The sequence below is a fragment of the Lycium barbarum genome, chromosome 8 (assembly GCF_019175385.1).
Source record: "Lycium barbarum isolate Lr01 chromosome 8, ASM1917538v2, whole genome shotgun sequence".
NCBI classification, from domain to species: Eukaryota; Viridiplantae; Streptophyta; class Magnoliopsida; order Solanales; family Solanaceae; genus Lycium; species Lycium barbarum.
Window position 1 is genome coordinate 124,690,781 of NC_083344.1, and position 144,179 is coordinate 124,834,959.

Below are 144,179 nucleotides of genomic sequence, written 5' to 3' on the forward strand. Positions count from 1 at the left end.
CCAAAATTATTGGATTTAACATGCATTGTGCCTCCGCGCCCCCGAATGAACCTCATATGAGACAATCAGAGAAAATCTTTGAGAATTTTCTTTTATTTCTTTGTGTTCTTTTGGTTAAAAGGGCAACAGAAGTGTCAGATGATGTACGTGCCGCCGAGTTGAAATTTCAGTGACCACGTCAATGGAATATTTGTAGGAAAAATAGACGAGAGAGTGTTAATAAGCTATGTTGCTCGGAATCTTTAAAAATTGTCAAAGGGTGCTTGTTGGATTCTCCAAAAGTAGTATATTTTTGGAGTATCCAACATGGGTGCAGTATCTAAAGTGAAGAGTCCATGCAACCTAGTTAATAAGTTCGAGTTTAGTACCGAGACCCCTAAACTAAGACTAATACTAAGTCCTATCTGCTGATGGTATAAAAAGATATTTACACAGTAAAGTGTGAGATGTTAACGCACTACATTGTAAGTGTGTGATGCAACTTGTTGAAATGGTCAAGAAGCCTCAACGTTTAGTAGAGATGTTAACATCATCCGACATTGCAAGTATGATGCAACTTGTTGAAATTGTATCATAGGAAGCAATCTTTACAAGTAAAAGAGCTCCGTACAGTCACTTTCAATGTGATTACGAAAGCTCCAAGTAATGAAAGACAGGCGAATAATTAGACTGCTCTGGATAAGTTCATCGCCGGAGACGAGCAGCGAGTGAGCCACAATTACTGTCATCGTCTTGAGCCAAGGATCTATCGGAAACAGGCTCCCTACCTTCAAAAGGTAGGGGTAAAATCTACCTACACTTTACCCTTTCCAAACCCCACCTAGTGGGATTATAGTGGGTATGTTGTTGTTGACTAACTCCGCATAATGTTGAACGGCATAGGCACTAAAACGGCATTACTATTCTGCACTTATTGACTTAAATCGTGTCCGTATACAAAATCTTACTTCAAAGCCAGAATCAAGATCGTTCACTATGTACTTCTCATTCTTATACATATTTCACAGATAAAGGACGGACGGAATCTCCAAGGATGGTCCTGGCTTATCCACCATTTACAACCCCAATCCGGGACTTCCCAGCATGAACCCGAATCTAATTAGGCCCCAATGCAGGTACCGAACCGGGAACCAAAAAAAAAATGAACGGCTGATGTTCAGATTAGCATTTTCAGTTTTGGATACTCAAAACCTTGTTGGTTGTGAATAGAAAAATAAACTCGAAAAAAGTAGTTTTACCGGAAAAAAATTATTGAAAGCTCCGTTCTTGATATTAAGGCTCGTTGTCATGCTTGTTACTGATATGCTTTTACATCATCTCTGATATGACATTTCGGAGAATGTTAGACAAAGAAACTCGAGATACGCTCGAGCTGTAGAACCTTTTTACCCCTCTGATCCTCTACAACTCATTTATAATTGTTACTACTTTCCCTCTTCTGATAAATAAGATATCCTATACATGTAATATAAAAAATGGATCTACAAATGGGATTGAACTTCTATTATCTGCGTCAAGCTACTCATCTGGAACATCAGTTTCAGCAGCTTCCCCCTGCTGAATGATTCTACATTTAGGAACCATTTTTTCCAGCATAGATGTGCCTTTAAAACTAATCATTTGCCAACAGGTTTTTCTGTAGTTGATAAGCTGCAAAGAATACAAGCAGCTTAGCATTCAAAGAGACAAATACGATGCAGCAGCAAAATGCATGGGCACATGCATACCTGATCTGGTGTTAACTCCTTGAATCCAAATTTCTCAGTCCATATTGACATAGCTTCAACAGCAGCTGGGAGTACAAAGCGTCTCACACCCAAAAATGCAAGCAATTTTTCTATGCAGGAGAACAGCAACTTAAAGTATCCCTGTAAACATTCAAATATCTTTCATAAGATACAATCCTAATTAAAAACTGCCCTAACATGAGACTAAGCAGATGCCATAATAGTTATACAGAATCATTAGAGTTCACAAATATGCCAACTAATATTCACCTTTGCTGCATATGGATAAAGTGGGGTGTTAACCAGGTTTAGTCTCAATGAATCTTTAGCAGAGCATTACTATATTAGCTTCTACAAAACCATTGATACCTTTGCCAAATCCTCGTTTCTTATTCTATAGATCAGTTTAAAGTTTAAGAAATAAAACGGAATATCTGATCCACATAAAAAAAAAAAAAAAAGGGAAAAAGCTAAAAGAACAGGCCAATGATCAAATGTGACATTCTAGCAGTGGCCAGACAATGCTTGCCTTGGGCATGCAACCCAAAAATATAGAAAGACCATCTAACACTTATTCAAGTTATTCAAAAAGTTGGTTATAAACGGCCACCCAATAAAAAATGTCTGCTTCCTGTCTGGCAGCTGATATTCTTTTCATTGAGTTATGCAAATCTTCTAACAAAAAGCCTAAATGCATATAAACATAAGGCAAACCTTCTGAATTTGACCCGTGATTAACTGGCTTTGCAAGACATAATTCTAGCTAACCCAATGAAGTATTGCAAGAAATTTGCTAAGCAACAAAACATAAAATAACATAAAAACATAAAACGTTGCTATACCTTGCCTTTGCTGCCAACACGGGTTGCCACAAGAGGGAGTTCTGCCATATCCTGGCCAAAAATCCGGAGGATCCCTGCTGATACTACTGTTGAGCTGCATTTATCAGCCAAAGAATTTCGTAAGTTATTTAATCATAATAGGCTTCAACTATCAAAATCTTTAAATGAACATACTGCACTACTTACTTTACAGTTAATATAGCGCAATACATGCCTCCAAAGTCTTGGCCCCTAATATTCCTTCTGCAGGAGGTAAGAGAAGGTGAGGAAGAGTGGCTCTATGATTAGATCAATCATGAAACTAAATGGAAAAAATAACTCTGCATAAGAAGGAGAATAGAGCCTACCCATAGACCATAGACGGAATGAAGTCACGTCCAGTCACTGAATCAACAATAGGATCGAAACCATCCTGAAAGTCAACAATGAAAGAATTGATGCTAACATTTTTCCTTAAAGCTGACACATGCAATGAAAGATATAATCTAGAAATTCTTGAAAGACACTTCCAAAGGAGATTGAGAAAATATATGTAATGAATGCCATCTCATTGATAAGGGTAAAACGAAAGAAATAGCCAATTACATCAATTAAATATTAAATCATCTATAAAAAGCTGGTTCAATGAAATAGGAAGTACCAGAACGGCAAATTTAAATGATATACAGATACAACATCATGACATGTTTCCCGCATTAGCAATTCCGGATGCGCAACAGAAACAACTCTGAATATGTTCATACCATTCACAGAATGACAAAAAGGCAGTGACACCAAAAAAAAAAAAAAGCATGAGATACATATTTGCCCGCCAACCCCACCACCATAATATAAAGTGGAGAGCAAGCTTTTGTTGTTCTAAAGTACCTATATATCATAGCTAATGTCAATTGATCAAGCATTGAAATAAATGATACCAGGGCTAATGCTTACATGGAAGATAGAAACAGCTTCTGCCAGTAGCCTTCTGGTTTCACGAGAGGAAATTCTGCCACTCAGAAGTCTCCATCTAACATCAAGTTCATCAACAGCAACCAAACCGTTTTCCTTCACCCTTATTGCATCCAAACAAGAATCAGGCAACCTCTCTTCTCCTGAGTTTAGCAAATTTTGCAGTGCAGAATAGATACTCTTGCAATTCATACTACAGAACCATTTTCCTTTAGGCAATTCCTGTGATGCAAGAAGCATTAACATTTAATGCCATGTATATCGGACTACGAAAAGAACCTATTCATGAAATAATCTTAAAATGCAAACCTTTAAATCTGCTATCTTGCTTTTCTTCAAGCAGCCAACATGATACTCTTTCTCACACTGAAAAACAAATAACGGATAAAGTATTTCAAGTTCATATAGATAGCAGAATAAGACACAGATATAAAGAATGCAGAGGAAAGACCTGGTCGCAAAGGATGACAGTCCGTGGACCAAAACCGGACTTGCTAAAGTCATAAGCTCTGTAGACAGAAAAGAAACGACATGCTGGATCAAACTAACAAAGCTAAGATGCTCAACCACGATGTGCTTTTAGCCAGACAAAAAAACTACCTGCATAAAACACATGCAATAAATTCTGCCTCTTCTGCGCTCTTCACAATACGAATGCAACGTTTTGTTATTTGCTCTATGGGATCAATACCGGAGACCCTGCCGGCTGCTAAGGCATTCGCATTGTGCTCCGCAAACTTCTCCTTCTGTAACAGGCTTTCACAATACTTGCAGTACCATTTACCACGAGGGATAGTTGATAATGATGCACACTCTGCATAGACCATTGGAATCACACATCAAATGCTTATAGATGAAACATGATATCATGACCAGCACCAGCAAGCAACATGCCAACATCGATTAAATGGTCTAAAACGTGATAGCAAGTAGAACAAAAGCCAAAATTTCAAATTACCCTTGCAAAGTGTAGTGTAGCTCAAAACACATTGATGGCTATACATCATTCATACCAAAGTTGGTTAATTATATAAAATCAGTCTAGAAGAAACTTGAAAGAAGCTAATGATCTTTCAGACCCATTTCATAGTGGTGCATAGCTTTAATAGAAGGTTCAACTCTTATTGCATAAACAGCAAAGCCAAGTCCACTATATGCTCTAAAAGAACTAATTTTAAAGACATGGATAAATGAAGGGAGGGGGGAAGAAAAAGAGTTGCACACAGCTACAGTTTCTTGTGTTGCCTGGACACCAAGCCCAAGGAGGCATGGTCATCCTCTGGCTTATTTGTCGTATTCCTTCTGTTGCACCTGTCCCGTTTTATGTGACACTTCCCTTTTTAGTATGTCCCAAAAAAGAATTGAGACCTTTCTCTTTCTAGAAACTACTTAATCTTTGCATCCTTCATTTACCCCTAATGAAAAGACTTCCACCACTCACTTAAAAATGACAGACATGTGGAATTCTTACCACCACTCATTCTATATACTTTTGGTACTTTGCATATATTTTTTGACATGAATTACGGGGAAAAAGAATAAGGAAGGTTATAAACTTTGCATATATTTGGTTAAGCCTTCTTTAGTATCTTAAACTTTGTGCTTAGTCAAACACCCCACAAAAATTAAGACAGAGGGAGCAATATTTAATAACTTACAGAGCTGAACACAGCTAATGAAAGCTGGACTAACCATAGAAGATGAAGGTACAAGATTTTATTAAGTGCAAGTTAACCAACTAGGTGCTGGTTCAGCATGTTTCGACATCTTCCCATTTGACAGGTTCGGAAACTATACTAATTCTCATTTAAAAGGTCCAGTTAGAATAATAAAATGTTATGTACAGGCTCATTGCCAGTCAATAAACTCAGTCCACCAAGCAAATCCTTGATTGTTTTATGTTTTTTTATCACAGTAGTGTCCAGGTCAACTTGTACGCACCTTAACTAATCCAGGTACCTACTACCTCCCATGAATACAGATACCAAGTCACCTAGCGATTTTAGTATCCAATGGTATTTGAACCCAAGTCTCCAAGGTTTGCTCCCCCGCTAATCAAAAAAGGGCCTAAAAAAAAAGAACTAATTTCGTATATAAAGATATGGGTCCCCTTGGATGTCACCTAACTAATCCTTATTCCAGCTATGATTCTTTTTTTCCTTTGCTTTTTTTTTTTGGTTTGTGGGGTTTTTTTTTTTTTGGGGGGGGGGGGGGGGGGGGGGGCGCTCCGAAGTGCAGGTGATTGGTCATCTGAGGATTTCCGAGTTTTGACTAATTAATGAACTAACTCTGCGTTAATTTCCGAGCTTTTATGCATTTGTATTCTCTAGGACTTCTCTAAGAAAGCTAGAAATAGTTTCCAGAACACTATATGGCTGCAACCTCAATCATAAACAAGTACAATATCGAAATTCAGTCTAGATTCCTCATTAAAAATTAATGGCCAGCTGATGAAGAGCTATACCGAGTAGAAATTTCGAAGTGAAGAAGCTATTTCTTAAGTCAAGTCTGCTGCTGCTAGGGTAACTACATACGAATAAATGAGCATCAGAATAAAAAATAGCCACAAGCAGATAACTGCCTTGTGTTCTTATCAACGGAAGCATCGACATAGATTTTTTTTTACATAGATAGAACCCCAACTTTTTAACAGTCTCACATAAATGTACATAACAGATTGAAAATAGAATTCGACTTAAAGTATTAATATTCAACAAATACTGGAGTTAATTAATTCACAATTACGATCTATTTCCTGAACTCACCCATGTGCCCCAAAATCAGTTACAGAAAATTAGGTTCTTATTCACTTAGTCCTATCTTACCTCTTTTCAACACGACCACTCTCACCTCAGAAAACCCAAGAAAGGGAAGAAAGGAAAGCAACACGATGCATCGATGATCAAATAGAACATAGTGAACTCAATCATCATTCACCAGGGAAAAAGAAGAGAAGAAGAAAGTATCTTGTAAAATATTGAAACTGTTAATCAAGAAAAGTCCAACTTTACCTTTATGGAAAGCCCTAGGACATCCATCACAAAGCACTAGTCTACCACCATCTGCGCATATGATGCACAAGTTATCACTGTCTTTAACCGATGAGTTACGGCCTTTTAACAGAGATATAGCAAATTCATGTAGCGAAACTCCATTAGACGTGTAAATGTACCCATAACTGCAACAGACATTGACAAAGTCAAGCACCCACATTAGAACCGCGTTAGCAGAATTAGGCTCACATACAGTCACTAATGATACATATTCTTTGAAACAGAGATGATAAGAACAATGAAGACTAACGGTTTTTTTCGCGATGCCCAACCTGCATGAGCTTCAAACTGAGATGGACTAACCTAACCATAAAATGAAATGCCATCAGAATATCTCGCAGGACAATTGGGGAGACCCTAAGCAAGGGGTTGTACCTCAGTATGGCAGCAAGAACAGAATATACCAGATCCCTTCTTATAACCAACAAGCAATTTCTGCCAATTACAAATAAGCAAATAACCATATCAACAAAATAAAGCGGAGCAAAAATCCACTGGATACGATGGATCAACTACTATATTAAACAGTCATAAAGGAGATTCTCAGCAACCTTTCCACGAGAATAATAAGCTACTTCAGTTCCTTCAGGCAGTCCACCTTCCTCAAAGACCAATTTATGCATCTTGTGATCCCTGAACAAAGTGATATTACAGAACCAAGCAATATAAGCAACATTGCTATCAGAAGAATCCACAATTAGCATAAGCAATACAGAAGACAAGTACTAACCTTTTTGTCATTTTCCATTGGGTCCTAGAGTGCACTGAGACACCAGGCGAAGCAACTTTAGAATACTTCAAAACTGCAACTGATTTTGACAATCTGACTTAAACATAAAAGCCACCATATGAGTTGAGAGGTAATTTAATAGAAAAGGCTCTAATGAAAAATTCAGTAATATTCACCAACTTTTCTGAGATATTTCCCTCCATGCTGTTTCTGAATGAACTGCACATTGTAGCAGTTCCATCCGACTTTGGAGAAAAAACTGGCTTCGTTAACCTTGAAGGACCAAATAAAAGTAGGTCAGAAACGAGAGATGACAAATAAAAAACTACATTTTCACTAACTTCGTAAAGAAGAAAATCAAACAGAAAACAATAAGGGAAATAACACACTTATTTGGTGTCTTCCAATTCTTTCTGGAGAGGGTATGCACTGAAGGAGACTGTCCACTTGAATGCAATATAACGGCCCTTAATATGCAAATAAAATAGCATCAGTCCATGTTATTGAACCCACTTTACTTCCATTGAGCAAAAATATCAAGCAGAATCAATTAACTATATTGATACCAACTTTTTCTTTTTCCTTCCTCTAATGCTTTTTAGAGGAACAGATGACAAATTTGAAGTTCCGGAGGAATTTAAGTTCAGAACTGGCTCAAACACCCTAAATTTGGAAAAAATGAAAAAAAAAAAAAAAACAACAACAACAACAAGATTAAGAATGATTATTATAACAAAAAAGAAAGACTGATAAGATTTTCAAGTATGCAAACTGAAAAACGACGAATTTGTCAGACAACCATCTGTTCGAAAGGAATTAGGAATAATCTATTTGACGAAAGTATAAATGAAGACTTGGTTTATTAACACAATTTTTGGATATTTATTAGTTACAAACAATATAATGATTGTTAATACTTGTCTTATATAACTGTTTGCTGACATTTCTGATTACTTTGACCCAACCAATATTATTTCTCTCAAAGTCTTGCATAAAAAAAACTCTACCATGTTTAAGTTGTTGATCCACTTTGTTCTTCGGAAAAACTTCCTAAACCAATTCTGTTGTGCTCTGTTGATTCATTTCACATAACATTTTATGTGGTTTTACTGACAAAGAAACATGGGAAGGAGGAAGTACTGAAGAAGCCAACCATGCTAGTCTATAGCACAATAGTGATGCATAGTAGATCTTAAATACCATGTCTTCCCATCCCGTTACAGAGGTGTATCCAATATTTTGAGTTTATGGGTTCCGGATTCGAGAAAAGGCAACTTATTGGGTTCTGAATAAATTATCAATACGAATTAAGTGGATTTCTTAACATAAAACACAAATACAAGATTTGGCCAAAGCTACTGGCGCTGCCGAACCCGTAATTAGAACTCTTGCTCCGCCCCTGGATCCCAACTTTTAAGCCTTTGCCTAAATCCTAAAAACCTAAATTGGTGCTCAACTAATCTTAAGAAGCAGGCTCCACTAAAGCACAAAAGAAAAAGGAGCAAACAGCAGCAATAAGATCAAGAGGTGACTTAAAAAAAAAAAAAAAAAAAGCATACCCATTTTCAGTGTTTATCGACTGTGTTGGAGTGGCTTCTGATCTTAAAGAAAGTATGCATGAATCACAAGGCTGTTCATCTTTTCCAGCTAGTGTTGCAACAAAAGACCCTAGCCATAACAGTAAAGCATATCTTTTAATTACCCTTGTAAGAAAACATGTCTCTATATTCAAGTTTGCATGAGCAAGCTCACCCTTGCAATCCCGACAAATGAGACTTCTCTTCACAGGAAATGGACCGATGACACTCTGAATTGTTTCTTCTAACGTTTTCAAGGAGCCTTTTCTACACTCTTTGACCACGTCGAGGAGGCTCTTTCCATTTTCCAGGCAGATATACTCTGATGCACGTCTGTATGAATTACACGCGTGGATCTCAAATTTGCTAGGAGGAACAACCTAACATTATGAAAGTGATACAGAATGTGATAAGTACAGACAGTAAGATACTGTTTATTAAGATGACCAAAGTAGTAAAGTGTGATAAAAGGGAAGCGAGAGAAATAGAAAAAACTAAATACTCACTCTAGTTCCCTTGCACAGATCACAAGAACAAAGAATTCCGGTATCTTTAATTGTTCCTCGGAGTGGAATTCCCTAAAATTAAGACAATATTAACCTTAAGATGGAAGGCATAACTACTGAATCCATCAAAGCATTTTAAAAGTGTCATACCAAGAAGTGGAGATAAGTAATGAGCACATTTAAGGAAAAGAAACTGGAAGTGAATCAACAGCAAGTTACATTAGACACCATGTAGTTACAAAATTAAAGATTTTATATATTAAGCATGTGTGCTGCCAACCAAAAAAAAGACTAGCATGAATGATGTCTTTAGAAATTTATGCATACACATTTAAGAAAAAGAAACTGGAAGAGCATCAACAGCAAGTTACATGATATAGCTTTAGCCTTTATGTAGTTACAAATTAATGTTTTGTTTAAACTTAGAGCCGATTAAAAGCACACACCCACTATCCCCCTTTGTGGCGCTGTGGGACAGTTGAAGCCATATCCAACCAAAAGAAAAATGTTATCCAAACGCATTTTTAGTAATTTTAGCATCTCTAGTAATTCTAGTAAAACTTACCTATTGACCCCTCAGCTTTTGTGGTGTTACAACATTTAAGTAATTGCCGTTCCATCAGAACATAAAGATAAAATAATATTTCATTTTGTTCTTCCAGACAACTACTTATTGAGATTAGTAAGCCCTTTTATGACGCTTCAACATTTTGAACTGACTGGATTATTTTCAATAACTGAGGTTACTCTTTTTTTAACTAGTATACTTGGAGCACCTGGTGGAGATCTTTTGTAACAACTGGCAGACCTTGCTTCGTTTTAGCTACTAAGCTAAGACTTCTCAAAGGAAAACTGAAAGAGTGGAGTAAGGTGAATGCAGGAAACTGGAAACTTAGAAAGGGGGGTATTCTTAATCAGCTGAGCAACTTTGATTCTATCCAAGAGCAGAGACCCTTGACAGATGATGAACACATTCAAAAAACTCACTTGGCAATGGAATTTGAAGAAGTTGCAAAGAGAGAAGAGATAGCATGGAGGCAGAAATCTAGAGTCCAGTGGCTGAAGAATGGAGATAAAAACACAAAATTTGTCCATAGAACTGCTAATGCACATAAGAGGCACAACACAATAGATTTTCTGGAAGTTAATGGTAACAACATAACTGATGCAGCAGAGATTAAGGAAGCAATCCTTAATTTTTATCAGCAACTATATAAGGAGAGTGAGGAATGGAGGCCTGATTTTCAAATACAAGGTGCTCCAAGTATCACTAATGAGGATCAGGAATGGTTGGAGAGACAATTTGAAGAAGAAGAGATACTAGAGTGTGTCAGGCTTTGTGCTTCTGACAAGGCACCTGGCCCGGATGGCTTTCCTATGAGTTTCTTCCAAGTGTTCTGGGAGGTGATGAAGGAAGACATTGTAAATACCTTACAATATTTTCATTCTCAACAGGTTTTTGAAAGGAGTTTCAATGCCACCTTTGTGGCACTCATTCCAAAGAAGGTGGGGGCATCTGAGCTGAGGGATTTCAGACCTATAAGCTTGATAACAGGAGCGTACAAGATCATAGCAAAGATTTTGGCAGAAAGATTGACAAGAGTGGTGAGCAGCTTGGTCAATAAGCATCAAATGGCTTTCATCAAAGGAAGACAGATTATGGATGCTGCCCTTATTGCTAGTGAATGTGTCGATTCTAGATTGAGGGGAGGAGCACCTGGCAACATATGTAAACTGGATGTGGAAAAGGCATATGATCATGTGACCTGGAATTTTCTACTGAACATACTCAGACAAATGGGTTTTGGGGAAAAGTGGGTGAAATGGATGAGCTTTTGTGTCAAGACTGTTAGATTTTCAGTTCTTGAAAATGGAGAACCTTTGGGTTTTTTCCATTCCGAAAGGGGGCTTAGACAGGGGGACCCGTTATCCCCATTCCTGTTCATTCTAGTCATGGAGGGATTCAACAGTATGATGACAGTTGCACTTGAGAACAGATGGGTGACAGGTTTCAAATTGAGGAACAGGGAGGAGGAGAATCTAGAAATTTGTCACTTACTCTATGCTGATGACACGATCATCTTTTGTGAGCCTGAGGTTGACCAGATCAAGTATATCAGATTGATGCTAATAGTCTTTGAAGCTTCCTCTGGTTTAAGTGTGAACTGGAGAAAGAGCAGTTTATTCTCTATAAATGAAGTGCCTCATATACAAACTTTGGCGGACATTCTGGGATGTAAGGTGGAGACCCTTCCAACTGTGTATCTTGGAATGCCTTTGGGCTACAAGCATAAAGCAATGGGGATATGGGATGGCATCATAGAGAAGACAGAGAAGAAATTAGCCAAATGGAAAGCTCAGTATCTTTCTTTAGGGGGCAGGCTCAGTCTAATAAATTCAGTCCTAGATTTTTTGCCCACTTATGTGATGTCTTTGTTTCCTATCCCTACCAAGGTGATCAAGAGGCTAAACAAACTGAGAAGAGAGTTTTTGTGGCACGGTAACAAAGAAGGAAAAGGCTATAATCTGGTTAAATGGAAGGTAGTCCAAAAAAGCAAGAAACAGGGGGGAATGGGCATTAGGAACTTAAGGCTACACAACAATTGTCTTATGATGAAGTGGTTATGGTGGTTTAATGAGGAAGAACATTCACTATGGAGAGAGGTTGTTCAAAGTAAATATGAACAACACAATCATTGGTGTACAAATGAAGTCAACAACACTTATGGTGTGCGAGTTTGGAAAACTATCAAAGCTTTCTGGCACATGCTGAAAGAAGATACTTGTCTTAGAGTGGGCAATGGCTCTAAGATACTGTTCTGGAATGATGTTTGGATAAATGGATCTTCACTTAAGGATGCTTTCCCTGATATGTTCTCCATTTGTTCAAATCCGAATGCTACAATTGGTGATTGCTGGACACCTCAAGGTTGGAACTTGCTTTTCAGGAGACATCTGAATGATTGAGAGGTGGAAAGAGTGGCAGAACTTTTGAAGGATATTGGTTTGTGCACTGGTACAACCAATATACCTGATGCTATTAGATGGAGACACAACTCTGATGGAGCCTTTATGATAAGAGGTTGTACACAAAAAGAAACATGGTTGCTAGTGAAGGGAGACCAGGTTTGTGGAAGAATGTGTGGGAAAGTATAGCACCTACAAAGGTGAGATGCTTCACTTGGTTAGTTGTAAGAAGAGCATGCCTAACTCAAGAGGTGCTTCAGAGAAAAGGCCGAACTGTTGTGCCCAGATGTTTTCTATGTATGCAGACAAGAGAAACAAACAGCCATCTCTTTCTTCATTGTAGATTTACAGCACAATTATGGTCAATGTTCTTAGGTCTCGCAGAAGTCAAATGGACAATGCCTGAACATACTGCTGATTTATTGACCTGTTGGATCAGAAGAGGGGGAAGCAAGAGCCAGAAAAAATGGTGGAGGGTAATCCCCGCATGCATTTGGTGGACAGTATGGAAAGAAAGAAATGGGAGATGTTTTGAAGATACATCAAATTCTATTCAGAAAGTGAAGGAGAATTGTATTTTATCTTTTTATTTTTGGTGTAAAGAACAATGTATAGAGAATGTAGATGACCTTGTAGATTTTCTAGGAGCACTGTAAGTTTATCTTTATCTTTAAAATCTTTTTCTTTACTGTCTGTTTTTTGGAGGTCGCCAGCATACCCTTAATGCTGAGGAATACAACAGTACCAGTTTCTCAAAAAAAAAAAAATTGAGGGGCAACTCTATATATAAAAACAGAGAATCTAGAACTGCCTCTAATGCTATTCTCCAATATCTTGTCGCGGGTAAAGTGAAAATAAAAAATCAGCCAAAGTTTTGCTTGCAAATACAGTCAAACCTCTCTATAACAGCATCCTTATATAACAGCCAAGTTTGTCTCGAAACTGATTTTTACGTTATATTTTACCTCTCTATAACAGGTTTTTACCTATAACAGCAACAACCATATATTATACCACTATGCTCTTTGTAAAATTACCCCTCTATGACAGCTATCTTCTTTTTCGATAATAAAATAATTGACCATTTTTATAGAGATAGAATCTTTAAGACTACTAATAATAGTTCTAGAGATTTTCACCAAATATTTTAATACATTAAATACACTATTGATGACAAAGAATATTATATGAATATATATTTCCATCATTAAGAAAAAAAATTCCTTCTTCATACAAAGTGCAATTAAGCTTAGGATTTGGCATCTTATTTTCTTGTAACAGCCGAATATTATTCATATTTCTTAAAGTTGGCCCCCTCTTTACTTCAATAAAATTCTTTCAGTTACCTATCAAATCTATATATATATATATATATATTATTCATATATCAAATGTTATTATGGGTGTATCTCAGTCATGCGCTATAGCAGCCAAAATATCTTGGAACCACCAATGCTATTATAAGCCCCGGCCAATTCAAATCAAAATAAAAGGAGCACCTAATACAAAGGAAAACAGAATATAGACCACACTGTAAGAGAAGGATACCTTCTTCCCACTGTAGAAAACAGGATAGCCTTCCAGTAAACCAGTCCCGAACAGCTCCTTAACCGTTGTAGGTATTCCCGTTATCGAAATCTTCTTCGACATTTTCATTTCTAGTTTCTTCTTAGGTGTACCCGACATGGTTACACCACTTCTCTCATCTACACAGGAATATGTACTAATTATCTAAAGGGCAACGATATTTAAAGGAAAACACACGCGCAATCGTGCATAAAGATAAAAACTTATACTCCCTCTGTCCAATTTATGTGGCACTTTTCGCTTCCCGAGATTCAAACTGCAGGAACTTTGACCAACATTTTAAAATGTATTTTTTCACCAAATTAATATGAGAAAAGTTGCAACTTATAGTACTTTTCATGTAATTTTCAAATATATAAACTTTAATGTTAAAATATTGAGTCAATCTAATCCAATTTAGCTTCAAAGTTTAGTCAAATTGACTCTCGAAAAGCGAAAAGTGTCACATAAATCGGGACGGAGGGAGTAGTAGTTATCATCTCCTAGGACTAAACTTAAAGTTAATATTATCTTCTAGAACTAAAAACTTGTGGAAAATTACTCTCTATGTCTATTTTAAAAAATATTCACGCCACGTAGCCCATACTTAGTGTATAAACACCCGATTTTCAACATTTTTGAGTATCAACACCTTTTATACACTTTATACAATGTTGATACATTATGTATAATACTTCCCCCCAGGTATAACGCCGTATAATATTGTATACTGGTCTAGGTGGTGTAAATATTTTCAAAAGTTGTAAGTTTTGAAAATTTCCCAAACTTATGGAAAATTACACTGTCTATCTTTGAAAAATATACGCCATGTACCCCATACTTCGTGTACAAACACCCGATTTTCATCATATTTGTGTATATAAACACCTATTATACACTATTATACATTTTATACAAGGTTGATACATTATGTCTAATGCTTTCCCCAGGTATAATGCTGTATAATATGGCAAACTGGGCTACGGGGCATAAATATTTTCAAAAGTTGTATATTTTTTAAAATGTGCCATACTATTATTATCTAATAGAACTAAAATTATAGTTATTAGTATTATCTAGTAGAACTAAAAACTTATGGAAAATTACGCTCTATGTATACCTTTGAAAATATCTACGTAGCCTATACTTTGTGTATAAACACTGGATTTTCAACAAATAATATAAACACCTTTTATACACTTTATACGAGGTTGATACATATATGTATAATGCCCCACCCCCAAACCAGTATAATAGTATTGTATATTGAGCCACGTGGCGTAAATATTTTCAAAAGCTGTATATTTTTAAAAATTTCCAGTAATAAGTGAGTTTTTAGACTCATGCACACCCCTAAAATTGATCGGGTATTTTTACTAACTTACCCCTAATCAAGCTTTACTACTTTCTAGAAAAAGAAAAAGTAGTTAATGAATCGTGACTATTTAAATAAGGATAATATTGAAAGAATCAGCCTAAAGTGTTTTTGAAATCCTGGAGCACCACTTATTTTTAAAAAAACTGAAAAGCCTAAAAAAACCACTTATTATGAAACGGGAGTATTATCTACTAGAACTAAACTTGTACTATTATGTTCACCTTGAGAGTTGCTATTAGGAATTTCCAACTCCTTCCCCAAAGCTGTCCGTGTGAACCTTCTAATCCTCGACTCCTCTTCCTTGACTTCAACCTCTGCTGGAATTACTGAATTACCCATTGTTACATCCATATTTACGACTTTACCACTTGAATTGCCGTTTGTCTTCAGTCTCTTGTTCCTCTTGTACACAACAACACCATTGCCGCTACCACTACTAACCTTAACCTCAGCTGAAACCGAACCGGTCAATTCCGGTACCGGGTTATGCCGGTTCGGGTCACCGGGTTCCGGTTCCGATCCATGAAATTCACGGTTTGATTGTGCCGTCATTGGATCGGAGTTTTTATGGTGAGGAACAGTGCGTTTAACCCTTCGATTTTGGAGTTAGAAGTGACAAGTTGTGAGTTATTTTTGTATCCTTTTTTACTTTTTACTTTTTTCTTTTATGGAAAATACCGAAACGACTTCTCTAATCAAATATGATTCTTTGTTTTGGTTAAATACTTGATAGACCCTCAAACTTGGTAAAATTTTCATTTTGACACCTTATTTCCGCCATTTTGTGCCACTTGTGTCGCCTTGTGCCATTTTAAACACATATATATAACTAGTTACGGGAGGTCCGTGCTGAGCCCAGATCCAAACTCAAAATATATATTTGCATTTTTGACCCAAATTTGTGTTGGTCTTTGATTTTTCCCTCATAACAAATTTGGAGCATAAATTTATATTTTCGCGGAGCATAAATTTATATTTTCGCATCATAATATTCTACAAATTAAGCCTTTTGCCATTAGTGAACTTACGTCGATAGGCATAAATTTGATTGCTATGGAGCAAAATTTAAAGATCATTCCATTTGAAGGGCAAAACTTAATGAAAGACCTGCACATTTGAAGGACAAAACGTGCAATTTCTTCAAAAACAGTACGTAATTTTTATTAAATAAGTATAATTTTTGTTACATTTTCTACTACATAATTAATTTAATATAACTGCAGGTTAATAATATCTTGTTGATAAGTTTTCATAATTATTAAAGCTTCTTCGACATATAATTGAATAGTCTTAAAAAAAATATCTATGGAAAGCAAGCTTAGTGTAGTAGAAAAATTAGCAAATATCAAACAGACGCAAGTGATTTCATATTCTATCAACTAACACGATAAAGTATGAAAATTACAACTCGGCGAAGATCATAAATTGAAAAATACTTTTGTATTTTTATGAATTTATGAGAATGTGATTTTTCTTTTATTAATAGGATAGACTTCTTTGATATTTATTAATTTTTCACTCATTATTTCATGTGTCAAGGATTTATGCTAGTTAAATGTGGTTTTTAGCCTTAGTTTTAGATGAAATTCAAGATATAACCTAAATTCATTAAATGAACCTCAAGAATCAATTTAATTAATTATATATATATATATATATATATATATATATATATATATATATATATATATATATATATTATGCGTAAAAGGATTAACTCTTAATTAACAAAACAAGAGATTTTAAAGATAATTTAATCTTAATTGATAACACTACTTTTATTTTAACGTTTTACGGTACCATTTAATAAACTTTACTTTGTATATTTGTAAGCATATATGAGCTTATTAAAGAAGCAAAAATTTGGAGATTTAAGTAAATTTTTTTATTTTTTATTTTTAAGGTCTACTTTTCAAAAGCTGTCGAACCTGGGGACTTTTGTAGTCCTCACAATAATTTCTAATTCTTTTAAAAAAACAATTAATTACTTTTAGGTCCTAATCTTATTTATTTAAGTCAATTTTTATTTATTTATTTTTAAGGTCTACTTTTCAAAAGCTATCGAACCTTCTACCTCATTTTTCATGTTCTTTGATTTTCTGGTTCGTGCTCGATATCCGCATTTAAGCCCAATTAATCTAGATAATTAGCACTGTATCGCGCCTATTCGGAGGGAACGCTTCCTCCAAAGATTTTTTCCATATCCATGTTCGAACCCCTAATCCCTAATTAAGAGAGGAGCAGCTCCATCCGCTGCACAAGTTAAATTATGTATTTGTCTTAAAAGTTCATTAACTATGTATAGATTATTTATTTAGAACTAAATAACTTCAGAAAATTAGGATACATAAGTTATAAATGTCAAATTCTGGCTCCGCATTTGATTTGAAGTAAATAATTTTATCAAAATGGAAGTTAAAATATTAAAGCAGTGGAATGAAAATTTTGCTTTTATATAATTACCCACTTGTGGGACTACAATGGGTATATGGTTGTTGTTGTTGTTGTTATTGTACACTTGTACTAACACAGATTATATTTTTTTAGTTAAAATATCTACTTTTATATCTTGAGTTTGGGCCCGGGCTTAGCACGAGCCTCACATAACTAGTATGTGTTATAATTGGCCTTTATTCCACAAAATAAATTGATATACGGTATATCACCGAAAATACAGAATGGTACTAATATATTGTATCGAAACAAAAATAGAATACCGCGATTCTGAAATTTACCTCCCGAATATCAAATTAACGAAATTCCCAGTTTAGATCGTAATTCGATTTTCGGTGTTTTATACCCGGCCCTAGGCATAATGCATATTCCACACATCTTCTTTGTGTGTGAAGAAGTGTTAGGGTTATATCTAAAATTGAACTTCTTTTCATAAATGTAGACACGGTACATGGAGTAGCAGGGACGTCGGCAACAGGTCCGGCGGACAAGTAAAAGGAGATCTGAAAATAGTAGTATTTTTTTTAGCACAAAAACTTTTTTTTAATTAGCTAAAATCAAAAGCTATGTAATTTTTGTATGTCATAACTCTGCGTATGTTTCATTCGTTCTACCTTTTTTTTTTTTTTTTTTTTTTACTAGCTCAAAAGGAACTTGGCTAAGATAAGATGCCACAATAAAATTTCATGCTAAGTTTGAGGATTTGTCGATTTATTTGACCTTTTATTTTTCTTATCTAATATTTACGAAATATCTACTCTTAAAGGACTAATCACACAAAGATTATTTATTAACCGGAATTATTATACAAAGCCTTTTCTTTTAATGTGTACGCTTCAAAATTAATATTTGGAGCTAAACATTTTTTTTTTTTAATATTTTAGATATCACAACAAATATGATCTGAGACTCTGGGTCTTACAAGAAGTATGTAACTCGAAGTATGTAACTCGTTCTCTTTTCAGTCAATTTTTTTTTGTCTGAGGATAGAATCACATATTAAACTACTCTTGAATTCATCGAGCAAGATCTAAAGAAGAGAAGTCTTAATAAAATTTACTATTTTAAAGATAATTATGTATTTAGATGTTCTTGCCTTTGTGTTGTACTAATACTTTTACTCAAAACTCTATCTCGCATAAAATAATATATAAACTATCTTAATTAAATTATATATAGTGATGCCAATAATATATAAATTGCTTACTTTAAGCATATTTTGTCTTTGGACATCAATTTTTGCTTAGCTTTCTCCTAAGTCCCAATAACAATTACGTTTTTACCTTACTCTTTGTTATTTAACAAAGTTCGATGAGGAAATCGCTTAATTTTTAAATTATCTACGTAATGTGTTCTTGCACTCTAATTATGAAAGCTGCCTATGAAATCATTTGCATATTATTTAATTAAGCTTAACATATGACCACTTAATTAACATATATAACAACAGATTATGTACGGCCATATGTTTATTCCATGAATTTCCAACAAGAAACATAAATGATCAACTTGGTTAAATTTACTCAATGAAGTATTATGCTAATTAGATGTTTGGTGTCTAATTGGTCTTTTACAAAAACAAAAAAGGATAGATTAGCAAACCAAAAAAATAACATATGATACTCATAACTCCGACGACTTGGACATTGGTGTTTTCTTAATTAGTATAGACTCCAACCAATTAATGTGCTTTATCCAAAATGAAAGATCATATTAGTGACACAGTGACACTCACACTATATATTGTTTACATAATAAACTTCCTATTACTTTATTTTATCTTTAAGGAAAATTAGTTTTGATGCTATTTAGTGACACTCACACTATATATTGTTTACATAATAAACTTCCTATTACTTCATTTTATCTTAAGGAAAACCTTAATTTTGATGCTATTCGGTGACACTCACACTATATTGTTTACGTAATAAGAGGATATATGTAAAACTAATCACTAGTAGTGGTGGCCAAATTTTCACTAAATGATTAAAATATAAAAAGGTAAACACTTGACGAAACTAAGAGGATATAGCATCTATTACATATACAAAAAATAATTTTGACATTTATATATAGTCATGTAATTTACCTGGGAAGGGGTTCGATTGATTGAATCCCCTTGCGCCCCTGACTCCGAACTTATTAACTACGTGATTATGATTTTTTTTCCATTGATTATGAATTTATGTTATTGATAATTTGATATACGGAAAAGGGCCAAATATACCCCTGGACTATTGGAAAAGGGCCAAATATACCCCTTGTTATACTTTGGGTCCAAATATACTCCTGCTGTTATACTATTGACTCAAATATACCCTTCTTCCGTTAAAGTTGTCCATCTTGGACATCTTTTCCTATGTGGTAGTGACATTTGATGAGGTGTATGTCACGTGGCATTGCCACCTCATCACCCCTAACCCATTTTACTCCTCCCCTATTTCGCCACTAAAAATCTTCACCCCTCCACCAACATTGTCACCATCCTACCAGATTCTCCGCTATTTACTCTCTAACCTCTTCCGGATATATTATCTTTCACTTTCTTTTTCATTTCCAGTCCTTTTATAAATTCATATCCAAAGAACACCCAATTAGTTCAGTAGCAATGGCAGCAAAAGTTGCGGAAACCTTTAAACCATCACACCATCTGCAACCCAAAACCAATAACAAGAGTTTGCTTTTCATGTGCAGCCAATGCCAAAAATGTCATAAAACACCTCAAATCCTCCAAAATAATTCGTTGTACTTTCGGACTAGATTTTGCATACCCAAAACTCCAAGAAATGGTAAGAGTAAGAAAAAATAATAACAAATGTACCCAGAAAAAAAAAAGATTAAAAAATTATATTTAAAGAACTTTTAGTTCCAAATTTATAGTAGGAGATATTGTGTACCCATTTTGGTGGCGCAGGGGCTGAAAATTTTTAGAGGTGGAAAAGGGGAGGAGTAAAATGAGTTAGGAGTGATGAAGTGACAATACCACGTGGCATCCACCTCATCAAATGTCAATGCCACGTAGGATAGGATGTCCAAGGTGGGCAACTTTAACGGAGAAAGGGTATATTTGAGCCAATAGTATAACGACAAAAGTATATTTAGATCCAAAGTATAACGAGGAGTATATTTAGCCCTTTTTCAAAAGTACAGGGGTATATTTGGCCCTTTTCCGTTTGATATATAATAAACTGCTAACGTCAAGCTTTGGTTCTGTGACATGACATGTATATACACTTTGTTATTAGGCAACTTTTATTACCTTTTCTGTCTCCGTTACTTCAGCACATTATGACAACATTATGACAATGTGAAATGCTTAAATCGTATGTGTACGTACACAAAAACCTTATCAGACAAAGAACTATAGAAATGTCTTGGTCGGAGTAACAAAATTCATCATGATACACACACAATAAGATGTACATTAACCAATGTCCAAATACGATTTTTTTTTCTCGATCGTCAGTCTTAATAAGTGATTTTCATAATTAATACCTGTGTCTAGTAGGGGAGAGTTTTTCTTTGTCGGTTGAGTCGAGGCTCGTCATGCCCAATTGTGATGGGCAAAACCTTTGATTTTCCTTATCCTAGCTCTATAATCAAACCATCTTCCTCAGTCCCTAAAAACCCTCCGAAGGCCTAGCCCACATTCTCCACTTGTCGCTTTGGTCACTTCTAACCGTGTTCGAGCAATGAACTATATACACTCATTCATAGTGATTCATTATGTTACGTTCTAGATCTTTTGCTTTTTTAACGTGATAAAAGGTGGATGCCAATATATTCTTCAAGTCTTAACGTAATAATTACATTTAAGAAAAAGCGAGAGTGTCTGAGTCAGAAAATGACATAAATGAAAAATCTACGATTATAATCACGAGATAAGAGAATAATTCCATTCAAGTTATACACAAGGTGTAATGCGCTTTACACATTAAAACAACGTATAATGCAAGTTTAAGTACTTTCAAACAAGTAGTGACTAACTAACTCGGCTTAAACAATTGTGAGACCCGAAAATATGTACGCACTTCTAATCACAAGACAAAGGAAATATAATTGAAGTTATCACCTTTTTTAAAAAAAAAAAAAAAAAACATTACATTTCCTCTTCAATTTTATGGAGTATATTACAACATCTGTACGCAGTATGTAAATATGACGTACCAAGTCGACCGCAATGTAAACACTGACCAAAAAAAAAAAAAAACTCTCAAACAATATTAGTAGAAGACAATACTTCCATCATTATTATAGCCAAAGGCCAAATACATAAAACATGTTCAACAAGTTCTTCCCAAATTACACAACATTTATTAATACATAAACACATGTTCAACAAAGTTACAAATAGGATTGGAATAAATCCTGCTTGCCCTTGAGATTAATTTTTCTAACTATAACTTCCTCGAGCTCATGAAGAGAGACTCGAAGGGAAGTGAAAATGCCAAAGGATACAAGTTGCCCTTCATAACTAGAAAATCACCATAAAAGAAAATGGCAATTTCCTTACCGTGGGACTACAGCAGCAGCTCCTCCAGAAGAACGTTCCTTTGAGCTCGATCGGCCACTCTTTTCATTTACTATCGAGAACTGAATTCGTGGAAATAGAGAGTCCGAAGCTGCCCGCCACCCTTTTTGCTACCATGAGTAGGTGGCAAAAGGGTGGCTGCTCATCAATAGCTCAAACACAAAGGAACAGTCTAAAGAGAGGGTGGAATGGAGGGTTTGGTTAGGAAGGGTTGGCTTGTTGTTTATAGAGGCATGTGGACATCACGGTGTTGTTACTAGCAAAAGAAAAGTTTCTTATCGGTGTTTATATCAAATCATAGTTACTTTATGGTAAAATGATAAATTTAGGCGAGATTATATATGTGCTTATTAATTAACTACAAATTTTTGATAATAAATATCGAGTGTGAGCAAAGGCAAATGTAGCGTTGCGCTACCGGGTTGATCTGAACTCAATATTGTTAGTGCAGAACATAAATTTATGTGTAAAGATTCACTAATATTACAACAAATAACAGATCTGAATATGTGAGTAAATCTTTTTCTTATTTTTGTTGGTCATGTGGGCAACAAAAGGGTGAATTGACTTGAGTGAATGTGTGTGGTCACTTTTGGGTAAAGTAAGAGCATAAGAAAGCAAGTTAAGCATCTTCCAAAGGATATGCCATTGGCACATCCACTGCTCCAAATCACAAGTCTGATTTCTTCTAATTATAGTTAATATATTGCCACCCTTTGCTTTTCCTAAATCCCAACTACTACGATATTAATTAATTGAATCTAATTTATATGTATTAACAGTATAAAGATTTTTTTTGCACAAGCAGTTTTAATTTGCTGTAATAGGTTATTTACCTTATTTTTCAAGTTATTAATTTCACTTATTATAATTTTCATTTATTACTTTTTTAGTGATATGATAATGTAAAGTTTCTTTAATACCGTCAAGGTGAAAATCATTTCCACCACCAATAATGCTTTAAAAATCAAACTCCCCCCTCAACTTTGAATAATAGACATTCTCTCCCCTTTATCATAATTGACTTTTTTAAATGTCTATTTACCCCTTACATTATCAACTTTTGTCTTCTTTTTTTACTTCTTAAAATCATGATATTTTTCTCTTTTTTTTTAGTCTATAAAACAAGCTTCCCATAAAAAATAAATGTATTATCTTCTGCGAGAAGAAAAAAGTGAGAAATGCTAATTGAGTATATAAATTAATGGTTTTTTATAATGAAATAAATTAGCAAAATAAAAAATAATAATTTTATTAATAATTATCAAAACTCTAATATCTATTTATACAAGTGAAAATAATAAGTAATAATAACTTTATAAATATATTTCAATGCAGGTAATACAAAAAATATTAATAAAATTGAGACAATTAATATTTTTAAAATTATTTATTTATATTGTAAATGAGTTTTAAATTATAATTTAAGAAATATTCCACTAATGACAACCAAAACTTGTTTATTTTTATAGACAATAGAGAATAAGAGAGAAGTGAAACTTAAATATACATACACATTCATATAAAAACATATATACATACTTAATACATATAATATTGAAATAACAATCTTAAATATACCATTAGATTTTGTGACAAATTCATAAAGGTATTATTCTACTTAAAATGTTAATGAACTTAAATAAGAATCTATAAATACCTTTGTAAAAAAATAAATAGAGTATATATAATATAAAAAATATATTACATAAATGGAGGATTGATAATAACAAGGGTGAAATAGACATTTTATAGGATAAAGGGGGGAGAATGTCTATTGTTCAAAGTTGAGGGGGAGTTTGATTTTTAAAGCAAAATTTGGGGGTGAATGATTTTGACCCATATGTGAATGATTTTGACCCATACTGTCAATGTGTATAGAAGTTATAAGACTGATCTAGTTAATTAAAACACAAGGAGTACCACAGTATAAATTATAGTAGCTGATGAAATCATCATGCACGTGGCAATCTTTAATTTGAGAAGTACTGTTATGTAACAACCAAAGAGTGTATATTTTTTCTTTTTCTGGCAAAGTTCAGTTCTTTTTCATTTTCCCCCAAATATGCTACATGTTTGATTAGTAGTATACTACTATATATTATACTATCAATTGAACTTCAAAGCCAAAATATTATATATTAACATTGTTTATGTTTATGCTTCATTTTTCAATTTTGCGACATATAGTCTTCCCAGATGAGCTACCCATAACTGAGATCTAATTATTAATTTTATTCTGTAATTTATTTTTTATCTGAATAAAATATTATTGCTCTCTCAGGTGACATAAGCAGTATAAATTACGTAAGTAAAGGTTGTTGGTGCATTGATTAATTTGATTGCGTAATGCTTTTATTGAGGAAGATCGTGATCTTGTATAGATCGATGACTCATGTTCTACCCAATGGTTAATTGGTGAGAAGTTCTTCTATATTATATCCTCTTTATAATGGATTTCATTTCAAAATCTCACAATTTTTTTGTTAGTCTGATGACATGTGCGGAAAATAAAGCAGGCCTAGTAAAGGAAGCAGCAAAGAACGAAAGTTTTTGGAAATTTCGTATATCTGACCTTTCCTCCTGTATTTGCTTATGATTCTGTTAGGGCAGATGCAGACAACTTGAAGGGCATACTGCCTATTTTTTTTTAATGATCATAGTGTCTGGATCTGCTTACGCACATCTCGATTAATTCTACGTGTACCTGCTACCTCTCACCTGCACAGGTAGCGGGTAACTCTATCAACCAACGCTTGGACAAATTGGAAGAAACCACCTAGTTTTTTTTTTTTTTTTTTTGTCTCCGCAGAGAATTGAATTTGAATGTCTTGTTTATCACCCACTTCATTGACCTTGGGTACAAGGAATATAATGTCCATGATTACCCTTTATTTTGAAACGACAAATGTTAATTTAATTATAATATTATCTTCTGGAAAAAGTATATACCGAGCCCCAGGCCACAAGTAGGGTATGAAGTCTATATTTTTACTTGGTATTCTTTAGTTCTTTGATCTTTAAGAATCAATTTATTTTTAGAAAAATTAAAACATACAAAAGGATCAGTTTTGGCAAACTGAACAGGGCTGTCGAGCTCAAGTTTCGTGAAGTTGATGACATATGAAAGTTAGCTTTTAGAGCACAATACTTGATGTGCCTTTTTTCATTTGTCATCTAACATCTACTATATTTTTTTTTTTGTTTTTACCCCTTTCGTTTCTTGGTGTTAGGTCATTTGAGATTTTAAATTAGATGACCATAAGTAGGGGTGTTCATGGGTCGGTTTTGGGTTACAACCAAAACCAAACCAATCTAGTCGATTTTTAAAATTATTAAAACCAAACCAAACTAAATATAATACATATCCATCGGTTTGGTTGTAGTTGGTTTGGGTTGGTTTTTCTGTTTTTAAGAAAATTAATGGTATTTCTCTCTTTCATGTTTTTTCCTTACAATTAAGATAGAATTTTCTATCATTTTCCAACTTATAATCCGTTATTACCCTTTTATTATGGTAGCTATAGTTTCTTGCATTATGGAGAAAATGTCTTAGGATTTATGATTTTAATTAAGTGAATAAAGTTTATAAGAAATACAAAAAATAAATCTAGGTAAATCTCATATAGTTGTTTCTTTGAATAAATGAGTTTGAATACATACGGGTTTCTTTTTTTAAAATCGGCTTAAGGTATAAAGTTCATTAGCCTATTAAAGATAAATAAAATTTTGCTTAAAAGGTATATAAATTATTTAAAAGTATTTATAAAAATTAATATATTGTACATATATAATTATAAACATTAGGCTTAAGTAACTAAAACGCCCCCGAACTTGGCACGAATTGCAACTTTCCGGGGGTGGTGAGGATTTCATGGTCCGATGACAATCCGGGAAGGAGATTTTAGGGTTGTCAAAATTACAAGGTATGTAATTTATGTTTTTAGTATCTCAATTTTAGTATGATTTTGCTGGGTTTGTTTAATTTAGTCACTGATTTACATCTAATTTTACCGGTTTGTCACTAATTTTCGTTCACTTTTTATAGGTGAAAGGTCGAAGTTCTTGCAAATTATTCGATTGGTATGAACCACCATTTCTGGAGCAAGCTAATGTTGTTATTTGGGGTTTGTTGAAGAAGAAAGACAAATATGAGCAAGAGTTGAAGTGGTCAAAAACATTGAAGATTTGTCTATGTATTAGTGTCCTATGTAATTTGATGTTTTATCTTGGTTCTGGTAGTAGTACTAATTAGGTTGAAGTGAAGTTGTACTTAGATGATTAACAATGGTTGTAGTACTAATTAGGTTGAAGTGAAGTTCTATTTAAATGATTAACAATGTAATCTAATTTTGGTTAGCATATTGAATATGATTATGATGACTTTGTGAAGCAATACGTTATACCATCTGGTTAGTAATGGTTAGCCTATTCAACATGCTAACCAACAACATTCATACCATATGGACACTATCAAAATCTGGGATGAAAAATCTGGACAATAAACATTGACCATTTCAATGCAACCCTGGACAAAACACTAACATTCAATGGAAAATCTAGACAGAAAATAGCAACTACCATTCAATGAAAATCTGGACAATAAGCATTGACCATTTCAATGCAAACCTGAACAAAACACCAACTAACATTCAATGCAAAATATGGACAATATAAACCAGTAACCAGTACCATTTCACATCAAAATCTGGTCAGAAATATCAACTACTATTCAATGTAAAACCTTGACATAAAATACCAAGTACCATTCAATGAAAATCTGGACAATAAACCAATACCATTTAATACCAAATCGAGGTCATTGTCATATGCAAAATAACTGGACAGTAGCACTAACTGTCACCAAAAACTACCAAGCTACATTGTTTGCTTACATATCCAAGTTTCACCAAAATAGCTAGCTTAAACATAGAAATATCATACTACTTCATTGGAGATTTTCCTTTTCTTGATCTTGTTTGAACTCCAAGAGCCTTTGATCTTGTTTGGATTCTATGATTAGCACTTTGCACTTGGAGTTGTCTTTGTGTAACTGCTTTTGTTCCTTTCCACTTCAATCCTTTGCTGGGTTTGTATCCAATATCACCTGTGACCAAGGCTGAATTCATTGCCTTAGGAGTGGACACCAACCTGCTGCTAGGCATTCCTTGCTGCAATTTAAATTGGTTAGTGCCATAAAATGGCTATAAATAATAACAATAACTTTGGTGATTGAGAAACACTTACATCAACACATTTGTATCCAGACTCAGACACAAATACACCCTGTCCAACAACCCTTGGCCTCTTGTACTTAGTCCTGCCCCCTCCCATGCTTGTAGATGCATCTTGAGTGTCATGAACACTACTTTTTCTTGTACTTCCAGTTGATGACTGCTGGGAAGCATTAACCTAAAATATAATAAGTTAATATTTGACTAATTAATGGTAAGCAAAGTAATGTGTATTACAGTTACCTTTGTAGTTGCTTTAGGCCTTGGAGGGACTGGTGGCTTTGTGTATTTCCTCTTGGTAGTTGCTGGAGTAGTTGGTGGAGCAGTTGCTGGTGTAGTTAGAGGAGCAGTTGCTCGTGTATTTGGTGCTCTTATTGATCCTGCTGCTTTTGGTAGCCTTGAGTATTTCCTCTTGGAAGTTGCATCAGCAGTTGGTGGCCTTGAGTATTTGCTCTTGGAAGTTGCTGATGCAGTTGGTGGCACTGAGTATTTCCTCCTAGAAGGGGCAGAAGTTGTCGCTGATGCAGTTGGAGGCCTTGAAGGACAACTTCTTATGTTATGTGTACTAGACTTGCAACAAGAGCATATCATGGCTATCCCTCTTTTTGTCAACTTTCCAGCCCTTCTCACTTCTCCTATCTCCTTTCTTCTGCACTTCCTTGGCCTGCCAGGCATTTTTTTGACTTCCGGAGGCTCTATCTTTGGGTTTGTACTGTCTAGCCACATAATCATGCTTGGAACAGGCTGTATGAAGTAAGAATAAGCCCTTAAATAGGTCTCTTGTCTGTACCAATGTACAATATTCTCACTTGGATCAATTCTCCTATAGTGCATAGCTGCTATGGCATGTGCACAAGGGATACCTTTTAGTTGCCATGACCTGCAACTGCAATACTCTCTTGCCAGTTGAACAATATGAGTACCTAACCCCTCTTTGATTTCAAAGCCACAGTCTCCATTCCAGTCATGAAGTGTACAGTTCATTGACCTCTCAACATTAGCATTGAACACTTTCAATTCCATTGGTGATATCCCATCAACCCAAGTTTCAGAAAATGCCCTCATCTTAGCTATCCTATTCATCACCTTGATTCTAATTTCTTCTAACATTGACACAATTGTCTTGTGTCTAGCTGACAGTATCCAAGCATTAAAAGATTCTGACATATTGTTGTCCACACTATCATATTTTGAAAATTCTTTGAAATACACTTTGCACCACCTTTCTTTGTTGTATGAAATAAGGTCTTCAATAATACCCCTACCCAACTGATCTAACTCATTCAGCCTGTTTTTCAGTTCTGCCTCAAATGTTGACCTAACACATTTCCAGAATTTTTTCCTCCTCTCAATACCTCTCCAATTTTGGGCCCAGTTAGACAGAATGTGTCTAGCACACATTATGTGCTCACAAGCAGGAAGTACTTCTTCAACAGCACTAACCAGACCCTGTAAAAACATAGAAAAATCAGAAAATAGAACATAATGCCTAAATAGAAAACAAATAATGAAAAAAAGGTACCTTTTGCATGTCACTAAGTATAGTGACCTCAGTTCCATCTCCAAGTTGCAAGTCATCCTGGAGGATTCTCATAAACCATCTTCATGTATCCTTTGTCTCAGTTCCAGTAACAGCCCATGCTATTGGAAACATTTGATTGTTTCCATCTTTAGCAACTGCTACAAGTAACTGGCCCTTGCAAATACCCTTCAGAAAACAACCATCTAGGCCTATACACCTTCTACAACCTCCCATGAATCCCAATTTCATTGGAACAAAACAAATATAGAAATTTTTGAATTCTTTCTTACCATCTTCCTTGTCTATTACATTCACAACACATGTGCTGCCAGGATTAGTTTGTAGCAGCACATCCCTGTAGTCAAAGAGTCTACCAAACTCAGCAATATGATCTCCCATGACTTCTCTCAAAACAATCTTCCTTGTTTTCAAACAGACAGATTTCCCAACATAAATACCAAAATCTTTCCTAACCAAGTCTTGTACTTCCCACCCTTTAATTGTAGGTTGGGAAGTGATTCTCTCCTTATAATGCTTGGACAGAAATTTAAAATTGCAAAGGAAGTTGATGTTGGTCCTATGGCATTTGCGTCTAGGATTGTAGGTCTTGACTGTGAAGTTTGTACTCCTACTTTCCTTGCTAGCATATATCATCCAAGGACAACCTTCTTTGCACTTCACCCTAACCCTTCTTGTGTCATTCTTCTTCTTGTCCAGCTGGACACCTTTCTTTAGAGCATATTTGGTCAAAGCTTCTCTGAATTCTTTGACATTTTGAAATACTTGACCAACCTGCCAAATGACTTTCTCACAATATGGATCATACACAACCCTATTTTTCTTTCTCTTTGCCCTCAATTCAGTCCCTCCTTCAACTTGTTCATCATCACTAACATCTTCACCCTCAGATTCAGAAGCAAAACTATCTACATCTGAATGAGTCATAATATGGCTCATCATCATCACCTCCCAAATAACCCCTTAGATTTGTTCTCACACTATCAATGTCTTCATAACCTTCATCCACTCCAGCCTCACCTAAAAACCCATCTGGTCTATCCTTAGCAGCCCTAGCAGTTTTTTTTTTTTTTTTTTTTTTGTATTCTCTTAAATCTTCTCTCACCACCCTAAGTTCTTCATGAACATCACTCCCATAATCATCAGACAGTTCAGAATCAGACCCATTTACTGCATCTTCTTCCTCAGAATTGTCTACATCACCAGTGGGATTCTCAGCAGCAAAATCACTACTAGCAAAGGCACCACTAGTATTTGCTTCAGCCCCTTCAACACAGTTTGGAGAAGAAGGATTTTCTAGATCTAGACTTGTAGTTGGTGTTGTATTAACTAGTGGTGGATAGGGAATAAATAAACTGGCAGATTCCCTATCCCCACTTGGCTTTGATAAATTATCACCAGCCCCACCAATCACATGCTGGCTGACAGGCCCCACATCCTCAAAAGAAGAGTCATTGCACACATAAATCTCAATTGTATCCCCATCATTCAACAGTACTCCTAGGTCTAATAAATCCCTGTCTGATGTTAATTTTACCAAAGCACCCCCCTTAGGTGCAATATAAGTGGTCCCTAAATTAATCACCCCAAATTCTTTAGCAAGATCTACTAGCTCAGGAATAGACAAATGATCAAAATAAATGTTAAAAGAATGTTCTGTCCTACCCCCAACAAAAGTAGGCCCCACTTCACTCACCAATATACCACCAATTTTCCATCTAAAATGAAAGTACTTAGTAGCCATTCCTCAACCTACAGAGGTTTTAATAATTCAAAAACTCAGCCAAACAATGAATTACATCTATAACTTATACTAATTACCATAAACATTAGGCTAGCCTAAACATTAACAATAAATCACAGAAAATGAAAAGTAACAGAAAACAGTAAATAACAAAAAACAAACATGCTGGCATAAAGAAAAAGACATCACCTTTACATAGAATAATCCTTCACCTAACTTCAATATAACCAAAACACCCTAAAATTTTCAATTATTACAGAAAGACCTAAACATACCAATCAGAAAAGCCCTAAAAGATTTCAGTTTTTACAAGAATACATAAGCACGTGCTATCATAGGACAAATAAAATAAAAAGAAAAGAGCCCCTAATTTTTCAGGTAATTAAAAAAATACGAAAAGACATGCATGCACAAAATCAAGTCTTTAACGATGAATTTCAGTAGCCATAAACTCATATTCTTTATAACTAGAAGCATTATCAAGCATTTCAGAAGACAAACATGTTTGAAGAAACCCTAATCGGAACCCTAATAGACTTTAAGAAACCTTAATCGGACAACTGAAACCACGATCGATCGGAGCAGATAAAATCACTAACCTTTGAAGAAGACAACTGAAACCACGATCGATCGGAGCAGATAAAGTGATTGACCAAAAGAAACCCACCAAAACAGCTGCAACGAACACTAATCGATGAACTTGAACACTTAATACACCCAAGAATCGACAAAATGTGACCCTAACAACTAGTGTTTAGCGAGATTTGTAGACTAGAACCCTAAAATTTCCATAGAAATCAAAGGGAGACGGAGAGTTTTTTAGGGTGTTGGTTCAAATGGAGGCTTCTAGAGACTGAAAGCCTCTTTAATTAAACGTGGGTCGGGTCGGGTAGGGTGGGTTCGGGTTATTTACCCGGTTCTAATTGCCATTTATTATGTGGCATAAATATATTACACGTGGATGGCCAGCTGGACCCGCGAGTGACTACACTCACTCCGGGTCATGAGCTCGGGGATTAATTAAAACCCATTTTGCCAAGTCTAGGGGTGTCTTGAAGTGCAGCAATAGTTTGGGGACGAAAGTTGCAATTTGTGCCAAGTTCGGGGGCGTTTTAGTTACTTAAGCCTAAAAATTATGTAGAAAATTTGTCGGTGCAGTTCGTTTTTTCTTCGGTTTGCTTTTAGTAAAACCAAAACTAATACAAATATTATCGGTTTTTAAAAATTCAAAACTAAACCAAACCAAACCCAAGTAAATATCGCTTTATTTAATCGGTTTGGTTTTGATTTTCGGTTTGGATCAGTTTTTAACCGTGAACACCCCTAACCGTAAGTGTAACTGCATTCACAATTTTTCTTTCATGAATACATAATTATTACACAAAACACACACATATAGAGTTCGAACAGAAAACAATAAATTCATCTGCAACAACTTTACAGGCATATTATGGCTAATCTGGCATTTTTGGCATGACAAAATATGTCTCATAGAAAAATAAGACGATAATGCCAGAGCAAAAATGGAATATTATGCAATACTGATAATTCTAATAATGATTTTTGTCTTGGCAATCATCAATACACATTCTCGTAGTCTTTTTCCAGTTATCGTCGAGTAAGAACATGATTCCTTTACTGTTGTGACCTTACATTTTGATATAAATATTTGAAAGATATATATAAATGTTATTCAATTTTGTCCAGTTTATCTAAAGAATCAAGATAATTTTTCTCTTGTGACAAAATTTACAGAGCTGCAGCCAAAACAGATTTTTTTTGCCTTTGCTTCACATTCATAGGTAAACCCTGCATTGGGAAAGACATAATAATTTACATCGTGAGAACTCGTTACACATCTAAAAACAATAAAAATAGCTAGTTCTTTAGGTGAGAATCTTACGTTTGTCGTATGAATGGTTGATTCAGTAGTCATGCTAATATTTTGATCTGGAATCAACTCGAACGAGAAGTTCTGCAAAAATATCGCAACAGCAACTGTAACTTCCAACAAGGCAAATTGATCACCAACGAATTTTCGTGGCCCTCCACTAAACGGGATGAATATATGAACGATAATCTTCTACTCAGACAAGCTGTGTATAAACTGAATAGGAAAAAGAAAAGGTAAGGCAGAAATGAATACCTAAAGTCAGTATTCGTTTCGTTTGGAACTGGACCTTCCAAGTCGAATCTTTCAGGATCAAATTCTTCTGCTCTTTCCCATACCTGGAGGGAAAAAAAAGACAGTAAAGACAAATTATTTTTTGTACTGGTGATATTTTCCGAGGCTGGAAGAAAACACTTCAATAGATTAAAATGAGACTTGAAATGTATTATGCAACGCAAAAAAAAAAAGGAGGAGATGGTGGGACAATATCTTTTACCAGAAAGTTCCCTCCAAATTGTATGCTTAATTTAAGCAAAGCCAAAGTGGAAAAGGTAGATAAAACTCTTCTTAGCAAGTTTATAGCGGTTTGACTTTTTCAAACTTAAATAAAACTAACCAATTATGATCGAGTTTTTTTTTCCAATAACAAACCAAGTCAAATTAAATCACTTGTCGGGTTTTTTTTCTCGATTTGATCTAGATTATCGATTTGGTGCATCGATTTTCTTTTTACCCCTACTCTTTGTTATTTAACAAATGATCTACTTTGTGTGTTGTTGCACTCCAAATCATGAAAGCTGCTATGAAATCATTTGCATATTATTTAATTGTCAATAAGCTTAATTAATATATGACCACTTAATTAACATATCTAACAACATATTATGTACCCATATGTTTTTCCATCTATGAATTTCCAACAAGAAACATAAATGATCAACTTGGTTAAATTTACTCAATGAAGTATCATGCTTACTTGGTGTCTAATTGGTCTTTTACAAAATCAAAAAAGGTAGATTAGCAAAACAAAAAAATAACATATGATACTCATAACTTTGAGAATATGACGACTCAGACATTGGTGTTTTCTTCCATAGTTGAAATGTAAAATTTGTATAGACTCCAAACGACTTATGCGATTTAACCTAAATGAAAAATTATGAACCATATTTAGTACTACTGAACACATCATCAATACGAGATGAAATATTTAATATGAATTATCTGTTTCATATCACTTCAACTTAAATCACTTACGATGAACAATGATCATACACTCAATTTTTAAGAGTAATGATTTATAGGAAATAAGTTTCTTGAAATTATTCGAATGCATGAAAATGATCCCAACATGATGGATTAGCAAACGGTAAAATGACATATGATATATCTCATAACTTTCAAAGTGTGACGAAGGGGACATTTGGCGTTTCATTACATAGTTGAAATTCAAAATTTGTAGACTCCAAACGATTTATGTGATTTATCCAGATTTAAAGATCATATTAGTCATGCTCACACTATATTGTTTACACATTAAATTTCCTATTACTTCATTTTATCTTAAGGAAAACCTTAATTTTGCTGCTATTCGGTGACACTCACACTCTATTGGTTCATTTTCTTATATTCTGAGGCTATTGCTCTTTTAACATGATAAAATGTGGATGTCAATATATTCTTCAAATCTTTATGTAATAATTACATTTAAGAAAAAAAGGGAAAGTGTCTGAGACAGAAAATGGCACAATTGAAAATCTACACTTGCAATCACTTGATAAGAGAATAATTCCATTCAAGTTATACCTAAGGTATTCTACGACAACATAAAATGCAATCCGCTAAGTATTAAACTAGTACTACTTATGATAGTGACTACCGGCTTAAAAAAACTCATCGTGAGACGACACACGAAAATACGTACACTTCAAATCACGTGATAAAAGGAATAATTGAAGTTATCAACCTTTTATTTTTCAAAAATACATTACATTTCCTCTTCATTTATAGATTATATTACAACATCTATACGTGAATATGACGTACCAAGTCAACCACAATGTTAACACTGACAAGAAAAAAAGTACTCTCAAACAAAATTAATAGAAAATAATACTTTCATCATTATTATAGCCAAAGGCCAAATACATAAAACATGTTCAACAAGTTCTTCCCAAATTACACAACATTACACATGCTCAACAAAGTACAAATAGGTTTAGAACAAATCCTACTTGCCCTTGAGATTATTTAACTATAACTTCCACTCGAGCTCATAGAGAGAGTACTCAAAGGGAAGTGAAAATGCCAAAGGATACAAGTTGCCCTTCATAACTAGAACATAATCACCAAAGAAAATGGCAATTTCCTTACCGTGGGATTAAGATAAAAGCAGCATCAGCTCTATGGCCTCTAACAATAATTTGTCAACAGTTCCTCCAGACAAATGGGCTAAATCCGTCTTGAGCTGCCACCCCTTTGCCACCAGAGATGGTGGCAAAAGGGTGGCATCTCATGATCAAGAGCCCTAACACAAAGGAACAGTCTAAGAGAGAGAGAGAGAAAGAGAGAGGTGGGATGGAGGGTTTGGTTAGGAAGGTTTGGTTAGTTGTTTATAGAGGCAGGTGGACATCACGGTGTTGTTAGTTGAAAAAGAAAAAAGTTTTAACTCGTATTTATATCAAATGGTAAAATGATAAAAATTAGGCGAGCATATATGTATTTATTAACTGCGATTATTGATATTACTAGTAATAAATATCGAGTGTCAACCGAGGCGGATGCAGCATTGCAGCATCAGGTTCGTCTGAACTCAATATTTCAACATATATAGGAGCATAAATTTATGTGTAAAATTTACTAAAATTTTGACAAATAATATGTCTGAACTCATAATTTAAAAAATAAATAAATAATGAGTTCATTACTAAAAATCTTAAAGACTAAATATGCACAAATTTAAATCGCGAGTAAATCTTATTCCTATTTTTGTTGGTCATGTGGGCAACAAAAGGGTGAATTGACTTGAGTGAATGCGTGGTCACTTTTGGGTAAAGTAAGAGCAAAAGAAAGCAAGGTAAGCATCTTCCTAAGGATATGCCATTGTTCCACTACTCCACATCAAACGTCTCATAATTTCTTTTAAATTATGTTGCCACCCTTTGCTTTTCCTAAATCCTCACTGCTGCTATATTAATTAATTCATGAATCTAATATATATGTACTAACAGTACAATGAATTTTTATACGGTCGGTTTTAACTTGTTGCAACAGATTTTTTATTTTATTCAAATTACTAATTTTGCTTATTATACCATTTGTTTATTACCTTTTGGTGATATGATAATGTAAAATTTCTTTAACACTGTTAATATGTATAGAAGTTATAAGAGCCTTATAACTTCTATAAGAAGTACTGTTATGTAACAACCAAAGTGTGTATTTTTTTTTCCTTTTAATTTTCTGGCAAAGTTCAACCTTTTCATTTTCCCCCAACCATGCTACATTTGATTAATAGTATACTACCTATTATACTATCAATTGAACTTCAAATTCTAAAATAATACTAACATGATTTATGCTTCATTTTTCAATTTTGCGACATATAGTCTTCCAAGGTAGGCTACCCATAACTAAGAATCTAAATATCAATTTTAGTTTGTACTTATTATTTATCTGAATAAAATATTAATTCTCTCTCAGGTGGCATAAGCAGTATAAACTACGTAATTATAGCTTGTTGTAGCATTAATTAATTTGATTGCGTAACGCTCTTATTGAGGAAGATCGTGATCTTGTATAGATCCATGACTCATGTTCTACCCAATGGTTAATTGGTCAAAAGTTCTTTCTATATCATATCATTCTTATAATGGATTTCATTTCAAAATCTCACCAATCTTTTGTTAGTCTGATGACATGTGCGAAAAATAAAGTAGGCCTAGCAAAGGAAGCAGCAAAGAAAGTTTTTGGAAATTTCGTATATCTGACCTTTCCTCCTTTATTTGCTTATTTTTTAGCAATTGAAAGTCATAAACATGCTAGTTTGGGAGGGACAATTAAAGATATGGAGTTTTTGCTCCTTGCTGATTTAAGTAATATAGCTTTTGCGCGGTTTTAATTGCTGTTTTTAGTATTTTTCAATGTACCCCAAAAAAAAAAAACAGGTAACCTAAAGGGCATTATGATCATGTTCTCCAAATCAGCTTACACTCACCTCGATTAATTTTACGGGTGCTATTTATCTCTCACCAGCACAGATAACAGGTAATACTATCTAGCTACCAAGACTTACAAATGAAAAGAAACGGCTTAAATATTTTTAGCTTCCGTTAAAAATTAAACCTGAGACCTTTTTTCAACCCACTTTATTTACATACTTTGACTGCAAGGGGCATAACGTCCATGATTACCCTTTATTTTGTTATGACATATAGTAGTACTTTAATTATAATATTATCGATCATCTGAAAAAACAAAGTACACCGAACCCCAGGCCACAAGTAGGTTATGACGTATACTTCACTTTTTATTCTTTAAGAATCAATTTATTTTCAGAAAAAAGTTGAAATATACAAAAGGCTCAAGTTTTGCAAATTGAACATGGCTGTAGAGCTCAAGTTTTGTGAAGTTTTGACCCCCAATATATATACATAATGCACGTACTTTTTTTCTTTCTGTCTTCTAACATCTACTATATTTTGTTTTTGTTTTTACCGCTTTCGTTTCTTGGTGTTAGGTCATGTACTAGTTGAGAAACTTGTGATTTTAAATTAGATGACAGTAAGTACAACTGCATTCACTATTATATTTTTTCATGTAACACATAATTATTACACAAGACACACACACATATCAAAAAATTCATCTTCAACAACTTTTCAGGCATATTCTGGCATTTTTGTCATGACATAATATGTTCTAACAGAAAAATAAGACTATAATGCCAGAGCAAAAATAGAATATTATGCAATACTGATAATTCTAATAGAACGATTTTTGTCTTGGCAATCATCAATACACATCCTCGTAGTCTTTTTCCAGTTATATATCGTCGAGTCAAGGATGATTCCTTTATTGTTGTGACCTTACATTTTGATATAAGTATGTGAAAGATATATATATAAATGTTATTCAATTTTGTCCAATCTATCTAAAGAATCAAGATAATTTTTCTCTTGTGACAAAATTTACAGAGCAGCAGCCAAAACAGATTCTTTTTGCCTTTGCTTCACTTTCATGTATAAATCCTTCATTGGAAAAGACAATAGTAATTTACATTGAGAGAACTCGTTAAATCTTAAAACAAGAAAAATAGCTAGATCTCTAGGTGAGAATCTTACATTTGTCATATGAATGGTTGCTTCAGTAGTCATGCTAATATTTTGATCTGGAATCAACTCGAACGAGAAGTTCTGCAAAAATATCGCAACAGCAACTGTAGCTTCCAACAAGACAAATTGATCACCAACACATTTTCGTGGCCCTCCACTAAACGGGATGAATCTGCAACAAGTAAATATATGAACGATAATCTTCTACTCAGACAAGCTGTGTATAAACTGAATAGGAAAAAGAAAAGGTGAGGCAGAAATGAATACCTAAAGTCAGTATGCGTTTCGTTTGGAACTGGACCTTCCAAGTCGATCTTTCAGGATCAAATTCTTCTGCTCTTTCCCATACCTGGAGGGAAAAAAAAGACGGTAAAGACAAATTATTTTTTGTACTGGTGATATTTTCCGAGGCAGGAAGAAAACACTTCAATAGATTAAAATGAGACTTGAAATGAATTATGCAACCCCAAAAAAAAAAGGAGGAGGAAATGGTGGGACAATATCTTTTACGAGAAAGCTCCCTCCAAATTGTATGCTTAATTTAAGCAAAGCCAGAGTGGAAAAGGTAGATAAAACTATTCTTAGCAAGTTTATAGCAGGTTCGGTTTGACTTTTTCTAATTAAAAAGTCAATATATTCTGGGACTATTGCCCTTTTAACATGATAAAACGTGGATGTCAATATATTCTTCAAGTCTTTACGTAATAATTACATTTAAGAAAAAAGCGGAAAGAGTCTGAGTCAGAAATTGGCACAAATGAAAATCTACACTTGCAATCACTTGATAAGAGAATAATTCCATTCAAGTTATAACCAAGGTATTCTACGACAACATAAATGCAATACGCTAAGTATTAAACTAGTACTAATTATGATAGTGACTAACGGCTTAACAAAACTCATCGTGAGACGACACACGAAAATACGTACACTTCAAATCACGTGATAAAAGGAATTGTAGGAAATATTTTCCTTGAATCCTTTCATTACTTAAATTGGTTTATATATAAAAATATTCTAACCTAAAATAGGAGATTACACAATATACAAAATATTCTAACCGAAAATAGTAGATTACAAAATATTCTAACTAATATTTACATAATCTATCACACCCCCGCAGTCGAAACGGGAGGTTTACGAACGCTGAGACTGTCCCGAAAATCTTTAAATAAGACTTGTGGTGGTCCCTTGGTGAAAATATTGGCAATCTGATAGCGGGATGGAACATGAAGGACACGAAACTGTCCGCGCGCAACCTTCTCACGAACAAAGTGAATGTCCATTTCAATGTGTTTGGTGCGCTGATGTTGCACCGGATTTCCCGAAAGATAAATGGCACTCACATTGTCACAATATACCATAAAAGCCTTATGAATAGGACAATGTAATTCCAACAGAAGATTGCGAAGCCAGCAGGACTTTGAGACAACATTAGCAACCCCCCTATACTCCGCCTCAGCACTCGAACGAGAGAGGGTAGGTTGGTGTTTTGAAGACCACGATATCAAGTTATCCCCAAGGAAGACACAATAACCAGACGTTGACCGACGTGTGTCAGGGCAGCCCCCCCCAATCCGCATCAGTGTAGGAAAGAAGGTCCGTAACTGACGACCGATAAAGATGCAAACCATAGTCAAGTGTACCCTGAATGTAACGAATGATACGCTTAAGTGCATACATATGAACCTGTCGCGGTGCATGCATGTGTAAGCATACCTGTTGAACAGCATAAGAGATATCCGGCCTCGTGAAAGTAAGATACTGAAGGGCACCTGCGAGACTGCGATAGTGAGTCGGGTCATCATATGGAGCACCCGATGTGCCGCTCACCTTCGGTTTAGTATCAACCGGAGTAAAAGTAGCCTTACAAGAAGACATCCCAGCTCGATCAATGATTTCTTCGGCATACTTGCGTAGCGAAAAAAACATGCCATCCTTATGGCGAGTGACATGAATGCCAAGGAAATAATTCAAAGGACCCAGATCCTTCATAGCAAATTCCGAGGCAAGGAGAGCCATAATGGAGCATCGGAGAGAATCTGAGGAAGCAGTAAGAATAATATCATCAACATAAAGTAACATGTATGCCATATCGGACCCCTTTTTGTAGATGAACAAAGAATTTTCAGATCTGCTGTTTGAAAAACCAAGAGAAGAGACATAATCTGCAAAACGCTTGTACCATGCTCTCGGGGCCTGCTTAAGCCCATATAAGGACTTACGGAGTAAACATACATAATCCGGATGAGTGGGATCTCTGAAACCTAGAGGTTGATGCATATACATTGTTTCCTTGAGCTCACCGTGTAAGAAAGCATTCTTGACGTCTAGCTGATGAATAAGACACTTCTTTGATAATGAAAGACTGAGAACGGCGGCTTGACCACTGGACTGAAGGTCTCACCACAATCAATGTCAACCTGTTGAGTCTTACAATCACCTACAAGACGGGCTTTATGCCTCTCAAAATCACCATTAAACTTTTCTTTATGAGTGAAAATCCACATAGAACGAATAACATTCACATTAGGTGGACGGGGCACCAACTCCCACGTCTTATTTTTAATAAGAGCATCAAATTCATCATCCATAGCCATTTTCCAATTCGGGTCACGAAGGGCAGCCACAGGGTTACGAGGGAGAGGGGATTTCGTAACCATGGTATTCAAGTTAAAGTGCGTTTTGGCTTAAAAATACCATGCTGACTCCGGGTCACCATTCGGGGCGGATTGGTAAAAGAAGGTGGTTGGGGTGACGGTGGGATAGAGGTAGCCGAGGGCTGTTGGCCCAAGGTAGCGGGGAGAGGGGTAGGTGCGGTAGGGGAGACGGCTGCCAGCGGAGGGGACTGGGCAGCAGGCTGGGTCACGGTGGGAGGGGGGTAGTCGGCTGTGGCACGGGGAGCAGTGGGGGGAGGGGGGGGGGGGCTGAGCCGACTATCCGGAGTAGAAGCCAAGGGATGCAACCAAAATGGGGAAATGCCATCGTCCAAAAACTCATAAGTAATTGAAGTGGGAGAATGTAAATTGGAAAAGGGGAAGACATTCTCATCAAAAATCACGTGATGAGAAATAATGATTTTATGGGACGATAAATCATAACACTTATACCCTCTATGATTCGTAGGATACCCCAAAAAAAACACACGGTGTAGACCGAGCTTGCAATTTGTGGATAGTCGGAGAAGGAAAAAGGGGATAGAATAAACACCCAAAAACCCGAAGATGAGAGTAAGATGACTTTCTTTGGTATAACACTTGAAGAGGAGAAACGTGATCTAATAATTTACTTGGTAAAATATTAAGAAGATATGTTGCCATTTGTAAGGCGTGATGCCAGAATGAAGGGGGGAGAGAAGCATGAGCAAGGAGAGTCCGAGTGATATTATTGATAGAACGGATTTTTCTTTCGGCTTTCCCATTTTGTGAAGACGTATGTGGATAAGAAAGACGGAATGACATCCCATTAGACTCACAAATTTCCCGAATTGACCATTATCATATTCCCTCCCATTATCACATTGGACATTTTTAATATGACGTTCAAATTGGGTATGAATGTGGGTTTTTAAAACTAAGAATTTCACATAGACATCGGATTTCTTAGCCAAAGGAAAAGTCCATAAAAACTTCGAAAAATCATCCATAAAAAGAACATAATATCGATGACCTAATGAACTTAACACGGGAGAGGTCCACAAATCACTATGAATAATATCAAATGGCATCAAAGTTTCGGAAATAGAAGAATCAAACGGCAACTTAATGTGTTTACCAAGAGCGCAAGAACGACAAATACTAGAATGACTAGATTTATTACATTCAATGCTTTTATTAAGCCTAAGACAATCTAAGATAGAATTTCCCGGATGACCCAAGCGAGCATGCCAAAAAGAAGAGGACAACACCGCAAAGGTTGATGGAGTGGTGGTTGGATATTTGATGGTGGTGACTGGATAAAGATCTCCCCGATTATCACACCGCATTAGTGGCATCCCCGTCTGGAAATCCTTCACAGAAACCCATATGGATCAAAATCAACAGACACAAAATTATCAGTAGTAAACTTCCGTACTGAGATTAAATTTTTAATGAGTTTAGGAGCATGTAAGACATTCCGTAAGGATAAAGGGGGTTTGGGGGAGGCAAACTAGTATGACCACAACCACGAATTGGAATCGAATGACCATTTCCCACAACAATACCATTATTTTGATTGCTCAAATTAAAATAAGACGAGAGATTACCGTCCGAGGATGTCATATGAGAAGTGGCCCCGGTGTCCATGTACCAATTTTGATCGGGTGGGTTCAAGGTCATGGTGTGCATTGCGGACTCAATGTCGGTTGGAACATACGACCCGGGAGAAGCCACTGCCGCCGTGTAGAGCTGTTGGGCTGGAGGAGGGCTCAATATACCCTGCTGCCGTGGCGGGACTGGCGGCGGACGAGCCCAAGAAGCCGTCGGGTACGGGCAAGGTGGAGGAGCAGCCCAGCGAGGCTGCGGGACCCACTGCCAGTGGCCAAACTGGCCGACAGTCTACTGCTGCGAAGTGGAGGCCGCTGGCTGCTGACCGCCACTGCTTCGAGCTGAATTACCACGGCCGCCGGTGACTTTGCTGCTGCTTGAGCCTCGGCCCAAGCCTCCCTTACGGCCAGTTCTAGAATTTTGGCCGCGGGAATTTTTGGGTTTCCCTCGGCGTGAGCTTGTGTTGTCCGAGGGTAGTGGCGCGTCGTCGACCGAGGCCACCATAGCCGAACCAGACCCGTGTGACACCATTTCCGCAAGTTCACGTTCTTCCAAAACAAAGGAAGACCGAGCCTCAGTGAATGGAGGGAGCGGCTTTGCATGGCGAATTTATGTCCCAACCCCTTTGTACGCTTCAGTGAGACCCGAGACCAGTTGAAGGACAAGGCAGCTATTCGTCACGGGAGCCCCGACGTTTTTCAGTTGATCTGCAAGGCTTTTGAGATGTTGACAATAGGCTGAGACATTGGGAAAATCCTCCATACGAGTCGTCGTGAATTCTTGTTCGAGAGTCACCGCACGAGAAGTTTGATGATCTTGAAAGATATCACGCAAGTGATCCCAAGCATCCATGGTAGTAGCATCTGGTTCGATGATAGTGTTTAACAGATCATTCGAAATTGTCGAATAAATCCATTGAAGCACGCACGGTGGCGTCAATGGTCGTTCATAATTCAACTTCCTCATTAGTTTTGGGAGCCGGCTTCTCCTTACCTTTGGGTGGAGGAATTGTCACGACCCAGCCCCGTGGGCCGCGACTGGCACCCTACCTGGGTACCCAGACCGAATCACACATTCGTTTTCGAATCCAAACTTATTTCATAATTTTTCGAAATCATACTGAACATAGTTCATATCAATTATGTCTCAAGCGGCCGTGTCAAATCAAAATATCATATCAAATACAAACTGAGCGGCGGAATAGACATCGCCGGTCAAAAGTACAAATATAAGCATAGGGGCCATTTGGGGCCATCATAACAAACGAACCGCTTTAAGACCAGAAAGCAAAATCAGACCAACATATACAGGACCCTCACCCCACATATATGACTACAGGCCTCTACGAGTTCGAAACAGAAACATATGGCGAGACAGGGCCCCGCCGTACCCAAATAGTCAAACATACCAAATATATACAAAGAAAAAGGAGTCTGTACCAAAAGTGGACTCCGGATCAAATAGGAGTACTCCGGAATAGCAAGAAGTGAAGCCTACTGTGGAGGATCACCGATATCTGCACCTGCGGGCATAAAACGCAGCCCCCGAAGAGAGGGGGTCAGTACGAAATATGTACTGAGTATGTAAAGCACGGAGTACAGAAATATGGATCAAAACCGAAAGCAAATCAAATGTCAAAGAGGAGTACAAATAGGTATGTCAAAATCTGTATCGAAATCATATACGTATACATAATGCAATTGAAATCATGCAAACGCTTAGGAACGTGGTCGCCACTCCGACGCTGGCGCCACACACAGCATAACACCAGAAGGTTTCAAATCTCCGTACATCCCCGAACACAAACATAATCATCGGTGAGCGTATCGCATCACGAGCCATATCACAGCATAACTCCAAACGGAACCCGGCCCTATGGCGAGGCCTCGGGAACCGTAACACAACATACGGCCGAATTGTCATAAGGCGCACGAATCAAAACCGGCCCGGGAACCGGTGAACGAAGTCATCATAAGGCACGAGCGGAGTCGTGAGCAAACAAATGCAATCCATATTTCAAAATAGCCTTTCAAAACTTAGTAGTCTCATAAGTCATTTCATAGTACAAAATAATCGGATACTTAGCCGATATAAAGTTTCATTTATCAAAACTTTTCCAAAATAATATGTGTAGCTCAGAACGTAGCTTAACATATCGAAATTGTCGAAACATATCCCGTAGACGGGAATTCCAACATCGAAGGTGCCGTTCCAAACGTTATTCAAAAGGACAGCCCAATAAGACAAATAGGGCGTCTCGGGGTTAGCGGGCCCACCTCGAATCAAAGTGAGGTGGCGAACATATTCTTACGAACATTTATATGCCAGGGGTCATACATAATCATTTCTAGGTTACCCGACCACATTTCGATAGGTTTCGGACGAATGGTGGCATTCTAGCCAAAATAGAGCCCTTAGGCTTCAATTGAATTGAATGAATAGTAACTTTTCTGTGGATCGGGTTTCGAGGAACAGAAATGCTCCGGAAGGTCTCATATTCGACTAACATACTAGGATATGCCAAATGAAGGAGTGGGAAGCTTTACATACCTCACAGACGTCGTATGCTCTTCCAAAAGTCCAGTCCCGTTTCGTCAAAAATCTGCAAATGGTCAAAGTTACCAATTGAGATTCTTAGGCTTAAAAATGCCTTTAACTTCAATTTTGCCTACCGAAATTTCGGCAGCATTTCCCCTATAAATCTAACATCCCCGAGGCTTAGCTCGGCTCAAAATGCATCAACCACAACAGCCCACACGTCAACAAACAACACAAACAACAATCAAACCATTCTAGCTTCAAGTTCTACTTTGTTATCTAAGTTGGCAACTTTCATTCAAACTTTCAAAGCTCCAATTCTACTCTACATAATCGAATTCATTTCTACATTCAAACTTATACAATCACATCCTAATTACAATCCAAGCCATACACGAAATTACACCAAAATCCATTATTGTCCAGAATTCTTTAAAACATCAAAATTCACGACGAACATTCTAACTCACGTCGTTTCATTCCGAATTCATTAACATCCTTATAGATTCATATCTAAAGTCTCTAGCACCTTAAATATACAATGATATACATAATGATACCGAAGGTATACGCTTTCCGATAATATCCAAAATCATTTTTCAACGCCAATTTCATTCATCAATTAATCATTTACGACATAAGGGTCACAACAACACATTATACCAACTTAACCAAAATCAATTCACATCAATTTTCCTCTCTATGGTTCACGGCCAATACACACTATACACACACACCCACGACTTTCTATTTACATCAAAATTACGGGATCTCCATCTATTTCCAATCCTTAACATATTCACATCAATTTTATAACATAAAAGGGGCAAAATTCTTACCTTTCCTTGAAACCCCGACTTGTCGCAAACGTCGTTCTTGCGCCAAACTAATTATACCCCGTTGAAGAGGGCCTTGAGTACTCCACAATATGTGAAAACTTTGAATTTTGGATCACTAACCAAGCTTGGGAATGTTTTTTTTCTAGGTTCGGCCGAACCTCTCTTATGGGGGTGTTCTTGATTTTTTTGTTGATTTAATGAAAAATACAAAGAGTTGTGGATATATATCCTACTATGAGTCATGTGCTATGCACATGACATTAATACTATGGGTTTGGGCCTACACAAGGCCGGCCACCCTTCCATGGTTTGGGCCTCAATTTGTGTTGCATTTTTCCTTGGCCCAATTAGCTAAAGTCCCGTTTTGTAATTCCCGAAACTAATTTCCGAAATTCCAAATTTACCCTCGGCCTTTCCCGATGTCTTGACATTAAGAATTCCATAACCAACATAGTCACATTTACTAAAATCAAATTATGTCCTTCTAACACCCAAGTCGTAATTATGTCTCGATTTCCAATTATACGAAAACACGGGACATAACAGGAATGATGTGATGAAGGACTTTGTGAGAACGAGCATGAATTTTGAAAAGCTCGGCCCATGTACCGTATTGTGAGTTTTCCATCTCAAGAGTAACAGAGATGTGATTCTTGATATTGGAGACCGCGAGGGCCGGGTGGAACGTGGGCTTAGCCGGGGTGTTTGGTGCGTCGGCCATGGGAAAAAAAAAGAAGAAGGGGCGACGGCTTAAGGAAGGAAAAAAATAGGGACTAGGGCGTAGCGGAAGGAGGAAGAGGAAAGAAACCCTAATCTGATACCATGTAGGAAATATTTTCCTTGAATCCTTTCATTACTTGAATTGGTTTATATACAAAAATATTCTAACCTAAAATAGGAGATTACACAATATACAAAATATTCTAACCTAAAATAGTAGACTACACAATATTCTAACTAATATTTACATAATCTATCAGGAATAATTGAAGTTATCAACCTTTTATTTTTCAAAAATACATTATGTTAGGTCCAAGGTTTCACCTACTAATTTTGATGATAACAAACCAACACAATTATTTAATAAAAGAACATTTACTTGTGGTAAATTTATTTTTGTACAGGTTTATTTGATGATTAAAGATTTGGTGAAGATCTAAATAAATATGAAGAAGAAGATATTACGAGATGGAATTACGGAAGAAGATATGGAAGAAAAAGATTTCCCAAATCAAGTTACAAGAATCATGGAAAGGATATTTACTACAGTGAAGATTTATTACAATATTAATTTTATGGAAGGAAAATATCTCTATGGCTACACTACAATCTAGAGGTTGGAAAGTCTATGAAATCAAGAAAAAAGGGGTTGAGACTATTTGCTGGAAATTATCCTACGAGGACATTTACAAAGAAAGACCATGTCCTAAGGGATTCAGAATATTAGAGGGTCTCAAATGCAATGCCAATAAAGAAGGGAATTAATTGGTTCTCGATGCTTTAGGAAAAGATCAAGACCAATTTGTTACTTAAAGAAGGCTCAAAATTTATGGAGCATCAAGATATGCAAGAAGTCTCAAGTTCATAAAAGAGTCTACATTCAAAGTGATCAAGATCCAAGTTCAAGAAGAATTGAGGAAGGAAATATTTACTACAAAATAAGATGATTTGCTTATTATGGAAGAAAGAATATTTCCCCTACAGCCTATTTTGGGAAGCATTTGATTTGAGGAACGTAGCAAAAGTTATGAAAATATGGGGTGCTGAGTAATATACTTTACGACTAAATGTGAAGGAAGGAAAGCACACAAAGATGCAGCAGTAATTAAATATATCAAGCCATATTCAAGGAAAGAGAATAAATCAAGATTTAGCATGAAGGAAGGGATCAGGGTAATTAAGGAATTAATTTTAATTACAATGCCCTACAAGGAAAAATTACTTCTGCTCAATTCATTAAAGAATTGGAAGGAAGGATCTTTAATATCTCAAGTACCAAAAATCTGCAACAACAAGGAAAGACTACCAATGAAATTATACAATGAATATTGGGAAGCTCTACTCGGTCAAAGGAATCAAGGAGAAGATATCACTCCAAGATTTAAGGAAGCAATCAACAAGTAATCATAAAAAAGATTGAGGAACAACCTATGAAATTCCCTTGGGTTATGCAATAGCCAGAGCAAGTTGAAAGGCTATAAATCTACGAGCTCTTAAAAGAAGAAAAACATGCAGCCACTTATACTTTCGTCTCAACCTTCTCAAGTTCTTTGCTCTACTTTTCATAAGCATTGTAATCCTGAGTGACTTACTGTGTAAACAAAAAAAAAAGAGGAGAGATATAGTATAGTTGGTGAGGCTTTGTATTGAGAGGTTGTGTCATTGTTCGTTTCTTTGGTGGGCGAGTGAAAACCAAAGAGTCGTTGTTGGTGAGCGAGTGAAAAACCAACTTTGTATGTTGTTGGTGAGCGTGTCAAAACCAAACCTTGTTCGTTGTTGGTGAGCAAGTGAAAACCAACCTTGTAAACGTTGGTGGTGAACGAGGAAAACCACAAAGGCTGTACTCAACTAAATTATAAAGGGCTTAAAGAGATAACCTCCTTGCAACCCAAGGGGACTGGATTAGGATACCACATTGGTTCCGAACCAGTATAAAAATTCCTGGTGTCATTTATTTTATTGCTCTCATATTATATTCTGCACCCTTACTATTTATTGTGGTTTATATTTGTGCAAATCGAAGGACTGATAATTTTGTGCAGGCTGTCTCGCTATCAATCGACTGACACCAAACAGTAGTCGACTAGATTTTTTTAACAGGCTTACAATTCACCCCTTCATTTATAGATTATATTACAACATCTATACGTGAAGATGCGGTACCAAGTTAACCACCATGTTAACACTGACAAAAAAAAAGTACTCTCAAACAATATTAATAGAAAACAATACTTTCATCATTATTATAGCCAAAGGCCAAATACATAAAACATGTTCAACAAGTTCTTCCCAAATTACACAACATTACACATGTTCAACAAAGTACATATAGGTTTAGAACAAATCCGACTTGCCCTTGAGATTATTTAACTATAACTTCCACTCGAGCTCACAGAGAGAGTACTCAAAGGGAAGTGAAAATGCCAAAGGATAGAAGTTGCCCTTCATAACTAGAACATAATCACCAAAGAAAATGGCAATTTCCTTACCGTGGGACTAAGATAAAAGCAGCATCAGCTCTATTACCTCTAACAAAAATTTGTCAACAATAGCCACCAGCTCCTACAGACAAACGGGCGAAATCCGTCTTTAGCTACCACCCCTTTGCCACCGGAGATGGTGGCAAAAGGGTGGCATCTCATGATCAAGAACTCTAACACAAAGCAACAGTCTAGAGAGAGAGAGAGAGGTGGGATGGAGGGTTTGGTTAGGAAGGTTTGACTAGTTGTTTATAGAGGCATGTGGACATCATGGTGTTGTTAGTTGAAAAAGAAAAAAGTTCTCACTCGGTGTTTATATCAAATGGTAAAATAATAAAATTTAGGCGAGAATATGTCTTTATTCAACAATTATTGATATTACTAGTAATAAATATTGAGCATGAACAGAGGCGGATGTAGCGTTGCAACGTCAGGTTCGTCTGAACTCAATATTTTCAACATAAGAGCATAAACTTATGTGTAAAATTTACTAAAATTATGACAAATAACATGGCTGAACCCATAATTTTAAAAAATAAATTAATATGTTCAATACAAAAAATCTTAAAGATTTAACCTAACAAAGTTTAAATGGCGAGTAAATGTTTTTCTTATTTTTGTTGGTCATGTTTTTTATTTTTATTTTTTAAAAAATAAAATTTTCCACCGTATGGTGGCAAAAGGGTGAATGTGGGCAACAAAAGTGTGAATTGACTTGAGTGAATGTGTGGGTCACTTTTGGATAAAGTAAGTGCAAAAGAAAGCAAAGTTAGCATCTTCCTAAGGATATGCCATTGGCACTTCCACTACACATCAAACGTCTCATAATTTCTTCTAAAATATATTGCCACCCTTTGCAATCCTAACTACTGCTATATTAATTAATTGAATCTAATTTATATGTACTAACAGTACAATGAATTTTTATACAATCGGTTTTAACTAAAAACAGATTATTATTTTATTCAAATTACTAATTTCGCTTATTATACCATTTATTTTATTACCTTTTGGTGATTTGATAATGTAAAATTTTTTAACACTTTCAATACGTATAGAAGTTATAACTTCTATAAGATGTACTGTTATGCAACAACCAAAGTGTGTATTTTTTTCCTTTTTCTGGAAAAGTTCAACTTTTTCATTTCCCCCCAACCATGCTACATTTGATTATACTACATATTATACTATCAATTGAACTTCAACGTCTAAAATAATACTAATATGGTTTATGCTTCATTTTTCAATATTGCGACATATTGTCTTCCAAGGTGGGCTTAAAATCTAATTATTAATTTTATTCTGTACTTATTATTTATCTGAATAGAATATTAATGCTCTCTCAGGTGACATAAGCAGACAAGTTCTACAAAGTGGTGGTTAGACCAACTATGTTGTATGGGGCGGAGTGTTGGCCAGTCAAGAAATCTCATGTTCAGAAGATGAAAGTGGTGGAAATGAGAATGCTGCGATGGATGTGTGGGCACACTAGGAGCGATAGGATTAGGAATGAAATCATGCAAGACAAGGTTAGAATAGCCTCAGTGGAAGACAAGATGCGGGAAGCGAGGCTAAGATGGTTTGGGCATGTGATGCGGAGAGATGCAAATGCCCCAATGCGGAGGTGCGAGAGGTTGGCCAGCGACGGTTTCAGAAGAGGTAGAGGTAGGCCGAAGAAGTATTGGGGGGGAGTGATTAGACAGGACATGGTGCATTTCCTGCTTACCGAGGACATGACCTTAGATAGGAGGGTATGGAGGACTCATATTAGGGTAGAAGGTTAGTAGGTAATCCCGTTTATCCTTTCTTACGAGTAGTTATGTTGCTCTATAGTTTCTTGTCTCTTGATTTCTGCGAGTATCTGTTGGTTTATAATGGCTTATTTACTTTTACTTTCATTATTTTCATTTTCATAATTTCTTTGATTTGTTTGCCCGTATCTGACATTTCTTATGCTTTTTCTTGAGCCGAGGGTATTCCGGAAACAGCCTCCCTACCTAAGGTGAGGATAAGGTCTGCGTACATTCTACCCTCCCCAGACCCCACGTTGTGGGATTCACTGGGTATGTTGTTGTTGTTGTCGTCGTCGTCTCAGGTGACATAAGCAGTATATATTAAGTAGTTAAAGGCTTAAAGCTTCTTGTAGCATTGATTAATTTGATTACGTAATGCTCTTATTGAAGAAGATCGATGACTCATGCTCTACCCAATGGTTAATTGGTCAAAAGTTCTTCTATATTATATCCTTATAATGGATTTCATTTCCAAATCTCACCAATTTTTTTTGTTAGTCTGATGACATGTGCGAAAAATAAAGTAGGCCTAGCAAAGGAAGCAGCAAAGAAAGTTTTTGGAAATTTCGTATATCTGACCTTTCATCCTTTATTTGTTTGTTTTTTAGCAAATGCAGGGCGTAGACACGAAGAGGAGTTGCTGGTTTGGGAGACACAATTAAAGATATGGAGTTTTTGCTCCACGCTGATTTAAGTAATGTTACTTATGAGCGTTTTAATGTTTGTTTTTAGTATTTTTCTATGTACCCCCCAAAAAAATAAGAAGCAGAGAACCTAAAGGGCATTATGATCATGGTGTCCAGATCAGTTTACGCGTACCTCGATTAATTTTAGGAGTACTACTTATCTCCCACCAACACAAGTAACATGTAATACTATCTATCAAGGCTTGGACGAATGGAAAGAAATCACCTAGTATTTTTTGTTGTCGCTGAAAATTAAATCTGAGATCTCGTGATTTTCAATCCACTTCATTGACTTTGGATTAGGGCTGCATATCGGGTGGTTCGGTTCGGGTTTGAAAGTTATCGGTTATCGGTTTGTAGACATGTTAAACCGTTAAGGTATTGGTTACTGGGTTATCGGTTTATCGGTACGGTTATTGATCGTTATCGGTTTAACCGTTAATATTTCACACGAAATTTTTTCAAGAAGGAAAATCCCATAAAAAAATGGCTTGATAGCTACATAACAAAAACAAGAACAATAGCACGAAACTTAGTTACAGACAATTAACCAACCAAACTAAACTTCCAATTCAGTCAAGTGCCTCTACTAATTCTTACTCTTACCATCTTTGATAGCATTATCTACAACAGCTACTTTGAACTTTTTGTACTCATCAAATTCCTTACTAATACTTTTCATTACTGCAGCACTTTGTACAACAACAACATAACAGGCTAACAACATTACTTGCATTAGCTACTGGCTTGACCATATAAAATGCACCTCATGAAATTGCAACAACTTTCTCACTAAAAGCTTCACACATGAATTGATATAAAGACCAGGCCACTTGAGAGTTAAGACTAGAGAGGAAAGGGTAAAACTGAAAGCGTCGTTTATGAAATGGAAGTCAAGTAACCCTAGTCCAACTCTCCAAGTGACTTTATATACGAAAGGGTAAAATTATAATTAAATAATTAGTTATCGGGTAACCCGATAACAAAAATGGTCAAACCGTGACCCGATCCAATAAGCCAATAACCACAGGGCACCACCCGTTACCCGAATGATTAATCCATTAACCCAATAAGCCATTAACTGATTCGGGTTATTAGTTTAACCGTTAATATGCACAACCCTACTTTGGATGCAAGGGCATAATGTTCATGATTACCCTTTATTTTGTTTTGACATATAGCATTAATTTGGTTATAATATTATCATCTGAAAAAGAAAAGTACACGGAGCCCCAGGCCATAAGTAGGGTTTGAGGTATACTCCATATTCTTTTTGTTCTTTAGTTCTTTAATCTTTAAGAATCAAATTATTTTCAGACAAAAGTTGAAATATGTAAAAGGCTCAAGTTTTGCAAATTGAACAAGGCTGTACAGCTCAAGTTTTGTGAAGTTAATGACACATGAAAGGAAGATTTTAGAGCACAATACTTGATGTGCCTTTTTTCAATTACTCCCCCACCCCAAATATACATAATGTATGTACCTTTTTTCATTTGTCTTCTAACATCTACAATATTTTGTTTTTGTTTTTACCCCTTTCGTTTCTGGGTGTTAGGTCATTTGAGATATTAAATTAGATGACCGTAAGTACAACTGCATTCACTATTTTTTTTTATCATGAATACATAATTATTACACAAAACACACGCACATATAGAGTTCAAACAGAAAACAATAAATTCATCTGCAACAACTTTACAGGCATATTATGGCTAATCTGGCATTTTTGGCATGAATATGTTCTCATAGAAAAATAGACGACAATGCCAGAGCAAAAATATAATATTATGCAATACTGATAAATCTAATAGAATGATTTTTGTCTTGGCAATCATCAATACACGTTCTCGTAGTCTTTCTCCAGTTATCGTCGAGTTAAGAACATGATTCATGTACTGTTGTGACCTTACATTTTGATGTAAATATTTGAAAGATATATATAAATGTTATTCAATTTTGTCCGGTCTATCTAAAGAATCAAGATAATTTTTCTCTTGTGACAAAATTTACAGAGCAGCAGCCAAAACAGATTCTTTTTGCCTTTGCTTCACTTTCATGTATAAACCCTGCATTGGGAAAGACATAATAATTTACATCGTGAGAACTCGTTACACATCTTATAACAATAAAAATAGCTCGCTTTTTAGGTGAGAATCTTGCGTTTGTCGTATGAATGGTTGCTCCAGTAGTCATGCTAATATTTTGATCTGGAATCAACTCGAACGAGAAGTTCTGCAACAATATCGCAAGAGCAACTGTAGCTTCCAACAAGGCAAATTGATCACCAACACATTTTCGTGGCCCTCCACTAAACGGGATGAATCTGCAACAAGTAAATATAAAAAAAAGGCAGCCGGTGCACTAAGCTCTCGCTATGCGCAGGGTCTGAGGAAGGGCCGGACCACAAGAATCTATTGTACGCAGCCTTATCTTGCATTTCTGCAAGAAGCTGTTTCCATGGCTCTTGCACTACTCAGACAAGCTGTGTATAAACTGAATAGGAAAAAGAAAAGGCGAGGCAGAAATGAATACCTAAAGTCAGTATTCGTTTCGTTTGGAACTGGACCTTCCAAGTCGAATCTTTCAGGATCAAATTCTTCGGCTCTTTCCCATGCCTGGAGAGAAAAAATAAAAAAGACAGCGAAGACAAATTATTTTCTGTACTAGTGATATTTTCCGAGGCAGGAAGAAAACACTTCAATAGATTAAAATGAGACTTGAAATGTTTATGCAACCCAAAAAAAAGGAGATGGTGGGACAATATATTTTACCAGAAAGCTCCCTCCAAATTGTATGCTTAATTTAAGCAAAGCCAAAGTGGAAAAGGTAGATCCATATATCCGCATAAACAGGAATAAAGAATAAACAAATCATTGAAAATGGTTGTTAGAGAACTTAGAGATCAAGTCGAACATGGGATGTCCTATAGTGGGGATGCAAAAAACTATATAAACAACTTAAAGGAATTAAATTTCCAAAAAAGGTCAATAACAGTAACAAAAAAGAGTGTAAAAGATCGGAAAAAGCTCTTAGATTTTACCTCTGAAGAACATATCCAAGAATGAAACAACTGGGTTTCCACCAATATAGAGGTAAAAGGGCAATAAAACTTGTTAAAAATTCCTAAAGAGCAGAATAATGGTTGAAAGTGCTGACAAGATGATTAACATGCATTACCATATGACATCATGCAATGCGTTTTAGCTAAGAACATACGGATAAAACTATTCTTAGCAAGTTTATAGCAGGTTCGGTTTGACTTTTTCTAATTTAAACCAAACTAAACGAATTATGATCGAGTTTTTTTGTTCCAATAACAAACCAAGTCAAATCAAACCACTTGTCGGGTTTTTTTCTCGGTTTGATTTAGATTATCGATTTGGTGAAATTTATCAATTTTCTTTTTACCCCCACTCTTTGTTATTTAACAAATGATCTACTTTGTGTGTTGTTGCACTCAAATCATGAAAGCTGCTATGAAATCATTTGCATATTATTTAATTGTCAATAAGCTTAATATATGACCACTTAATTAACATATCTAACAACATATTATGTACCCATATGTTTTTCCATCTATGAATTTCCAACAAGAAACATAAATGATCAACTTGGTTAAATTTACTCAATGAAGTATCATGCTTACTTGGTGTCTAATTAGTATTTTACAAAATCAAAAAAGGTACATTAGCAAAACAAAAAAATAACATATGAGACTCATAACTCTGAAAATATGACGACTCGGATATTGATGTTTTCTTCCATAGTTGAAATGTAAAATTTGTATAGACTCCAAACGACTTATGCGATTCACCTTAAATGAAAAATTATCAACCATATTTAGTACTACTGAACACATCAACAATACGAGATGAAATATTTAATATGAATTATCTGTTTCATATTGTCAATACACAACTCACACGATTGAATACAAAACAAGACAATTACTTCCTCTTCCTGATACGTACAGCAGTGGCATACATATATACAATTATACAACTTAGAGTCCTAGATTAACTAGTAGAGAATAAGGTCCTAGAAGATAAAGCCTTATAGAATTCTATTAGTACTAGACATAGTCGAGTCTGTTGTGGATAGCGATTGGGATACTCCGATACATATATATCACTTCGACTTAAATCACTTACCATGAACAATGATCATACACTCAATTTTTAAGAGTAATGATTTATCGAAGGAAATAAATTACTCGAATGCATGAAAATGATCCCAACATGATGGATTAGCAAACGGTAAAATGACATGATATATCTCATAACTTTCAAAGTGTGACGAAGGGGACATTTGGCGTTTCATTACCCAGTTGAAATGCAAAATTTGTAGACTCTAAACGATTAATGTGATTTATCCAGATTTAAAGATCATATTAGTGATGCTTACACTATATTGTTTACACAATAAATTTCCTATTACTTCATTTTATCTTAAGAAAAACCTTAATTTTGCTGCTATTCGGTTACACTCACACTCTATTGGTTACTTTTCTTATATTTTGGGACTATTGCTCTTTTAACATGATAAAACGTGGATGCCAATATATTCTTTAAGTCTTTACGTAATAATTACATTTAAGAAAAAAGCGGAAAGTGTCTGAGTCAGAAATTGGCACAAATGAAAATCTACACTTGCAATCACTTGATAAGAGAATAATTCCATTCAAGTTATTATACCCAAGGTATTCTACGACAACATAAAATGCAATACGCTAAGTATTAAACTAGTACCAATTATGATAGTGACTAACGGCTTAACAAAACTAATCGTGAGACGACACACGAAAATACGTACACTTCAAATCACGTGATAAAAGGGATAATTGAAGTTATCAACCTTTTATTTTTAAACAATACATTACATTTCCTCTTCATTTATAGATTATATTACAACATCTATACGTGAATATGACGTACGAAGTTAACCACCATGTAAACACTGACAAAAAAAAAAAGTACTCTCAAACAATATTAATAGAAAGCAATACTTTCATCATTATTATAGCCAAAGGCCAAATACATAAAACATGTTCAACAAGTTCTAACCAAATTACACAACATTACACATGTTCAACAAAGTACATATAGGTTTAGAACAAATCCTACTTGCCCTTGAGATTATTTAACTATAACTTCCACTCGAGCTCATAGAGAGAGTACTCAAAGGGAAGTGAAAATGCCAAAGGATAAAAGTTGCCCTTCATAACTAGAACATAATCACCAAAGAAAATGGCAATTTCCTTACCGTGGGAACTAAGATAAAAGCAGATCAGCTCGATGACCTCTAACAATAATTTGTCAACAATAGCCACCTGCTCCTACAGACAAACGGGCGAAATCCATCTTTAGCTACCACCCCTTTGCCACCGGAGATGGTGGCAAAAGGGTAGCATCTCATGATCAAGAACTCAAACACAAAGCAACAGTCTAAAGAGAGAGAGAGAGAGAGAGAGGTGGGATGGAGGGTTTGGTTAGGAAGGTTTGACTAGTTGTTTATAGAGGCATGTGGACATCATGGTATTATTAGTTGAAAAAAACCAAATGGTAAAATGATAAAATTTAGGCGAGTATATGTATTTATTAACTACAATTATTGATATTACTAGCAATAAATATTAAGTGTCAACAGAGGCGGATGTAGCGTTGCAGCATCAGATTCGTCTAACCTCAATATTTTCAACATAGGAGCATAATCTTATGTTTAAAATTTACTAAAATTGTGACAAATAGCATATCTGAACCCATAATTTTAAAAAATAAATTAATGAGTTCAATACAAAAAATCCTAAAGATTAAACGCAACAAAGTTTAAATCACGAGTAAATCTTTTTCTTATTTTTGTTGGTCATGTGGGTAACAAAAGGGTGAATTGACTTGAGTGAATGTGTGGTCACTTTTGGGTAAAGTAAGAGCAAAAGAAAGCAAGGTAAGCATCTTCCTAAGGATATGCCATTGGCGTCTCATAATTTCTTCAAAATTATATTGCCACCCTTTGCAATCCTAGCTACTACTATATTAATTAATTGAATCTAATTTATATGTACTAGCAGTACAATGAATTTTTATACAATCGGTTTTAACTGTAACAGATTATTATTTTATTCAAGTTACTAGTTTCGCTTATTATATCATATATTTTATTACCTTTTAGTGATTTGATAATGTAAAATTTCTTTAACACAGTCAAAATGTATAGAAGTTATAACTTCTATAAGAAGTACTGTTATGCAACAACCAAAGTGCGTATATTTTTCCTTTTTCTGGCAAAGTTCAACTTTTTCGTTTCCCCCAACCATGCTACATTTGATTATACTACATACTATACAATCAATTGAACTTCAACGTCTAAAATAATACTAATATGGTTTATGCTTCATTTTTCAATATTGCGACATATTGTCTTCCAAGGTGGGCTTAAAATCTAATTATTAGTTTTATTCTGTACTTATTATTTATCTGAATAGAATATTAACGCTCTCTCAGGTGACATGAGCAGTATATATTAAGTAGTTAAAGCTTGTTGTACCATTAATTAATTTGATTACGTAATGCTCTTTTGGAAGAAGATCGATGACTCATGTTCTACCCAATGGTTAATTGGTCAAAAGTTCTTCTATATTATATCCTCCTTATAATGGATTTCATTTCCAAATCTCACCAATTTTTTGTTAGTCTGATGACGTGCGAAAAATAAAGTAGGCCTAGCAAAGAAAGTTTATGAAAATTTCGTATATCCTTTTTTTTTTTAATTTCCCCCATCATAGTGGCAGGACATTTTATTAATCAAAGTAAAGTACACAAAAAGGGGTATTAACTACCCAGCTACCAACCGAATGGAACACACTCCATTCACAATATGGTAGGATTTCCATTTAGCTCTCAAAAAACAGTGTAAGAAGGTAATAATCTGCTTGCCTTAATCTTTGTCTAACATGTGCATATATAAAAAGATCCTAGGCTATAATGAAGATAACTAAATATATACCTAACCATAATAGTAACTAAGAGCCTGTTTGGATGGACTTATGCCTATAAGCTGCAAACAGCTTATAAGCTAAAAAAAATAAGTTGGGGTAGTCTAACTTTTTTTTTGACTTATAAGCTGCTTTAGATAAGCTAAGTCAAATGAACCCAATTATTTTTTTGAGCTTATTTTAAGCACAAAATGACTTTAAGTTGGTCAGTCAAACACTCAAAAAAGTTGAAAACAGCTTATAAGCCAATCCAAACGGGCTCTAAATATTCTTCTAATATATTTACATGGTGGCCTAGAATATTCTTCTAATATATTTACATCAATAAAGATGGTAACTAAATATTTACATAATATTCTAACACACCCCCGCATTCGAAGCGGGAGGTTTGCAGACGCTTAGGCTGTCGCGAAAATCTTCAAATAGAACCAAGGGAAGACCCTTAGTAAATATATCCGCGATCTGATAGCGTGATGGGACATGTAGGACACGTACATGACCACGATCAACTTGTTCTCGGACGAAGTGAATATCCATCTCGATATGCTTAGTGCGTTGATGTTGAACAGGATTGCTAGATAGATATATGGCACTAACATTATCACAGTACACCAACGTAGCCTTTCGTATTGGACAATGAAGTTCTAGAAGCAGATTGCATAGCCAACAAGACTCAGCAACAACATTGGCTACCCCTCGATATTCGGCGTCCGCACTAGATCGAGACATGGTGGCCTGCCGCTTGGCGGACCAAGAAATGAGATTATCACCAAGAAAGACACAATAACCAGAAGTCGAACGCCTGGTATCCGGACAACCACCCCAATCTGCATCCGTATACGAAATGAGAGTGGTGGGTTTAGATGGATAAAGATCCAAGCTATGATCAAGGGTGCCTTTAATATAGCGCATAATACGTTTGAGAGCATTCATGTGGACCTCCATCGGGTTATGCATGAATAGACAAATTTGTTGCACAACATACGAAATGTTTGGTCTCGTGAACGTGAGATATTGCAGTGCACCTGCCAGGCTGCGATAAAGTGAAGGATCCTTAAATGGTGAGGTAGAGGTGGCACTTAACTTCGGTTTGGTGTCAACTGGCGTGGCACTTGGCCTACAAGACGACATGCTAGCTCGTTCTATGATCTCTTCGGCGTACTTCTTTTGAGATAAAAATAAACCACCTGCATGACGAGTAACTACTATTCCCAAGAAATAACTGAGTGGTCCCAAATCCTTCATAGCAAATTCAGAGTTGAGAAGTGTCATGATAAACTTACGAAGATCATCACAGGAGGTAGTTAAGATGATATCATCCACATACAAAAGAAGATACGCCATATCAATACCTTTTCGGTAGATGAACAAAGAATGATCAGACTTGCTGTGGGTGAAACCAATACTAGAAACATAGTCAGCAAATCGTTAGTACCAGGCCCGGGGAGCTTGCTTGAGGCCATATAAGGACTTCTTTAGTAAGCAGACATAGTCAGGATGTGTATGTTACACCCCGCACTTTCAGAGCATGAGCATGACACGTACATCACCGTAGTAATGGAGTATCGGAGACGTCCCATGATGTTTTGGAAGGTACAAGCCATGGGAAGTACGTAACAATGGAGTAAAGGATGAATTACGATCTCGTAAGTCGTAATCGGGAAAGACTATTTTGAAACACAAGAACATGACCATTATCAAGTATAATAAATGATAAATATCATGTATGGAGAGTTTCGGAAGATTTCGAGATCAAGCAAATTGAAGAAAATAAGTTTGACGAAAATTTGAGAAATGTTGGGCAGATTTTTAGTCAACTTTGGAGGGGCATATCTCCTAGTATATTAGGAGTTTTAAGGTGTTTCAAAAGCCTAAAATGAAGTTTGCCGAGTCTAGTTTCTAATTCAACAAACCGCTCATCGATAGGACCTCAGAGTAGAGAATTATGGACGTTACAAACTGAGCTGGCAAAGCAGAAACAGAGCTGCTACAGTACCGCTACAGTACTGCTACAGTGCAGCCGACCTTAGCCACTAGAAAAGGGGTTAAAATCCCATTTTTCTTCATCCTAATTCTCAAAAAAAATCCAGAAACTTCAGCCAACAAAGAGGGCTTTTGTAGCACATAGAAGTGAGGATTTTGGGTAAAATTCAAGTTAAGGAGTATGAATCGAGGACCGGACAACGTGTAGACGCGATTATAATTTCATTTTGAGTTGGAGTTAGCTTGGGAACAAGTAAATATTGAAGATCTTGCCACTTTAGTAAATATAAGGTATGAATCCTTGAATCTTTTTCTTTATCAACATTGATTAAGGAGTATTTGCAAGAATAAAAGTTATGGTTTGTTGTGTTGATATTGTTGGCTTATGGATTGAGGTTTGAAGAGAATTTTGGATGAATATATATATATTCATCTTGTATAATATTGAGGATGTTGGTATTGTTGTTGTTGATTGGTTGTTGATATTATGATTTCGGGCTAGGCATATAAACAGGGGAGATGCTGCCCGAATTTCGATAGAATCTAAATGGGATTTTAATTAAGGGCTTAAGACGAGCGTATGATGATGATCCTAACAATAGTATGAATGGTTGTATATGTAGATTACGAGGCTACGAATAATCTTAAGTGAATTGCAAGACAGGAAGTAAGTTGGAAGTCGAGAAATTATCTTCTAGGTATGTTAAGGCTAGTTCCTTTCTTTCTAAAGGCATGATCCTTTGTTATAAACCTTTGTGTCATACCTATAATATCATTGGTTCCACAAATGCTAGAAGTCCACGAATTTCGTGATCCTTATGATGTTATTGAACTTCTAAAGGCATGATTCTTTTCCTATCAAACCATGCATGAATTCCATAAAAAATTTCATTTCCAAGAATGTTAGAGATTCATGACTCTTAAAGTTTTTATGATGGCAAAGATGAATAATTTTTTTTATGATAACCATGATGATGATTATGAGGGATTTATTTATCCAAGCTCCAAGGCATACGGATTTCATGTTACTATGAGATGATTTTTATTCATAGAGATTTCCATGTACATGAGCTTTATATTATTATGAGGTGATTGATCTTACTTTGAAATTTCTTAATTTTCTTCATTGTTGGTAATCTTACCTCATGACCCTTGTTCCTTCAAGGTGGGATAAACGAAGATAATTGATCCATAATATAATCGGAGGCTACCGACCTTACGTCACTCCGATATAGTTGTGGCTTTTGATTGGGCTCTTATGCATGCTTTATATATATATGTATGTATTTTCTCACACCGCGCCGCGCTATAGTCGGTCGGGCATAGCACGTAGATGTGCACACCACTGCAGTGGGCATGTTATGATATTACCCCGGATGCCGGAGGCCCGGACGCGGGCTAATGATGATAACACCGAGCCTTAATGGCCGGGCATGATACTATATATATGACACCGAGCCTTAATGGCCGGGCATGGTACTATGTATATGTATAGAAATGTTTTTTTTAAGGGCTAAGCATGCATGACATCCGCCTTATGAGGCATTCAGATGTACAGGTTATCTCTCTTATTCCATGTTACCTTTCATATCTATATTATGTTGTTAGTCATGCCTTACATACTCAGTACATTATTCGTACTGACGTCCCTTCTTGTGGACGCTGCGCTCATGCCCGCGGGTAGGCAGGGAGACGGATCAGACCCGTAGGTCTTCTATCAGCGGATTCTCAGGAGCACTCCACTTTCTTCGGAGCTGCAGTCTACTTGGTATTGTCCTTATGATCATTTGTATTCCATGTAGAGGCTCGTAGACGTGTATATACAGTTAGATGTTTTGTATCTCCACCGGTTCATGCTGTGGTATAATATATTGGTGGCCTTGTCGGCCTTATTTTGAGCTCTTGATACCTTACTGTTAGCCTTGTCGGCTTTATGATATGCGTTATGTTGTGGCGACCTTGTCGGTCCGCATATGTACAAACGTGTTGAATAATCGGATATTCCTATGTTGGGCCTTTTCTGCGTGCAAGTGTTCTTTGGGGTTATGGTTTATAACGTTCAAAGTAATGGATAAGTCCGGTGGTTCCCGGCCTACAGGTCGGAGCCCGTCATACTCCTGGTAGGGGTGTGACAGTGTAGGGTCTCGGAAACCCGCGGGTTGATGCATGTAGACAGTTTCCTCGAGTTCGCCATGTAAGAATGCATTTTTCACATCAAGTTGGTGAATATGCCAAGCATTAGAGAGAGCTAGACTGAGAACAGTGCGGATGGTCGCCGATTTCACCACTGGGCTAAAAGTATCACCACAATCCACGCCAACTTGTTGAGTTTTGCCATCACCTACAAGTCGGGCTTTATGCCTCTCAAAGGAACCGTCAGAGTGTTCTTTATGTCTAAAAATCCACATAGACCGAATAACATGCACATTAGGTGGGCGAGGCACTAACTCCCGCGTCTTATTTTTAATAAGAGCCTTATATTCATCTTCCATAGCCATTTTCCAATTCGGGTCACGTAAGGCAGACACGGGGTTACGAGGAAGGGGAGATTTAGACGCATGAGTGATGAAGTTGTATTTTGGGTTAGGCTTGACAGTACCATGTTAACTCCTAGTGATCGGTTTTTGGACTGGGAGAGGACAATGGACTGTGGCGGACGGGGGCTGGCAGTAGCAACTGAGGGTGAGACAGATGTGGCCGTGGGTGGTGGGCTGCTAGGACCAGTGGGAAGCGGAGTATGGTCGCTAGAAGGTGGGTTGTTTTGCGAGGCTAAATAGTGTACTACATAAGGAGAGGGTCCATCATCCAGAAAATCATAATGGTGATGGTCTAAGGCAGTATGTAGCTTAGCAAAAGGAAATTGGGTTTCATCGAACACGACATGACGACTTATGATGATTTTCTTGGATGATAAATGATAACATTTGTAACCACAATGATGGGATGGATAGGCTAAGAACACACATGGGGTGGAACGGGCTTGAAGCTTGTTAATGGTGTTAGATGGGAATCGGGGGTAACATAGGCAACCGAACACCCGAAGATGAGAATAGGATGGGTCTTTGTGATAGAGTACTTTGAGAGGATATTGATAGGCTAATCCTTTATGAGGAAGAATGTTGAGGAGGTAGGTGGCCATTTGTAATGCATGATGCCAAAAAGAAGGAGGTAAAAACGCATGAGTGAGTAAAGTACGAACCATGTTGTTTATTGTTCGAATTTTTCTTTCGGCCTTTCCATTTTATGATGAGGTATGAGGACAGGAGAGGCGAAAAGACAAGCCATTAGATTTACAAAACTCCCAGAATGGACCGTTATCAAATTCCCTACCATTATCACATTGAATGCTCTTTATTTTTCGTTCAAATTGAGTGCGAATGAAATTTCGAAAGACTAAGAAAGTGGGTAACGTTTGAGACTTAGTTGATAAGGGAAATGTCCACAAAAAATTAGAGTAATCATCCAAGAAAAAAACATAATATTTGTGGCCCGAAGAGCTCAAAACGGGAGATGTCCAAAGATCACTATGGATAATATCAAATGGCATACATGTTTGTGAATGAGATGCAACAAATGGCAATTTAATCTGTTTTCCAAGAGTGCAGGAATGACAAACATGAGACTTAATCGGTCCATTAAATTTAATAAATTTATTTTGCCTAAGGGAGTCTAAAACAGGTGCTCCCGGCTGACCTAAGCGATCATGCCACATAGATGAAGTTAAAGCTGTAAAAGACGATGGTGGTCTAGTGGTGATGGGATAAAGATCGCCCCGACTATCACATCACATTAGATGCATCCCCGTCCGGTAATCCTTCACAGAAAAACCAAAAGGTTCAAATTCAACAGAAACTGAGTTATCTATGGTGAATTTTTGAACTGAGACTAGGTTCTTGATAAGATTAGGAGCATGAAGAACATTTTTTAAGGCTAAAGGTGGGTTGGGGGGAGCTAAGTTGGTATGACCATAACCACGAATTGGAATTGAATGACCATTTCCGACAATTATACCACGATTATTGCTCAAATTAAAATAAGACGAGAGATTACCTTGCGCGGATGTCATATGAGAAGTGGCTACGGTATCCATGTACCAATTTGCATCCGGAGGAGTAAGCCCAAGTGTATGCATCGCTGCCTCGATATCGGTTGGAGTGGGCTGAAAGTTGGTAGAGTAAGCTTGTGGTGGATGTGGCCCAAGTATGCCAGCCTGCCTCTGTTGAGTGTTGGTCCATGGCCATGGAGTAGTTGGATACGGACAAGGAGGCACAGGCCACGGCATGTAGGGCCACTGCCATTGCTGTGCATTCCCCATCCAAGGCTGCTGCCACTGTTGCTGCTGGTCGTGGTGCTGCTGCCAGCTGCCGCGACCACCACCGAAACTACCACTGTTTCGGTTGTTGCTGCCCCTATTTCCACCTCATTTGCCACGGTTCTTTCCACCATTGTTGCTGCGGTTTTGATGCCTTTTACCACTGTTATTCTGACGGTTTGGGTGGTTATTTCTAGAAGAGTGATTATCGTCGTAATCCCGAGCAATCATGGCATTAGCGGATCCCGTGGCAAGCTGTTTGGTGAAACCTGTTTCTTCAAGAATGAGCATGGAACGGGCTTGATAGAAGAGAGGAAGAGGATTGCTTTGACGAATGAGTGTACCCACCCCCTTATAGGCGTCAGTGAGTCCGACTACCATTTGAAGGACGAAGCAATTGTTGGAGACTGGAGCACCGACGTTCTTGAGTTGATTGGATAGAATCTTGAGTCGTTGACAATACGCGGAAGCATTAGGAAAATCCTCCATATTAGTGTGAGAAAATTCATGCTCAAGAGTGACAGCTCGAGAATTTTTGTTGTCTTGGAATATGTCACGCAACCTATTCCAAGCTTTCATAGCCGTGGAGTCGGGTTCAAGGATAGTATGCAATAGGTCAGTAGAGATGGTTGCATAAATCCATTGAAGAACCGTGGCATCAAGAGTCGACCATAACTCTTTTTCAACATCGGTTTTGGGCACCTTTTCTTTCCCGGACTCCGGTGGAATGATATGGTGAAGGACTCTGTGGGACTTGGCGTGGATTTTAAAGAGTTCCGCCCATGTCCTATATTGGACGTTTTCCATCTCAAAAGTAATGGAGATGTGATTTTTGATGTTGGAGACAGCCAAAGCTGGGTGGAAGAAGGACTTGGTGGAGTCATATGAGGAGGAATCAGTCATGGTGGCTGATTGTAGGAGAAAGATGATGATGTTGACGCAGAGATGGAGGAAGAGAGAGGAGCAGAACCGTGCCCTAGTCTGATACCATGTAAGAAGGTAATAATATGCTTTCCTTAATCTTTGTCAACATGTGCATATATACAAAGATCCTAGGTTATAATGAAGGTAACTAAATGTACACTTAACCATAATGGTAACTAAATATTCTTCTAATATATTTACATGGTGGCCTAGAATATTCTTCTAATATATTTACATCAATAAAGATGGTAACTAAATATTTACATAATATTCTAACAAACGGATATATACTATGTGAGGTTATATCACCCCTCTATCTACAACAAGTTAAGATATATCAAAATTATATATTCTAGCCATGTTCCTATCTACTGAGAAGGAATTCTGAATGATTCTCCTTATAAATGATGGAAGTTGCATCCTGTCAACATTAAGCTCTCCAATTGCTTCTTTAGGCATTTGAGAAGGAGTATTGAACACACCAAAGTTAGCAAGTTTGTCTGCAACATTGTTGCCTTCTCTATAGCAGTGGTTGATTTGCAAATGATCAAAATTGTTGAGAAGATTCATAAAGGTTCCAAGATGGATTTGACTTTCCAAGAATCCAGTTAACTAGGAGTTGGGAGTCACTCTCAATCTCCAACTTCTGTATGCCATTACTGGAGCACCAAGTCACACCAATCAATAGGGTCATTGCTTCAGCAAAATTATTTGATCTCTAGCCAAAGGTAGTAGCAAAAGCTGAAATCATGTGCCCATCACTATCTCTAACAACGCCACCACTACCACTGGGGTCAGGATTGCCCCATGAACTGCCATCAGTGTTCAGTTTCATGTAGAGATTAGAAGGAGGGGTCCATTCAACAGGAATAATAGAGAAGGTAGGCATTGCATCTTGAATCAAGTTACTGAATTGTTTCCATTGCATATTGGGAGAAATGTGGTTGAACTGTTTATGGGCTATGATATTGTACTGGTGATAGGTGGATATAGGGGTGTCAAATGGGCGGGTTGAGCTGAAATTGGCCCAATTAAAATGGGTTGAGGTAATAACTGGGTTGGGCTAACATTGACCCAAAAGTTCTTTGGGCTGAAATGGGTTGGGCTGAATTGGGCTAAAAATGGGCTGGGTCATGACCCGCCCAACTTGACCTAGTTTTTTTGAAGGGTCTATTTTCTAGAAAAACATTTTTCGCGAAAAATATTTTCGCGAATTTTTCGTGAAAAATATTTTTGAGGAAAACATTTTTCGTGAAAAATATTTCCCTTCATATTAAACATATTTTCGTGAAAAATATTTCCCTTCATATTAGACATACCACAAATTCATAAGATACATAATACAAGAAAAGTGTATAAATAAATAAAATAAAGTAAATCTCAAGCAATAAACTCAAATTTAAGTAAATCTTAAAAATGGGCTAGTATTGGGCTAAAATGGAGATCACTTTAAAATGGGTTGTGTTGGCTTGAGCTAAAATCAACCCAATATGAAATTATCTTGAGCCCAACCCATAAAATTTTGGGCGGGTTGGGCGGGCCATCACCTTTTGGGCCAAATTTGACACCCGTAGGTGGATATGATAATGTTGTAAGCATTCATTCTCTTGTTCTCATATCTAGATTTGCATCTAGCCTTCCATAGTTGCCATATAAGAATAGCTGGCATACCTTGAAGGGTAATTTTCATAAGAGGATTCCTACCCTTGGTAATCCACCATGGAATTAGAACATGTCTAATATTAGTGGCATGAGCAGATATACCAACCACCTTGTTGAAATGAGACCAAACTTTCTTTGCAATGTCAGGATTCCTACCCTTGGTAATCCACCATTGAATTAGAACATGTCTAATATTAGTGGCATGTGCAGATATACCAACCACCTTGTTGAAATGAGACCAAACTTCCTTTGCAGTGTCACTTTGTATGAACAAATGTTCTTGATCCTCCAGATTTCCATAAGCACAACAAGAGCATTTTGAGGGTAAAGCCACACCTGATTTGATGATATTAGAGTCCACTGCAGATTTGTTTCTAAGCAGTCTCCAGATGAAGAAAGATATTTTGAAAGGTTCCTTTTTGTGCCAAGTCATGTTATCCACCAGTGATTTTGAGTGTCATGTCCTAGTTGCATGCCATGCAGAGTTACAAGTGAATCTCCCATCTACTGAAGCAGTCCAAATTGGTTGATCCTCCAAGGTAGAAGATCCAATTTTAACTCCCAAAATGTGTTCCACAATATCTGGGGTAAGCATTGGTGCAGTTTGATCATATTCCATGTACCATCTGTTAAGAAAGAAGAGACACATATATTAATAGAGGTAGTAGCTGAGCCATTTTGTGATAATTGGCCCTTACTAGACCAATTATCCCACCAAAAGTTGGCATCTCCAAAGTTTATTCTCCATTGTATAAGGTGATCTATACTTTCATCCTTTATTTGTTTATTTTTTAGCAAGTGAAGGTCATAGACACGAAGAGGAGTTGCTGGTTTGGGAGACACAATTAAAGATATGGAGTTTTTGCTCCTCGCTGATTTAAGTAATGTTGCTTATGAGCGATTTTAATGCTTGTTTTTAGTATTTTTCAATGTAGCCAAAAAAATAATAATAAGAAGCAGATAACCTAAAGGGCGTTATGATTATAGTGTCCAGATCCTGCGCGTACCTCGATTAATTTTAGGGGTACAACTTATCTCCCACCAGCACAGGTAACATGTAATACTATCTACCATGGCTTGAACGAATGGAAAGAAATCACATAAGTATTTTTTGCTGTCGCTGAAAATTAAACTTGAGACCTCGTGATTTTCAATCCACTTCATTGACTTTGGATGCAAGGGCATAATGTTCATGATTACCCTTTATTTTGTTTTGACATATAGCATTAATTTAGTTATAATATTATCATCCGAAAAAGAAAAGTACACCGAGCCCCAGGCCACAAGTAGGGTATGAAGTCTATATTTTTACTTTTTATTCTTTAGTTCTTTAATCTTTAAGAATCAAATTATTTTCAGACAAAAGTTGAAATATACAAAAGGCTCAAGTTTTGCAAATTGAACAAGGCTGTAGAGCTCAAGTTTTGTGAAGTTAATGCCACATGAAAGGAAGCTTTTAGAGCACAATACTTGATGTACCTTTTTTCAATTACTCCCCCGCCCCAAATTACTTTACTTTACTACTATTAAGAAGCATGGATTTGCACTTCGTCGTCCGTTTTCCATAAAAAAAAAAAGGTGTGGGCCCAACTAAACATTAGCCGATATTTAAAAAAAAAAGTAAAAAAAGTGAAACCCACCATCTCTAAACTCACGGAAAAAAAAAGTGGATCCCATATTAACAAAATCAAGCAATATATATAAAAAAAAGTAAATCCCATATTAAAAAAATAAACAATGTCAAAAAAAAAAATGCAGACTTTGTATTCGTAGTAAACACTAATATAATAAAGTTTTAGATACGGAGCACAAACTACAATGTTATATTAATCATGTTTTGAACATAGTATCTCATATTGACAAAATCAAGCAATATAAAAAAAAAAGTGAATCCCATATTAAAAAAACAAATAATGTCAAAAAAAAAAAAAAGTGGAGACTTTGTATTCGTAGCAAACACTAATATAATAAAGTTTTAGATACGGAGCACAAATTACAATGTTATATTAATCGTATTTTGAACATAATATATATATATATATATATATATATATATATATATATATTATGCATAAAAATAGTGCAAACTAATAATGTCCAAAAGAGTGAACCCATACTAAACAATACCAAGCACTATAAAAAAAAAAGTGTGATCCTCATATTAAACACCAACCAACCAATATTAAAAAAAAAGGTAAAAAAAGTGGAACCCACCATCGCCAAACTCACGGGGAAAAAAAAAGTGAACCCCATATTAACAAAATCACTATATAGAAGAGTGAGTTTTGGACAATGGATCGTCGTCCGTTAAGCATTAAAAAAAAGTGTGGTCCCCATATTAAACACCAACCAACCAATATTAAAAAAAAAAAAAAAGTAAAAAAAGTGGAACCCACTATCGCCAAACTCAAGGGGAAAAAAAAGTGAACCCCATATTAACAAAATCACTATATAGAAGAGTGAGTTTTGAACAATGGATCGTCGTCCGTTAAGCATTAAAAAAAAAGTGTGGTCCCCATATTAAACACCAACCAACCAATATTAAAAAAAAAAAAAGTAAAAAAAGTGGAACCCACCATCTTTAAACTGACGGGGAAAAAAAATGGACCTCATATTAACAAAATCAAACAATATAAAAAAAAAGTTAATCCCATATTAAAAAAACAAACAATGTCAAAAAAAAAACGTGCAGACTTTGTATTCGTAGCAAACACTAATATAATAAAGTTTTAGATACGGAACACAAACTACAATGTTATATTAATCGTGTTTTGAACATAGTATCCCATATTGACAAAATCAAGCAATATAAAAAAATAAAAAAATAAAAAAAAGTGGAGACTTTGTATTCGTAGCAAACACTAATATAATAAAGTTTTAGATACGGAGCACAAACTACAATGTTATATTAATCGTGTTTTGAACATAATATATATATATATATATATATATATATATATATATATATATATATATATATTTGCATAAAAATAGCACAAACTAATAATGTCCAAAGGGTGAGCCCCATACTAAACAACACTAAGCAATATAGAAAAAAAAGTGTGGTCCCCATATTAAACACCAACCAACCAATATTAAAAAAAAAGTAAAAAAAGTGGAACCCACCATCTCCAAACTCACGGGGGAAAAAAAAGTGAACCCTATATTAACAAAATCAAACAATATAAAAAAAAGTGAATCTCATATTAAAAAAAACAAACAATGTCAAAAAAAAAAACTTGCAATGAATTAACAAAATCAAGCAATATCAAAAAAAAAAAAAGTGAACCCCATATTAAAAAAAATATAATGTTAAAAAAAAAAGTGCAGACTTTGTATTCGTAGCAAACACTAATATAATAAAGTTTTAGATACGGAGCACAAACTACAATGTTATATTAATCGTGTTTTAAACATTGTATATGTATATATATTATATGCATAAAAATAGTGCAAACTAATAATGTCCAAAAAAAAAAAGTGCACCCCATAAAGGGTGGAACCCACCATCTCCAAACTCACGATAAAAAAAAAGTGGACCCCATATTAACAAAATCAAGCAATATCAAAAAAAAAAAAAAAAAAAAAGTGAACCCCATATTAAAAAAAAAATAATGTCAAAAAAATTGCAGACTTTGTATTCGTAGTAAACACTAATATAATAAAGTTTTAGATACGGAGTACAAACTACAATGTTATATTAATCGTGTTTTGAACATAGTGTGTATATATATATATATATATATATATATATATATATGCATAAAAATAGTGCAAATTATTAGTGTCCAAAAAAAAAAGTGCACCCCATATTAAAAAATCAAACAATATTTATGTAATTTTCAAAGTATCTCATTAAGTCAATAATGATGGATTTATTGCCACGTGCATATCAATCCATTAGTGGGAGCAAATGAAATTGCTTTTCTTCAAAAGGTTAAGTAGTCAAACCATACAATTTTCTTTATTTTTTTATATTAGTCTGAGATCTAATCTAGATATTAAACTGTTGTATTTGCTATTCCGCCATGTAATTTATTTGTTATGTTTACTAAAATAAATATACTTAAAATATTTATATTTTAAAATAAGATAGAATTTAATTACTTTTTTATTTTTATTCTTACTCTAATAAATGTGAAAAAAGATTAATGTCGTAAAAAAAATATCAAATGGAGATCAAATAATGAATAAGGTAAATTAATCAAATTATAATTCTAATCGATGTTTTCTTAAAAAACCATGCAAAAGACAACATGACAAGTAAAATGAGCTAAACCGAGAATATTTACTAAAAATTAAAAAATAGTATTTCTTCATTTAAATATAAAATCAATTTCTACTTTGTTTCGTTTTAAACATGTAAAATTAATTTAATAATTTGAATTAGAATTATCCAAATCAAAATTTGATAAAAAATAATAAGTATTTTACACCTTTAAATTAATCGAATTAAAATTGAAAGTATCAACTGATGCTTAAATATTGCTATTGTTTTATCTCAAAGAGAGGAAAATACAAGTCTTCTCTTTAAAAAATATTAATAAATTTGCTGATTTTATATTCGTAGCAAGCATTAATATAATGAAGTTTTAGATACGGAGCACAAACTACAATGTTATATTAATCGTATTTTGAACATAATATATATATATATATATATATATATATATATATATATAAAATCACTATTCAAAGACAACTATATACACATAAATGCACTATAATCTAAAGTGTTGGGCCCGTGCTGCTGGGCATAGGCAGTCTTAGTATACATAATAAATGTACCTTTTTTCATTTGTCTTCTAACATCTACTATATTTTGTTTTTGTTTTTACCTCTTTCGTTTCTTGGTGTTAGGTCATTTGAGATTTTAAATTCGATGACCTTAAGTACAACTGCATTCACTATTTTTTTTTCATGAATACATAGTTATTACACAAAACACACACATATAGAGTTCGAACCGAAAACAATAACTTCATCTGCAACCAACTCTACAGGCATAGAAAAATAAGACGATAATGCCAGAGCAAAAATAGAATATTATGCAATACTGACAATTCTAATAGAATGATTTTTGTCTTGGCAATCATCAATACACATTCTCGTAGTCTTTTTCCAGTTACCGTCGAGTGAAGAACGTGATTTCTTTACTGTTGTGACCTTACATTTTGATATAAGTACTTGAAAGATATATATATATAAATGTTATTCAGTTTTGTCCAGTCTATCTAAAGAATCAAGATAAGTTTTCTCTTGTGACAAAATTTACAGAGCAGCAGCCAAAACAGATTCTTTTTGCCTTTGCTTCACTTTCATGTATAAACCCTGCATTGGGAAAGACATAATAATTTACATCGTGAGAACTCGTTACACATCTTATAACAATAAAAATAGCTAGTTCTTTAGGTGAGAATCTTACGTTTGTCGTATGAATGGTTGCTCCAGTAGTCATGCTAATATTTTGATCTGGAATCAACTCGAACGAGAAGTTCTGCAAAAATATCGCAAGAGCAACTGTAGCTTCCAACAAGGCAAATTGATCACCAACACATTTTCGTGGCCCTCCACTAAACGGGATGAATCTGCAACAAGTAAATATATGAACGATAATCTTCTACTCAGACAAGCTGTGTAAAAACTGAATAGGAAAAAGAAAAGGTAAGGCAGAAATGAATACCTAAAGTCAGTATTCGTTTCGTTTGGAACCGGACCTTCCAAGTCGAATCTTTCAGGATCAAATTCTTCTGCTCTTTCCCATACCTGGAAAAAAAAAGACAGCGAAGACAAATTATTTTCTGTACTGGTGACATTTTCCGAGGCAGGAAGAAAACACTTCAATAGATTAAAATGAGACTTAAATGTATTATGCAACCCAAAAAGGAGGAGGAAATGGTGGGACAATATATTTTACCAGAAAGCTCTCTCCAAATTGTATGCTTAATTTAAGCGCAAAGCCAAAGTGGAAAAGGTAGATCCATATATCCACATAAACAGGCAATAAAGAATAAACAAATCACTGAAAATGGTTGTTAGAGAACTTAGAGACCAAGTCGAACATGGGCTGTCCTATAGTGGGGATGCAAAAAATTATATAAAACAGAAACAATTTCAATGAATTAATTTCCAAAAAAAGGTCAATAACAGTTACAAAAAAGAGTGTAAAAGATCAGAAAAAGCTCTTAGATTTTACCTCTGAAGAATGATGAACGTTATATACCGAGATCATTATATCTTGACCAGCATTGACCTTGTAATTTCCGGGGAGCACATCAGCTACTAGAGCTCTTCTTATTAGGACCTAATAAAAACAGTTCTCTATAAAATCAGGTTATCAGAAGATAATGCATAAGGATAAAGTAATCCAAAAGGAGAAATAACTTTGACGAACTTACAGGTGGATGTGGATAGAGTCGGAGTGACTCAGTTATGCACCGGGTCAAGTACTTGAGATTCTTCATGTCTTCATAAGTCGGAGAGCGTCCTCCCAAAACTCTGTCAACTTCTTCATGTGCTTTTTCCAAAGAGGAAGGGTCCTGCATAAGAACATAAAATATGAGGGAAGAACATGTTTTTCTATAATCTGCATAGTTTCCGTCATGCACCATCTTTTATTGTATACAAGATTATGAGTTATATAAGAAAAAAATATGCTCACAGGATCACCATTTCTTTATAAATAAAGACGAAAACATATCCAAGAATGAAACAACTGGGTTTCCACCAATATAGAGGTAAAAGGGCAATAAAACTTGTTAAAAATTCCTAAAGAGCAGAATATGGTTGAAAGTGCTGACAAGATAATTAACATGCATTACCATAAGTGACATCATGCAATGTGTTTTAGCTAAGACCATACGGATAAAACTATTCTTAGCAAGTTTATAGCAGTTTTGTCCTTGGGTAAGAAAAAGCTCTTCAAATGGCATTTATTTGTTGCTGGGAGCACCATATTTCACAGGCTTTTCTTTCTTTTTTCTAGATAAGTCACCATCTATCACAAACTAAGACATCTTTTCTTCGAATTCAACCTTTATAATCATGTACTGTCTTGTGGATGGGGAGGAAGTTAAGTTAACATAAATGACAGAGACAGAACTCACAACAATTAAGTTGACTTCACATAGCTCCCCTTCTAACAAGCCAAAAGAAGGAAGAAGGTTAAAAGAAACTTTTCCAACTTACATTTATGAACAACAATGTCTGAAGATGAAGTGCACGACCAAGCTAGAGGGAAAAACTTTATTATGTGCCTCACACAACAGACAAAAAGGTGTCTCGCACAACTAGTGTCAGTTGTGTGAGACACATAATAAAAAAATTCCAATTGGTTGGCTTGCATGAATAATTTTTCACCCATCGAAGAACCATACTTTCCGTTCAAATGGTAAAATCATGACTTTGACATAAACACACAGAACAGCAGGCTTATTTTCTAAGTGTGTACTTGTGGCAGTGAGTGTTTACCTCCAAAAAACCATGTGCAATATTTAAATGTAAAAGGGTCCAAAAGGCTGAATTTAAGATGGAAAATACATCATAAATATGCACAAAAATATTAAGAAAAAAACAACCTTGCACTTCTCTGCTGCACAACTTATTGCTGTCATTCAAGTTGGAAAAGTATTGACTTATGAATTAAGAGGGGACTAAGGATGCAAAGCAAGAGAAAGGTCAATTAAAGATACCTTACTCAGCAGGTATGACGTCCAAGTCAAAACTGAACCTGTGGTTTCATGCCCAGCAACTAGCATTGACAGAAGATCATCTCGAAGTTGTACACTTGAAACCTGAAATTTAGAAAGTTAGCATATACAGAGAATGCATATTAAGCTATACATGCAGTATTTTGTCTTTAAGAAGATATGTTATGATTAATCCTTTTTTCCAAAAGAAGTAAACATGTCAATTCAAAGATTGAAAATCACAAGGAGAGATTTGGATTTCGAAGAGTTTTGGAGTATTTAAACAATACTGTATATGGCAATGGTCTTTATAAACCAATGGCGTTGTCTGTAGTATTAGAGAGAGAGAGGGGAACTGTTTGAGGGAAATAGAATCAGATTGATTGGCCACGTTTGCGTATAACGATTATTTCAGAAGGAAACATCAAATCTAGCGGAAGTCTCTAAAACAAATGTTTAATGGATGTCAAACTAAGAACGAGGTACGGTCCTTTCCCCGACCCTGCGTAAACAATGCGTGCGCCGGGCTGCCCCCTTTATTCTGCTAGACTTTACAAGGAAACAAGAACAGAATCCTATAAGGATGTTGTAAGAATGTTTTTTTATATCGGTGGTGTCAGGGCCAACTTGCACATACCATCAGGTACCTGCTACCTCTCACTAGCATAGGTACCCAGCAACACTGCCCACCAAAATTTAGGTAGATCGAAAGAAATCACCTAACGCTTTTGTCTCCATTGAAGTTTGAACCCTGATCTCCTATGATTTTCACCCACTTTATTGACCGCTAAGCCACACCCTTGGGAATAACGACGTAATTCACATTTAACATACCATAGATGATGTTGTTTACCTAAAAGAAGTTCAACTTCGGCGAAGTTTTGTAATCCATAAACAGAACTATCAATTAAGTATCAAATTAGTTAAATCTCGACCGACCTCCTCTCTGCTAGCAAGCAAAAATCGAAGGATGCTTGGATCTCTATCATTCACATACTCATCCTCATTAATCCTCTCACCCTCAGATTCTACAATCTCTCTGCACTTTGCAATGAGTTCTTCAACTGTTCGTCTGATTAACGAAACTGCATTTTCAGCCTTTATTTGTCGTGGGATGACTTTACATAAAGCTTTGATCTACAAAACATGGATGATTTTAGTCAAAATTATCAGACAGATTAAGCTCGGTGAAAAACATTCAAGTATAGGAAGAACCTGCCTGCCAGTATGGCAACAGATCAGTTGAACGAAGTTCTGCTTCTTTTAGAGCAGTGTAAACTGCATCAATAACTGGACTGTCAGTAGTAAGGGAATCGAAATTGTAATTGAAGAGTGCAAGACCAATAACATCAAGTGTTAGTTGAGAAAACTTTGCCTCCATATTTACTGCAGACCCGGAAATTGCATCAGGTAAAAGTTTCTCCACCATTCTCTCAGCACATCTGCAAAAGACCCGATCAACTATTACTGACAAGTACTTCTTGTGAAGAGATGGAACCACGGCCCTTCGCCTTGCCTATATCAAATTAGGCTTTTAAGCTCAAAACAACACATTGGTTACCATAATAATGTTACACTAAGGTACTGTACTTTCCATCAATTATAACTTCCTAAAAAATCAATCATTAGTTACGTTCATACATATAAAGCATGGTTCACAAGAAATGGGAGAAGTGGGTAAATAGCCACTTTTAACACCTGCTATCAAATATTAGCCGGTATTTTAAAAGCTATTAGTAATATTTAGCCACTCTTTTGATACGGAAAAAGTTCTGGACAAAGTTACCACCAACTTAAACACAGAACAACTCCCGGAAACGCTGCTGAAATTAGAAGAGTTGACAAATGGAACCCCAGGAATAACTTATGGGGCTCAAAAATTTGCTGGAGTATCAAACTCCATGAAATCGTTCCTGGGGTTCAAAAATTTGTTGGAGTTTCAAACCCCATGAATCGTTCCTTAGTCTAAGTAGGGTATTTGCTGGAGTTTCTTCCGTGTTTTAAGTAGGGTAACTTCTGTCCAAATTTTATTTATGCATTAAAGTGTGGCTATTTCCCTATTACTTTTCAAATGGAGGCTAAAAACTCATAGCAGACCCGAAAACTGGCCAAACTACCTAATTTTACACAAGAATTTCATATTTCATTAGTTTATTACCATGCTTAACTTGACATTATAAGTCAAGAGTGTGCTTCTCTTTTATGCTCTGCATATACCACACACAAAACTGACAAATTACAACAATTCAAAGTAGCCAGAAAAGATCAATCTTTTATTTCACCTTACTCCCTCTGTCCCAATTTTAACTGTCTTACTTTCATTTTTGGTCTGTCCCAAAATGAGTGTCTCTTTCTATACTTAGTAAGTTGACAATTCAAACGTTACATAGCAAGTTTAAAACCACAACATTCAAAGGACATTTTACTTAATTTAGACCCACACAAGATACAAAAGTCTCTTTTTATTCCTTAAATTTTGTGGCTAGTCAAACTAAGATACTTAAATTGGGACGAAGGGAGTAGCATTCACCACATTGAGTCCAAATTCCACATAAATATAAGATACACAAGGGATATCCAAAAAAAGTAGGATAATTTACCGTCCAAAGGGGACCTTCAGCAATGGCAAAACCAGAACCAAACAAGAACTCAGAAACCTCAGCAACAAGTCCTTTACCATACTTCCCATAATTCTTTAAAACATGTTTAGCAATAGCAGGATCACTAACAATAACAAAATTTCTTGGTCCAGCAGCAAGTCTATAAATAGGTCCATACATATTCATCCATTTAAACAATGGTAGAAAAAGTGCACCACCAAGAAGTTCAGAAACATCTTCAAGTTGAGCACTTGCAATTGGTATATTTGAATCATCATTTGAGCCTAATGTAAGTGAACTTGTAAGTTTAGTTAACCAATCTGGACTTACCCATGATGTGGGCTTAGTTGAATTAGGTGGTTTGTTGTTGCTGTTGTTAGTTGAGGCTTTTATGGAAAGTGGATGACGTGGCAGTTGTTTTTTGGGGTGGTGGTGGTGGGTGGTGGGGTGAGTTAGAAGAGAGAAAGAAGATGTGGTGAGTGAAAATGGCATGGTGGTGGTGAAGGAGAAGAATGTTGTTGCTCAGCTCATCAAGAACCAAAATTTGGAGGTGCAGATATTTGTGTAGTGGTATTTCAGACGTGTGTTATAGAAATCTGTTATCCACGTTATCATCAGTCCGTACAAAAATATAGGGGTATCTAACACTATATTCACTTTTGAAAGATGAGGTTAACGAATTAAAGCAGCTGATAAATATAATAAATAATTACTACTTAAAGCAGCTGATAAATATAATAAATAATTACTATTCTCTCTGACCCAATTTATGTGACATCATTTTCATTTTTGGTCTGTCTAAAAAAAAAATGTCACCTTTTTATATTTAGAAACTATTTAACTTTATGAGATGATTTTACAGCCACACATTTATATAAGGCTTGTTTTGAACCTCACATTTCAAAAGTCTTCTTTTCTTTCTTAAATTCTGTGCTAAGTTAAATGGCGTCACATAAATTAGGACAGAGGGAGTAATATTTGGTAAGTTGAAGGAGAATCTTGGATTAACTGGTAAAGTTGCTTCCGTGTGACCAGGAGGTCACGGGTTCAAGTCGTGGAAATAACCTCTTGCAGAAATATAAGATAAGATTGTGTACAATAGACTTCCGTCACATCGTGGGAGCTTAGCGCACCGAGTTGCCCTTAACTAATATTTGGTAATTTACACTTAAAGTTATTTATCAAAAATATGATTTAAAACTACTTTTAAATAGAACAGAGAAATAATTAAATTTATGTTTTAGCAAGCCTACTTCAAGAATCATAAAAGATAACAGAAATAAAATTGAAAGATTTGGTGAAATCAAAAGTGACCGTAATTATATCATTTTTAGGCGTGAACAATTTATGGTGTTCGGCTGATTTTTGGTTATAAACACATGATTTATAAATATTCTTTTTTTTTAACCAAATGCATAGCTAAATTAAAAAGTATTTATACCCTAGTTTGAAAGTTATAGCACATAGTTATAGTAAGGGGTAACATAATGCCATTTTTGTAGGGCTGGCCCGTCCTAGCCCGCGGCCCGCTGAGGGCTGGGTTAGGCTGCCATTTTACAGGCCCTTCAATTAAAAGGTTCAGCCCGTCCTAGCCTATTTAATTCTTTGGCCCTTTAGGGCTGAGCTGGATTGGGCTGGGTCAGCCCATTTTGACACCTCTACCCCTAATGCTATCATATATAACCTCTTCGAAAAACTTTAATTAATTTACCCTAATCAGATACCATGTAGACGCTATAATACGTATAGATAAACAATTAGCTCCTCTGGAGTCCTTGGTCATTAATTTCTAATACCAAATATTTTCTACGTACTTCTATATCACGAAAGAAAAATTGGTTAGACACTACCAGTGTCATAAAAGAAATCAATAATCAAATAGAAATTTAAAGACAATTTTAACTATACATTGCGAAAAGTAAACGTTAAGCTCTAAACTTATTTCAAATATTTCTTTCAAGGAGATTAGCCATTAACATCGAAATATTTTGTATCAAAGCGCCAACCACGTTGTAATCACATCCTTCAGGAGAGGATACATTAATGTTTATTTTCTTCAAGGAAATCAATAACAACTAATCACAACGCATCAATGGGGTTATAGTAGAAAACATTCTACTCTGCTTCCTTTTGCCTTAGAATGATACTTTAATAAAATAATTCAAGATGTTTCTATGAACGACAGGTACGTATTGCAATGCCTTAATTTCATATCACAAAAATAACATGTATATTCCTTGTTATTATATCTCCCCAGGAGTTGTATTTCTTCATTCACTTCAGGGAATGAAACCTGATATTCAAATATGCTTGAAATACAACGTTCATCAATAGCTCATTATTTTGCTCAAGCACAAGAAGACATTGCTTTAGAATAATGCCTGGATATTTTTCTAATCTTTTCTGCTTCACGAGTAAAGTTTAAGTTTTACTACTGCGGGAGTAAAATATAAAGTTCTACTACTTCGAGAGTAAATTTCAGAATATTTACTACTTCAGGTGTAAATTTTAGAGTTCTACTACTTCGGGAGTAGAGTTCAAAGTTCTACTGTTTCCGGAGTAGAGTTTAAAATTAAAGTTCTACTACTTCAAGAGTAGAGTTCAAAGTTTGCTACTTCGGGAATAAGGTCCAGAGTTTGCTACTTCGGGAGCAAATTTCTGAGTTTACTACTTCGAGAGTAAAACATAGAATATTCAAAATATTTCTTCTCAATTATTCTACCTCTTCTAGAGAGTCGTGATATTTTCACAACCAAACGCACATCCGTATTTATAAGCTTTACCACTTACTGTCACATTCAATCCAAGGAATGGATCTGTATATGTAACATTTATCAAAAGCTCTCATTCTTTAGGAATGGAACACAATCATCTGAACGTGCCTTAAACATATTAAATTATGATATCTTAATACCTCTTTTAAGATATTGCTACTTCAGGAGCAAATCGAGATATACATACGATATAGAGACTTTTTTTTTTTTTGCTCTTAACATATATATTAAGGATATATCAAGCTTCAAAGCAAATACTGCTTTAGGAGCTATGAAGCACCATGAAATTTAACCACTTCCGGTGATTATAAATCAAAAATAAGATGAACTATATAAATATTTTATCTGGTAAACATGGACATAGCTTTCTTAGTATAAAAGTAACTTTGAGAATTAAATGGAACCAAATGATGGCCATATATACGTGTGGTGCTATACTTCTCGTACCGGGCCATCCTGCTACCCAATTCAGACAAACTCATGTTGCCACACGGTAGGGGACTAAGCTTTGGGGAGTATCACCATGTCACCACCTGCATATCACTAGCACAATAAAGACACCTTACACATAAGAATTTATGAGATACATAACTGGGGTTGAAATTGTCCACCAATGAGAACCTTGACTTATCCTTATCAAAAGAGACACCATTAGATATATAAAATATGGAGAATATATTTCTCTCCAATCTCACGAGATTGTATCCAAATAAAACGGCACCTGCATCACTAGACTAAAACACGTAATGATAATCACAGGTGATGGGCATATTTATTCAAGCTCAAAGGAACCAAAGAACAAGTAATTAATACTTATCTTATAAACAGTAGAAGGATTTCATCATTGGCTGAATTTTGAGAGCTGAAATTGTATAACAATCACCAACCGTCGCTGTGAAAATGCTATCATGTTTCTACGATTAGATATACAGGATATATTATTTAATTTTGAACTGAGGAGAGATTTCATTGTCTATATAATATTTTACAGACAAACTCCTATTTATCGGAGCAAAAGCAACAGCTTAATGGCCAAGCAAACTTGGTGGCTAAGCAAACTTGGTGGCCAAGTTTACTTGGTGACATCCAATTTACAACAATTTTAACATAATGTCATTTTTTCTATAACATTCCTAATTTAGACAAAGGATCGCGAGAAGCCCATTTTCTCTCTAGAAGGTTTCAAAAGTAGCTATTTTAGTGAATTTTATGCTGCGGGCAAATTTTGGTTTTATTCGATTTGTCCTTAGTTTTTCTCTATCTTTTACTGATTTCTTGTCTGTTTTTATTATTCATTTAAGGTACTTATTTCCTGTTTTGGGGTGCAGTGAACTTTATGCTTCATTTTGTGCAATTCCTTCATCCTCCTCTTTTTTCTTTTACTTCAAATAAGTTAGATGCCACTTTTGGTAAGTGGCATTATTGATCGCAAACTCTCACCTGTAATTGTTGAAGAGAGGAGATATATACATTCACCTGTAATTGTTGAAGAGAGCAGATATATACAAGTGTCAGAGACTACACAATCGTGCTTTAAGAACAAATAAAGCACGAGTTCACACCAACACAATTGTTGAAGAGAGGAGATATATACAAGTGTCAGAGACTACGCAATCGTGCTTTAAGACACATAAAGCACAAGTTCACACCAACACAGGCATGGCATTCAAAAGTGTGGCCTAGCGATCAATGAAACAATAGAAAAACCGTGACACCTCATGTTCAATCCCAGCCAAAACAGAAAACATTAGATTTGATTTCTTCCCATCCATCCAAGCCTGGGTGAGCAAAGTTACCCGATATCGGCAAGTCAATTCGCGCACAAGCTGGCCCCAACACGACCGTCATTTAAAAAAACCAACACAGGCATGTTTAAAGCAGAAATCTGGGATAAGACGAGATTGACTATTTTCTGATATCTCTATCATAGTTAATATAAATAATGCTTAATTGTAGTGTAAAAAATGTAATTTAATAGTCCTCTGATATCACGCTACACAGTGGAGGCCAAGTTGGCAGAAATTAATCACAAAATTACATCTGAAACAATTTTTCACACACAGCTTTAGCAGCAAAGGCCGACTCAGCTATATAATATTGACACACATCATATTAAGCAACATTCAGCCAGTTACAGATGTGTCTTTGCAGCAAGGTGTGTGAGTGCACGTTTGTGGTAAATGTGGCGCAGCTTTTTGCACTTCTGCACAAACGATGTAAGATCGATCTCCCCCTCGAGAAGCTGTTTTTCCAGACTTTCAGATTCCACCTCTGTTTTTTTCATGGCATCTGTATCAAGAGTAACACATCAGTTAATTATGCTTCTTTCTTTGCATGTCTGGTTAATATTGTTTTCTAATACAATAAGCTAGAATAATCCATGCCCAAGTTATCCATTCTACACCCACCATTGAAGGCCATCAGGCAACTTCTCAAGAATGGTTTGATCAGCTATGCAATCTGAGTTCCTAGTTCCTATCAGCCTTTTTTATTGCATACAAGGTTAGGGAGAACAATATAGTACACTCTTCAAATGGGAAAAATGTTCGTTGATCTACACAGGTCACCCTCGCATTTTTCGAACCCCCTCCCCTCCCCAAACTCTAGCACAACCCAAAGGAATGTGACCATGAAAAGAAACTAAGCTTAAGCAACCAAGGGTGTCACCTAGTGGTCAATGAAGTGGGTGAAAACCTTGGAGACCAAGGTTCAAGATGAAACACACATTTTTTTCCATCTACCTAATCCTTGGTAAGCAGAGGTACTCGGTACCCACCTGTCGAGTCATGAAAGCTCCCAATGCATCAGATCCTTACTATTTCTATATCTGAAAAGTTTCCTTACTCTAAGTCCAAGTTAGAGTTTAGACAAGGGATTGAACTTCTGATAGCCCCTCAACTAGTTGAAATTGCAGAATTAAGACCCCCCAAAATCAAAGATCTAATTTTGTTCTGCTGATGTATTATAATTATATTTTGCTCCAGTTGTCTTGTCCATCAAAAATGAAACCTACCCCTACCCCTACCCCTACCCTACCCCCACCCCCCAAAAAGTATCATGTACTTCCATTGTTTTTTACCTTGTAGCCGATGGAGGAGTGATACAGGAGAGTAAAACTTTAAAAGCTCTTCTTTTCTTCTTTGCAGTTCATGCAGGTTTTCTTGAGCAGCAGCCAATTCAGTGGTGCGGATGATTGTGCACTGTAATCAGCAAAATAGGATCAACACATAAGACCTTTCAGATGCAATGAATACTTTGAAGGTAAAAGGTCAAACGACTCATTTAAAAATTGAAAGTAACACAGAGAGGAAGTAAAAAAAGAAAAATTAATATCTGACCTGATTCCTAAGCTCCATTATCTGCGGTTCTTTTTCTAAATTCTCCCCTGCAAAAAGAGTGGATTCAGAATCTATCTGCTTAATGAGTGAAAACCTCTAGATACTAGAAAGTGACCCAGACTTACTAGCAAGCTGCAGAGTTTCATTCCGAAGATCATCTCTGACCTGATTAGGTAATTTATGGGAAAACAGTCAATTAAAATCGCACAAATCCAGTGAAAAGAGAAGAGACCAGTTACAGTAAAATCTATATTAAGACGACTGTAATTGGTAACAAAGTTCTCACATAAATTAAGCGAGCATGAAGACAAGAAGTGCAAGAGGACCATTTTGGCCCAAAAAAGGGAAGGGAAGGAATGGAAGAAAGAACAAGAAACATTCATTGACTGTCCAAATCTGAAAGTATCTTATGATACTTAAATTGCATGAGTGAGAAATTAGAGAAAACTCAATAAAGCAGATTAAATGAAACTACTACAGTAACTCTCAACAAGATGGGGAAACACTGGAACAGCTTCAATGCATTCTTTTATCTTTAACTTAAAACCCTTGCCACTCATGGAGAAAAAACCCCATACAAATGTAGGACAACTAAATTCACCCATATATAACTTGAATACTTGCTGCCTGAAACAATTTGTTCATTCAACCAGGCACATGGGATATATTAGTGGAGCACAAATAAGAACTGATCAGTTCAATCATGTAGAACAGGCAACACAAACAATGGTAAACAAGAAAAAAATAACCTCTTACTTTATTCTGAGTTTTGACAGGCTCGAGCGAAAGTAAGAAGTTCTGATATGCATCCTTGTTAGATAGAAGGTTCCTTAGCTCATCAACGCTGAAAATTTTGGCAAGAAGGGAGATCGATAATCAGACACTAAAAGTGAAGCAGAATGAAGAAACAGGCTTAGCACTTCCCTTAATTATTTAATCACCAGAAAACATGATAACTCTTTTATCATTCCCAACTCCCAGCATGAAAACAAATAAATTCAGTCATGAATACTTTCAAAAATTCATCTGCTGGCAAAAGAAATTTCGGAGAAGTCAAATCTTACAGTTCATTTCGTGTCATCGTCAAAAGGATGCACATATGGTAACTTAACAGGTTCCACAAAATGATCAACCAATATCTTCCACAGACACTAAAGGCACAAAAGAAACATATAGAGATGCTTCTCTAAGTTGCACGGACTTTTCATTTTTTCTGCCGCACCCGTCTCAACACGACACGGGTGCGGGTGCGGGTGGGATTCGGTCAATCCACATTGGATACTTTGACCAGAGTCCATGGACAAATTTGGGGGGAAAATTGAGATTTTGATTTCTCAAAATAAAAGATAAAACAGATCTGAAACATGGGAAATGGCATACCTTCAATTCTTTTTAGCTTTTCCTCTTGGTCAATATTTGCTACTTATAAAATGTTTTCTTTCTCGTAGAAAAGACGGATAATTTCTATATTAATTATTAGCTTGTTGATATTTTGACAATTAATTTATGTTTTGTAACGCCCATCTTGGATAATGAACGATTGAATTCTACAACATACATGTAAGTTTTCCGAAGAATCTCTCTCAAAAAATTGGAATATCTTTATAGCTCTATTTTTATAATTTTGAATTTTTTTAAGCCGAATCCCATCACCGTATCCACTACCCGGATCCGTACCCCCGAATCTTAAAATTAAGATTTTACCGAATCCGACCCTCAGATCCGCATCCTTGTCGGATACCCGCACCCGAATCCGAGCAACTTAGATGCTTCTCACATATGAAGCAAACCTGAGGCCAACTTCCACCAGAAAAATTAGACGGCATTTAAACAAGATAACTATTTTACATTTCTTTCAACTTCAAGTGAGTGTTTGGATATAATTTTATAACTATTTCATTTCTGTGACTGAGTTTTTGGACATGACCTACTATTTTTGGGTGGAAAACATAAATTTGCATTATTCTGTTTTCTGTTTTCAATTCTGTTCTCCAACACTTCTATTAAACCAAAAATAAAATAAAATTGCGCTCGTTCTAGAAAACAATCGGAGTAAGGATATATATACCAAGATACACAGATAGGTATTTCTCGCCTATCAAACAAACCTAAGGATCAACTCTGTTTTCTTTCTTGTTTAGTTTCCAAATTGTTTTCATAAAAACAGAATATCTGGAAAGCTACTCCGATTTTTTCTAGAAAAAACACCCTATTAGCATCAATTGTCCATAATGTATTTAGTAGTTTTTAACCACAACGCTGAAAGGCTCTGCTATCTAACAATAAAACCTGTACCAGCACAGCAGAGTTTACAAAGAGAATTATACTGTTCCAAGTGCATGACGGTAGCATTACAGCTTCAAGATTTATCAGGAGTTGACCAAATTATTTATTGGGATCAGAGAGCTATATAAATTCTATTAGTTTTCCTTTTTAGAAAAAATATAAATTCTATTATGTTAGCAGGTCAACGTGAAACCGGTCTACATACCTAGTCAAGATAAAATTTCATGAGTATTAAGAAAAAAATGCAGATATACAACAGAAAAGGATCATGTACATCTTATAAAAAAAGGAAAAAAAGAATTTACAGAAAACAGTGCGCGTACTTCATTGTAGTGGATAATATACATCCGCCAACACCCACCTCTTATCTTTTAAAGCGGCAATAATGCCTGCAGCCTCTGCAGGGGAAACATGTGACACTGAGCTTGGCCTATCTGTTGGTCTTTGGACACCATAACTGCCTGAAGAGCTAGGAGTTCCAGGGCGGGAAGATCCGGGAGACTGAGAGCTTCCTACAGATGGTGGATACCATGAATCATTATTACCCTCCTGTGGGCGTTGCTGAGGTTGCTGCCCACCACCCCTGTAGGAATTTTTAAAAAGGTACATATGTTAAAAATAACTTAGTTTACATAAGATGATTTCATGCATCCTAGTTGTTGAGAGCATACCATGTCAGTAAAGTCAATGCAAGATACCAAGTCTTATGGTGAAAAAAACACATGAAATTACATGCATACAGTTTTCTGCTTTCTGAATGCTTACAGGAAAATGAATACAAGACACCAAATCTTTTTTATAAAAAAAGGTAAAACATTCTCTTAAACAGTATTAATAAGGTACCCAAGAAAATTACAAAAGAGAAGTTTTCCTTCTATGTCTTGAAGGAATACAAAAGATCTAGCATAGAGTTCATATCAGATACGATGTTCTTCCTACACCATAAGTGAAGACTCTTTAAACATCTATATTTAACATGTAACAACATAAGATATCTCTCTCCCATCCCACCCGCAAGGGTGGCTCAGTTGATTGAGCATGGGGCTTTCATAATGGAGGTCTCAGGTTTGAAACCCTGCTAAAGTAGGGAATTTGCCTTCGGGGTCGAGCTCGTCTCACATGGCTTGCCTAGTGTGGGTTATCTCTCCTGTGGTTTGCGGGCTATTGCACAGGAGAGGAGTTTACCCCATGCGCACCTAAAGGGTGGCGGCTGCGGGTTCCCTTGTCATAAAAAAAAAAGATATCTCTCCCCTATCATTAAAACATCTATTATCCATTTCCTTCCAGATATTCCAGAAAAATGCAAGTAGGAATCTCCTTCCAACATAATCTGCTGTCCTTAGAAGAGTACAACTCATGCCAGCTGCATAAAGCAAAGTTTTATGCACCCGGGCATGACCCTCTGGACTCAAGAACATTGCCCAAATCTGCCTGGTAAAAGTACAGTACAAGCAACAACAACTACGACTCAGTCCCAAACAAGTTGGGGTCAGCTATATGAATCCCCACTTCTTGTAGCTATCACCTATATGGATCTTTTTCTTCCATTGCGCTCTATCTTTAGCTAAGTCTGCATTGGTACGAAGCATATGTAGGACGCAACTTCCTTCCATGTAATTTTATGTCTAACCCGGCCCCTTTTAACGCCTTCACTTACCATATTACAGTACAAGACAGTAAACACCAATAAGATTGCCTTAGTAAAAGCTCCATTAGGTGGAGACCAACAAGAGAATTGAAGTTCCTCCAATTATACAGTAGCTAATGATCCCAAGCCTCACATTTAACCAATTCCTTATCAAAGTATAAATTGCTATAATAGACGTCTAACATTATGAATTTCTCCTGATTCCTGACAATAACAACATCTTTGTCGCCCCAATCCCAAACAAATCAAAGCTGACTCTATGAATCATTTAAATCTATCCTCTCAATTGTGGCACGTCGTATTCGAATATTCTACGATTTATTTATTACTCCCTCCGTCCTAATTTAAGTGTCTTACTTTCAGTTTTGATCTGTCCCAAAGTGCCGCTTTCTATATTTAGTAAGTTGACAATTCAAACACCATACATGACAAGTTTAAAACCACAAAATTCAAAAGACATTTTAGTACATTACACACTACAAGATTACAAAATCTCCTTATATTTCTTAAAACTTTGTGCCCAGACAAACTAAGACACTTCAATCAGGACGGTGGAAGTATGATTTATATTTTTTTCTTATAAGGAAATAATACACTATGATTTAAACTTTGAATAAATTAAGAATTCTATAAAACTAGATGTTCCCTAAATCCCACACTTATCCCTAAATCCACATCCAAATCACCAAAAAAAAAAAAAACCCGAACTGATTAGTGTAAGAAATAAACAATTTTTTTAACAAATTAGAAAATATATCATCCGGCAAACAAAAGAGAAGATCAAAACAGGAAGTATAGTAAAATGAGCCCTAATTTCAACAATGAAACGCGATTCAAGAATGGAATAACAAAAAAAGGAAATAGAAACACAGAAATATTACCAGAGTTTGTTGAACATAATTGGGACAATCACAAGAAAATGGAACCTTAAAAAGGAAGATAGTCGTTTTTTCAACTTTCCTTTGCAATAAAACTTCAAAGAAACAGCGTATCTATTTTCACAGCAATTTTCTATTATAACTACTGTTTTATTTTCTTCTTTTCGTGTATATATATAATATATACTCCCCACAATCGAGTCCGTGGCATTTTGCAACCTTTGTACCCTATCCTTTCTTTTTGTTAATGTGTGTCTTGCACCTTATCCTTTCTATTTTTTTTATAACTTGCACCTTAATCTTTTCAAATTTTTGCAAAACAGTAAAACTATTCTTTTTATAAATTACACATGAGGACAAAATGGGGAATATAAATAAAAAATCGTGAAATAATAAAAAAAGAAATAATATTCAATCTGAAAGCTGAAACAATTCTTTTTTGTCTCGTTCCCCTGCACATAGGGCACAAGATAACATCTATTATTTTTAACTTGAAAAAATAGCTTCTACTACATGTCAAGTCTTTATCAAGTATATTTTTTTTTTTTTTTTGCAGAGTTGAAATCAAATGGTGGAGTTAGCAAACAATGACTCGAGGAAAAAAAAAACATTTGATTCCTTGAGTGTTGCTGTTCAATTTGCTCCATAGAGTGGAACAACATTGACTCAAGGCAATTTTTTTTTTTTTAGTTTTCAGTTTCACAAACTTATAATTCCTCATATTATTACATTGTTACATCTTTACGCCAATCTATTCTTATATCAAATTGGTGAAAACAACACTTGGAAACTTTGCACCGTGATATGCAATTGAGCCTAGTTTTCATTATGCTTTATTAAATTGAAGAGAAACACTTGTAGCTTTTCAGTAATGCTGGTTTTATCTAAAATAGAATTGAAACTAAAAATGAATTGATCTTTGTTGTTTTTGTTTTACATGATAGTGTCTACAATTTTTTTAACCAAAAAAAATAATCTACAATTGTTTGAAGGTTTGATAGATCTGGAAACCTGTCTTTTGGGGTTGCAAACAAGAAGTTTTGGTAACTCAATACCCCAGTGACAAACTAAAGAAGATTGATATTGAACCTACCCTAAATTTCTTACCTTTCACTATTTTCTTCTTTGATGGACCTTTCAATTTCTCCTTGCTTTTATCTATGGATGATTTAGTAGTTGTTGACACCCAATTTTGTCCCACCTTTCCTCCGAAATACTTATTTTTCGCTTCTAATATTTTGGCAACTTTAAAAAATAATTATTTGCATTTTTTACTATAATTAGCTTTTATTAATATCGGCATTTCATTATCCTGTCATTATCTTTTACTACCGTCACTACTACCATTATTATTATTACTATTATTATTATTATTATTATTATTTTGTTATTATTATTATTATTATTACCAGTATTATCATAATTATCATTTCAGCATTTTTACCGCCTTATGCATACGCATCGCATTTATTTCGCACAATTAAACGTTGCACAACTATTACAATGTCATATAATTTTACCATCTGAGCACGAATAATTACATATTTCATACTTAGTCCATATTAATTCAGTCCATAATTAAATCCTAAAATTATTTGGGCTAAGGCTTAATTCGCAAGACCAGCCCACATTTAATTCACTACTCAGCTTACATTTTATTCATCAGCCTATTTTAACGCCCAGCCCACATTTTAATTCACCACAGCCCAACATTTTAAACAATCAGCCCAACATGTTAAAATAACCCAACCCACAAAATTATCCGGCCCATCCCGTTTCAGAATAAGGGAAACCCTCTTCATTTTTTCTTTCCTCTTCTTTTCTTTTAGTCTCCGCCTCTCTTCCTCTTCTCCCCGAACCCTAGCGCCGCGCCCCATTCCTCTCTGACACCCCCCATTCCCCTCTGCTGCCTCCACCATACCCTGTCTCCCACGCTCCTCTGCCACCCCACTCCCTCTTGACCCTGCTCCTCTTTCTCTTTCTCTCAAACGAAAACCACAATCCATCCTATAAAGGAGGGGAACAAATCTAAAAAAAAAGGAGAAGAGGAAAAAAAGAGAAAAAAGAACAAATTCTTGGAGAGCAGAAATCCTTTAAGAAAACATCAGTTCTTTTAGCAGCGTTGTTTGATATCAAGTCAAAAAAAAAAAAATCTAAATCGTCTTTTTTTGTTCTGTTTTTACCCTTGTCATCCGTTTGGATTTGAGGGTATACGAATTCGGAATTCGCGGTATTTCGAAGTAGATTTGTAGTGTTTGAAGGGATATCGAAACCCCCGCACCCTGTTCGCTGCACCAAAAAAAGGTCTGTAGTCATCCTGTCCTTTTTACTTTGCTCGCATGTTCTTTTCTTTCGTGTGTCGATGTGTGTTTCTTTATCGTTTCAGTCAATTTAGTGTGTTCATGCATATTCTGTAGTTTCAGTTAATATAACTTCAGTTAGTAGCTTAATAATATGAGTGTATGTTCGGGTTTAATTGATTGCGGTTTTAATAGTCGATAATGCTGGTATATGCATATCCCAGCCTAGATTGATGTTAGTCTCAGCTGTGTCTGTATGCTTATATTTAGATGACTATATTGATAATGTTTGGTTTAATCTGGTAATAAGGGCCTGCCTCGCTTAGTTATACGATGTTGTTTAACTTAAATTGGGGGTTTAGATATGCATATAGGAGTTTGAATCGAAATTCCTACCTGACCTTTTAAAATGTTTTAGTACTGCAATTTAGGAGTGCTCATACGAGTCATTGTATTCGATATTATCATTAGCATGCTCGAAGTTTAGTCCTTGTTTTACTTGAATGTTCAAACTGTTCTCATCTCTTAAGCAGTTCATAAGGACTTTGGATTTAACAAGACGCTAAAATAAGTTTTTTTATTTAAAACTGGTTGAAATGGGATCTCTGTATGCAAAAAATGAACTTGTAAGAATCTACTTGGATCTCACATACCCATCTTCACCTAGTCCTAACATAGACATTGCATAGAATTTGTCTCATATTGAGTTAATAAATCCTAGTTCTTTAAAGAGCATTCTATCTTCTCATATTTATTTGAAATCTGGTGGACAACAGTGATAGTTTAAGCTATCGATAGTTGCTTGCTTCAACTCCTTTGCCTCTGTTTGGGCAATCCCTAAATTTGAGTACTTGTTTGAAAGTCCAGAATGGTTTGAATCCCTTTTCTGTGAAGTAGGCATAGCATGCTTTAGCCCATTTTTTACCATTGTGCGAATCGAATATGTATGGAGCTTAGAGGTTACTTTAGATTGCAACATTATCATGAGTATATCAAGAATGTATGCATGTTTGATTAAATGTTCAATCTTGTACTTAGCATAATTTGATGAATGCGTTGCTGAAGGGTTTGATCTGTTTAAACTACCTACATGGTCCTGTGTTTGAATTTGAACATAGATAAGGCTCTTTCACGTCCAGTCTTGTCCTGTCCCTACGCCTTTACATGTCTCTCTTTTCTCTGAAACACCTATATGATTATCCTAAATGCATTGTATGATACTGAAGAGATGTTGTCATATGTTTGAGATGTTTCACATGAACATTTCGGCTCTGAATTTCTGTTTCATCTTAAGTGCTGTGTTGGTTTAAATTCTAAACATATTAAATAAGACCATATTTAATGACATCACTTGTATCCTTCTGTGTTTATCAATTCCTGTGATTTGAATACTTGTCCTTGTCTAAATTAAACAGTGGTCTTATATGCCTACATGTTATCAGTGCTGGCCTATAGTTTGCCCTTTGTGAAATCAGTATCCCTCATGCCTATTCTTGCTCTATATTGTGCCAAATGTTTCCAGCATATAGATGTCTTGTTACTGAACTTTAGCATAAATGAATGATTATGTATAAAGTGTTTCAGATAACAGCATAGGTTAAACAGTCCATTAATCATGTTACTTTATATATATGGTAAACCATGATGTATTCTTAACTACTATATAATTTTTCCCCTCCTCCCTTGCTGTTCAGCCTTATTTGAAAGTAGTGTTTTGCAATTTCTGTCTGTTCCCAGCTTTGTTGCTATCTGGGCAGTTTCAATTGATTTTTCTGGTTAGGCATGGGACTGAGTTTTGTGTTTTCTTTGGTATGTTTGGTTTTGGTCTGGGACATATGAGATACCCATGAGTTTTCCTTCCCTCTTTCTGAATAACAGAGGGAAATAAATCTCATGCTTGTTTTCTGTCAGAAAATGTGAATCTTCAGTTTCACTTGTTTATTCTGTTTATAGAAAGATTGATGATTCAGCATGCACTGTGTTAATTAAAAGTCATTAAGTTGCTCATAGATTGCTATACTTAGTGAAGTATAAAACCAGATCTGGGGAGCATGTTTGGGTTTGCTGTTTGCTTGATATTTTGTTGTGATCCCTATATTGCAAGCATGTTCGATTGGTCGTGTATATGTAGGTATGAGATATACATTAATTATGCACGGCAAATGTCTTGAGTTTATATTTGACATGTTTAACCTTATCCGTTGATTAGATACTAATCTTTTTCCTTTCATTTTTTTTGTGCATGACCATCGCATACGAGTCCGAGGGACTCATTCTTCTCCCGCATTCGGAGTTGGGCTAAAAGCCCAACGAAATCTTTCCGAGTCATTCCCTATCAATCCTGTCCGCAGCGGAAAATAGAAAACAGAATTTATTGGGCCGAAGCCCAATAGCAGGCAGATCCGCAGCATAAAAAAAAACGTGGGCTAAGCCCATTCCCACCAGCAGCAGATCAGCAGCCCCATAGTGGGCTGGCCCATCTGATTTATTGCCCTTTCATTTTATTTTGTGCCCGTTAATTTGTATTATGCAACTAACTTTTTTTTAGTTTAGATAAATCCTGAATGAATTAGTAGGTTTAGTTTTTAGTAATGGGTAGTCAATCTAAGGAAAACTAATAATTAGTTCCGTAAGTTTCATTTTCTTCTTTTATATTAAAGTTATTTATAGTATTTAGAATATTTACTTTTAGAATAATTGATTTTCAATAGCGTAAATTCATATTTTTGAGTCAAAGGAATCATATTTTATTATCTTGGGAACTTTAAAACGCCACTAACATGCAAACAGGAACTAAAGAATATTTTGTAGACATCTTTTAAGGTTTATCCAAATTATGCATATTTTAGCCAAATGTAGTTAATAAAACATAATCTTGTTTATACTTCTAAAACGCAAAGTCAATTAATACATCATCGTTTAGTTTGTTTCAAATATTTGTTAAAACACTGTGTGAACTCGCGTTTTCTCCTACTTATATGCAAATTATCATATTTCGAAATCTTGTTTTGAATAGCAGTATTCTACTTCCATTTAAAGCATTAGCAGCATTTATAACTTTATTTCAGATAGCACTTTAAAATCTCCTGTTATGCAAATTATCAGTTTCGTTTTAAACAGCATTATTATTTGAAGTCTTTTAGAAGTCTTATTATAAATAGCATTTAAAATCTTCTTTTATGCAAAAAGATATTATACTTTCTATAAGTCTTATTTTAAGATAACATTACTATTCTCATTCAAAGTTTTAACAACATTTATAAGTCTCATTTTCAAAAGTATCTCCTTTATGCAAATTACTATATCTTTCTTACAAGTTAGTTCAAATAGCATTATTATATTTTCTTTGAAACCTTAGTAATAGGTACAAGCTATTTTCTTAAAATTTAAACACTATATTTAACCTTAATTAATTAACCTAAGTCTGGCCGGATAACCGTAGTTAACGGATTCTAAAGGATGCCTAACCCCTTCCCTTTAGGATAATATAGAACCCCTACCTAGAATCATACTGATTAAGCAGACTATTAATGGAGGTTTAGTTAGCTTTACCTTAGTTAATAATTAGGTGCCCTAATTCACCATTAAACTAATTAGGTGGCGACTCCTTAAAATAAAGCAAAAAATAGGAATTTTCAATATGTTGTACTCCACTTCAACCCGGGTTAAAATGGGGTATAACAGTAGTGATGATGTCTTCAGTAATATTTACGCTTGGAGAGCTTAACCTAATCTCACCCAAGTTTTAATGATAGATGGCGGGAAGAGTTTCAGTTCCATTTATACTTTTAACCTAAGATAAATAAATTTTAGAAAAATGATTTTTTATTTGTATTCCCCATTTTGTCCTCATGTATTATTTATAAAAGAGTAGTTGTACTATTTTGCAAAAACTTGAAGAGGTTAGGGTGCAAGTCATAAAAAAAAAAGGATAGGATGCAAATCACAAAACATAGTACACATTAAGGGTGCAAAATGTCACGGACTCCTCCATAATCCACAAGTTAATTCTAGGAGCATTGTCTTCATTTTTTTGGGGCAGAATATCCTTCAAAGGCACTGGTCTTTAATTTTTGTCCTCCGCCTGAAAATTCATGGGTTCCTGGTTCTAACCCTTGCTAGGGCAAAAATTAAAAAAAACCAAAGACCAGTGTCTTTGAAAGGTTATCGCGAAAAACTAAAGATCATTCTGTATAGTTTTTTTTTTAGAAAAGACATCATTTCTGTTACACCTCGGAAATTTCTCCGTACTTGTATGATGAGTGGAATGATGAAAAGTTGAGTGAATGATGTTTTATTAAGTCGGGAATGGCTAATTAAGAATTTTTGGAAATAAGAAAGTCGCGGAAATTTTTTCAGCCAGTGGTCGTATATGGCACTATACGGCCCGTAAAGTAATTTACGGACCGTATAGTGCAATCGTCCTCCAGCTTGTCAAAAATCCCAACTTCCTGTAAATGTTGAATATGGTTAAATACGACCCAGTTTACGGCCCGTAAACTGGTTTACGGACCGTAAATCAGGTCGTAAACTACCATGTCCATCAGCCAAAACTTTCTGTCTTTGAAATGGTTAAATACGACCACAGTGGACGGACCGTAAATCAAAATACGGTCTGTATATGGTGGTTTATGACCACTGTTCATCCCGACAAGAATTCATTAAAGATCAGATTTTGTGATTTTAAAAAGGGACTTAGACTTCATATTACTTCATTATTCATCCAACAACTCAAGAGACCTCTAGAACATTCCAAACAATTCCTCCACAAGAATTCAAGAGAATTAAAGGGAATATCAAGACCAACAACACTAATTTCATGAAATCTAGTGTAAGAACACATCAAAGGATCTTCTAAGTGAAGAAATTCTCAAGAAGGTGGAACTAGGGTTTTGGCTAATTGAAGTATTCAACTTAAGGATTGTTCAACCATCCTCCAAGGTAAGTTTCATGATTGTTCCATGTTGTTTGAAGTATTGGAAAGCTTAGACACTTGAAATGTAGAAGAACATAGAAATGGGTCATTATTGAGTGAATAGTGACATAAATGAATGATAGTGGAATTGAACTATGAATATTGAAGTGTTGTGAGTACTAATACGTTATAAATGATGTTTATATCATGAAACAAGCATTAAATGCATGAAAACGCAAGGATGAGCTAGAAGTAGAAATAAGGGAAAATTGGAGGAAAATGGTGGATTTTGCCAAATGTACGTAAATAACGATTGTCGATTATGATATTGCGAGTAATATTATGAATGTTGGGAGTTAATGTAAAACATGAGAAAAGTGGTATGAGCGAAGGAAGCGTTGTCCGACTTTTCCTAGAATTAGCGATGCGTTCTTGTAGTTAGTTACTAATGTTGATACGGATTCTCTTATGAAGGTAACGACGTGATATCGACGGAGAACAAGCGAGCGATATCTTAGATAAACGACCAAGGTATGTGAGGCTAGTCCTTCTTTCTAATGGCATGAATCTTTTGACTTGAGCCCCTATTCCTTTTATGAGTTCTTACATTCTAAGAAGTTAAAAGCTCATACTTATGAATGTCTATATGGGATAAGTTATGCGATATGATGACACTAGAATGATGATGATGTTATTCCTTGCCTACACTCACCTTATGTACTAGTCCTTTCAAGGTAAGGCAGAATGTCCATGATGGTTCCATAATGTAATCGGGGGATCATGACCTTACGTCACCCCGATAGAGTAGAGTTGATCATGAGTCTTACATATGCATTATGATAAGATAAGTATTTTATGATAAGCATATTACTATGAGCATTTACATTGAGCATGTCATGAGCATTTCACACTGGGCCTAGTTGGTCGGGCAGACACCGCTTCGACGGGCGGCGATACGGATACACCATGACCTACGGGCGTGGGCTGACACCACTAGTGGGCGGCATGAGATGGTACCCCGGACGCGGGAGACCTGGACGCGGGCTAATATTATTGATTATCACACCGTTCCGACATGGACGGGCAGCTTGCATATGATGCATACATGTTATGATGATGAGTAAGACAGCATGCATTACTTCATGTATGATTATCAGTCAGATTCAGTTGTCTCATATTGATGTTATCCTCATATTACTGATGTTTCCTTTCATTATGTACGCCTCTCATACTCGGTACAATATTCGTACTGACGTCCTTTCTTCGGACGCTGTGTTCATGCCCACAGGTAGACAGGGAGGAGAGCTTGGCCCAGGTCCTCAGTAGATGTCAGCTGTTAGATAGCACTCCATTGTTTGGAGGTGCTTATGGCTATTCTTTTGATATACATTCATATATGCATATTTTGGGCATGACGGAGTCTTGTTCCGTCCATGTATTCATTATGTTAGTAGAGGCTCGTAGATACGCAGTGTGGGTTAGATGGTCTCACAAGATGTTTTCATATGTATGTATATTATTTTGATGGGCGAGAGGCAAATGTATATAAAGTATTTATGTTTTGATAAAATATGATTTTCCTACAATTGGTATGTAAAATTGATAAAAGAGTATTATATGAGCGAGACAAGCAGTAGAGTAAGCGGTGCTCGGTAATTGCTCCGGGTACCCGTCGCGGCCCCCAGCTGGGTCGTGACAATTTCACCCTTAAATTTGGCCGCATAACTCACTTTAACAACTAAACTTAACTTGAAAATATACCTCCTAATCTAGTATGAAGTGAAATTAATATCACCTCTCATACTGACGTGGTAAAAAAAATATATAAAAGCGCATAAATATTTTTTTAAAAAGGGTGGGCCCCATTTAACATTTTCATCAGCCAATAAAATAATAAACAAAAATAGAGATGGGCCCAGGCCCTTTCTCCTTCTTTTACCCCCACTCCTTTCTCCCCTCGCCCCCAATCTCTCTCCTTTTCCATATTCCATATGCCACGTTTGCTCATCTTTTCTTCTTTTCTTTTTTTTTTTTTAAAAAAAAAATCATCTAGCAGTCCCTAGGATTCAACCACATAAATAATTCTTTTAAGTCTTGGATCATTTCCAATTGCAAGTGTTTGTAATTATATCAAAGATTTCATAAGCAATGCTCCTGGAAAATGTACAGAGCAAAAAGTTTGGGCATGGGTTTCCACTACTACTCAGAAATTGAAGCGGGTAGTGATGGTTCTAATGGAGTTTCGCTGAACGACGGTGGTACTGCTATTGTCTGGCACTAAAAGTCTGAAGTGAAGTTATACCTGGAAGAAGAAAAAAAAAATCGCAAAGGAAAAAGAGGAACGAAGTGGAAGTTTTCATTTTTTGCTCTGTATCTTTTTTTTATTGTCTTCTCCAGCTATCTCTTTTGGCAATTAAATGGAATATTTTATTAATTTTCATGAAACAGTACAAAACAAATACAATCACTTCAACAAATACCTTCTTCTTCATTGCCACAACCTTATCTCCATTTACACTTCATTTGCAATTTCTAAGTTCTGCTACACGCATTTCTTGGCTTTTGGGATTGACGCCTTTGTAAATGTGTTAGATTTCTGTGGATGCATCTATAATTTTTTTGCGATGGTGGAGAAATCGAGTTCTAGTGAAGTAAAAAAAATAAACACAAATTTGTGCAAAGAAGCTCAAATCTCATAAATGGGGAATCGTTATAGCCAAAGAAATAAGGAAGAGAAGAGTTTAGAACGAAAAAAGAAAAGAAAAAAAAAACAGAAACAGAGCATGATCCATAAAATGGAGAGAAAGCTTGGAAATGGTTGAAGTGGGTTTCTAAGAATACAGGAGATGAAGGGTTGAGGTGACCTGACGTGGTGCTGACAAGGCAGTGACTTGGTGCGTGTGTAATGCACATTCTATTGTGAGAATGGTATTATAATTTTATGGTGATATTAATCTCACTTCATACTAGATGAGGGCTATATAATTACAAGTTAAATTTAGTTGCTAAAGTGAGTTATCCGGTAAAATTTAAGGGTTAAATGGTGTATTTTTTCTTTTTCTTTTTCTTTTTTTAATTTTATAAAATTTATACTTTTTTTTACAATCTTTAATATTTTCTAAGAGAAAATAAAATCATGAAATTCATCCGAAAAAATAATTTTTTACTAGCCTCGCCCTAAGCCAACCCTGCAACAACCATCAAAAGTCATGAAATTAAATCCAAAATTTGTTGTTTGGTTAATACTTTTTCCAGCCAGTTATAGGGAAGAAGATGGCGAGGGGCGAGAGGTCTTTGATGTTGGTTTAAGAGAAGAAGTCGAAGGACAGGGAAAATTCTAACGAAAGTTATCAATTGTTTGATTATATGAAACAACTTTTTAATCGGAGAACACGTGAATTTATGAGAAATATCTTAATAATGTCTAAGGTAGATGGTTCATGTCGGTGGTGATGGTATATATTGGAAGGTGCGGGTGATTTTGGATAGTGATGAAAGAAGAAGGGTTGGTTTGGTGAGCTTGCATGTCATTTTAGGGGGGCCAAATTTAAGCCACTTTTATAATGTTAAATGGACCAATTTTTTTTATACTTGTAACAGTTAATCTATATATCCACAGGTGTACTACATCAAAATATGTAGTCCCCCTCCAAAAGGTTACATTTACAGTATTGATCTCTACAACTGTCTATTCTTACAAGAGATCTAACACATCAAAAATATTTTCTGTCTGATCTAGAATTTCCTGTTTACACCAAAAATAAAAAAGAGCTAGGCAGTTCATCTTTAGCTTCTGTAAATTATTCTGCTTGTTCTCAAAACATCTCTGGTTCCTCTGTTTCCAAACAGTCCACCAGATACATGATGGGTCAATCTTCCATCTCTCCTCTTTTCTTGTTACATTCCCATCTCTGTTCCAGCATTTTAACACTCCTTCTATGCTCCCAGGCTTCACCCATCTGATCTTCCTCAGGTTGATTAACATCCTTCATAGCTGGTCTGTCCATTTGCAGTGCAAGAAAAGATTACTGATTGTCTCATTATGATCCCCACACAAAAAACATCTCGAACATAAGTGAAAACCTCTTTTGTTCAAGTTTTCATGAGTCAACACTGCCTCTTTTGCCAACAGTCAGTTAAAACAGTTCACTTTATAAGGTACTTTTGTCTTCCATATCATCTTCCATGGCCATCCTTCTTCTTGAAAACTTGATACATTCAGGTCTTTGTATGTTGAGTTAATAGTAAAAATTCCTTTGCTATCCTTCTTCCATTCCAGAGTATCCCTTTCCCCTGTTAAGTTGATGAATGTTGCCATTGTATTGTGGAATTCCCAATCATTCAAGTGTCTTCTCAGATCCAGATCCCACGCTTGTCCAGTCCACATCTCAGCAACAGCAGCATGTTGCTTTTGGCTAAGAATGAACAAGACAGGGAATTTCACCTTTAGAGCTGTGTCACCCAACCATATATCATTCCAAAAGGATACCTTTAAACCATTACCAACTTTACATCTTATTCTTGCAAGCATTATTTGCCAGTGATTCCTGATTGCCCTCCACACAGTGCATCCATATGGAGTATTAACCATGTTTGTCATCCACTTGTCCTTCAAACCATATTTAGCAGTAATGACTTCCTTCCATAGCATGTTTTCCTCTGTAGCAAATTTCTATAGCCATTTCATCATCAAACTTTGGTTTTGCAATTTCAAATCTTTGATACCCAATCCCCCTGTCTTCTTGCTCACAATCAGTTCCTCCCACTTGACTAAGTGAAATTTCTTCTTATCTTCATTGCCCTACCACAGAAAGTTCCTTCTAAGGGTATCAATTATCTTGATTACATTGACAGGTATTAGGAATATGGACATCATATAAGATGGTAAGGCATCTAGCACACTATTGACCATGGTCAATCTTCCCCCAAGAGAAAGATATTGGATTTTCCAGTTTGTCAGCTTCTTCTCACATTTTTCTAAAACTCCATTCCATATTATTTTTGACTTGCTCTTGGCTCCCAAAGGCATGCCCAAATATGTAGTTGGAAGCTCCCCTAATTTACCTCCTAATTTCTCTGCCAAGCTCTCCACCTCTGCAACCTCATTAATTGGATAAATGAAGCTTTTATCCCAATTAATGTGTAATCCTGAAACTGCTTCAAAGATGATGAAGATAGTTCTTAGGATTAAAATGTTCTCTTCCACTGCTTCACAAAAGACAAGATTATCATCTGCATATTGCGGATGAGTAATCTCCAAGTTTCCTGCACCCACCTGAAATCCCCTTATCCAGCCATTCACTTTAGCTGTCTGAAACATATTGCTCATGCCCTCCATTGCCAGGATAAATAAGAAAGGAGACAAAGGATCACCCTGTCTCAATCCCCTTTGAGAAGGAAAAAAAACCACAAGGAGATCTGTTGACCAAAACTGAGAACTTAACAGAGCTAATGCAATGTTTTATCCATTTGATCCATCTAGTTCCAAACCCCATTCTCTCCAACATATTTATTAGAAAGCTTCAATTCAGATGATCATATGCTTTTTGAATGTCTAGCTTGCATAGAATACCAGGTTTCTTACTCCTCTGTCTAGACTCCACACACTCATTAGCTATAAGAACTGCATCCATGATTTGTCTTCCTTTAATAAATGTCATTTGTTGCCTGTCCACCAGTTTATGTATTACCTTTTTAAACCTCTCTGCCAGTAGTTTGGCAATGATCTTATAGACTCCCCCAATCAAGCTAATAGGCCTGAAATCATTGAACTCTATAGGTCCAGCTTTCTTTGGAATCAAACCCACAAAAGTGGCATTCAAACTTTTTTCAAAATAACCTTCAAAGTAAAAGTTCTGTATAGCAGCTACAAGCTCTATCCCTATGATATCCCAACACTGATTGAAAAAAGCCATAGAGTATCCATCAGGACCTGGAGCTTTGTCCCCTGCACATGCCCTGATGGAGTCCAGTATCTCTTGAGGTTCAAAAGGGGCCATAAGAGTTGCATTATCTTCAGCATCCAATCTAGGAGAATTCCTCATATCAAATTGTGGTCTCCAGTTTTCTGTCTCTGAATACATCTTCTCATAATATGACACAATTTCTTCCTTCACTTCTCCAAGATCCTCCAGAATTTCTCCATTTACTCTTAACTTGTCTATAGTGTTTGCCCTTCTGTGTGCATTTGCTGTTCTGTGAAAGAAACTTGTGTTTCTGTCTCCCTCTTTCAACCAAGTTGCCCTTGATCTCTGTCTCCAAGCAATCTCTTCATGCCTAGCAATGTCTTCAAATTCCATGGTTAGGGCCAGTCTAGAAGTTATCTCCTCCTATTTTAGGATTCTATGATCTTGTATCTCTTCCAGTTCAGCAAGCTGAGCCAATACCACTTGTTTCTGCATTCCCAAATTCCCTTGTGTTGTTTTACTCCACTCTTTCAATTTTCCTTTTAAAGCTTTCAACTTTGCTACCAGTATAAAATCTGGCTTTCCACTGTAATTGAAGGATTCCCACCATGTCTTCACTCTCTCATTAAAACCCTCTGTCTTTAGCCACCAGTTCTCAAATTTAAAATAAGAATTGGTTTTCTCCCATTCTCCACTTTGAAGTAACAAAGGTGAATGGTCAGATGTCACCCTATGTAATATGGACTACCTGATGTTCCTAAAGCTAGCATCTCATTCTTCTGATATCAGGAATCTATCAATTCTTGCTGCAATATTGTGTCTGTCTCCTTTCTTCCAAGTAAACTTCCCTCCTGTCAGGGACAAGTCCACCATTTCCATGTCTTCAATGAAATCAGAAAATCAATCATTGCTTTGTTGATTCTTCTGCAGTTCTTCTTTTCAGATGGATATCTAACTGTGTTAAAGTCACCACAAAGAACCCAGGGCCCTGGAATAAGACTCCTTGTTGCACCTATTTCCCCCCAAGTTTCCTCCCTTTCCATTCTATCATTTGGTGCATAAACTCCAGTCATGTTCCAACTGAAATCTTGACTCCTTCCAGTGAAACTACAAGAAACAGAGTACATGCCCTCACTACTGATCACCCCTTCCCAATCCCTTTTGTCCCACATAATTACTATCCCCCATTTTGTCCCACTAGCTTCTAATTGAACATATTTGACCCACCTGCTCCCCCAAACTTCTCTCACTATATCAGTGATATCCCCTTCCACTTTTGTTTCCTGGAAACACACCACATCTGCATTCCAGGTAAGTAAAATATTTTTTATCATACTCCTTTTTTTACTACAGTTCAGACCCCTAACATTCCAGGACACTATACTCAACTTCATTGATATTTTATTGCTAAATATCCCCCCTACTTCTAGTACCATTACTCATGAATTTAGTATCTAATTCTAGCCCCTTCAATTCATTCATCCCCTTCCTTTTTGTGATTGATTGTTCCCCCTTATTCTCCTGCTTGTTGCTATCTATCTTCATGAATAACTCTTTAGCTTTCTCTTCACACCCTTTAAAGCTAGCACCAAACTCTGTGCTAAGTCTGATTATATGTTGTTGAATCCATTCTGGAGTTATTAATGCTGGAATGGTTGCTTCTTCTGGTAATTGAATTTTCAGAGGGGTAACATCTTCATTTATCTCTTATGTATCTAGTTCTTGCATCTGTATTTGTAGATGTAGGCCCTTGTCTTCATTTTCTGTTACTGCTGGTTCCTCTTCTTCAGATGAATTTCCCATGAACTGTTCAATTTGATTATGTTGAGTCTCCTTTTCTCCATCACTGTTCCCCAGTGGTTCAAACATATTCTGGGTTATTAGTCTTGACAAGTTAGCCTGTATTTCTATACTAACCATGTCCTCTAAATGGGATTCAGAAATTGACTTATGAATTACTACACCAAAAGGGTCAATAATTCGACCCAATTGCTCTATTCTATTAACTGGGCCCAAATGCTCTATTCTTTTAATTGAGCCCGCAACTGCCTCTATTGGCCCTTTCCCTCTTGTTTCCAGCCCACTTGTCCAATTCAATTTTTTCCCTTCTCCCGAGGTCCCCATATGGGTTCCCCTTATTTTTGCTGACTTCTGATAAAACCCTAGTCCTTTATTAACCATCGGACAAAAGGTTTCTTCATCTCTTCTCCTTTTCTTTGCTCTGACTTCCACCGAAACTTCACACCATATCGGAATAGTGTAGGTATATTCTTCATTGGACACTTCCACCTCTCTCGGAATCTGCTTCCCATCTCCTGCCACTTTGATTCGAGCCCAGTGTAGATGGTTCTTGAGTGAAGTCTCCTCCTCTGTTTCTAAAAACCCTCCGCATTGATCTCCAATTTGTTTGAAGATTTCTTGTGACCATAGGCAAAATGGAAACCCTAGAAGTCTGATCCACACCCAATCCCTTTTAATTTCTGCAGGCCAGCAACCCGTAGTTGGTTTCCACCATTCGAGTGCCAACTGCATCTTCTTCCAGGTCCATTCTCCGGTCATGATGTGCTTTGTTTCTTTCCTTGATGGGAGCTTAAAGAGAAAATATCAGTTACACCCCGGAAAAATTTTGCGTTACCAAAAACTGTAGACGGCTTAGAATGGGCCAAAGGGCCAATACAGCGCGAACGCGCCCCCAACGTGGCGCGAACGCGCTGAACAAAAATCTGAAAATCAATTTCAGAATGAAGGTTGTGTTATAAGAAGGTAATAATGGCATATATATGACATTTGGAGACCATATGGTGTAAATTAGTTCATATGCTAATTGACGAAAAGCCCTCGTTGCTGCAAGCTAAGTGGGGCCCACATGTCAAAGTTTTATAAAGGACATATGAAGACACATACGAGTAGTATATGGAAAGTTGAGCAAGTCCTAAGAAGGACCCATAAGCCAAAAATGAGCATAAGCCCTCCAAAAGGACGATTTAAGGAAACGTTTTCGGATGATCTGACTTGAAAGGGAAAAAACGGCATTATAAGTTTGGAATTTGGGAAAACCACCTGAAATAAAAGTTGTAGATAATTGAAATAACTTTCTAACCATAGGTCGTGGGCCCTCATACGATATCGGGATCAAGAGTTATGACCGTTTTACTGAACGAACATCCAGTCAAAAATTTTAACCCTGCGCGAACGCGCCCAGAGGGGGAGCGAACGCGCAGAAGGAAATTATTTAACTCTACGCGATCGCGCCAGAAGGCAGCGCGAACGCGCAGAGCATTTTTCCAGCTGCTTCTCGCAGCTTCTAAACATCATAAAAAGGGGGAAACCCCCCTCATTTTCAGATCAACACACGAAAAACACACCCCAAAACTCTCCAAAAATCTGGAGAGTTCTCCCCAACTCCCCAAACCAAATTTTGCCCAAACCAGGTATAAAATTCCAAATTTCAGTCCGGGTAGCGTATAATTATTGGTGCAGAATCATATAACAGTGTGTGGTGGCCTAAATTTAGCATGGAAAAGTGGAGATTAAGCAATATTAAAGGGAGAAAGGTATGAATCTCTTTCTATTTGTGCTAATACTGGTTTATTTACGAAGAATACGCGATTAAATAATTGTATACTGAGTTAATTAGTTATGAAAGTTGGAAAACAGCGTGTGGGCTGTTTTATGAGATATTTTGGAGTTGGAAACATTATATTTGATGTTGGTATTGTTGTTGTTGTTGTTGGCTGCTGAATTAAAAATTTGGGCTAGGCATATAAACAGGGGAGATGCTGCCCGATTTTCGGCAGAATATAAAATAGTATAATTTGAATTATGGCACAAGTGTACGATGAAAAGGCTAACATTAGTGTGAATTATCTTAAATGTAGACTTACAAGCTCGGACACATAAGCGTAGCTAATAGGACGTGGAACAGGTATGTTAAGGCTCGTCCCTTTTTCTTTCAAAGGCATGATCCCGATATTGTGAATTTAAAATTGTCTCCATATCTTACTTGTTTTTAAAAGTTAGATGTCTATGATTCTAAGGTATGATTACTTTCCCGATAACCCGTCAACGTTTTTCAAAATGTTCGTATTTTTCCAAAACAAAGGTTTATGGTATTGTAAGCTTTTATGACAAAAATGATGGATATGTATTAAAATGACAACGCTGACGTCAAATATGAGAAAATGTCTATGACAGATATGTTGACGATATTTTCCTACCATGAATATGACAATATGAAAATGTTAAGTTATTTCTTGATTTCTCAACTCTATTATGGATAATCACTGTTTTAAAGGCTCCAAGTATATGAAACGATGCCTCATGACCCTATTTTATATTTCCTCATAATGACACTCTTCATTGATAGTCTCGCCTTATGATACTAGTTCCTTCAAGGTGAGACGAAGCGATCATGGTTATTCCATAATGTAATCGGAGGTCACCGACTTTACGTCACTCCGATGGATACATGATTTTTTTTTGGGCTCTCCTGCATGCATATATGACATATGTATATGCACATGGGGTGGGGGAAGGGATACATGGGGGATGGGAAGGGAAACATGTTTCATAGCCACCTAGTCAGCTGGCTTATCATCCCGGACGCGGGATGCCCGGACGCGGGATATATGGGCGAGCCGACGTATTTCGGCGCTATGTGGGCGAGCCGACATTGTTTGGTGCTATGACATGACATGATATGATATGACACGACATGATATGACATGACATGATATGATATGACACGACATGATATGACATGACATGCTATGACAAGATATGCTATGACACGACATGACATGATATGATATGATACGATATGAGATGATATGATAAGATATGACATGACATGACCAGATAAGTATGCATGGTATCCGCCCTCAGCGGCACTCATATGTACAGGTTACTCTTTTATTCTATGACATGTTTTATGTTTCCATGCAGTTATTATTCACACGCATATTTCTTACTATGTTACTATTCTTGCCTTACATACTCAGTACATTGCTCGTACTGACCCCTCTTCTTCGGGGGCTGCGTTCATGCCGCGCAGGTACACCCAAAGGAAGCGAAGTTAGCATAGAAGATGTTCCAGCGGAGTTGGTAGGCTCCACTTGTCCTGGAGTGCTGCCAAGTCAGAATATATGTACTATGACGCTATGTTCGAGGTTAGAGACTTTGCAGACAGAGTCGTGGGTATAGAGTGTCAGCTTTGTAGACGGCTTCGCCAGTCGATATGTTATTATGTCTCATGTCACGGGTCCCACATGATTATAGACTTTACTTATGAAAAGAAAAAGAAAAATAAAAAGAGATTGGAGAACTTACTATGTATTTATTTCTTAATTGGTTCAAAAGATTATATGTGTAATAAGAGTCAGCGGGTTCGCTCGGCTCCGAATGTGGGGTCGAGTGCCCATCACACCCTAGTAAAGTCGGGGTGTGACAATATCCATCATTCATGGCATGGACATTTATACCAAAAGCAGTCTTCCAAGTGTTGCATGCCCATCTTCTTACATCATTTAGAGTGGCTATCTCTTGTGTTGGGCTCTGAAACTTCCCAACTACACGTCTGCTCAGTAAGTCTATCTCGGATATTGAAGTCCCCCCTGAGATTTTTATATTGTTTTTCGTGCTCTGAACTTGTGCCTTTTTCGTGGCCTCCGTCACCCATCTATTGCTGCTGCAGGCCTCTTTGAAGGTTTTATCCAGCTGTTTAGTTGTAGGTTCCTGCGACTTCTGTGTTTGTTCTGGTTTATATGTAAACTTTGCAATTTTATGAGCTATATTCCCCCATCCTCCATTGAATGTAGTCTCCGGTGTAATAATGACAGATTTGCTCTGGCCTTGTAATGCTATGAAACTGATGTATTTGTAACACCCCGCATCTTGGAACTGAGTTTAAGCTCATATCATTAGAGTTCTAGTGGAAACACTGAAGGTTTGAACGTTTTTGCGAAAATGGTTGATAGGCCTACTTCGGGAAGCGATAACTCCTTGATCGGTTTGGAATTTGGGTAAGTACCCTCAATGAAGTTGTAGTATGTAGAAATACCTTTCTAACGATATAAGGACCAAGCCAATCAGAGATAGGAGCAAGGAGATATGATCGTCTCAATATGGCTAATAGTAAGGCACTTGAAATCCTATAGAATCGGCTAAGTTTTCGATACGTCTGCCTTCCAGTCAACTTTCGTGAAACTCCGTTGGGAATTTGGGAAAACTTCCTTGATGAAAGTTGTATCCCTTTGAAATAGCTTTCCAACGGTATATTATGGGGGTCAAACGGACATCTGTGCAAAGAGTTATGCCCATTTTACTGAAGCCTGTTCGCTGGAAACTTCGCATGTGTTACGGTGGACGTTACGGGCCGTAACACGTGTTACGGGACCGTAACAGTGAACCGTAACGTCCCAAAAATTTCCAGAACCTCACTGGAAATTTTCACTAAGGTACGGTCCCAAGTTACGGTCCGTCCTTCGTGTTACGGGACCGTAACATGGGGCGTCCTTTGGTCCGTAAGTACGTTTCGGGTCACCTGACTTCGAGAGGCCATAACCCTATCATAAATTGGGAATTTGGGAAAACTCAAAGAATGAAAGTTGTAGATAATTGAAATACCTTTCCAACCATAGGTTGTGGGCCCACAGGTGACATCGGAATAGGGAGATATGGACGTTTTAAGACAGAAAGGTCCCAACCCGATTTCAAGTCGGGTCAAACCCATTTCCCCTTGGTATTTAAAGGAAATGCTCAACCCTAGCAGTCCCATTTCCTCATATTTTCAGATTTTAGAGAGAGAGAGAGGGAGATAGAGGAGAGTTAGAGAGATAAAGTAGAGAATCAATCAAGTTGAAGGCCCCGAATCCCGAGGCTCGTGAAGGATAAAGTGTAGTACAAGTTGTTGCCGTCATTCTAAGCTAAAAATCGAACTCGGGGATGTTTTTTTCGTGGTGGATGCTCATAAAAGGTAATGTTTCTACTCCCTAATCATTTATAGTTGTGAATTGATGAATTCTTGGGAAAATAATAAATGGGTTTGATAAAGAGAATTATATGAACTATGCTAGAGTTGTTGGATTGTTGACTTGGGATTGTTGTATTCATATGGGTGATGAAGAATGATGTTAATTACATCTAATTGAGATTGTAGAACCAACTAGAAGTAATAGAATGGGGATTGGGTGAAGAAAACATTATGGAGCTTCATGCCCACCAAGTGTTTGATAAAATGCTTAGATGAACAAAGCATGGATATTGTTGCTAATATAGAATCCCTATGACCTGTATTGCTATAGATTGAAGTTGAAGGGATTGAAGGACATTGTGATACGCTCAAAAGCGGGAAGTTAAGGTATGTAGAACTTCCATCTACATGTGGAAATCTCTACGTTCTTCCCCATGATCCGTTTCGTAAAATCTATGAAGTTCAAATCCTAGGGCATTAAACCCAACATATTGGTAGCCCGTAATTATGTATGTACGTTTGTACATGAATTTTGTATCTATGTTCGTTATTGTATTCCTAATCTTCCATTACGGATATTAGGAATCCTAGCTTAATCCATGAATCATGAATTCTTCCTCATGTGTTCTCATTATGTTTATATGAAACTTTATGATTTCATCCAGCAAGTTACAAGCATGTTTTCAAGACAAGTATATATATATGATTTCGAACTATTGTTATTACTCATGAACCAAAAAAACATGTTTTGCAAGACTATGACAAGTTATCTTATGAAACTATACAAGCAAGTTATGATTCATGAAAACCATGTACAAGCAAGTTATGATTCATGAACACTATGTACAAGCAAGTTATGATTCATGATATACCATGGGCAGCAAGTGCCACTATTTTACATGTTCATGTTTTGGGAGTTGCATTAATTACTGAGGAGGGCTTCAGATAGCCTGAAACTACGTAGCCACCGTATGATGAGGATCGCTCCACCCATGTCCCAGACGATCTCTCATAATGACTGGATCCCTTCATATTTTATCAAATCTCATGTTCCCTGGCAAGGACTGAGTGTTCTGCTGGCGGGACGCAAGCACCAGACCATGGATCGGTTATAAGTTATTGCTCTCCCTACTTATCATGTTTTACTGATGAGTACATTTATATATATGTACTCATGCTCATGTTCATGTCCAGGTTTTCAGTTTCAGTTCTTATCATGTTATTCCATGTCCCGTGTTATTTCTTTCAGTTGTTTTACATACCAGTACATTCAATGTGCTGACGTCCCCTTTTTATTGCCCGGGGGCCTGCATTTCACGATGCAGGTACGAACTTACAGGACGACACATCTGCTCATTAGGATCTGCACGTACCAGCTTATTGGTGAGCCCCATCTCATTCGGGGTTTAGTTAACTTTTGTTTATGATTAGTTATGCATCTAAAGTATGCTGGGGGCCTTGTCCCAGCAAGTACGTTTTATGTTCAGACTCATGCTAGAGGTTTCATAGACTAGACAAGTCAGTTATGTCATGTCAGACATTTGGAGTCGTATAGCCATTTTGGCTCACTCATGTTTAAACAAGTATTCTTATTAAGTATTATGACTTTCTACGTTTTATAAAGGCTCATCATGCATTCACGTTATATTCCGCTTATGTTATGTATTATGATGATCAGCAAGCCATGTGGTTCGCTCGGTCACATGCAGTCAGGCACCGAGTGTCGTGTTACGTCCAGGCCATGGTTTGGGGCGTGACAATATCTGCCACTCTCATTGTGTTTTAGAGTGCAGAAAAATTCTAAGAAGTGATCCTTCAAATTCCATCTTCTAACCACCTTCCCCTGTAATTTGGATGCTTCAATAAATACTGCTACTATCCACTTTAAAACTTTAATGCCAACTTTGACTCGTCTCATTAAATTCCTGCTGCGTTCGACCCATTCGTACCAAGATTCTGCACCAGATTTGCATTTAGTAATATCATAGGACTTAAAACCGGCATTGTTAGAATATGCTATTTTCCTCTAGAGAAAAGGATCCGGCCATAGTAGCCTGAAAGGACCCCTGAAATGGAAACTAAAACTGAAATTAGACTACTGACTCAGAGACCTCGAAAGTCGTGTCTGGGAGCATTTTGATAATTGTTATGTCATGATTGATTAAATGGACCAATTTATAATGAAGAAATATTTAAACCTTTTTCAATAGTAGAGGGGAAAATATGACTTTTCCCTTTTTATAATTATCACCCCCTCAAACAATAACTGGTCCTATTACCCCATGTGTTTGGTTTTGCTATAATCGTTACCCCCTAAAAAAATGGGGAAAAAAGAAAATATTGGTAGTTGCATTTTAATGGAAGAATGGGGAAGATAAGGAAATAGTCGTTGGAATGGAAAAATATAAAAGGAAATGGTATGTTAGATATTTTACACACCAGATTAATATGATGTGGCTATTATTTTACACTCTCACGAGTCAAACGTTATGAAATCACTTGCATTATAGAAAAGCCAAGTACAGAAGGTAATTAGAATCAGTTATTGTTTGAGAGCATAAAAATTATTTTTTTTAAAAAAGTCCAGGGGAGGCGTGGACAGCACCCGGTGCCTCACTAGGCCCGAGCGTACCAATCTGTAGCCCATGTAACCTGTGTCTCAATGAATAGCTTAGGCTAATGAATTCGATCGATAAGCGTGGTATCGTAACTTAAGACGGAAAGGCTATACACTAAAATGTTTGTAAACAACAATCAACTTGACCAAAGCGGGATCATCCCGTCATATATAACATAAGTATCGCTATGCGGGCCGACAGAATACTGACACTACTAGGCATACATGATACGTCTAAAAGCCTCTAAAGAGTGACAACTGTACTATGATCGGGACAGGGGCCCGGCCTACCCATCACCTGTATATACACCAAACTCTAGACCTGGTAACTTCGAATGACATGGAGTTTACCACACTAGCTGGTACTCGGCAAATTTACTGATACGGTTCCTCCGGCTACCTATCTGAACCTATGGGTATGAACACGTCCCCAGGCAAAAGGACGTCAGTACGAACTAATGTACCGAGTATGTAAGGCAACTGAAACTTATACTGAACTGAAGTACAAGATAAACTGAAAAGCCAATAAAGAATCTGGCTATACTTACCTGCCTTTGTTATCTAACAGCTAAACAACACAATATCAAACTACTTAGCCTTATGTATGGTATCTAGACAGGTGTAAATAGCCTCGAAGGCAAATGCATAGCCCTGAAGGCAAGTGTATAGCCTCGAAGGCACTCTATATAGCCCCGAAGGCAATCTGTTTATATATAGCCCCGAAGGCATTCTGTAAATGTATAGCCCCGAAGGCATTCTGTATATGTATAGCCCCGAAGGCATTTTGTATATGTATAGCCCTGAAGGCATTCTGTATATGTATGGCCCTGAAGGAAATCTGTATTTGTATAGCCCCGAAGGAAATCTGTATTTGTATAGCCCCGAAGGCAAGCGCGCATCTGTATAGCCCCGAAGGCAAGCGCACATCTGTATAGCCCCGAAGGAAACTATATAGTCAATAGCCCCGAAGGCAACATATGAATAGATAGCCCCATAGGCAAATGCATACTTATATGAACTTTACAATCATCTTTTCTAACTACTAACTATATAAGCAACCATGCTATTCTGAAGGTAAACTACTATGAAGCTATCAAGAACAATCTAAAGATGAGATCTTTGTGAAGGCACTTCTTTGTGCTCTTATTCAGGACTCGCTCGGTTAAGGATGCACGCCAAAATAAAGAAAGGAAATAGCCTTTACATACATGTGTCGAGTCGCTTAACAACATAATCCACGCAGCTTGTCTAGCACCTCAACCTATAAGAACGTTAACGCTCCCGTTATGCTAAGGAAACACTAGTATACCACGTATATCGAGCGGCAAGCTCGGTCTATAATGAATCGGACAGCATCTCCCCTATTTTTTCCCACTTTCCCCATGTTCAAACAATCAAAATAACAACAACTACATCAAGTCTATCAATCTTAGCCATCGAACAATTTAGAACAGCCACCAAGCATCCCATAAGCCAACAACAAAATCAAATACGATCTACGATATAATTTATGTACTTTCTCATTTAGCAACTTAGCTATGATCTAGATTGACTTAAATTCATCTAGAGGAGGAGAATTCTTACCTTATTTGCCAAGAACTCCTCTTCTTCTACCTTACTTCACTTCGAAAAAATCTCCAATAAACTATCATCCGGATAACCCGACGTGGGCATGACCTCTATGTCGTTTTTCGCGTTTTGCTTTAGTGTAAACGGATAACTCCAACTCCACACGTTGCTGCTCATATTGTTCTAAAGGGGTCTTTTCCTAATTCAAGAGAAGGAATATATATATATATATTAGCTAAACGTTGTTGTCTATGTTTCAACCTTGCTGAACCTATTCTCTTGAATTAGAAACATGTACATTATCATGGTTCAACGTGTTTTATCAACAAGATATACATCAACCTTGTTGTACGCTAGCTAAACATTGCTCCACCTTCGCAATATGTCTTGTTAATGGGCTCTGGGCCCCCCCATAATAACACCACTCTATAAAGCACCCTACACAAGAAGTTTGCCAACACACCCTTAGTACTCATTCGTCACTCATAGCTTTTTCCTATAGGTTACCACGTGTAAGCCCACTCATAATCACTTATCCAATTAATCCTAATTAACATCATATTAATTCCTTGCTCTCTCACTTTATTTCAATATTTAATCAATTACTTATATAATTAATTTCTTGATCATAATTCATTTAAATAATAAATTATTTTTTAACACACTTTATATACTCGTTATCATGTGATATGACACTAGTCCATAGCCTCTTTTGCCACACAAAAAATATTATTTTCAACCATCATCGTCACATTTTTAAGTTTGAAATCATTTCGGGACTTCATCTTCTTATACAAGGAGCTCTTTATTTGCATACTTGAATATGACTGAAATTCTCCGAGACTCAGGTCTACTTACATACGTCAAGCGACTCAAGCCATAACCCTAAAGCTCGGGGTATTATATCGGTGAAACTTATACTCTCCGATTCGCTTAACCTCTAACCTTCACGACACTTACTTATCACTTGTTAAATAGCATAAATACTTATAACCTTAAAAATAATCTTGTCCTTATAACCTTAAAAATAATATTGTCCTTGAACTTATGTCGATTAACTTACGACAAATATAACGTACAAAAATACGAAATGTAACACTTAGGGGGGGTCTTTAGGTATTCTTCCTGTGTATAAACTCGAAGCAAATCCTAGAGCAGCTGAGCGTAGGATCCGATTTTTATCCGAAAAGGGATTAACTGAAAATGGTAACACTTACTCCGTCCCAAATTATTTATCATGTTTCGCTTTTCAAAAGTCAATTTGACTAATTGTAGAAGCTAAATTGAATCCAATCAATTAAATAATTTACAAATAAAATTTAAATATTAAAAAACTATACGAAAAGTACTGCAAGTTGCACCTCTTCTCAAGTCAATTTATGAAAAACTACATTTAAAAATATTAGTCAAAGTTCAGATAATTTGATCTCGATTAAACCGAAATGTGACAACCTAATATAGAACGGAGGAAGTATCAAAAACTTTGGCTTAGTTCAAATGTTTAAGAAAACAAAGAATTACGGAGCATGAATAATTTTAGTTTATGTTGAATAGTTTGGAGTATAAATGTTTGAATATAATTAATAAAAAATATATGCTAAATTGAGTCATATTATAATAGTATCTAGTGTAATTATAGCTCGTTTAATCAAACTTTTTGGAGACCAAAGTGGTTATCTTTTTCAAAAAATGCTTATTTTAGGTGAGGTGTTTAGACTTTGGCCAAGAGAAAATAAGTGCTTCTGGGGAGTAAGAGAAACACTTTTTAAAAGCTCGACCAAATATTAATTGCTGCTCAAAATTAAAGTGTTTTTTAAATTAATTGACCAAACACAAATTGCTTTTCTTAAAAGTACTTTTACACTCTGTTTGAATGGTCGTTACCCATGGTTTCATCATGTACAATATCGTATTATACTATATTAATGAATTACTGTATTGTTTGTTGTGGTTTAATAACACTTTTATTGTTTGGTTTGACTGTGTGTGGTACTGTATAATAAAATGTAAGTTTATTAAAATATCCTACACACTTAATTACAAATTAGTTTAGATATATTAATAATAAAACTAAGGTAAAGGGTAACATAGAAACTTAGAAAATAAGGAGGTGGGTGGTGAGGGTGGTGGTGTGGGGTGGGGGCATAATGGGAAAATGGAATACGTAATCATGTAAAAACCATCAAATCAGTGGTTATAAAAATTGAGCTTTTTCATGGTAATATAACCACGGAATTACAAAGAGTTTACAACACCATACAATATTATTTAATAACAATGGAAACAAACGTGGTTTCATAGAAAACAATACAATAATGAAGTAATGAACCACGGGAAACAACCATCCAAACAGGCTGTTAGAAAAAATATTTTTCAAATAAATTTATTTCGGAAGCTTCCCAAACGGGCTATAGATTATTTTAAAAGGGAAAATGACATGGGGTACCTACTTAAGACTCTTTATTACAAAATATAGATAGTTTTTCTTATTTACAAAACATAACGATATTTTACGAAATATGACGGATTTTCATATATTTTTTGTTTTTTTATTTTTTTCAAAAAATATATTAAAAAAATTAAAATTATTTTTTTTTAAAATATTTTAAACTTTTAAAACAAAAATCATTTTTATATTTTTTTTCTTGCTCAAAATCTTAAAAAATTACCTCAAATTTCTGTGTATGAAAGCTGTATGAAATGTGCATGAGTGAGCGAAATTTTTAATATAATTTTCATACACAAAATTGTGATCGAAAACTTTAAGCCTTGAATATTGTATAAAAGTTGTTACAATGTTGTTGTAGTTGTATTAATTTCCAGAAACCTAATATGAACTTTATATACGAAAAATGTGAATGAAATTCTAAGTCTTAAGCGAGATATACACATTTCATATCATTCTCATACATAAAATTTTGAGCGTAATGTTTAAGCCTTGATCGAGATATACACATTTCATACGTTTTTCCTACACAAAATTTGAGCGAACTTTTTAAGCGTTGACCAAGATATACGCATTTCCTCCATAAAAAGTTGAGCGATTATTTTAAGTCTTGAATGTTGTATCAAAATTATATATAATGTTGTTGTAGTTGTATTAATTTTACAGAAATCTAACATGAACTGTATACACAAAAATGTAAGCGAAATTTTAAGCCTTGAGCGAGATACAAATTTCATACCATTTTTATACACATAATTTTGAGCGGATTTTTTAAGCCTTTAATGAGATATACATTTTTCATACTGTTTTCATCCACTAAATTTTGAGCGAACTTTTTAAGCGTTGAGCGAGATATACACATTTCAAACATAAATTTTTTAGCAAAAAAAATATTTTTTTAAAAAAATAAAAAATAATAATTTAAAAAAATTGATAAAAATTTAAAATAAAAAAATAAAAAAATTAAAACATGTTTTATATAGAGTTTGTAACGTAATGTTTTGAAAATAGAAAACTATCGTCACGTTTCATAAATATTTCTTCTTAATATATACAACACATTTCGTAAATATATACTTCAGCGAAGGAAAGCGTGTAATTGGAAAACCGTAAGCAAAAACGATTCCTAATCCGAAACCAAAAAGGAAAATAATGACAATCCGAAACCCACAGGAAATCGTAAATTAACACCAAAACATACGCTATATAATACTGCATGCATAATATCAATCACAAGAAACACATTAAACCCACACACAATGAAGCTTTTAGGTAAAAAATTACTCCCAAATCAACCGGGCACAATCACAATCATACCAGAAAAACCAGATGATTTATGGCTTTTATTTAATCTAATTACCAAAGGTGATATCATTTCTACCTCAACCACTCGCAAAATCCAAAATTCATCAGATTCAACAAACAAAAAGAACAATTCTAGGGTTAAACTCGACCTAGAAATTAAAATCACAAATCTCGATTACGAAAAAAGCTCTTCAATTATTCGTCTACGTGGCAAAACAATAACATCAAACGAACATGTTAAATCAGGTGTTTTCCACACATTGGAGTTGGAAATTAAAAAGGATTTCAATTTAACGAAGGAGATTTGGGATGAAGAACAAATAGGGATTTTGAAAGACGGGTCGGGTCAAAACGGGTCAAAATCTGATTTAGGGATAATTTTGATGAAGGAAGGGTTAGCTGAGATTTTACTGATCGGTAAAAATTCAACAACTACTCACTGTTCGACAATTCGAGGCGATAAAATGACGAAAAACACCTCGAATTCGAAGAAATTTTTCGAGAATGTTTTCGTTTCGTTTAGGAAGTATATCGATATGGATATCGTACCTTATGTTGTGATCGCGAGTAATGAGTCGATAAAGGATGAGTTCCGAGTTTACTTATCGAAGATAAAGTCGATCGAGAGTAAAAAATCGCGTATTTTAATGGTGAATAAGAACAATGTGAAGGAAATTTTGACTGATAAAGTTGTGATGAATGTGATGAAGGGTACAAAGAGTGAAATGAATATGAAGGTGTTGGATGAGTTTATGAATTTGGTTGTAACAAAATGTGATAGGGCATGTTATGGTACAAAAAGTGTGGAATATGCACATGATTTGATGGCAATTGAGACACTTTTAATTACTGAAGAAATATTGGAAAATAAGGATATTAAGCTAAGGAAAAAGTATTTAGGGTTAAAGAAATCAGTGAATGAAGCTGGTGGGAAAGTGGTACAATTTAATGATGTTGAAGGACATAGACTTGCTCAGATGACTGGTGTTGCTGCAATTTTGAGGTTTCCTATACCTAATCTTGAGGATTTGGTTTTGTAATTAATGTTTGTTCAGTTCTCTTATGAGAGAATTTTTGTATTGAGATTATTAATTAAAGCGTTTATATATGGTTACTTTTTGAATCATGTTTATATTGTGATTAAGTTGTTGATTAATGATGATTTTAGGTGTGGTTTGGAAGCATTTCGTAGAATGTTGATTGCTTTGATATATGCAGTCTCTTCAGTAGGAAATTTACATAGTTCTTAATTAGTGAATGTGCAAAATTAGGAACAATATTAAAATAGTTATAAGATAGTTATAAGTTCAGATCAATGTTACAACGTGTTTCAACTAAATGGAGAAACATTGCACTAATAAAAGCTCAGCTCTTTGTAGCACGAGGCTAGACGTTTGGACCTGATTCGGTTAAAATATGAGAATAAATAAATATTTGAAGTTGAAATTTAAAAAAGAATTTGGGAAGTTGAGCAAGAGTATTTGGTGACAACAAACAGTGTTTAAACTTTCGATGGATGAGATCGTGAGAACTTCACCTTTTGAGCTAAATGCAAATATCAAAGTTGTGGTAACTCGAATGAACAATTAACATGAAATAACAATCTCTTTTTAGGTTTTAGTTTTCTTTCCTTTTCTCCCTTCTTTTTTGAGCTATACAGTGTTTTAAAAGGCGGGGGCGTAAGGCGGGGCGTTTTACATACGTCTCGACGAGGCGTAAGCCCTATGGGTATTTAATTTTTAGTATTTCTTAAAATAATATAATTACAATAACTATTTTTAAATAGGTAAAATTACATAAAAAATAAAAGAAAACTGTAAATATGATATATATATATATATATATATATATATATATATATATATATATATATATATATATATATATATATATATATATATATATATATATATATGTGTGTGTGTGTGTATGTATGTATGTATGTATATGTGTGTGTGTGTGAGCGCGCGTGCGCTTGATTCTCACAAAAAAATGATCAAAGCAATCCATTATACACCACTTATAACTTGTAATTATATATAACATAATTTTACAAGTATAAACAATACAATGAAATAAAAGCTATTATGAAATGCAAAACAATTCTAACATTTTAACTTTCAAACACGGAAAAAAACACAGTTTCTTAAAACACTATTACTATCATACTATTCATTTTATCTCCCTATAAGCAAATAATCAATAAAATTTATCAATATTACAATTAAAAAATAACTTCTTCATGAACAAAAAATAAAATTATATGATAATTCTGATACATAGGACTTATGATCAATGACAAGTGAAAATGTACAATTCCGCTATGAGTTTTTTTTAAAAAAATTAAGTGATATTCACCCTCACGACGTTCTCAAATAGTAAATATCCAATACTACAACTTGTTATATGAGTTACTGAGTTACACCCAATCTTCTATTTCTATAGATGAAAAACTATTAAGTAGCATTATTTTGTAAAACAATTATGAGGGTGAATGATTTTAATTAAGAAATTTAAAATATAATTTGTGTAAAAACTGTTAGGCGAGCCCTAGGCGTTGAGCGTTAGGTGTGTTTAGGGCGTACGGTTGGGCGCTTAGGGCGTAAGCCTTATAGGAACTAAGCCCCGCACGTTAGCCCCAATGCGTTTTGCCACTGCCCTGCCCCGAGGCGAGCCTCGGGGCGAGTCCTAACACTGCTTTTAAAACAATGGCTATAACTAATAAACATCTTAGTAGAAAAAAGATGATATATTAGGTTGAAGGACAAATAGTGATGATGAAGTGTGAAAACATACGGTGCTTAAAGTGTTTATGACAATGGCTATTGTTGTGTTAAAGCTCATGGTAGGAGATCATAGAGTTTCGCTACTGAGGTATTATAAGTTTTTAATATAATGCATGAACGCTATCATTTGGTGACTATCACAGGCACACGACCAATTTTTCTAGAATTGTGTTTCAGTTTCAACTTTCAATACTTTGGTCAAATTATCTGGACGTAGTTTCAGAAAATAGCAAATATGCATAGGGCGCATCCCTTGAAGAAGGCTAAAAAAGGCGACCATAATAACACTGTTCATTCTAATACATTCTGTCTCTCCCATTAGACATGGGATCATGCATAGCACAGAAATTGAGGCATGGTGAGCAAAAGGATAGGAGCTCAGTTATAACGTTCCAAAAAAACCAGATTCAATAAGAGAACGCAATTTTAGTCCATTATAGTTGACACTCAACATCTTCGCGAAAGGATATAGCAAAAAGCAAAGCCCTTTGGCTTCATCATGTCATACAAGAAAGAGTTTCTATGTCACTTCATATGCTTGTCATGACAAAATTGTACTGCCTACAACCTAGTTATGTGTAAAGATAAGTTTCTAGAACACAGCCTAGCTTAACTTTCCTATTAAATAAGCAACGCCAAAAGGTTAGGACTCAAAATTACAGGGTTGAAGACGTCATGGAGTAGCATATGGACTTGACTCACTTCCACTTCTCCTCTAACTCTTTCCTCTCGGACAAAATCCATGTTACAAAAATTGCTATAACCAGGGCAACTATTGTAATGAGAAGCAATGCATAACTAAAATCTTCAGTAAGAGAGTCATAGGTCTTTGACGGAGCAAGCCGAGTGAAAAAGAGATCCAGTCCATGAGCAAAGACAAGGGTGGTTGACTCCAGCTTTGCTGGTATAGCTATTATGTTTCGAAGGCCTTCCACTTTAAGGGCATGTGTGACGTAAGCCTGCAGGAGTAACCATCAAATTAATATGAAGAACCAACCATTGATAATCACCTCAGATGGAAACAAGCATCAGAAGAAAAATTCTGAGAGGCCTGAATTAGTAAATGCAATTTGCATGTTGTATTTATTTTGCAGTTAGGTATATAGAGAAGCTTGAAGGGGTAGAAGAGCTCCTCCAACCAGTATATGTTGGAAAGTAAGATGTAATTTGTCGATGTGAGGTAGATTTTTCCGTCATCATTGGCACATAGGCCATGAAAACTCATTCAGATATCATCAAAGAAAAATCCATGTACCATCAATGTGAAGGATGTATATCGTCCTGTAACGGATGCCAAATAGACTCCTATTTCATTTTCGAAGTGCACTAGAATACTCAAAATTAGGTCCCTAGTCTAGAAGCACACTCAATACCATTTGCTTAGGCTCTTTGTTCACACTAAAAAGAGGACAATCGGGAACAACACACTTGAATCTATGACAACACGATAAATGGGAATTATATCTTAACCAGTCTACTGTGAGATTGGAAAGCTGGATGGTCAGCCTAAGTTTGCCCTTTAGCCTTTGATACACTTGTTCAGGCAACACAGTGAAAATGGTCAGATTATAAGTAGCGCAAAACCAAATCTATAGCAGAGACCTAGAGATGCAGATTCAACCAAGTTATTACTTCAATTGAAGCAAATGTGTTGCTTCTTTATCTAGAACATCTACATGTAGCATCTGCTCTTTGCCTATCAAATATTGGCCTCAAAAATATGAAACTTTTCGTTGCTCAAGAAAACTCCATCTTTGCTTAGGAGAAGTTTAAAAAGAAAATTCTCACCTGTGGCATAATTGGCAATGAGTCGGTAAGAGGTATAATCCCTTCCTCTTTTTCAGCTTGAGTAGGGTTCAGTGTTCTTCGAGGATCTAGAAAACGCTTGTCAACTGCCAAAACCTGCATTATATCAACAGATGGAGCTTTAAATGTTTATGCCATCAAGGAAACTAAAATCTAGGTCTCCCTGGAAAAGGGTAACAAAAGTGTTCTCTTTAAACTGCATTTATAGCATAACAGAGGTGCACAACAATTGAAAAGGTTCAAACTTATCCCAAGGAATAATAGTAGAGTTGCTATAGAAAGGCCAAAAGTATTTAGACAAAATATTAGTAAACCTAACCTGATCTCCAATTGTGCCAATAAGCAGCTGCCTGGAAGTAATGCCTTTTGCTGTTGCTGTCACTGCCATTGTTTTCACAGAATGAGTGAAGAAATAAGACTGAGATTTAGTGATCACTTCAGGACGCGAGTACGAAGACAGGGCTGCCGTGAGATTATGCTTTCCCAAAACAAGCTTCAGCACATCTTTGTTATCCTACAAATAGTCACAAATTTAGATACGGGAAAATGCACGACCAAAGAGAACAAGAAAAATATATTTCGGAAGAAAAATGTACCGCTCGAGACTGATCATAGATCTCAATGACAGACATTTCATATCTATGTGCTCGTAGGTTGAAGTAGTGGTAGACAACCCAGTTCTCACTAAACACCTTCAGAGACAGAGAAATGTGTCACAATGCTTAGTCGATTTGAAAGTAATATGATAAAGATAGCATGCCACTATTTTCACAAATGCTGATAAATGAAGAGCAAGGCAGACTTACCGCATGGACAGGTCCCTGAGAGCCATGATGAGACATCCGGTGCAGTACACGGCCAGTTACTGTGTCAATGAGATAAACAAACAGCCAGGAATCCTCTGGGAGTACTGAGCCAATGTCAGATTTGGGTGTAACAGTGGCCATAAACAGCAGATTCTTAGATATATATTTATATGACACATCCTGGTCCCCTGTTACCTTAGCTTGTGTATGAACCACCTGAAAGAATGACATCACACAGAGTGTGTATTACAATCTACAAATTCAGCATCAAGAGCAGGATAGGTTAAGAGAAGGCCTGGTAAGAAACTACAGCTACATAAGCACATGATCTGTTTTCGATTATACAGCAACAACAACAACATTACCCAGTGTAATCCCACATGTTAAGACCTATGCCTGATGAAGGACCATCGTAACAACCTAAAAGTCACAAAAAGAAAAACTATGGTCTCAGGATGTGCTAAAGTTAACTTCTGAATTTGTTGTTGCTGCAGAGATCTTTTAATAGTTTACATTTGGCTATACAAGTAGCTGTCAAAAACTTCACTCATTTACGTCAATTTTCATGTAAATGGGTGCAGATGTACGGATTCTGTTGATCGAGATTTAGATGATTCAACGGACAGTGAACTAAAAGCTTAGGTTCCCAAGTTTCCTTGAGAACCAAGAATCCAAGATTACCATCATGCTGTTGAAAGAGTTCTTCATCTCCAACTAACACACTCATGCTGCACAAACTATCAAGTATAAGAATTAAGCCTGGATGTAACTTCCTCTCCCTCTCTGTTCCCAGAATCGGACTAGATTTCTCAACATCAGCATTTCGTACTGCCCTGATTGATGAGCCTGAAAACCTCCTTCCTCCCAACATTTATACATCCAAACTATTATATCATCATCCTCATATTTTTTCACCTTTGAAGCTTCCAATTTCATACCAAAGAATTCTGATAGTTTCCCTACATCTCATCCCTTTAGCAGCCCATCTTCGGCTGCTTAATTAGTACTGAAAAATTTACAAGATGCTCCTCCAATGTAGTAGATAATTTGGGTAAAATCAGATGCAATAGGACTAATAAACACATATGCTATCATCTCACTAGTAACTGAAAGAATGAGGTTGTAGTCAACCGACGGCGACTAGCATACACAGATGGTCAGCCCAGGACCACTCACCACTAAGATCAATGTCATGAAGCACAGATAATTAAAAAGAGAATTTCCGTTGCAAAGTAAATTGCAAATATTCATATCAATCAATCAATCAATTATGTCTCAATCCAAACTAGTTCGAAATCACTTATGAAACTTAAAGTATGTATAAAGGAATAGAATCATTACAGAGATAGCTTAGTTGGTAAATCCAATCCGGACAAAGGAGCATATATTTCACCAAGGGAAAAAGAGGAAACAGGAAAGAGGGTCACGGTGTCCATCAATGTCTCCCCTCACCCCCAGTTAACATTGAAACATAAAACAACTATGGAACCAGCCTCCGATCATAGTTAGCCATTGGCAGCTGAAATTTTTTCAATTGACATTTAGAGAATAAAGAAAAACACAAACAAATACCTCGCTTAATTTTCTTGTTGAGGTTGCAATGATCTTTTCGGACTCAGAGGGGAACACAACAGACCAAAGGTCACTGGATTCAAAACAGTAGTCGTCGCCTATCTCAGGTATGCAATTCTTCTTCACCACATGTCCCCTTAATACATTACTATTTACTTCAACTGAGTACCAGTATATGTTTCCCAACTCCTTCTGGAAAATGCTAACTGCCTCAGGAGTTCTGGGATACAGGTGGCCATTCCCCTCAGCATCTATCAGTAGATGCAGACGCTGCTCGATGGAATCCGTAAATGGCAGTGGAATAACTTGTGCAATAGAATGAGCAGGTGCTAGGAAATTAAGCTCCTCTCCTTTGTAAGCATCAATAAAAGAGAGAATTCCAGATGCTTCTGAGTTAAGTCCACTAGTACCAACCACAAGGACTGATGGGTTCTCGTCTAATGCATGATGATGGGGGACTTGCCACTGATGTATCTTGAGCACCCTGGGATTTTCACATATCTCTGATCTACGAAAAGCATTCAGTAAGAGGGACCAAACAATTCGGCCATCTCCTGTGTGAATCGCAAAAAGTTTTCCTGCTCGCGTAAGTACAATGAGTAGCTTCCTAAACCCATTATGGTCTCGAGTCATCTTGCTTTTCTCAGCACTTTGTAACCTCAGTCTCTGAATCGCGGCTATATCATCAGGGGTCGCAAGCATTAGGGTCCCTTTAAGTTTCAGCAGATGGCCCTTCCATGAAAAGAGTGAGATAGAAGAGACACAGTCAGGTATAACAAAAATAGAGAAACAGTGTCAAAGATATCATCAAATTCAACAAACACTGCAACAGAGATCATAGACCAGAAGTACCACTTCCATTGGTCTATATCAAGGATAAGAAAGCACCAAAAAGTGATACATTATACATCTTGCACGATCTTATGTTCTTCAAATTAACGATAGATGATATAAGAAGTTACGACGACTCATAAGGGGGTTAGACATAAGGTCCAAACCAAAATCTTGGAAAATAAGGAAACTAAAGTATCAAGGATCAACATACATTTTGTCATAGTAACCATGACATTTGTGTAAATTATACCAAAAAATATCTATGATGCTTTCTTTATATGCTTAATTACGAAACAGTTCTATTATGTTGACTCTCCCAAAATGTCGTCGGGTGCATGTCGGATCCTTCAAAAGTAGTGTATTTTTGGAGGATCCGACACGGGTGCGGCAACACTTTCGAAGAGTCCGAGTAACTTAGAAATCTAGGAGCTTCATACCTTGAGCCATTCAAAGAGACTATGCTCCACTTTAGAGACAACCCCAGCCCTCTCTACAGGCAATTCCGAGGTTGTTACATCTATAATAGATGCAAGCCCATCTTCTCTATTCCAGACAATCGCACCCTGTTGCATCAATAGCAGTGAATGGTCTTCCATGACAATCAAAGCCCTAAATCCATAAGTTCGGTCGGTTCGGATATAGTTGTTGATGAAAACCTTGTGGACAAGCCCCCTATGTTGGTCCACTTCAAAACTTTCTTCGAGTAAATAGCTCTTCAAATCATTACCAGTCCTTATTGTGAGATGAATCTTAGAACCATCATGCTGAATCAACCCAAAACCGCTTTGGCCTTCCGAAAAAGGCAAAGAATCACTTACAGCCTCAGGATGAGGCACTGTATCCACTGCCTCCAATCTGCCTTCATTTGTCACTTTGATGAATGACAAAGATTTCCCAATTTTCACAGCGACCATTCCCGCAAGTTTAGAAGGCAATAGCACAGCTGAGCCTGACACGTGCTGAAGAAGATTGGCAATGTTCACCTGCTGAAATTTTATTTCTCCCTCAGTGAAGCTTATTGAGACTAAAATTGACCCAGAGGAGTCCAGCACCACTGCTTTGTCACTTGTGACAAGAGATATATCACCGGAAAATCCACCAGGAAATGCCATCCTGCTGTGCTTCAGCAGTTCACCATTCCTAACATTGATTATATATGCTTCAAACTGGGTCAGATCACCAACTCCTATAGCATACATTGCCTCGCTTCCTTCAGGATGAATCAAATGTTGAATGTCAATGCTGCAATTGAAGAAGCACATATAGGATTAACATTTTTTAAGATTAGACAAAAACACGGCATATGAGTAGCGGAAGTTGTCAAACCCTTCACGTGATAAATCCTTTGTCCAGAGAATGACACCATCAATGCTCGAAAGAGAATGCAGGTAACCATTGCCATGAACAAGAATCACGTTGTCCTTCTCAGCTTTCAAGTTTGTCTGGAAAAGAAAAGAAAAGATTTGTCCATCAATGGCGTTCACTTCTGTCCTTAAGGTAACATGGAAATCACATTTTTCTTCAAGTATTATACGTTAAGGTGCTAAAACTTTATATCATGTCTAACTGCAGCGATGCAAGGAGTACCATTTTCGATGTTCTATACATATCAAGAATATTTGTAAGAAGAATGAAAAGTGAAGTACAATTCTCTGCACTTACTGGAGTCAATAACAATGATCTGGAGGGCCTTGATCCACGAAGGAACGACTCCCAAACCATCTGGCCATCAGGAAGGTTCCAAGCTCTTAAGATACTTCCCTCTGATGATAGGGTGATAACATCTGCAAATAGATAAATGGCCTGGTAACTATTAGCATTTAATTTCGATGTCATAAAAGATTTTTTTATAACTACACCAGAAAAGATTATTTTGATGACACAATAGAGTGTTGCAAGAACTACTGCAGCCAAAAGAATGTTTCATCAGTACTACCCATTAAATGCCATTATGCCAATATAAAAATAGACCCAAAGAAGTTCAGATGAGAATAAGCACGGTTGAGGACAAGAAACTTTCTTCAAGAGGAAACTGAGTTAGTAGAGACAGTGAATGAAACTAAACTATAGTAGCGTGAAAATGAAAAGTAATGCAAATTAAGATAACACAAACACACCTGCCCTGTTTAGGCAAACAATTGTCTTTCCGTAAGTACCATCTAATAATGAGGAGATGTCTACTTTACACTCAAGTGCTACTTGAGAATTGTTCCGTGCTTATCTCAAGTAAATCTACTGTTGGATGTTGTGAGGTGTACGGTTGAGTTTGGTTCAAATGATTAGATTGATCACCTCTTAAGGCATGACTCGACAGATTTCACAATTTAGCTTGTAAAAAGAACACTTCCCACATGATACAAAAGGAGTTTATAAGTTATAGCTTTCTATAACTGCAACTAAGTGAGTGCTTGCTCGAGCACACATACAAAAACTTGGTGACATGGCAAATATTATACCCAAAAAGAGATACAAGCAAACCAGTGTACTTAGCAATTCATATGCTATTAAAACAAAAATCTCAATATCAATGTTTTCAAATAAAGAGAAAAATAAAAAGTGACAGATACAGAGCAAGCTATTACGTTTTCCCATGGAGATATCAATTGCATCGATGGTGTCATTGTCCCCAAAAACATGCCTCCAAACTGCACATAACAAAATATAAAATAAAGTCAAAACAATAAACTTCCTCCACAAAATGCACCTAAATAAACAAGTATTAACGTCAATAAATTTGATAATTTAGCATCCAATTGACTATAATAAGCACTGAATTTACTAACAATAAACAGTCAACTCACAAATCTCCCCATGCCGAAGATCAAGCGAAGCAATGACATTCTCCTCTGTGGATACCACAACACGCTTCCTACCAGCTTTCTGAGTTTGAAAAACTGCATTCTTCACTTTTCCGATGTACTGTTGATGCCTGCAACAATTAACCAATCAATCAATCAATTACGCTTCAATCTCAAACTAATTACAATTTCACTTTATTCGCTAATTTCATTCTAATACTAAACAATTTGTATTTCACAACAAATTAAGCTTCGCTCATTTGTCCAAATCTCTCTAATTACAATTGGAGGTTCAACTATCAATAGCACCAACATATTCAATTCAATACATATATTATGCAAATATTAAAGTTAAAATTTTCCAATGTACTGTTGATGCCTACATAAAATGTGTTCAACAATTAACCAATCAATCAATTACACTTCAATCTCAAATCAATTACAATTTCACTTTATTCGAGCTAATTTTCATCCTAATACTAAACAATTTGCATTTCACAATCAAATTAAGCTTCACTCGTTCATCCAAATCTCCGTAATTGCAATTGGAGGTTCAAGTATCAATATCGTCAACAAACTCGATTGAATACATTCACATGCAAATTTTAAAGTTAAAGTGACAATTAACTAATCAATCAATTACGCCTCAATCTCAAACCAATTACTATTTCACTTTATTCGAGCTAATTTTCATTCTAGTACTAAACAATTTGCATTTCACAATCAAATTAAACTTCACTCATTTATCTAAGTCTCTGTAATTAAAATTGGAGGTTCAACTATTTATGTCGCCAGCAAATTCAATCCTATGGATATTCTAAAGTTAATGTACTTTTGATGCCTGCATACAAAGTTGTTCAATAATTAATCAATCAATTAGGCTTCAATCTCAAACCATTAGAGCTAATTTCATTCTAATACTAAACAATTTGTATTCCACAACAAATTAAGCTTCGCTCATTTATCCAAATCTTCGTAATTACAATTTCACTTTTTCCGAGCTAGTTTCATTCTAATACTAAATAATTTGTAGTATTTCACAATCAAATTAAGCTTCACTCGTTTATCTACAACTGGAGGTTCAACTATCAATATCGCCAACAAATTCAATACATATTTATGCAAACCATTAATATCGCCAACAAGTTCAATACAATACATATTTATGCAAATTTTAAAGTTAAAAGTACCAGTCCACGAGTCCAACTTGGTCTTCATAAAGAGAGAATGAACTGTATAACGAAGAGAATAACACGACAAGTATAAGAAAAGCTTTAATCGCCATTGCTAATGGCTATGACTTGTTGAATTTGGATTTTCTTCTCTCTTCGAGTGAGAGAGAGAGATAGATCTCACAAAGCATTGTTCTACTACTGAAAGGGGGCGAAACATTCGAGAAAATGACAAATTTGGTCCTCTATGTTCGAGGTTAGTTCAAAGTAACTCCTTAAAATATATTATTGAGCAATTTTAGTCCCTTTCCTTTTGATTGGGTTTGATATCCTTTCAATTTCTAATGAGGCTATCTATTGAAAAATCAAATGTGAATTTTTTAATTGCAAAATCCAAAACTCAACTTTATGAAAATAGGAATCATTAACTATTGACTTAGAATGCATGAATGATTTACCCATTAATATCTCAGAAGATTTCACAAAACCTTTATCATTTAGTTTTTGACTTTTCGAAAATATCTTAGCTGATGAATTTATTAAAAGTAAGCTTTTGTTTATCTCTGTCAAAAAATTTGTTTGTCGTATGAACTTAAGTTAAAAAAAACTATAATAAAACATAATATACTTGAATTATATGTAAAATACCTAGATAAAAAACAAAATGTCTTATAATATAAAAAATTTGAATAATATAGAGGGGAGAACTGAAAATATCGATAGCAAAATAGGTAATGCAAACAAAAGAGGAGAATGTTTGTTATTTAGAATCTGTACGAAGAGTTCATTTTTAATGAAAAATTGGAGGAAGAAAATGAATTTTTACGTCCTTAAAAAGTCACAATCCAATGCATCCTATCCATTTGTTCTCATGGATTAATAGTGCAATAAATTCAAGATCTTTATAACCAATGATTAAATGAACTATTAGTGTTTTTGTCCTAATTTATATGACAATTCTTTTATTTTGAGACTCTTTAAATATATTTAATACCATTTCAATAAAAATGTTATTTGATATAAATATCAAGATTCAATTTTTGAAGATTGTACAATTTTAAACTTTCATTTGATATTCTCTTCATAAAGTTAACTCTCCAATCATTACTCGAAATTTTTCTCCACAACCACAATATATTATCTAACTCGAATTAATAAATACTCAGAACTTCATATCTAGCTATCAACCAACATTAGCTAAACTAAGACAGGACTTTCATTTTTAGGTCATTCATGAGCACTTCAACATTTTACATGTAGGATTAAAAGATATTGTGATGGTCGTTAATTTTGTCGCTGTGAAATAATAGTGAAAAATTTGCTTACATTGGAAATTTACATTAAATTAAATTAATTCATCATGATTAAGTGTGTTGAATGGACATGTCATATTTTTATGGATTATTATTGTCACTCCTAGCTGGCATAAGTATGAGCTCTGTTCGCTTTTTAAGTTATGGCTAAATTTTAAATAATTTGCAAATGCTAGCTAATATTTAAACAGTGGTTCTAAAGGTGGCTACTTGGTGCCATTTCCATCCCTAGTTATAGGTAAGTATGAGCTCTTAATGAGGGGCTCAACCCAACATAACCCACAACAAAAATAGTTGATTACAATGTAGAACGTATAATTACTCTATAATTGCATAATTGGTGTATATGCTGATGATATACGTATTATACACTAAGTATGCGCTGATAACGAAGGCGATTTTTGTTTTAATTAGCTAGTTGAAAATGTTAATCGCGTCTTAAAGAGAGAACTAGGAAATAGGAAAGTGTGTATTGCCCAATGTTGTATCTCCATAGAGTTGGTAATCAAGAATATAAACATAAGACATGGTTAGGACTTAGGCGTTATCTAAGGGATTCAACAATCACCAACCATTTAAACTGTTTTGATCATATATCTCCTCACCTTCCTCTCTTTCTCTCCCTGTATAACTCACATCACAGAAAAGCTAGTAAACATTCTCCTATAACTCTATTTTGCTAACAAATGTACCCTAATTTTCATATGCAATTATGTCTATCAATAACAGGAGGACAAGCTAGAGGGGAGATTTGCTATGAGAAATAGCCCCATCTATTGAAAGCTGCAAGCTGCCCATGTGCTTTCACCAAATTCTTGAACTAATTCTTTTAAACCAGTACTGAAACAGAATTCAATTCCTTGCAGTTAAACGGTAGCATGTTAAATGTAGCAAGTTGGAATAACTCAGGTTAAAATAAAAAATATGATATGACAAATCTCACTAATAGGGATTATATTCCAAAAAAATTATAAAACTTAATGCTGGTTTAAAATGGAGCGTCAAACCATACACCCTAATGTTGGTGATGCCTTCTACACAAAACTTAAAATATTATTTTAATTTACATACCGTATTTTTTTTAAAAAACATTAAACTAAGTATAATAAATAAAAATATCACATCGTGTTTCCAATTTGATTAGTTCCCTGAAATCAATTTTGAAAGTGTAAAAGTTGTACAAAGACTAAATAATGTCAACTATTTTGAAATGTTCCAAGATGACAATGCAACAATGGCATATAAATTGGAACAAATTAAGTAAACTCCAAGTTAATTGGTAATGGTATATGTAATGAGGTTGTGATGATTTGGTAAGTATTCTTTTATCATTAATTATTTAGAGGTTTCAGATTCAAGTTATGAGTATAGAGTGACTTTTGTTTGGGAGCCGTTACTCTCAACATGGGACTTCTCGGTCCGAATCTAAATTTAATCAGGCCTCAATGTGAATACTGGACACCTAAGCTAGCATAAAACCAAATATTAAATAAATAAATAAATAAAAACTGTACTTCGTCTCTATTTAATATGCTCTGTTTCCTTTTCCCATTTCTAATCTCCAATAAACTAATTATGGACAGTTTTGGAATCATTAATCAAGAGATTCGACATCCAATAATCAATTTTTTAGCACTGTTGAAGACAAACTAGCTGATGCAAGGAGGGATTTTATCTTCTTCTTTTTTCCATGTATGTTGTAATTGTACATGTAATTAAATTTTTAGCCAAATCCATCGCCAGCCCCTATGATCGTCCAGTTCTTTCACTTGAACACTTCAAGTGGCCTTTGTTCCATTTAGACACTTCAGGTGGGCAACTGATGTTCCATTTAGACACTTTTTTCGCAATCAGCTAAAATTGCAAAATGGGTGTCATACACTCGCGAATGACGTGGCATGGTGACTAATTAAAATAGGACATGTGACAATTGGGTGTAAAATAATAATTTAAAAATCAATTACAAGAAAAAAGAAAAGAAAAAAATTATTTTTTCACCAAAATAAATAAATAAATTACCTACTTTCTAAACCCTCCCCCACCTTCCCCACCCCTCCTTCCCCCTTTCTACACCTCTACTACTGCCGAGCACCATTTTTTTTTTCTAACGGCTCCATTTTTATTTTTTTGTTTTCATTAGATTTTGATCCATTTTGGAAGCATATAATTCAAAATTTGGCACTAATCTATAGCCCAATTCATTATTTGTTTTTGTTTTTGCAGTCCTCCAATTAGGAAATTCGATTTTCGAATTTGAAGCTTTAAGTTGCGGTAATGGCGAGTTCCTCAAATCTCAACCAAATAGCACCAAATTTCGGATTCGAACTCCTCTCGGCGTTCCGGTTCTTTTGAGATATCACCCACTCAAAATGGAGCCCGTTTGAGGCACCCGAAAATTCAAATTGGAAGCTTTGAGCTTCAACAATGGCGGCTTCAGCTTTCTTCTTCAATGGAGATATGCTACATTCGGGAAAAAAAATTGCATTCGGGAAGGCGGTGTTTTCAAAGAAAAAAAAATGTGACCTCCATGGAAGGAGCTTAGAAGCTTGAAAAGAGAAATAAATTAAATCAATTAGGTGCGCTAAATATTGTTCTTAAGAGCATTAAGAACTTGTTCATGAAGTATTCAGGAGTTTGGTTGAGAATCAAAGTTGTTTGAATGATTTTTGGAGCTAGGTTTGACGAGGAATATATTGCACAGTGAAAAAAAAATTGCAACCAGTGGTGGTGTCAATTTGTTAATTTGCAGTGGAAGGGTTTGTCAATTTGTTATCACTGTTATGCCGGAAAACTTATCCGGTGGTGGCGTTGCCGTGGCAAGTTGATGGTTTGTGGTAGAGGAAGTATTGGAATGAAAGAGAAGGAAGAAGAAGACATAATTAAAAAAAAAAAAAAACATAAAATTAAGTCCTTCACGCGCCTGTTTTGTACGAAGGATACACAATTTTTCAACTCAGTGAAAAATGCCTAAATGGAACATCAGTTGCCCGCCTGAGGTGTCTAAATGGAACAAAGGTCATTTAAGATGTTCAAGTGTGAAAGAAGTGGACGACCACATATGTCGGTCATTAGTTTGGCCTAAATTTTTTTATCAAATTTTGTAGCATAATAGGATCCACGTATGTCTTCGAATCTTTCTCGTGTCAAAAACATTTTGTTTCTTTCCACTCGTGATTTGTTAAAACAAGTTTAGTTCCTACATTTTAATATTCCAGATATTTATCAGGATCTTAGCTTCGAATTGATAAATTTGAAGTTTAATAATGTAAGCACAAAAATATATAAAATTTAGATGCTATTCTTCTTACATAAATATTTTATCGTCTGCTGTTCAATATGCATATCTTAATTGGATTGAGAAATTAAATAGTTCTCACTCAGTGTCCGATATCTGTATTAGAGTATGACTAATTCAAATTTGTGCCAAGAAATTCACTTTGAGCGTAAAACGTTTTGCACAATTCGAACACGAGACTTTTGATTAATAACGAAGGAATATTTACCGCCCCACTATCTTTGGTGCTAAGAAACCATTCATTATATTGTATTGACAGCTACTCTATTAACCATTAATTAATCGAATATCTTATTAACTTCATCATGTTCATGCGGTGAATGTTCTTCCACAACGGTGATTTCAATTTTGCATAATCTTTTGGACGTAGAATTTTGACTTGACCCACTTTATTTATAATTATAGTTAAGTCCAAAATTATGTGACTCACGTTTTACAATCTGCTTCACGCATTTGGGATTAGCTCACGTTTTGCCATTCTATTTGATAAATACTTATGTTAGGCAGCAGAAATAAACCTTTTGCAGGCAAAATTGCTACCGCGGATTGTGGGATTCAAGTCATATTTATTTATTAGTGTGCTTGCCCGCGCTACGCGCGACTATAAAAAAGATATAAATATGAATGGATATTAATGTTCAATATTTTTTAATGAAACATCTTTTCATGATTCTTTAAATAATCTATACATAATCTTTTAACTAAAAGAATATTGAGTGACATTTAACTGAAAGAATATTGAGAAACATTATAATCAAATTTGAAACTCATTTAATGTCAACTTGAATGGAAGTTAGAAAAAGTAATGAAAAACTATAAGGCAAGCCTAAGAGATAATCTGATTTATTTAATTCTCTGTAAATGACGTAATACATGTTTAAAATATAAAATAAGAAAATATTTTCATTCATATGTGTATGTGTATACACAAACTATTTAAACTTATAAGGGTGCTAACATTAATATATAGAATATCTAAAAAGGTGGATTTGCCTCGATTATTTGTTAACATGTGGGCTGAAGCATTTTAATTATGCTTTAAACTTGAGCTCTTTAATAGTACAACTTTTTCTTTAGTAGAAACTTTTGAAATTTATCAAAAAAAAAAAATGGCAACATCCATTTGTTGGACTTTACTAATGAAAGCAAACAGTTGATATATCAGTGAATTTGAATTTGAAATGACTGTTAGTTCCCAATAATGAATTTTTATATAAACTTTTTTTTTTATGATAAAAAAAGGGCCGACTTCCGTTTAATGTCGAACTATTAGCTAATTCATACACTGTGTTATTTGAAGCATATACTTTTATGTAAAATACAACTTAATATACTTTACCAATGAAAGTTATGTAACTTTTGTATAAATTTTAAAGAGTACTAAAAAAGGTAAAATTATAACTAAAATTTTGAAGAATTCGTTTTATAGCTATAATAGCCATACAGATAAAAATATTCAATTCAGTTTCAGTAGTATATTCAGAAATGGAATTTAATTTTACGGACATGATATGTCAATACTAAAACCAAACCATTTAGCATGCAAAAATAATGGCAATCAGAGAAATAACCAACTAATTTCTATAGACAATTCTAACGGTCGTATTATTTGACACTTTACCACATCTCCAATAATCACCTACTAAAATAATGAAAAACAAACAAAGAAAGAGAAATTAGTTACGGAGTGAAAACAATGAACAAATAAAAAATTAGTATGAATAAAATTAAGTCATCTAACTATTAAGATTATAAGAAAATTACATACCTTGCATGTGGTCCAAAAGAGATGTGAAATAACTTTTTTCGCAAAGTCAAATATGAAGAACACTACTTGTGGATATTGTCAAATTTCCCCATAGTCATTTTCTAGTCCTCTTTTTCATTTGTCCACCATTTGGTCTTCTCCTCCTCCCTCCTCTTCTTTATCCCTGCAAGAAAATACTTCACAAAAATCGATAGACTATGAATAAGAATTGTAAAAAAATACTAAAAATTAATTTACTGAATGAGAATTACGACAAATAAAATCATCCACATTTTTTTTTTAATAGTCCTAATGCACAGCCAAAAATGAACAACACAAGGGGAGTAGCTTACCCAAAAAGACAAGAAGAATAAGAAGATGTATAGGTCACGAAATAGAGTATCAAAAGGCATAGGAATGAAATTTATTGTAATTTTCAGTTTCTAATTAATTATCAAGAAAAAAATGGCTTTACGTTGATTATTATGAGTAAATATTTCTGTTATGTGGATCAACAGAGGGTTACTTGGGAATTGGGATTAATTAGTTGTATGTGGGATCACAGAGGGTTAAACGGCAAAGCTTATTTAAGGCTTTTGTTAATTCAATAGCTTATTTAGGGTTGTTCTTAATTCAATTATTTAGTAAATTATGTAGAGAAATGAAGGCAAAATTGTCAAAAAAAAAGGAGAAAAAAGATAAATGTCATTGGAGGCCATAGAGAGGTGCCACATAGGATTGTTTATGCCTAGTTTTATATTTTATATAAATTAGGTGTTAATAAGTGCAAATACATTTAAATGCTAAGGGCCAAATTCGTGTGAGGTTAAGTTTCGGGTAAAAAATATTTACACTAAAAATGTAATTGCATGTAATTTTTTTTAATACATACCATTGATTGGTACGTAATCTTTAATAGATTGTAAATAATATGTTATAATAGGTTAAAGTACACTGATAATATAAAAAGATTATTACATCGTTAGTGTATGTAATTTAAACCTAAATGTTACATGTTGATTGTGTAAAGGAAGAAAAAGGAAAGAAGTTAATACCCAGAAAGTGGGGAACTAAAACCAGAATACTGTATTTTTACGAGAGTAATAGTGTGTTTATTCAGATGGGAGGAAACCAACTTTATAGATCCCTAACTTTAATTGTGAACTTTCCACCTGAATAGACGTGTAGTACCACTTTAATTGTTGCATTAAATTTTTTTAAGAAATTGACATCGATCTTTAACTACAAAGAATATTCTAACACTTTCAGTATAACTGTTATTTAATACTTGCACTTTAAAGAATATGCGTGTTTGATAAAGTTATGTTTTGTGTTACTGTACTGCAAAAATAAATTGCATTTGAAATCAAGTAATATAAAAAAATGCATCTCACTTTTAAGCACAAGTATTATTCGACTTGAATTTGCTGGATATTGCGTGATTTCAAAACCCGGATCACCTTCTAGATTCGAATATTCAATCAAGAAAAACTACTAATATAAGGGACTCTTTTCATATGCTGGTGGCCTCGCATATTAATTACTACAAATATCGGTACTTTGCCCTAAAATGCGTTGCAATGATCTTTTTTTGGTATCACTAATTCGGATTTTAATTTCAAAGTAATCTACAATAATAATTTTCGTAGTCAAATATTTATAATATTTAGTAGATATTTTAATACATATATGGGGTATGATAAAAGCTAAGGAAAAGGGTCAAATTTACCCTTGTACTTTGAACTAAGGGGCAAATTTACCCCTAATACTTTAAACTTTTCATCCCGACCCCTACCGTTACCAAACTTTGCAAAAATACCCCTAGCCCTAACAACATGCTGACTGGCTACCCAGGTGGCTTGCCATGTCAGCCACCTGGGTAGCCAGTTAGCATGCCACGTGAAAAATGTTTTTTTTTAAAATAAAAAAACTGACTTTTTTAAAGAAATAAAAAAATATTTTTTAAAAAAATAAAAAAAAGTATATGTATAATTCTTTTTTAAAAAGTATGATTTTTATAGGATTTGTAATGTTGTGTTTTGTAAATAGAAAACTATCGTCATGTTTCGTAAATATTTCTTCTTAATATTTATATATACGTACTTTATCGTTCCGAAAATTCAAGATCTCCTCATAGGGAATTCAATTATTTATGAAATATTTAGTTATTAGGCATTAGTTTTTTTCCCTACATTTTAATTCATTCTACGATAAAAATGAAGAAAACATAGTAATTTTGTACAGAAAAATCATGGCATAGAGAAGACAAAATGATGATAAGTCTCTTGGACTAAAGATTGTAAGTTCCTCACATAACGATGATAGTTCCCTATGAAAAACATACTTTTTTAACAAGAATTATAGAAATACTTTTTTTAAAATTATTTTTTTATTTCTTTAAAAAGATCAGTTTTTTTATTTAAAAAAAATAATTTTCTTAAAAAAACATATTTTCCTTGTGGCATGCTGATTGGCTACCCAGGTGGCTGACATGGCAATCCACCTGGGCAGCCAGTCAACATGCCGTTAGGGTTGGGGTGTTTTTGCAAAGTTTGATAACGGTAAGGGTAGGGGTAAAAAGTTAAAAGTATTAGGGGTAAATTTGCCCCTTAGATCAAAGTACTGGGGTAAATTTGATCCTTTTCCCTAAAAGCTGGAGTATATATCAATTCCGGTGATTCGTGAACCAAGTGTATTGAGATGGCAGCATCCTTTACGTCTAATCATTTTTCCTATATTTCGAGCCATGTGAATGAACAAATTTCGATCGTTGAGGTTTTATCGTCCTTAGTGAGCTCTAGACGGTATTTAATTTGAATAAATTATTATACATGTTCAATAGTTTATTAATAAAAAATATCCAATTTTGTCAAAGTTACTAGGTTGACCGTTAAATAGAACTCTAGATCCGCTTCAATTTGACGGCAATTCAAATCATTTTTTAGGGTCGATTTCCCTTCAAAGTCGTTGGTCTTTAATTTTTGTCCCTCAAATTGCTAGTCTTTAATTTTTGCGCTTCGTTAAAATCGTGATCGAAAATACCCCGAGGTTCTGGGTTCGAAATCACCCCTCAGTGAAAAAAAATAAAAAATCGCAAGGCAAGGCTTTCGCGAAACCTCTATCTTAAGGCCGAACATTTGCTCAAAATTAGGCCTATTCAGGCAGAGCCCTAAGGTAAACCTTTGCCTGGTTTGCCTTAGGGCCTAACTTTCGCTCGAAAACGCCTAATTTTGGCAAAAGTTAAGCTTTAAAGCATAGGTTTGCTTTAAGGCCTAATTTTGGGCTAAAGTTTGCCTTAAGGCCTCCAAATAAGTTTAATGTTGCTACGAAACTCTGCCTTGAGATTATTTTTTTGACTGAGCCGGGATTCGAACTTGAAATCTGGGAGTATTAGGCGAAGAGCAATAAATTAAAGACCACCCCCAAATAAGGGCAATCGTGCAAATTGCCATTCAAATTAGTCAAATGTGTGAGCTTCATACACAGCCTTCACTTGTGGGACTATACTGAGTATATGTGTTGTTGTTGTGTGGAGTTCATACGGTTAAACCAAAGAATTAAACTTTTTGGTTACTCGGAACAACAAAACTACCAAAACACTTCTTTTTCCAAAAATAAATAATAAATAAAGTTCTTATTACTTCATCAGAAAAACATTGTTCTACTTTCTAAGAAACTGTCCTTGAAATAAGATGTCAATAAGCATTTTATTGAAAAGTGCTTCCGCCTTTCATTTCGCAATCAGAATCACTAAGAAAGGGAATTTCCGTGCAACCAGTTGCATGCATCACGTTTTCAATGTCATGATAACATTAACATATACCACTAGTGAAAGTTGAAATTGACGTTGAAAATCCTAGTCAATAGCTTCCCGTTTTTGACCATCACCAAATAGAATTTATCATAAAATAAAATACTTATGAAAAGAGCTTTTAACATGTTTTACCTTTTAACTACTTAGTAGGTGTTTGGACATGCGATTTTATCTCATGAGATGAAATCATGATATGAAATCAGCATTTGGACATGCGCAAATCGCATGAGATGAAATCTCAAATCATCCAAAAAGGCATGATTTGAGATTTGAAATCATGATTTCAAAAAATATAAATGTAAAATTTGACCCATACATTTATATTTTGTAAAAAAGACCCATAAGTTGGTAGATATATTTACCAATCATGTGTACCAACAATTTGTATTAAATATTAATCTGCAAGTTGGTAAAATATATTTACCAATCATGTTTACCATGTGAGAGGATTATATTAAAGAGTAGTTACATTACTATTCATGTTAAATTTTCCTTTTTATTGAATTAAAGTTTGATCAATTGATGTTGTATTTTTTAGAAAGGTCTTCTAGTAGCGTATTAATTTTATTATGAACTATCATTTACTCATTTGGTAAGATTGTATAAAAATTGGGAAATTTTTTATGATTTTCACAACTTGTGGAGTTTTTATGTTTATAAAAAAAACTGCAACTTAAGAAATCCAAATTACTTGTCCATCTCACGTAATCATAACCTTATATAATTGAACAATCTTCCGTTTCTTTCTACAATTTGCTTTAAAAATATTGGTTTGGAGACTATCCTTGTAATCTCATCGTCAAAGCTTATCCTCTCGTAACAAACAATGTTATTATATTCACTAGCGTATATAAAAAAAAAATTGTAAGCGCTATCAATATTTAAAGAGGCAAAAATTATAATAACATCATGTTTTAAAGCAGACGAAGTACATTATTACAAATTTCTTTGAGAAGTTCACATCTTTTATGTATAACATAATAAACTTATGAAAAATACTCCCTTGGTTTCGCCATCTTGTAAAATAAATGTCATATTGGAGTCGAAATACCTTTTTTACTACGAAACTTCCAAAAATTTCAAAAAATTATTAATAAAAATAAGTATGATAGACTTTATCTTTTATGTGATTTTAGCTATTTTATATTTATTTAAATAACAGAATCAATTTGAAATAAGGAAAAATTGTCAATAGTGTGCTTTGCTTTCCTCTTATGGACGGTTGAGATGAATTTTGTCGGTTTTATATACTAACGATGATAAGTAATGTTAATTTATTGCATGTTCTATCATCATAGAAATCTTAAATCCTTATTTAAAATTTTCAATCTTTCATCTTAAGGAATCAGAACTCGATCCAGTATGCGCCGAAATTCGGTTCAAAGGACAAGAAAGAATTTGACACAAAGACAAATTTGTTTAGGCACTCATATGATTTTACACTTTTTACCAAGGCTTAATACCCAGATGGACCCTTAAACTTGGCATGTTTTGTAAGATAGGCATATAAACTTACAAGGTGACCAGATAGACACTTAAACTTACTCAAAGTGTATTTTTCAAGTTTTCCAGTTATTTTGAAAACAAAAACTATATTTTTCAAACACTCACAATTTTCATGGCCAAACAAGCCCTAAATATATCACAAATTTTTTTTTTAAAATGCAAAAATAAGGCAAACGCATATACATGAAACTATAAATGTGCACTTAAACCAATAAATACTCGCTAATCGCAATTTTGCAGCTTTCAATTAACTCGGGTTTTTTTTTTTTTTTTACACTTGAATAATTAAAAAAAAATAACTTTAACCAATAAAAATCCTTAAAAAAAGAAATTTCAAATTAAGAAATTTCTAAGTTCAGTATTTCAAGTGTAAAAGAAATTTCAAATTAAGAAAACTGTAAAGCCGAGAAGAAAATCCTTAAAAAAAAGAAATTTCTTAATTTGAAATTTCTTTTTTTAAGGATTTTTATTGGTTAAAGTTATTGTTTTTTAATTATTCAAGTGTAAAAAAAAAACCGAGTTAATTGAAAGCTGCAAAATTGCGATTAGCGAGTATTTATTGGTTTAAGTGCACATTTATAGTCTCATGTATATGCGATTGCCTTATTTTTGCATTTTAAAAAAAAAATATTTTGTGATATATTTAGGGCTTGTTTGGCCATGAAAATTGTGAGTGTTTGAAAAATATAGTTTTTGTTTTCAAAATAACTGGAAAACTTGAAAAATACACTTTGAGTAAGTTTAAGTGTCTATCTGGTCACCTTGTAAGTTTATATGCCTATCTTACAAAACATGCCAAGTTTAAGGGTCCATCTAGGTATTAAGCCTTTTACCAATCATCTATTTAACCACAACTCTTTCAAACCATTTACCTTTTTTTTTTTTAAATAAAATAAAAATTCAGGGGAGTAACTATTATTCCCTTCATTTAACTTTATATGAAAACATATGGAGAATTGAAAATAATTTTATTCGAACTTATAAATTAAAAAAATCTATAATCTTCTATAATTAAAGAATAATCAAGGGATTTGATTTCTCAAATAGTAATTTTACCCCATGAGTTGAAGAGCCCGGAACCAAAGTGACCCAAAAAAAAACATTTTGAACCAAAATACCCCAACAAAAAAAAAGGTTACAAAAGTACCTTTAGCGTAGTTTTTACTGCGGTAAAGGAATTTTTCTCTCACCTATAGCGCAGTAAAATACTGCGCTATATGACCGAACATAAATCCCAAAATCAGCCTCTTATTACATTTTCACTCCTTTTTACGTAATTTATCCGTATATTAATCATGCTTTGAGACTCCGGCACTTCAATATTTTATATAGAACCCTACTTATATTTGTACAATTAATAAGATAGGCTCAATACATCAAGAATACGCAAAACTTTGAATTGTCGTTTTAGTGGTTAAAAAGTGCTCGAAGTCCTTTTTTGTTTGAAGACTTGTAGTCATTAGCTTTACGTTATTTATCTTTTAGGGTTTCATCTTATTTTTAATTAATGTTTAACTTTATTTCGAATGTGTCACTTTTTTTGTTTATTATCAATTTAGGATGTGAAACTATAAACAATAATAAAGACTAAGATAATATTTATAAATATGCAAAAAATATATAATATTTACGATAAATTGTACAACACTAATGTATATACACTATCGAGGATGGGTCCCACATGTAGTATGCCGGAGACTATCCCTAGGCCTAAGGCTCATACCATCCCCACCGCCCTCGCCATCGTCTCCATTGCCCTTTTTCCTCTTAATAGCCAGGCGCTCCAAGTCATGATCATCTCCTCTTCCCCTAACCCTTGCGCCCTTAACTAGAACGTGCTTCTTCTTGGGATCTAGTCCCGCTGGCACGCTCAGAACCTCAGGCTCAGCTAGGTCTGGAAACTCGACCTCTTCCTCGTCAGGAGTTGCCACCGCGGGCGCCAAAGGATGAACCTAAAAAATATATAATAATTAGTACCATTTCTTATTTATATTTAGTCCATTAACGTTTGTTGAATAATCAAACCTGTGTGTCAACGGACGCCTGAGTAGGCTCATGAGATGGGTCTGTAGGCTCCTGAGATGGGTCTGGTGGTGAATATGAGGTAGTCTCCTGGACGAGATACTGTTCGAAGTCCAAGTAAAGGTTATAAAATTAAATAAATATTTACCTTATATTGAATAAAATTAATTTTAAGTAAAAAATCTTACATGCACCTCAGTAGTCTTGTGAGAAGACACCTCTGCCTCGGCAGGCTGATGAGAATGCTCCTGCATGGGTCGCTTCTGTGGACCCACTGGCGTCGAATCCTAAAATATGAAAAAAAAAAAAAATGAAATAATAAGTAACATACATATTTAAAATAAGTACTTTAAATAATCAAATATGTATATTAAATATTGACCTTATATTGAATAGAACAAATTTTAATAAAAAGCTTACTTGTGGCCCGACAGTCACATGGGAAGATACCGCTAGCTCGGCAGATCCATGAGAAAACGCCTGAGTGGGTGGCTCTGGTGAACCCGCTGGCGCTGAATCCTAAAATATAAAATATTACTAAATAATGAGTAACATATATATTTAAAATAAATAATTTAAATGAACAAATAAGTCTTTTAAATACTAATCGGGATCAAAAACTCATCAAAGTCAAGAATCTTGGCTCCATCTAAATTCCTCACAGGCCGCTCATCAGCTAATGAAGTGCGTAATGCCGCCCAATCAACGTTATCACGCTCCTCCATGTATGCATCCTGGCTCGACTGTGATGAAGACTCAGGTATCTCAGCAAGTAAGAGCGCCATGCGTAAACGTAGGTGAGTCCCCAGGTGAGCTACCACTGGCCTGGAACGGCTGCGGATGGTCTAGACCGGGAACGCCCTCTAGAATGGGATCGGCCTCATCTGCCTCATCTACCAGATGGTGTCCTCCACCATCAGGTCCTCTAGCAACAGCACCGCGTCCTCCGGCAGCACCGCGTCCTCTGCCGGCACGGCCTCCTTCTCTGGGAGCACCCGGTCCTCCTCCTGGTGCTGCCTCATACTCAGCCTCCGGAATAGGCTCCTCCATACGCCTAATCTCTCCTGCCTGCCGGATACCATCCTCGGATATCCGTACCATCTCCGACACAAGCCCCGCAAGCCCAGGGCTCTAACCCCAAGATGCGTAAATGTTGTACGGCCACCAGCTGCATTTGTGTTCAACAGTAAAAAAAAGTTATTTTTTAAAACGTAACAATTAATGCAATTAAATAAATCTAAATACGATAAACTTACCAATGCCTCGTACTGCCCCGCGAGTGCTGAGTAACCTACATCCCTAGGGGGACGAAAAGCGGGGTTCCCGATCAATCGGCGTGTGATCTGATGATACCAGCGCATGTAATCCTCAATGGGAGTCAAATAGCCGACCACCGCTAAAGTGCCCAACCTGTTCTCCCAACGGTGGAGCTGGACATCCATGAAAGGCAGAAAATCATCATCAACGGCGGCCCGATCGTCCCGCTGGTAGTGTTGGAGCTCATGACGGATGTCAGGGGGTATACTCTGTGTATGCCCAAACTGTCGTAAGACACGCTCGGCCATGTGATCCTCTACGATGTCCAAGTCTATCAATGGACACCGCGACCTCCAAACCCCCTGACCTGCCTTGCAAAAGGCCGGCAAACCATCTAATATAGCAGCGTACGACGTCCATATAAATAGCTACATAACATATAAATACAAATCAGTGATCACCAAGTAGAAAAGGCGTTTAATTAAATTAATAATGCAAAGTTAAATAGTTTTACCGCATCGTCCGTCATGTGATCAAGCTGGTCCCGGAATGGAAGAATACTGTGGTGCGTATCCACATCCCGGTCAAAACCCGCTGGCCACCTCCTCGCATAAGGCATGTCAATCTCGAGGTGATGCCTAGGTAGGGGCTGAAAAGGCAGCATCCTCTCCCACGCCCATAACTGTAAGCGATATTAGAAAATACAGTTTTTAAGTCGTCGTTTCAAGAATTCATTACATTAAAGGACCACACATTTAAAATATTACCTGGAGAAGAGCAAAAAATCCACACACATCTCTGACAGTACCAACAGACGCTCGACACAGGCATCTGTAAAGATACGCCAAAACAGCATCGCCCCAGCTGTAGTCTCCCAAGCGGTCCAGATGCTCAAAAAAACCAAATAACGTAAACTGACAAAGGCACCCGATGAGTTCAGGAACAAGATGCTCCCGAATATAATAAGCAGGTACAAACGGGCATGACGATCAACATCGTCCTGCGTGATGCC

The 144,179-nt window shown here is 35.6% G+C and overlaps 8 protein-coding genes and 3 long non-coding RNA genes across 12 annotated transcripts; 1 reads left to right on the forward strand and 10 right to left on the reverse strand.

Annotated features, from left to right (window-relative positions):
- Window positions 1-1,248: 1,248 nt before the first annotated feature.
- LOC132607144 (uncharacterized) lies at window positions 1,249-15,993 on the reverse strand. Of its 2 annotated transcripts, XM_060320981.1 has the most exons (22): window positions 15,519-15,993; window positions 13,902-14,059; window positions 9,387-9,458; window positions 9,056-9,260; window positions 8,863-8,971; window positions 7,874-7,966; window positions 7,693-7,770; window positions 7,484-7,576; window positions 7,304-7,396; window positions 7,125-7,206; window positions 6,949-7,008; window positions 6,824-6,876; window positions 6,532-6,698; window positions 4,121-4,334; window positions 3,972-4,029; window positions 3,830-3,886; window positions 3,503-3,742; window positions 2,917-2,981; window positions 2,756-2,812; window positions 2,570-2,663; window positions 1,728-1,868; window positions 1,249-1,650 (listed from the first exon to the last, which is right to left on the reverse strand). In XM_060320981.1, the coding sequence occupies exons 1-22, from the start codon at window positions 15,847-15,849 to the stop codon at window positions 1,519-1,521; spliced, it is 2,652 nt and encodes an 883-aa protein (XP_060176964.1). In that variant the 5' UTR covers window positions 15,850-15,993; the 3' UTR covers window positions 1,249-1,518. The 2 variants fall into 2 exon arrangements, with proteins under 2 accessions (XP_060176964.1, XP_060176966.1); XM_060320983.1 differs by lacking the exon at window positions 7,874-7,966.
- A 16,336-nt stretch (window positions 15,994-32,329) lies between these two features.
- On the reverse strand, window positions 32,330-35,376 carry LOC132605418 (uncharacterized). The gene is made up of 4 exons (XR_009569177.1): window positions 35,065-35,376; window positions 32,947-33,029; window positions 32,704-32,775; window positions 32,330-32,609 (listed from the first exon to the last, which is right to left on the reverse strand). It is a non-coding gene; the product is annotated as an uncharacterized LOC132605418 (long non-coding RNA).
- Window positions 35,377-43,432: 8,056 nt separating this feature from the next.
- Window positions 43,433-45,009, reverse strand: LOC132605419 (uncharacterized). Its single transcript, XR_009569178.1, has 2 exons — window positions 44,822-45,009; window positions 43,433-43,793 (listed from the first exon to the last, which is right to left on the reverse strand). It is a non-coding gene; the product is annotated as an uncharacterized LOC132605419 (long non-coding RNA).
- Window positions 45,010-53,402: 8,393 nt separating this feature from the next.
- On the reverse strand, window positions 53,403-56,873 carry LOC132605420 (uncharacterized). Its single transcript, XR_009569179.1, has 3 exons — window positions 56,590-56,873; window positions 53,860-53,942; window positions 53,403-53,650 (listed from the first exon to the last, which is right to left on the reverse strand). It is a non-coding gene; the product is annotated as an uncharacterized LOC132605420 (long non-coding RNA).
- A 1,802-nt stretch (window positions 56,874-58,675) lies between these two features.
- On the reverse strand, window positions 58,676-59,662 carry LOC132608292 (uncharacterized mitochondrial protein AtMg00810-like). Its single transcript, XM_060322337.1, has one exon. It carries the CDS (start codon window positions 59,660-59,662, stop codon window positions 58,676-58,678), a length of 987 nt encoding a protein of 328 aa, XP_060178320.1.
- A 5,059-nt stretch (window positions 59,663-64,721) lies between these two features.
- On the reverse strand, window positions 64,722-65,516 carry LOC132608293 (uncharacterized). Its single transcript, XM_060322338.1, has one exon. It carries the CDS (start codon window positions 65,514-65,516, stop codon window positions 64,722-64,724), a length of 795 nt encoding a protein of 264 aa, XP_060178321.1.
- Window positions 65,517-72,245: 6,729 nt separating this feature from the next.
- LOC132607146 (carotene epsilon-monooxygenase, chloroplastic) lies at window positions 72,246-78,181 on the reverse strand. Its single transcript, XM_060320986.1, has 9 exons — window positions 77,488-78,181; window positions 76,107-76,403; window positions 75,827-76,024; window positions 74,891-74,992; window positions 73,598-73,738; window positions 73,396-73,503; window positions 72,883-72,965; window positions 72,625-72,787; window positions 72,246-72,530 (listed from the first exon to the last, which is right to left on the reverse strand). Exons 1-9 carry the CDS (start codon window positions 77,977-77,979, stop codon window positions 72,471-72,473), a joined length of 1,644 nt encoding a protein of 547 aa, XP_060176969.1. The 5' UTR covers window positions 77,980-78,181; the 3' UTR covers window positions 72,246-72,470.
- Window positions 78,182-82,162: 3,981 nt separating this feature from the next.
- Window positions 82,163-88,614, reverse strand: LOC132607147 (vacuolar protein-sorting-associated protein 37 homolog 1-like). The gene is made up of 7 exons (XM_060320987.1): window positions 88,415-88,614; window positions 86,247-86,468; window positions 84,356-84,443; window positions 83,725-83,764; window positions 83,600-83,646; window positions 83,341-83,461; window positions 82,163-82,550 (listed from the first exon to the last, which is right to left on the reverse strand). The coding sequence occupies exons 1-7, from the start codon at window positions 88,429-88,431 to the stop codon at window positions 82,393-82,395; spliced, it is 693 nt and encodes a 230-aa protein (XP_060176970.1). The 5' UTR covers window positions 88,432-88,614; the 3' UTR covers window positions 82,163-82,392.
- Window positions 88,615-101,955: 13,341 nt separating this feature from the next.
- On the reverse strand, window positions 101,956-102,968 carry LOC132608294 (uncharacterized). The gene is made up of 2 exons (XM_060322339.1): window positions 102,403-102,968; window positions 101,956-102,262 (listed from the first exon to the last, which is right to left on the reverse strand). Exons 1-2 carry the CDS (start codon window positions 102,966-102,968, stop codon window positions 101,956-101,958), a joined length of 873 nt encoding a protein of 290 aa, XP_060178322.1.
- A 13,425-nt stretch (window positions 102,969-116,393) lies between these two features.
- Window positions 116,394-117,479, forward strand: LOC132608295 (protein PELOTA 1-like). The gene has a single exon (XM_060322340.1). The coding sequence runs from the start codon at window positions 116,394-116,396 to the stop codon at window positions 117,477-117,479; it is 1,086 nt and encodes a 361-aa protein (XP_060178323.1).
- Window positions 117,480-119,665: 2,186 nt separating this feature from the next.
- Window positions 119,666-128,392, reverse strand: LOC132607148 (uncharacterized). The gene is made up of 12 exons (XM_060320988.1): window positions 128,232-128,392; window positions 127,045-127,172; window positions 126,826-126,888; window positions 125,906-126,027; window positions 125,570-125,685; window positions 124,681-125,485; window positions 123,410-124,141; window positions 121,838-122,053; window positions 121,628-121,723; window positions 121,351-121,545; window positions 121,014-121,127; window positions 119,666-120,184 (listed from the first exon to the last, which is right to left on the reverse strand). Exons 1-12 carry the CDS (start codon window positions 128,324-128,326, stop codon window positions 119,924-119,926), a joined length of 2,943 nt encoding a protein of 980 aa, XP_060176971.1. The 5' UTR covers window positions 128,327-128,392; the 3' UTR covers window positions 119,666-119,923.
- Between the last annotated feature and the right edge of the window lie 15,787 nt (window positions 128,393-144,179).

Bases quoted from the DNA above. Each gene is read 5' to 3' on its own strand.
- LOC132607144 (XM_060320981.1), bottom strand. From the start codon at position 15,849: ATGACGGCACAATCAAACCGTGAATTTCATGGATCGGAACCGGAACCC. The intron at 6,699-6,823 runs GTTAGTCTTCAT...TGTCTGTTGCAG, and splicing joins TGGGCATCGCGAAAAAAACC to TTATGGGTACATTTACACGT. The intron at 1,869-2,569 runs GTATAGCAACGT...GAATGTTTACAG, and splicing joins GTGTTGGCAGCAAAGGCAAG to GGATACTTTAAGTTGCTGTT.
- LOC132608292 (XM_060322337.1), bottom strand. From the start codon at position 59,662: ATGGCGTATCTTCTTTTGTATGTGGATGATATCATCTTAACTACCTCC.
- LOC132608293 (XM_060322338.1), bottom strand. From the start codon at position 65,516: ATGACTGATTCCTCCTCATATGACTCCACCAAGTCCTTCTTCCACCCA.
- LOC132607146 (XM_060320986.1), bottom strand. From the start codon at position 77,979: ATGCCATTTTCACTCACCACATCTTCTTTCTCTCTTCTAACTCACCCC. The intron at 73,504-73,597 runs GTAAGTTCGTCA...TGTTTTTATTAG, and splicing joins GACTCTATCCACATCCACCT to GTCCTAATAAGAAGAGCTCT. The intron at 72,788-72,882 runs GTATTCATTTCT...TACTTGTTGCAG, and splicing joins GAAACGAATACTGACTTTAG to ATTCATCCCGTTTAGTGGAG.
- LOC132607147 (XM_060320987.1), bottom strand. The intron at 83,765-84,355 runs GTAAGAGGTTAT...TTACCTAATCAG, and splicing joins CTGTCAAAACTCAGAATAAA to GTCAGAGATGATCTTCGGAA. The intron at 82,551-83,340 runs GTAAAAAACAAT...CTCTTGATACAG, and splicing joins ACTCCTCCATCGGCTACAAG to ATGCCATGAAAAAAACAGAG.
- LOC132608294 (XM_060322339.1), bottom strand. From the start codon at position 102,968: ATGGTACTAGAAGTAGGGGGGATATTTAGCAATAAAATATCAATGAAG. The intron at 102,263-102,402 runs GTGGACTTGTCC...CATATTACATAG, and splicing joins TCATTGAAGACATGGAAATG to GGTGACATCTGACCATTCAC.
- LOC132608295 (XM_060322340.1), top strand. From the start codon at position 116,394: ATGAAGCTTTTAGGTAAAAAATTACTCCCAAATCAACCGGGCACAATC.
- LOC132607148 (XM_060320988.1), bottom strand. From the start codon at position 128,326: ATGGCGATTAAAGCTTTTCTTATACTTGTCGTGTTATTCTCTTCGTTA. The intron at 125,686-125,905 runs GTAAGTGCAGAG...TTTCTTTTCCAG, and splicing joins GATCATTGTTATTGACTCCA to ACAAACTTGAAAGCTGAGAA. The intron at 121,724-121,837 runs GTAAGTCTGCCT...CTGTCTCTGAAG, and splicing joins CTCAGGGACCTGTCCATGCG to GTGTTTAGTGAGAACTGGGT.